At 39.5% G+C, this 142,093-nt stretch overlaps 3 protein-coding genes and 2 pseudogenes across 3 annotated transcripts; 3 read left to right on the forward strand and 2 right to left on the reverse strand.

Annotated features, from left to right (window-relative positions):
- The window catches only part of LOC142855879 (endogenous retrovirus group K member 10 Gag polyprotein-like), a 4,280-nt pseudogene extending 3,458 nt beyond the window's left edge, over positions 1-822 (forward strand).
- Positions 823-25,476: 24,654 nt separating this feature from the next.
- Positions 25,477-73,238, forward strand: LOC142841930 (sulfotransferase 2A1-like; annotated as a pseudogene).
- A 3,128-nt stretch (positions 73,239-76,366) lies between these two features.
- On the forward strand, positions 76,367-83,733 carry LOC142855934 (binder of sperm protein homolog 2-like). The gene is made up of 5 exons (XM_075982637.1): positions 76,367-76,425; positions 77,572-77,642; positions 80,788-80,820; positions 83,229-83,369; positions 83,582-83,733. The coding sequence occupies exons 1-5, from the start codon at positions 76,367-76,369 to the stop codon at positions 83,731-83,733; spliced, it is 456 nt and encodes a 151-aa protein (XP_075838752.1).
- A 9,168-nt stretch (positions 83,734-92,901) lies between these two features.
- On the reverse strand, positions 92,902-102,485 carry LOC142856006 (binder of sperm protein homolog 2-like). Its single transcript, XM_075982764.1, has 5 exons — positions 102,403-102,485; positions 96,824-96,894; positions 95,277-95,309; positions 93,259-93,399; positions 92,902-93,053 (listed from the first exon to the last, which is right to left on the reverse strand). The coding sequence occupies exons 1-5, from the start codon at positions 102,483-102,485 to the stop codon at positions 92,902-92,904; spliced, it is 480 nt and encodes a 159-aa protein (XP_075838879.1).
- A 16,221-nt stretch (positions 102,486-118,706) lies between these two features.
- LOC142841946 (binder of sperm protein homolog 1-like) lies at positions 118,707-127,740 on the reverse strand. Its single transcript, XM_075958970.1, has 6 exons — positions 127,668-127,740; positions 123,948-123,968; positions 121,585-121,614; positions 119,937-120,068; positions 118,911-119,055; positions 118,707-118,735 (listed from the first exon to the last, which is right to left on the reverse strand). Exons 1-5 carry the CDS (start codon positions 127,738-127,740, stop codon positions 118,913-118,915), a joined length of 399 nt encoding a protein of 132 aa, XP_075815085.1. The 3' UTR covers positions 118,707-118,735; positions 118,911-118,912.
- Positions 127,741-142,093: the final 14,353 nt, after the last annotated feature.

The raw sequence follows: 142,093 nt of genomic DNA on the forward strand, positions 1-142,093 counted from the left end.
TCCGAAAATATGGAGTAACAGCTAATTTCACTCTAGCTCAATTGGATAGGCTGGCTATGACTGCCATGACCCCAGCTGACTGGCAGATGGTTACAAAGGCATCACTTGTCAGCATGGGCCAATATTTGGAATGGAAAGCCCTTTGGCATGAGGCAGCTCAGGAGCAGGCCAGGGCTAATGCTATGGCCTTGACTCCAGAACAGCAACAATGAAAGTTCAATCTCTTGACTGGCCAAGGTCGATTTGCCGCCAATCAAACAGATTATCATTGGGGTGCATATCGGCAAATTGCTGATACAGCCATTAGGGCGTGGAAAGCACTTTCCAGAAAAGGAGAAGTAAATAACCAACTCACTAAGATTATTCAAGGAACCCAGGAGCCTTTTTCAGATTTTGTGGCACGAATGACAGAGGCGGCAGGGCGCATTTTTGGCAACCCTGAAACAGCCGTGCCTCTTATTGAGCAACTTATTTTTGAGCAGGCCACCCAAGAATGTCGCGCGGCTATAGCCCCTAGAAAAAATAAAGGGCTACAAGATTGGCTTAGAGTTTGTAGGGAACTTGGAGGACCTCTTACCAATGCAGGACTGGCCGTTGCTATTTTACAATCTCAGAAGTGCCCCTTTAAGGGGCCTGGTAAAAGAGTCTGTTTTAAATGTGGAAAGCCAGGACACCTAAAAAAGGACTGCAAGTCAACAGAGAGGGCTCCCCCTACTCTTTGTTCCCGTTGTGGCAAAGGCTGAGCTATGTCGCTCGGTGAGAGATATGAAGGGCAGAATCCTCCCCTCACTAGAGACATCTGATAATGAAAATGGAGCCTGATAAGCGATTTCAATGGAAGATTTTGCCCCAGAGTATGGCCAATAGCCCTACTATGTGCCAACTATATGTACAGGAGGCTCTCAAACCAATAAAAGAGCGTTTTCCGCAGATGCTTGTGGTCCATTATATGAAAATTTTACTAAAGCAGCTAATTTGTCTAAAAGCCTTTCACAGTTCATTTTATAGAACTGGACCTTTGAGTTTGAATGGACGCTTCGCGAATTGAGGGCCGTCATCGTCCAGATCAACTCTACCCGTCTTGACCTGTCCTTCACGGAAGGGCTGTCGTCCTGGATTTCCTCTGCTGTTTCTTACTTCAAGGAGTGGGTGGGGGTGGGACTGTTTGGTATGGTCATTTGCTGTGAAATAGTGTTTCTCCTCTGGCTGGTCTGTAGGCTCAGAACCCAAAACTAGAGAGACAAGGTGGTTATCACACAGGCCCTGGTCACCCTAGAACAAGGGGCTTCCACTGATATCTGGCTAACTATGCTCAAGCAATAGGCCGCTGGCTGAATAGCTCTTGCACACCCGGAACTTAGGTTCATTGCACAGGGTAGAGTGTTCGGTTTGGCCCCCAGGAGGGGTGTTGAGCTGAGAGCACCACACAGAGAGCCGTTATGGTACCCTCTCTGAGAGACATGTTGTCCTGCATAAGGGTTTCCTGCCTTACTTTCCCTTTCCCAGAAAAACAGCAGAGGACAGGTCAAAAGCATCCCGGGTTCAGTTGAATCTAGAGATAGTTTTAGTACACGTCTTACATGTTCTGTGCCTGGGAAGTACAACCACTGTCTCTACCCTCATGGATTTGGGGATGCCTAGTCGCTTATAATAATAAAAAGGGGGAGATGATACTCCATTACAGGATGGTGCCTGCATCCGTTAGCGCCAAACCCATAAGTAAGTTAGCGCGCATGTGTGTGGTAAATTTCCATCCCTAGCTCTCTGCCTCTCCCGCGGCGTCATAAGGGCTGACGAGCTGCAGCCAGTCAGGGAATGACACGTCCTAGGCGAGGACCATTAACCTATTTAAGGGCTGGGTTTTCTTCCCCTGGGGTCTCCGCTCTGTAAGCTTATGCTCTCCCTCTCAAGATGCATTAAAGCTTTTCTGCAGAAGGATCCTGAGTGTGCCGCGTCATTCTTGCTGGCAAGACGGTAGCGCGGGACATCTAAAGTATGTTACATTTGTTTGTGCTGCATTTGTTTACTTATGTAAAGTTTTACAGCATTTTTCACCTAGTTTGCCTAAGGCACCTGTTTAGTTTAATAAAAAGCTATGGCCATGCATAGGAAGGAGATAGATAGATGGGACAGGAAGACAGAGAGAATAAATGGAAAAAGTAGGCTTGAACAAAGGAGGAGTGAATGAAGGAGAAAGAGGGAAATACCCTGGGCAGAAACCAGTCAGCCACCAGTCAGACAATAGAATCAGTGAAATAGAAAGAAAGAAAGGAAAGAAGAAATAAAAAAGAGGGAAAGAAAAGTAAATAGACTCAATGCAAAAATGTAGATACAGAGAAGCAGTTTAAAATAAGAACTAAACTAGGGTTGAGAATTCATAAACAGTAACTCTTAGTGTCATGAGTTGAGCACAGGTTGACGATCCAAAAGAAAGTCTGGTACAATCAGACTTCAGTTTGGTTCAGCTCACCAAGGCCAGCAGGAACGGGACTAAAAAAGCATGGGATAAAACGAGACTCTCTGAACATGGCAGACAATGAGGGCTGATGAGAAGCCAAGGACAATGGCACTGGGTTTTGATCCTACTGCATGAACTGGCTTTGTGGGCGCCTAGCCAGTTTGGATGCTCACCTTCCTAGACATGGATGGAGGGGGAGGACCTTGGACTGCCCACAGGGCAGGGAACCCTGACTGCTCTTCGGACTGTGGAGAGGGAGGAGGAAAGGAGTGGGGGGAAGGGGAGAGGAGTGAAAGGAGAAGGACAGGAGTTGGGGGAGGGGGAGGGAAATGGGAGGCAGGGAGGAAAAGGAAATTTTTTTCAATAATAAAAAATATATAATACAACTGAAATGCTAATATGAGTATGCATAAAAATAAATTAGCATACTATTCTATATTTAGGATATTAAGTCTTACCTGTGGTTCAATTAGCTGGATTAGGTGCAATAACCATTTCCTGCCAGTAGGTGTCACATGCCACCTACAAAACTAACCCAGCTGGGCCTAGCGACACACCTGGAGTCAAGTGACTGTTATAAATCTGATTTTAGTGTGAAATGCTGAAAGATACGCTTAAACCAAAAATATAATTATTATTAGAAATCACAAAGTGTGCATACCACAGTGGGCCCTGATTGGTCGGCAGCCATAGGAGAACAGGGATAACAAGATAACAGCAGGTACCCAGGAAAGCCCATATCCCCATTGTCTCAGTGTGTGGGTGCACCCCTCGCGGTCCTGAGTTCCTTGCTCATGCTCCCTCTCCTTCTGCTCCTGATTTGGACCTTGAGATTTCTGTCCGGTGCTCCAACGTGGGTCTCTGTCTTTGTCTCCTTTCATCACCTGATGAAGGTTAATATTCGGAGGATGCCTATGTGTTTGTCTTTGGATTCACCTTCTTATTTAGCTTCTCTAGGAACATGAATTATAAGCTCAATGTCCTTTATTCATGGCTAGAAACCAAATATGAGTGAGTACATCCCATGTTCCTCTTTTTGGGTCTGGCTTACCTCACTCAGGATAGTGTTTTCTATTTCCATCCATTTGTATGCAAAATTCAAGAAGTCCTTGTTTTTTACTGCCACACACTGAGACAATGGGGATGTTCTATCGGGAACTCACCAAGGCCAGATGGCCTGGGTCTGAAAAAGCATGGGATAAATCCGGACTAGCTGAGCATAGCGGAAAATGAGGAATACTGAGAACTCAAGAACAATGGCAGTGGGTTTTTGATCCTACTGCACGTACTGGCTTTGTGGAAGCCTAGGCAGTTTGGATGCTTACCTTACTAGACCTGGATAGAGGTGGGCGGTCCTTGGACTTCCCACAGGTCAGGGAACCCTGATTGCTCTTCGAGCGGATGAGGGACGGGGACTTGTTCGGGGGAGGGGGAGGGAAATGGGAGGCGGTGGCGGGGAGGAGGCAGAAATTCTTAATAAATAAATTTAAAAAAAAAAAGAAAGCCCATATCCCATCTGAATTTCCATTCAGTGTGCATGTGGTTTGACACAGACACTGGAGTTAACATGTGGGGACTGGAAGCTGCTCTGAGGCAAGTAATGAGATGATATAAAGAACCACAGCAGATCTGCAGCAATAAAAGCTGCTGCTTGGTGAGAATTCTATATTCAAATGAACTGATTACTCCATGCATAGGCCGTGGCCAGCTGAGGGAGGGCTCACACCTAGTCAGGCACACTCCAAGATGGTAGTGGGTAGCAGAGCGGGGGGGGGGGGGGGGGGGGGCAGCTCTAAAACCAAATGTTCGGGTGCCAAATGATGGCATAAGTCACAAAACAATCCCACTCCAGTTCAGAATTATGAAGAATAAAAGGGTTATTTATTTACTGGGAAAACCTCAGATCACTGTTTTAGGCAACAGTTCTCTACCCAAACAGGAACAGAGTTTAGCAGCCAGAACTGGGAGCTGGAAGCAAGAGAGCAGGCACATGGTTACTGCTGCTTTTATAGTATAAGAGACCAAGCCCAAATGGGTGGGTATCTTAAAGGCTATTGGCTGAAGGAGCAGAATATGTTCCCACAGTATGGGTACTCTTGTATTTGGTACATAGATATTCAGGATTGAACTTTATCATGATTGATTAGTCCTGTTGTGAGTATAAAGTGTCCTTCTCTGTCACTTTTGAATGATTTTAGTTTGAAGTCTAATTTGTTAGATATTAGGATAGCTACACCTGCTTGTTTTTTAGGTCCTTTTGATCGGAAAATCTTTTCCCAACCCTTTACTCTGAGGTGATATCTGGCTTTGAGGTTGAGGTGTGTTTCTTGTGTACAACAGAAGACTGGATCCTGCTTTCATATTCACTCTCTTAGCCTGTGTCTCTTTTTTTAGGTGAATTGAGTCCACTGATAGTAAGATATATGAATGACCAGTGATTGATAGTTTCTGTTGTTTTTCAGCGGTAGTGTGTGAGTTTCCCTTCTTAGTGCTTTATTGCTGTGAAGTTATCTGTTTCCTTGTTTTTGTGTGTGCAGTGAGCTTCCTTGGGTTGAAGTTTTCCTTCTAGTACTTTCTGTAGATCTGGATTTATGGAAAGGTATTATTTAAATTTAATTTTGTCTTGGAATATCTTGTTTCTTCCTTTGATGGTGATTAAAAGATTAGCTGGGTATAGTAGTCTGTGCATCTGTGACCTCTTAGTATCTGCACCACATCTGCCCAGGCTTTAATGTTTTCCATTGAGAAGACAGATGTAATTCTGATAGGTCTACTTTGATTTACTTGGTGATTTTCCTTGGAAGCTCTTAATATTCATTCTTTATTCTGCATGTACTGCACTTTAATTATTATATGGTGATAAGGCTTTTTTAATCTAGTCTATTTGGTGCTATGTAAGCTTCTTGTACCTTCATAAGGATATCGTTCTTTTATGTTGGGAAAGTTTTATTTTATGATTTTTTGAATATATTTTCTGTGCCTTTGAGCTGTAATTTAGAAAGATAGGGAGTTGTTGCTTTCTAGGAAAAGTACCATGGTGGTTAAACTTTTAGGTTTCAAAAGACCTGTGTGGCATTCAGTTTTCTCTCTCTCTCTCTGCCAGTGGTTATGAACCAAGCTGTGAGCTCTCAGCTCTAATTACTGTATGCCACCAGAGACTCGACGTCTCTGAATATATGGATCATATTAAGTGCTTTCTTTGTAAGCCAGTTTGTACTTGTTCTTTTAGCTCAGAAATAGAAAAGTAACAGAGACAATAACCTATTTATAAAATCAGGTTAAGATACATAACAGACAATTGGTAAAATAACATTTTATATATTCATCTATCTGTCTTTTTGATTATTTACCTATCATCTATATCATCCATCTATCTATCTATCTATCTATCTATCTATCTATCTATCTATCTATCTATCTATCTATCTACCATCTATGTAACCACTATCTCTCTATGTCTCAATTAAAGTTTTATTTCTGTGAAGTGACACCATGACCATAGTAACTCTTAACCACATTTAATTAGGACCAGCTTGCTTTTCAAAGGTTTAGTTCATTATGTTTGTGCTGGGAATCATGGTAGCATGCAAGCAGACATGGTGTTGGCAAGGTAGCTTTATTCTACATCTGGAATGACAGATAGTAGGAAGAGAAATTGTCACAGGGATCTTGGCACTATGCCTCTATGCACAACCCCAGTAAAACAATTCCTCCAAAGAAGCAGCCCCAATAGTGCACTCCTTATGAACCAATGTGTGTTATTTTTATTCCAACCACCACATTACACTCCCTCACTTGCCCCTGTAAGCTTGTAGCCATAAAATAACTCAAAAGTCATTCAGTCCATTTTTTGAAAATTCCCATAATCTGTCAGTCTCAAGACTGTTTAAAAGTCTGAAATCCAAAATCTCTTCTGAGACTCATGGCAATCTTTCTAATCCCCTGTAAAATCAAAACAAAAAAAAAATATACCATATACTTAAAACATATAATAGCACATGAAGTATAATACCCTTCCAAAAGGTAAGAAAGGGAATATAGTAAGAAAATACAGGATTGAAATAAGACTGAAAACAAACTGGGAAAGCTGTAAACACTATATCTCCACTTCTGAGGTGAAAGAGATCTTCAGACGCTCTTTTAATACTGCAACATGTTTTTCTGTCTTTTGGACTGGTTGAGCTTCTGTGCTATCAGCTTTCCTTGGCAGGAATCCCAGGACTCCAGCTTCGCTATCATCTTGGGATGGCCAAGACATTCTAGGATTTTCCTTCATAGCTTCACATATGTCTGCTATGGTTTTCCATTCAGGGTCATCCCTGACACATATCTTGTCTCTGAAACTTATCCCTGGTCTTAGAGGAAGATTTCATAAACCCATTCTGGTATCCTTAACCCTAAAGCCAAAACCTACACGTGGCCAAGCTGACAAGTTCTGCTTCCTATTTCAGCTGAAATATGACACTTTTGTTCAATTACATGTGCATCAGCCTCCTGTTTTCAACTGTTCCTTCACTGCCTAGATTTGATTTTCCCGGAACTTTCTCTGTGAATCAGATTGACCTTGAATTCATAGATCCACCTGTCTCTGCTCCCAGGTCCTGGGATTAATTAAACATTGTACCACCATGCCTGGTCTTTTACTTTTCTTTAATACCTTTTACAAGTTTGAAGCTTGTCTGGATGGGGTGTTTCTCTGAGGTCATGACTCCAATTATTCCAAATAGCATTAGACTTTTTCTCAAGTGGTTTAACATTCTTGGTGCCTGTTTTAATTAACACAATGTACAATTTACATTTTTACTGGCTCATCTCACTCCTTTCCATTCCTATCATCATTTGAATAATACTGGCCACTAATAACCACACAATACAGTCAACACTGTTTTGAAATCTCCTCTGTTAAACTTGTTCATTATCTTCAGTTTAGCCCCTTTAATTCTTCAATTTAGTCTCAGATAAATGTTTGGGCAGAAAACAGCTAAATTCTCTGCCAACATATTACAAGAATGATTTCTAGGCAACATACAAATATAATTCTCTGAAACTTCCTGAGACAGAACCCCACAGTTCATTTTACCCTCAGAAGCACTGTCTTCCCTGTGTCTACTGGTATCTCCCATTAATCCAGACTTAAACTATTCAAGTCTTTTTCTAGTTGAAAGTCCCAATGTCTATATTCCTGCAAATGAAAAGATTGTCAGTTAAATCAGTGCAATAACCCAGTCCCTGGAACAAACTTCTGTATTAGCTAGGGTTTCCATGCTGTGAAGAGATACCATGACAGCTTTTATGAACAGAATAATTTTATGAGTACTGCCTTACAGTTTCAGAGGTTTAGTCTATTATAATCAAGGCATGAAGCATTGTGACATGTAAGCAGACATGGTACTGAAGAAGTAACCAAGAGTTCTACATAAGAATCATCAGGCAGTAGTAAGAGACAGTGCCATAGACATAGCTTAGGCTTTGGAAACGCCAGTCTCATTCTAAGTGACATACTACCTTCTACAAAGCTGAATATAGTCCCACAAGAACACTTCTTGATCTTGGGTTGGATCCACACTTTCCAATTCTGTCATGACCTATGAGCTTATGGGTGCTATTTTCATTCAAACCACCACACTATCTAACTACCCATTTTCTCATACATCCATCAATCTATCTCACACTCAGGAAACTGAAGCAGGAAACACTACCTGTTTCACACTTCCTGTCTAATTAGTTCAACATCAAGGCATACCTGGCCTCACTCAAACATGTATCTAAGAAAGCTGTCATTAACCCAGAGTGGGTCACCACCTAGAATTATTGCTCTTTAAGGAAGTTAGCCTTGAGTAGTGACATGTATCATTTTCCAAATCAAAAGGACTAGTATTCTAACTATAATCAAATTTAAAGCTATAGTTTGACTTATTTAAAATATTTTACAATTTAATATTTCTTACTATTCTAAGACTCTCCTACATAAAATTTGTATTTAGATCATTTTAGCTCTCCCTCATTTCTCACCACTCTTACTACTCCTGTGTCACCCAACTCCTTCCCAAATTCAGGATTCCCTGTTCTTAATTATTGTTACATGCATATGATATAGGTATAAATATTAAATATATGTTATACATATTATATATATACTATATATCAAACATACTGAATCTATTTAAAGTTGCTCACATATGCATAAGTTTAGCAGTGACCACTTGGGATTAAATAACTTAAATGAGTTTTATCCTAATGTGGTACAAATAATAAACCCAGAAACAGATATTAGGGTTTGGGAAAGCAAAGCAGTCAGCCACTGGCTCTTACCTCTACCTCAGACTGAAGTGGTGATCCTGCCTTCAGTTTCTTCTGAATGAGACTGAGTTGATGTTCCTTTCTCATTAGTGTTAAGAAAATCCAAGCTAATAAAGTATTGTTGTAGTAATAGGAAGTGGCGGCGGGGCTGCATCCCCAACACCCCGGCCGCCTGCATGGCTAGCTTTACCCAAAATAATTACACAGACACTGTATTCTTTTAAACACCGCTTGGCTCATTTCTACCCAGCCTCTTCTAGGCTAACTCTCGCACCTGGACTAGCCCATTTCTTATCATCTATATAGCACCGGTCTTACCGGGAAGATTCTAGCCTAAGTCCATCCTGGGTCGGAGCTTCATAGCGTGCGTCTTCCCTGGAGCAGGTAGCATGGCGTCTCTCTCTGAAGCATCTGCTCCCCAGTGGAGAGCTGTCGAGTCTGACCTCACTTCCTCTTCCTCCCGGCATTCTGTTCTGTTTACTCCTCCCACCTCTCTCCTAACCAATGAGAGCCAAGCAGTTTCTTTTAATTTAACCAATGACCTTCCTCCATCATTTCCCCTTTTTCGGTTTAAACAAAAAAAGGCTTTAACTTTAACATAGCAAAATTACATATAACAAAACAGTTATCAAGTAAAAGTTACATCAGAAACATTTATACATATAACAAAATTGACCATAAATCTCTATCAATAAAGCAAAATCTATACTAATGCAAATTATTCATATCTATATCATATCCCCCTTTAAATGTAAAAGAACATTTATAAACCATATTTGGGAACATGGGCGCAGTTTTTTCTCTCCAAACTGCTTCCTGCTGAATGGGGGCGTTGTTAATTAGGTCTTTCATGGTATAACCTGTGTGCCAGGGTCATCTCAGTTGGCAGTTGAGCAAAGCAATTTTCTGAAGATGTTCACAGCAACCCTTCAGGAGGACGTGGTCCATCATACCAAATCGGAATTGAAGAAATCCATAGAGTCTCATCCTCTGTGAAAACAAAAGAAGAATCTCTTTTCCAAAGTATCATATCCTTAGATCCAAAATTTGAAATCATACTCTCATGATATCCGTTCTGGTTCCACTGGGCAGCCCATATAATGAAATGTCTCTCTGTACTTAGCTCCTTCACAGTCAAAAATTTTAAAGAAAACACAATAATACAAAGAATCCAGACTCTCTGTGAATTTTCCATTTTTACGCGGCTTATTTTTATTTATATCTATAACTATCTGTACTCTGTCTCTTTAAAGACTTTTCTTTTACTTTTTTCTTTTTAAACCATTAACTTTATTCTCTATATTCTTTTTCTTCTCTCTCCCAAGCCAACGTACATTCATCCAACAGTGTGACTCATTTAGTGGTCTGAATCTGTCCTATTGTGAATCTGCAATTTTTTACTATCTAGGAGCACTTTTGATTTGCACCTTTAAATCACTAGGCCCTTAAGAATCTAAGCTGTGACATTCCTAGGTTAACTTTTTGCTTTTTGAGCGCATATTTTTGACCTGGAATAACCCTGTAGACCAGGCTGTCTTTGAACTCTCAGAGATCCGCCTGTCTCTGCCTCCCAGGCATTGGGATTAAAGGTGTTTGCTACTACTTGAACTCACAGATATCTGTTTGTCTCTGCCTTTTAGGCACTGGGATTAAAGGCATGTGCTACCACACCTTGAAGTCACAGAGGTTTACTTTAAGAATTTTAACTTTTAGTCTGCATATATTTTTTTTTATTTTTAACACACAGTAAACCATTCAGAAATTTTCTCTGTCTTTGAATCTCTCTTTACTGTATATCTCTCTTTTTCTGACCACAAGAGCCTTTAATGTACCAAGCAATATCAGTAGGACTAAAGCCGTGGCTTTGCCGGCTAGATGTAGCCCATTCCTTAGCTTTCCAGCCTCATGGCTGAGGTACTGGCTGTAGCCATGTTTATAGCCACACCTCTATGGCGTTTCAAGGTCCCTGCCAGCCAGCAAGCTACAACAGACAACACTCAAGTCTTCTCTCGGTAGCCGGCCCTCCTGCCTCAAACAGTCAGAGTTTGCCCTGGCAGGATGGCCCAGAAAGCTGGCATTTTTAAACAGCGCAGCTTTTTTCCTGCTACGGCTGAAAACCGAAAAGCATGTGTTTAGCTTTTCATCAACACCATTTAAGTGTTTCGTGGCAGGACCTCTTAATGAGCTGCAGGCTTTGCAGCTAAAGCTGAGTCAGGAAGCCTCTCTTAGATGAGGCGCTTGCTTGCCTCTGGCAAGCAGAGTAGAACTAAGAAATTGCTGCTACCAAGAAACCAGGCACAATGCTGTCATTTAGTTCTAGAATTACTTCCCAAGCTGTCTCAGGCTTTATGTGGAAGCAGTTGTCCACGTGGGCGCCAAAATGAAGGCGTAAGTCACAAACAATGCCACACCAATTTGGGATTATGATTAATAGGGTGATATTTATTTAAAGGGGAAAAAACTTACAGATCACTCTCCCAGGCAACAGCCCTCTACGCAACGCAACCAGGAGTCTAGTCGCCGGCGGAGCAGGAAGTGAAGAGAGAGAGGAGAGGGAAGTGGCTGCTTTTTTAAAGGGAGAGAGACCATGCACCAATGGGCTGGTATCTCAGCGGCTATTGGCTGGAGGAGTGGGAGGACCTCCTGCAACACATTGTGCAATCTGTTTCTGGGGGGGGGGTATTTTTCCATCTGTTTCTGTTTGGTCAGCATTTTATTTTGTAGTATGATTTGAAATTTTTATAACTGCCTGATCTGTAGAATTATTGAGTGTACCTGTAATGTGTTTTATATAATAATAAGCAAAATTACACTTCATTTTCTTAGATACATATGCCAGACCATTATCTGTCTTTATTTGTGTAGGAATGCTCATGATGGCCATAACTTCCCAATAAATGTGATTACTCAATCAGCCTTTTCTGAGCTCAAGGCAGTTGCCCATTGAAACCCTGAATATGTGTCTATGCTGTGGTACACATTTTAATTTACCAAATTCTGAAAAATGGAACACATCCATCTACAAGATTTCATTACTTACATTTACTCCCTGCAGGCAACAGTGTTTGGTTATAGAAAGAGCAAGTAGGATACCACTTTATAATCTCCTTAGCTTGTTGCCATGTAATAGGAAACTCTTTCTTCAAACTTTTGTTATTGACATGATTTTTTGTGAAATTCAGAGGTCTGCAACACACTTCCAATCAATAATTGATCAATTTCTGCATTACCTTGTGCTAGAGGACCTGGCAAAGTTGTATGAGATCAGATAGGTGTTATGTATATAGGACAAAGCCTATAACTGATTATGTCTTGCACCTGGATAAATACTGAAAATCAATTCCATATCATCTGGTATAAATTCAGTGGTTTCAGTATGCAAGACAACTCTTTCTGCATATTGTGAATGAGTAACTATGTTGAGATATTCTTTAAAATCCTTTAGTAACATGAGAATAGCATATAATTCTGCCTTCTAAACAGAATTATAAGGGCTTTGTTCCACCTTACTTAATTCTTCTAATTTGTAACCTGCCTTCCCTGATTATTTTTATCTGCATAAAATGTATGGTTCCAGTTATTGATACATCATGTACAATTTGGGGAATAATCCACAAAGTTCTCTTTATAAGGTCAAATCTATCATTTTTGGGGATAATTACTATTAATTTCTCCCCAAAATAGCAAAGTCCTTTGCCAGGTTTCATTGTCTTCCCATAACTTTTTTTTTCATCAGTAGAGAAAGGCACTATAATGTCTGCTGGGTCTATACCTGTTAATTGACAAAGTCTCATTTTATCTTTTATAATTAATTCAGAGACTTTCTTCATCTAAGTTTTTATTTTTTTACTTGGTTTATGTGGTAAAGAGATCAATTTTAAGATAGTATCATCCCTTTGCATTAAAATTTCTGCGGGAGAAATTCTGAAAGGCAATATGACTAGAATACAATTAATATTTGGATTCTCCCTATCCACATGTGCCTCCTGTAATTTCTCCCCAACAATTATTAATTCATTTTCTGTTTCAGCTCTTAATTCTCTGGGACTATTTAAGTCATTATCACCATCCAAAATTTTATTAAAACGAACTATTATGTCAGGTGTTATTCCAACCATCGGTCATAGATTGGATACGTTTCCCAACAATCTTTGAAATTCATTAAGAGTCCACAACCGGTCTCTCCTAATTTGTGACTTTTGTGTTGTAATCTTCTGCAAACCTATTCTGTAACCTAGGAAATTAACATATTCTCTTTTTTTTAATCTTTTCAGGAGAAATTTGTAATCCCTCTTTAGGCAAAGCTCTCTTTACTTTTTCAAATATTTTTTCTAAAGTATCTGTATTTGAATCATATAATAAAATGTCATCCATGTAATGGTAGATTTATAGAAATAGGAAATTGCTTATGAATTATTACCAATGGCTGTCTGACAAATTAGTGGCACAGGGTGGGACTATTGAGCATTCCCTGTGGGAGGATAGTCCAATGATATCTCCTAGTAGGCTGAGAATTATTATTAAGTAGGCACTATGAAAGCAAACTTTTCTCTATCCTTTTCTTGTAAATGTATAGTAAAGAAACAATCCTTTAAATCAATAACTATGAGAAGCCATCCCTTTAGTAACAAAGAAGGCAGAGGAATTTCAGATTGTAGAGGGCCCATAGATTGAATAACCTTGTTGATAGCTCTAAGATCTGTTACCATTCTTGATTTTTCAGATTTCTTTTTAACAACAAATGAAGAATTTCAAGGGCTGATAGATTCTTCAATATGTCAAGCATCTACTTGCTCTTATACCAGCTGTTCTAAAGCCTGCAGCTTTCCCTCAGCTACAGGGCACTGTTTAACCCAGCCTGCAGATTTTCCTCAGCTAGAGGGCACTGTTTATCCTTATTGGTGTCTCAATTAACCATTTTAAAGGCAGGGCCATTAGTACCTCTGAGAGTTTATCAATTGTTTGTGTTCTTGTACAGGCTGAATGGCTGGCAACCATCATCTATAATTTCTTCTAATATTTCCCCAGAAACATAAGTTTCTGTGGCTGCTTGAATGTTAATCTGGGTATTCCATTGCTGCAAAAGGTCATGGCCCCAGAAATTTACTGCAATATTAGCTACACCTCTGTCTTCCTTTCTGTCCTTCTGGTTCTAAGCATTCAACCCATCTTGTACTTTGTTTTTCCTGAGATAGGGTTTAATTCCTAGGAGCTGAGCATCTGCCTCTTGAAGAGGAAAATTCAGATGCCATGTTTCTGGAGTAATGATACTTATATCCACACCTGTGTCTAGTAAGCCTTCAATAAAAATGCCATTTATACACACACTTATCTTTGGTCTTTTGTCATTTATAGAAGTCTACCATAATATACATTTCTTATGTCCTGCTGAAGTTTTTTGATTCATTCTCCTCATTTATTCCATCATTCAGATCAGTATTGCTTTTTACAATAGACATTGAATTTTTGATTTTCCTAGTTTGACATGTTCTCCACAGTAACTGGAGATGATTAGACCACGTTTATCATGGGGTTCTGCAAGAGGCTCCTCATGGCATTTCCTGATTGTATCAGCTTGCCTTGTTTATCTTTCATTGACCTTCATTCATTGGTCTAATGTTGGCTTTTGCCACACCTCCTACACATATGTGAAGGTAAATTCCTTGCCATTCCCAGAGGAGATATTATTCCTAGGAATCCCTTGTCTACAATCCATTCTCAAATGACACATTCTACCACAATTAAAACATTTGTTATTTTGATGTCTTCTCTTTTCATTGGAAATTGCTTCTCCTACCCAAGCTTCAGTACCATAGTTAAGTGCCTTGACATTCATTATATGCAAGACCCATTCATCCATAAATGCTGATATGATCTTTAAAGGCCCAAGGATCCTTTTGTATTCTATGTTAGCATTCTCATAAGCCAAAGATTCAATTATTATACATCTTGCTTCTGGGTCAGTTACCCCTATTTGTACAGCCCTAGATAGTTTTCTAAAAGTCACTAAAAGGTTCTCTTACCCTGTTTAACCCTAGGAAATGATTCAAATAGCTTTCCTAATTCCTGGATCCTGTCCCAAGCCTTTAAAATTGCTGTGCTACATAGGGAAAAGGTGTGTTCATTGTAAAGAGTTCAATCCTGAGGATCAGAGTAAAGTGTATTTGCCTAGAATTTGATCTAGACAAATATCAAGTCCTTTTGCTTTTTCTTTTTGCTTTTAATTTTTACTTTCTTTCTTAAAATAGCACCTCCAAAACAACTGTAGTTCATTTTCTGGGACTGTTGAAATTAACTGAGTCCAGTCTTGTGTCATTGCTTTGTCACTGGAAGCCCACATTTTGACCATTTCCCTAACAAAGGATGAATGTAGTCTGTAAACTACAATTGCTTGTTTAATTTTCTTTAGATCAGTCATACTTATGGGTGCCCATGAATATTCCTTGACAAATATAGGATATTTGGAGCTAGATATTTTTTCTGATGTTATCATCAGAAAGGCAGACAGAGCTTTGGGGAAACTATCCCAGAGGTTTTTATGTACTGGTGAGGCTAAATTTTGTCTTTGCATCTTTTTTCCCTTAATATCAAATTCAATAAGATCCTCAATCTTTCCAATCTATTTACCACTGCCTTTTGTAAAATCTGGATGTACTTTCCAGTGTTCTGCTTAAAATTCTCATTGAGGATTTCTAGGTATGGATCTGTCCAGTAGTGATAATGTCTCATGCTTGAACATAATCTTCATAGCATGCATATTCTTTTCCTGGTAAGACATTCTATCAGTCAGTCTGTCATACCTCTTTGACAGAGACCAATTAATACTTTCAACAGTATGAATACTCTCAAATAATGTTTCAGCACCCACTGTCATTGACTGGGTGGGATTATTTAACATTCTCTGTGGGAAAATCTTCTATTGATGTCTTTTAGCAGGCTGAGAATTATTATAAGTAGGTACTATGAAGGCAAATTTTTCTGTATTTTTCCTTTAATGGTATAGTGAGGAAACAATCTTTTAAATCAATAACTATAAAAGACCTTACTTTAGACAACAGAGAAGGCAAAGGAATGGCAGACTTTTGAGATTCCATTGGCTGAATCACCTCATTAACAGCTCTTAAATCTGTTACCATTTTACATTTACTAGATTTATTTTCAACAACAAATACAGGAGAATTCTAGGAGCTGGTTGATTCTTTGATATATTGAATATCTATTTGTCCCTATATTAAGTATTCTAAGTCTTGCAGTTTCTATTTTGTGAAAGACCATTCCTTAACCCATTCAGGTTTTTCTGTTATCCATTTTAAAAATAAAGCTGTTAGTGCCTTTGACATATCAGGAGCTTTTGTGCGATGTTTGTGTACAACCTGAATAGTTGGTGACTGCTCTTTATACAACTTCTAATATTTTTTTCCCAGAAACCTACATTAATCTATGGTTTGTTTCTAAGATTGGAGGGATATTAATCTGAGCTTTTCTTAAACTAAAACAAATCATGCCCCAACAAATTCATTGTTAATTTATCCACATTTAGTTTAAATATTATTCTCTGTCCATCTGGTCCTATAAATTTGACCCATTCCTGTAGAAATAAGAGTGGTGGGGCTGCTTCCCACCACCTGGCTAGCTTTACCCGAAATAATTACATGGAAACTGTGTTCTTTTAAACACTGCCTGGCCCATTAATTCCAGCCTCTTATTGGCTAGCTCTTACATATTGATCTAACCCATTTCTAATAATTTGTGTAGCCCATGAGGTGGCTTACCAGGGAAGATCTTAACCTGCAGCTGTCTGGAGTGGGAGAATCATGGCGACTCCTTGACTCAGCTTCTTTCTCCCAGCATTCTGTTCTGTTTACTCCACCCACCTAAGGGTTGGCCTATCAAATGGGCCTAGGCAGTTTCTTTATTAATTAACCAATGAAAGCAAAGATTAGAAAGAAATCACTCCCACATCACGTTCCATGCTCTGCTTTACCTGAGAGGAAGTTCAAATACCTAAAAATTAAACATTTACATCCCAAAGAGGTCAATTTTGATACCAAATTTCTGATGAAATCATTGTTACATCTGCATGTGTTTCTACCAGACCTTCAATTACAACATTATTTATTCAGATTTTCAATTTTGGTCTTTGTTCATTTATAGAAGTTTGCCCAAATGCTCAATTTATGGCTTTGCCTGAATTTTTTATTCACCCTTCTATAATTGTTCTTTTATCCAGAGCAGTATAGTTTCTTACAATAGGCATTAGGTTCTTTAACTGCTCCTCTATTATTGCAGGAAATGATTTAATTAAATTTGGCATTGGGTCTTGTAAGAGGTTCTCACAGTTTTCCAATGCCAAAAGATTACCATGAATATTCCTCATTGATCTAATTTATTAGTCTCATCCCTGCCTTTCCCACACCTTCTGCATAATCCAGAAGGAAGGAGTATTTTTAATGAATTATTCTTAGAAAAAAATTTCTAGGAATATCATGTCTATAATCCATTTTTATGTGATCTTGTTTGTTACAATTTTAACTTTTGACTTTTGATTTTTCCTCAAACCTCTGGATATCATCTCTTCTATCCATGTATCATCATGCTCATGGGATTTTATATTAATTGTATCTTGAATACATTTTTCCAAAAGTGCTGACCTTGCCTTTAATGGTTTATTTACCATTTTCATAGAGAATTGACATTCTCAAAAACCAGAATACCAATAATTATTTGTCTAGCTTCTGAATTTGTTATCATTTTTTTTACTGTTGAAGTGAATATTTATAAGAAATCCATAATGGCTTCCTTTGGCCCTTGCATAACTTTAGTAAATAACTCAATTTTCTTTTCTAATTCTCCAATATTTTCTAAGCATTAAAAGATGGTGCATGGCATAAATACAGAGTATGGCAATTATATATAGCCTGACTTTCTATAGTAGCACAGTCTCCTTCTCCAAAAGCTTGATCTTGGAAGATTTCCCTACCTCTAGCTTTAGTCAATTGTTCAAGGATCTTAGCCTTTTCTTTGAACAAGGTACTCCTTTGTAATTGTGTATCAGTCTCTAAAACTCCACTAACTGAATCTTTCTAGTCATTAGGGATAATTCTATTACAAATTAACCACGATTTTAACATTTGTTTCACAAAATAAATGCATATTTTCATTGCCATATGAGACTATTTCTTCATTGAATCTCTTTAAATCTAAAAATTGCACAGGATTGCAATTAGCTGTAATAGAACCTTGCCATTTGGCAATTCCTACAAGTTTGCTGGATATATTAAGGTTGGATGTATGAAAACCTTATACTGTTTCCCTCTATTCTTATAATGCAATTCTGAAATTGGTTCTCCATTAAATTCTTCTGTGTGAGTTTGCATCTCTCTGTAATCTGTTTTATTAGATTTTTACAAGGCTTGTATCTTGGCAGTCAGGTTAGTCAACTATTTTAGTGATAAGACAAAAATCATAATGCTGACAATGTTTAAATTGATAGTACATAAATCGCATCCAAATTAGATATTCTCTCATTTAATCATTCCATTTTCATGTTCTACAGCATATAATTATAGAGAGACCCAAAGCCCTCCATTATAATGTTTTTCCCAGTATTTAATGTGGGAAAAACTATTTTTAAACTAATCTTTGTCTTTAAGAATTTCCAATTGTTTTGTCAAATCTACTGACAATGTTAATGAAGATGTGAGGTTGATTGCTGCTGGATGGAATAGTAAAAGCCTGCCTGGATTCAATGGCAGCTACCTAGTTTACTAGCAGTATGAGAAGGCGGTTTAATGAGAACCTGCAACCTACAAGACAAAGAGAAAGAGAAAAGAATAGAAAGCCTATCTGGGTGAGGCTGGAGATCCCCACATGTAGCCCTAGCATGTGTTGGTGACTGAAAAGTCTCAGGAAAACTGCTTTTTCATGAAGTTGTACCCAAAAGATGGCTGTCAAATGTAGCATGAATAATATAAACCCAGAGCAAAAGTTGGGTGGACCTATAAACCAGAAATGTAAGGCAACCATGTTGCTAGAGAAGTTGCCCAAGGATGGGAGACCATACACTAATTAAACTAAACCTCTCCTCCTAGCATTTTACATTTCCTCTAGTGCTGGAATTAAAGGTTGACTCCTTAGTACTTAGATAAAAAAAAAAGTGAGGCACCACCACCTGGAATTGTTTTTGCATTTATCTTTTGTAGCCCATGATGGCCTTGAACTCGTAGAGGTTCATCTCTCTCTGTCTCCCAAATCCTCGGATTAATAGTGTGTTTCACCATTACCTGACCTCTAGTGGCTTCAGCTTTGCCTCTGACCTTCAGGCAGAATTAATTTATTAAAATACAAATAATATACCACTATACCCTTCTTTTTATCCCAACCTTATCCTTGGAGCTGCAATCTTACAGTTTCCTTAGGCCAACAAGATTATTATGCCCTCTCCTGCCTTTTTTTCCCTTTTTCCTATTTGAACTGCCTATAACCCCTCATCTCCTCTTGATATTTGTAGGTTCTGTGGATCTATTCTTCAGTTATTTTCCATAGATGAGACCTCATCTCTGAACTTGTTCTTTTTTTTCCTACAGAATCCTTTTGGGCCACTGCAAAAGTCCTGATACTAGGTGACTAGTCTCCTCATGGGGTTAGTAACCCCAACTTCAGCTGACTTTGTTGATGACCCACTGATAGGTTTTGTCCTCATTCAGTCCTCTCTGAGTCTTAGAGATACCAAGAAATAAAAGCTGCTATGACAGTTTTTTAATTCTTTACCCCTAACCATGTAAAAGTGTGTTCCACACTCTCTCATTCCCCCTTGAGATGCCTTTTAGAAAGCCTCCAGCCTGGAATCTGACCTGAAAGGCCCTAAACTTGTTCAGAGTTGTCATCAAATTTCTTGCAGAGTGGCAGCCAGGAGTTGGATGTTGCTTGGAGGATAGAAAGCAAAGTGCTATGGAACAATGGTCTTGCATTCTGTAAAGTTTTCTCACTTGTACTCATTTACTAAAATTCTGACTGGCCAGTAGCCAGGAAGGAAGTATAGGTGGGGTGATGAGAACAGGAGAATTCTGGGAAGAGGAAAGGCAAATTCTGCAGTCATTACCCAGACTAAGAGGAAGCAAGATGAGAATGCCTCACTAATAAAAGATACCAGGCCATGTGGCTAAGACAGACAATAATAATGGGTTAATAATGATTAGTTAATAAGAAAGCCCAAACTAATAGGTCAACAGTTTATAATTAATGTAGGTCTCTGTGTGTTTCTTTGGGATTGAATGACTGCAGGACTGGGCGAGACAGAAATCTGTCAACAAATGGTACCAATGTGGACAACTACATCCACATAAAACCTGAGAAAGCTTGGGAAGTAATTCTAGACACAAAAGATCATAGTTTAGGACAGCTTCTTGGTAGCAACATTTTCTTGAGTAGGCGAATGTGTCTCATTTAAGAGAGGCTTTCTGACTCATATTTACCTGCAAAAACCTTGCAATCCACTTAAGAAGCCCTGCCACAAAACACTTAAATGGTGTTTATGAATAGCCAACAACATGATTCTTGGTGGTGGTGGCAGCAACCTTGAAACTCCACAGAGTTATGGCAATAAGCATGACTCGCACCATTAAATTTACCATGAAGCTAGACTCTCAGAAAGCTATGGGATGGAGTGCATTCATCCATCAAAGTCATGTCTTTAATCTGAGCCAAATTGCTTAGCAAATTAAAGACTCATCTGGTAAGAAAAAGAGAGATATACAGTAAAGATAGATTTAGAAAAAAATCTAAACAGTTTACAGTGTGTTTTAAAATATATCTAGTCTTGGGAGAGAAAAGAAAAAGAATAAAGTCCTGAAAGAAAAGAAGAAAAAAGAAAGAAACAAAATAATTTTGATGGCACACACCTTCAATCCCAGCACTTGGGAGGCAGGGATTGGTGGATCTCTGTGAGTTACAGGACGCCCAAAGATATACAGAGAAACCTTCTCTCAAAAAACCAAAAATTAAAAGTAAAAATAAAAGAAATAGAGTTTAAAATAAAACCGTGTAAAGATGGAAAATACACAGAGAATTTGGATATTGTAAGTTATATGATCATCTTTGAATTCTTGGACTGCTAAGGAAGGTGCAACAGCTGTCAAAAGACATAATATATAATTATAAATGCTGTTGGATTAATCCAACATATATATTTTGAAAATGCTTTGACTTCAAAATTTAAGTCAAAAGAAATGTTACTTTGGAGAAGAGGTTTTGTTTTTGTTTTCACAGGAAATGAGAGGTTGTGGGTTTATTCAGGGTTAAGAAAAATCAGGTTGATCAAGTAAGACTCCCTGAGAAATATCCAATAGGAGCAGATGGCCCAGATGATCCAGTATTTCAGAGGATCTCTGTTGGAGTTTTCTTTGAATTATACATGCAGAGCATCCTCAAGACTGCTGATTGAGATAATCAGCCCTCACAGAATATTCCAGTCAGGGCTTGACCATAATCCTAAATTTTCTTTAGGTCCACATAAGATTATCAGTGGCTCAAATCAGCAGGAAGTAGCCTAGAATACTATGCCCACATTCCCCCCCCCAAAAAAAATGCATTATGGATGTTTATCTTTAGATGTTTATGTTTAGAATGTTGGCTACAAGTTGTCATGCATAATGGTCAGGTAAAAAAGCTAAACAAAAAAGATTAGATTCAGAGGATTTTTTTGAAAAGAGTAAAAGGGGTGTGCTATGGGACAATGGTCTTGTACTGTATAAGGTTTTCTTACTTGTACTGATTTAATATAATGCTGATTGTCCAGTAACCAGGCAGGAAATATAGGCAGATGAAAAGAACAGGAGAATTCTGGGAAGAGGAAAGGCTCAGTATACAGTCATCACCCAGACCAAGAAGAAGCAAGATGAGAATGCCTCAATGATAAAAGGTACCAATCCACATGGCTAACAGACAAGAATAATGGGTTAGTGTACAATGTAAGACTTAGTTGATAATAAAGCCTGAGCTAATAGGCCAACCAGTTTATAATTAATGTAGGCCTCTGAGTGTTTCTTTTGGACTGAATGGCTGTGGGACCAGGATGAACAAAAACCTATCAATAGCAAAGGAGTAGTAGCCCAGCAGAACGGAATATGTACACACTTACTGTTGTCTATTTGTCATTGAGCTTCATCTTACAGCTTCATCTTTTCATAGTCATTGCTCAGAAATTTCATCTCTCTAAACATTTTTTGCCTTCAGTTTACTAGATTCAGTTTTATAGGGTTTTAATTATAATGGTATATGTAGAGGATTTCAATAAAGTATTCCCGCATGAGCTTCAAATGGAATATAATAAAGAATTCTTTATTTTGGAATAGACTCACAGATCAACAGACCTCTGAATGTGTGGGGAACAGGAACTGAATCCAGCAGCCAAGAAGGAGAAAGACTGTGCATGTTTTTACATATATTTCTATAGTAATAAGGCCATGCCCAAAGCAGTCCAACATCTCAAAAGGAATTGGCTGAAGGAATTCCCACAGTACCTCCCCTTTTTGTCTAAATAAGAGAGTTCCAAACCCAATGTAACACTAAATACAAAAAGAACAGATATCAAGTATACAAATTAGAATTACAACTAGCATAAACAATGTTAAACAAAAAATATATGCTAAATGTTTCAATAATTAATCTATGCTAAAATGTCTAGGTCTTGTATTAGGAGTGGCATAGCTAATTGATGAGAGAAAAGAAACTACAACTATCTAGTCTTCAACCACACAGAAGACCTGAGAAGGGAAATGATATTACTTGATAAACAGGAAGTCCAATCAAGTAATTTCCAATATGTGCAATAGATGACAGATACAACTGGTTACCCAGACAATCACCCATGCATAGTATAAGCAAAAATGTTATAAAATTCTTGGGTGGTGACATTGTCTGCATTATTCAATGTTAAAAATTATTTATTTATTAATCAAATGAACTTACCTCTGTTATAAGAGTTCAGTAAACTGTTCTAGTTGTAATAATCTTTATTGGCCAGCAGTTGTCACGGTTGTGGGTGCACATGGCACAGAGACACGCCGGTCCTGCTCAGTTTTCATGGCAGTGCTCCGTTCCACGTTGTTGGCAGCTTTAAATACTAAATTATGCTTAACAGATTGAAAGTGGTTAATTTGACTCCATACATGGAGAGTGGTTTTGGTGGTCAGACTATCAGGGAACTCAGAGTTCATGACTAGCAAGCACAAAGCACGGGTGGGTGGGCCTCAGCATTTGCTGGAGAGATTACAGCCAGTAGGATGGACACAGCAGGGATTGAGGTGGGGGAAAAGCATGCATAGGCTGGCAGGCAGAAGGAAGTCACCAAGTTGCTATCCAAAATATTTGCACCTACGTGTCAAAGATGTAACTCAGCTGTGGCGATTTTTCAAGTCAGGGGTACCTGCTCGACCCCATGCAGTTGCTGCTCCACCCTGCTCCACAGAACAATAGTCCTAAAACATGAATCAAATCCAGCAGCCAAGAGAAAGAGACTGTTTTTATAGTACCCAAGGCCATGACCAAAGCAGTCCAGCATTTCAAAGGCCATTGGCTAAAGGAGTTCCCACAGCAGGCACTACACGGTTATTTTAAGCTACCACACTTCAATTAAAATATGTCTCTGTAGTTGGGTTATGGATTCCTCTCATCTAGACCCAACTATGCTTTTCTAAATATTTTCTTCAAAAATTCTGTCCCATATATATTTGACTATATGACAGAAAAAGGAGAGCAAAATAACAAAAGAGGGACAGACTATTTCTAAAAGGAACTATTACTAGTCATCTCATAATCTTTTTGTTTTGGTTTAACTAAAACTTTTGCTAAAGTATAAATCTCATCTCAAGATTTTTAAGACTTTCTGCAGTACATCTATCCAGGACCTTCTGGCTTTCATGGTTTCCATAAAGAAGTCAGGTGTAAGTCTGATAGGTTTACCTTTATAAGTAACTTGACCTTTTTCCTTTGCAGTTCTTAATGTTCTTTCTTTATTCTGTATGTTTTGTGTTTTGATTATTATATGGCGAGGAGATGGATTTTTTTTTTGGTCCAGTCTATTTTATGTTCAGTATGCTTCTTTGAACCTTCAAAGGGGGCTAAGGGGAAATGGGGTCAGAAACGTGAGAAGGGGAGGATGGGGAGAGCTTGGGGGAATGGGATGGTTGGGATAACGAAAGGGTAGATACGGGAGCAGAGAAATATATATCCTAATTAAGGGAACCGTCTTAGGGTTGACAAGAGACTTGACTCTAGAGGGACTCGAAGGTGTCTATGGAGATGTCCCCAGCTAGTACCTTGGGCAACTGAGGAGAGGGAACCTGAAATGACCCTATCCTATAGCCGTACTGATGAATATCTTGCATATCACCTTAGAACCTTCATCTGGCGATGGATCGAGATAGAGACAGAGATCCAAATTGGAGCACCAGACTGAGCTCTTAAGATCCAAATGAGGAGTAAAAGGAGGGAGAACATGAGCAAGGAAGTCAGGACCACGAGGGGTGCACCCACCCACTGTGACAGTGGAACTGATCTATTGGGAGCTCACCAAGGCCAGCGGGACTGGGACTGAATAAGCATGGGATGGAACCGGACTTTCTGAACATGGTGGACAATGAAGGCTGCTGAGAAGCCAAGGACAATGGCACTAGGTTTCTATCCTAATACATGAACTGGCTTTGTGGGAGCCTAGCCTGTTTGGATGCTCACCTTCCTGGGCCTGGATAGAAGTGGGAGGACCTTGGACTTCCCGCAGGGCAGGGAATATGGACTGTTCTTCACTCTCGAGAGGGAGGGGGAATGGAGTGGGGGGGAGGGGGAGAGGAGGAGGGGAGTGGGGGAAGGGAGCAATGTGTGGGAGGAGTGGGAGGGAAATGGGAAACGGGGAGGAGTTTTCAACAACTAAAAAAATAAAAATAAAAAAGATTATGATCTAATAAAGGAGTCAACTATCAAAAAAAAGATTTTTAAGACTATTAGGTAAAACTTGTGTACCTCAAGATTTTTAAGCATATTGGATGGGATTAAAAGTCTGTAATGTCTGTAACAAAATGGTTAACTTAAAATGTGGAACACCAAAGTTGGTAGTTAAAACTTTATACATGGGTAATCTCAAAGGAAGCATGTGATGGCTGCTTGCGACCTACTTAGCTGCTGTGTCCCATCAATGGATCCAGCCATGTGTCTGATAGTCATCCTTGCTACAGCAAGAAAGATTTCGTCATATGAATTTACTCCTGTGTGGATTAAAGCGGATTACTTACCATCAGCAAAACAAGGAAAAAGGAAAAAAACACTACTTTTAAAAATGTATTGCATGTATCAACAGGCCGTATGACCTTTATAACTTTTCTGAAAATTTGAAACCATCCCAAAAGCTAAATTGTATTAGAAGATATTTTAAATTATGACACATTTTTATGTCCTAACACTTGTTGTTGAGTTCCTGGTATTGGGTCATGAACTGAGACTCACAAATGATGCAGAATAATCTTTGAATAAATTCACTATTGCTTAACACAACAACCTTTGACTGTTACATCATCTATTTTTCATGTCAGTAGCCATTTGACAATGGATTTTGTTGTTAATTATTTCTTTTTCCTGCATATTAAATATGCCTCCCAAGATTTGCTACAAACTGAACAGGTGGATAAAGCTGGAATTCTAACAGCACCCACAAAGAGTTCTTTGCCATGTCTGACTACCTTTGGTTTGAAGGAATACCTTTTCCTACTTTAGGATATAAAAGAGAAATACTTGAAAATCGTGATAAGTTTGTAATAAGAGATGAAGACACAGTCATACTGATTACCCCAAATCAGGTAAGGACCAACAGTCAGAATGATAGTGAACTGTATGAGACAGTTTAGGACTTTGATCAACATTCATTTGGGTGATGAGTGGATTGCTTTATAATATCTGATATTTAAAATAGTTTGTGAGAATAGAGAGATGTTTGAGAGTGCATTTTCACTCAAAGAAAGACCTCTAAACTTATTTGTATGGATAGAGGATCAGTTAAGCCATGAGGGCCATGTCAGGGAATCCTAAAGCAAATCTGACAGTGTTCTGTCTCTGTGTGGAAAAAAATCATAGAAGAAAGAGAAAGATGAAAGTAAATAAAAGAAATAGTATCAAGAGAAAAAGGCTAGAACTTTGAGGACTGTGAAGCATGATTAATAAAAATCTCAGGGAGAGAAATTAGTGTTCAACCTGAAGACACAGGAAGCAAAACAGTCAACTCTTACCTTGACCCCAGTCCAAAAATGGCAATCCTGCCTCCAGTAATCTCAGAATGAGACTGTGTCTGAGAGCTGTTTCCTCCATCATATATTCCTCTCTAGGGCTGGGATTAAAGGCATGAACTATACAGTTTCTATGTCAAACTATTGTAGCTACTGGGATTAAAGGTGTATGTCACCACTACCTGGTCTGTAAGACTGACCATTATGGATGTTTTACTCTCTGATCTTCAGGCAAGCTTTATAAATAAAATATATGTATTAAAATATAAAATATCGAACAATGACCTCAAAATTGTGACAATATACAAAATTATCTTTTATATTATACAGTCATGTAATTTTTATATATTTAATATACAATTCAGAGTAATTGCTACTTCTCACTGTTTTTTTATTTATCATGACCATTCTGCTTATATTATCTGATAAGACTTTTAAAAACTTGACTCTGAATGATTTATGTCTAATTATAATTTTTTCTTTCTTTTTTTTGGGGGGGGGGGTCGAGACAGGGTTTCTCCATAGCTTTTGGTTCCTGTCCTGGAACTAGCTCTTGTAGACCAGGCTGGCCTCGAACTCACAGAGATCTGCCTGCCTCTGCCTCCCGAGTACTGGGATTAAAGGTGTGTGCCACCACCCCCCAGCGTCTAATTATAATTTAATAGCAGTTTATTACACACCTAATCTAATTTTCCATCCTAAATATAACATCTAAATGAAAATCTAAATAGGCCCTTTATATATTCATTAATACAATATATAATCAAGATGGTGTCTAGAATTCTGTATGCAATGGCTTACTTTGTTGAGGCAGAATTTATCAATTAACATTCAGTTCTCTTAAATTTTTTAAAGTGTCCATATCCATTAGCTGGAATTAAAATGACATATTTATAAGATTAAATAGTTTTGCATAGCATCCCGTAGCATCTATATTTTATCATGCTCCTGTTTGAAAATGCTTTTTTTTTACTTTATTTTTTTTGGTATTTTTTTTATTAAAAATTTCCACCTCCTCCCCTCTCCCCACTTACCTCACCTCCTCCCACTACACCTCCACCTCCCTCTCCAGTCCAAAGAGCAGTCAGGGTTCCATGCCCTTTGGGAAGTCCAAGGTCCCCCCCCCTCCATCCAGGTCTAGGAAGGTGAGCATACAAACAGACTAGGCTCCCACAAAGCCATACATACAGTAGAATCAAAACCCAGTGCCATTGTCCTTGGCTTCTCAGTCAGCCTCCATGGTCAGCCACATTCAGAGAGTCCAGTTTGATCACATGCTCTATCAGTTCCAGTCCAACTGGCCTTGGTGAGCTTCCATTAGATCAATCTTGTTGTCTCAGTGGGTGGGCACATTCCTCGTGGTCCTCATAACATAACAACATACACTGAGAAAATTCAGAGAATCATTAGGTCTTACTACAAAAGCCTATTTGCCACAAAGTTCAAAAATTTAAAAGAAATGGACTTTTTTTAAAGATAAGTAGTATATACCAAAATTAATCAACCAGGTAAACAATTTAAATAGACCTATTAGTCATGAGGAAACGGAAGCTGTCATAAAAAACCTCCCAACCAAAAAAAGCCCAGGACCAGTTGGTTTTAATGTAGAATTTTATCAGAACTTCCAAGAAGAGCTGATACCTATACTCCTTAATATGTTTCACATAATAGAATCAGAAGAGTCATTGTCAAACTCTTTTTATGAAGCTAGAGTCACCTTGATTCCAAAACCACACAAAGACCCAACGAAGAAAGAGAATTACAGACCAATCTTACTTATGAACATTGATGCAAAAATTCTCAATAAAATTCTGGCAAACAGAATCCAAGAACACTTTAAAAAGTTATCCATTACAATTAAGTAGGCTTCATCCCAGAGAGGCAGGGCTGGTTCAATATATGAAAATCTATCAATGTAATCCATCATATAAATAAACTGAAAGAAAAAACCATATGATCATTTCATTAGATGATGAAAAAGCATTTGACAAAATTCAACACCCCTTTATGATAAAGATTTTCGAGAGGTTAGGGAATACAAGGATCATACCTAAATATAATAAGCAACATATAGCAAGCCAACAGTTAATATCAAATTAAATGGAGAGAAACTCAAAGCCATTCCACTAAAATCAGGAACAAGACAAGGCTGTCCACTCTCTCTATATCTCTTCAACATAGTGCTTGAAGTTCTTGCAATAGCAATAAGACAACATTTTCCAATTTTTTAGTAACAAATATAGGACAATTTCAAGGGTTGATTGATGTTGAGCATTAACTGCTGCTGTACCAGCTGTTCTAAGACCTTCAGTTTCTCTGTTGTTAAAGGACATCGCTGAATCCAAGGAGGTTTGTCAGTTAACTGTTATAGAGATATGGTTTTTGGTACCTCTGAGAGATCAACAGATGTTATAACCTGTTTTTGTACAGCCTGACTCATTGGTGATTGTGTTTTCTGTTAATATTTTTGCCAGAAACTTGAGTTGGTTTATAGTCTGTTTCTGAGATTGGAGAAATGTTAATCTGGGTATTCCATTGTTACAACAAATCATGACCCCATATGGCATCCATCTTCCTCTGTGTCCTTCTAGCTGTATATATTTAAGGTTTGTTTTTTTTTTTTGATTTTCAACAGGGTTTCTCTGTAGCTTTTTGGTTCCTGTCCTGGAACTAGCTCTTGTAGACCAGGCTGGCTTCAAACTCACAGGGATCCGCCTGCCTCTGCCTCCTGAGTGCTGGGATTAAAGGCGTGAGCCACCACCACTGCCCAGCTCTACCTGTATATATTTAACCCATCTAAACGCTTTGTTTTATATGAGATAAGGTTTCAATCCTTTAAAACTGAGCATCTACATCCTGAGAAGGCAAATTTGGATGCCATGATTCTGGTGTAATCATTGTCACATTTGCCCCTGTACCCAAAAGACATCATATACAGTTTCCTCATGTCATTTCTTCATATCCTTAACTTTGATATCTGATCATGTATAGAAGTCTGTAGTAATATGGAGCGGCGAGGCTGCGTTCTGGTTCCACTTGGCAACCCATATAATGAAATGTCTCTCTGTACTTAGCTCCTTCACAGTCAAAAATTTTAAAGAAAACACAATGTACATAATCCAGACTCTCTGTGAATTTTCCATTTTTATGTAGCTTATTTTTTTATTTCTTTTAATCTCTTAACTATCTGTACTCTGTCTCTTTAAAGACTTTACCTTTTTTTAACATTAACGTTATTTTCTATATTCTTTTTCTTCTCTCTCCCAAGCCTACGTACATTCATCCAACAGTGTGACTCATTTAGTGGTCTGAATCTGTCCTATTGTGAATCTGCAATTTTTTACTACCCAGGAGCACTTTTGATTTGCACCTTTAAATCACTAGACGCTTAAGAATCTAAGCTGTGACATTCCTAGATTAACTTTTTGCTTTTTGAGCGTATATCTTTGACCTGGAATAACTCTGTAGACCAGGCTGTCTTTGAACTCTCAGAGATCCGTTTGTCTCTGCCTCCCAGGCATTGGGATTAAAGGTGTTTGCTACTACTTGAACTCAAAGAGATCTGTTTGTCTCTGCCTTTTAGGCACTGGGATTAAAGGCATGTGCTACCACACCTTGAAGTCACAGAGGTCTATCTCCCTCTAACTCCCAAGTGTTGGGATTAAAGGTGTGTACTACGACACACAACAACTCTCTTCCTTTTTTTGTTTTTTGCTTTAAGAACTTCAAATTTTAGTCTGCATATATTTTTTAACACACTTTAAACCATTCAGAAATTTTCTCTGTCTTTGAATCTCTCTTTACTGTATATCTCTCTTTTTCTGACCACATGAGTCTTTAATTTACCAAGCAATCTCAGTAGGACTAAAGGCGTGGCTTTGACGGCTGGATCCAGCCCATTCCTTAGCTTTCAGCCTCATGGCTGAGGTACTGGCTGCAGCCACGTTCAGTGCCAAAAGTCTACAGTGTTTCAAGGTCCTTGCCATCAAACAAGCTGCAACAGACAACACTCAAGTCCTCTCTCTGTTGCCGGCCCTCCTGCCTCCAACAGTCAGAGTTTGCCCTGGCAGGATGGCCCAGAAAGCCGGCATTTTAAAACAACACAGGTTTGTTCCTGCTGCTGAGTCGGGAAAATTTCAAAATGGAGGATGTACCATTTTGTGCTAGCTCTGGGGCTGACAGGTAGGAGCAGCACTCAGCACTTTAATTCTGAGACTGAGCGTGCAGCACAGAAATTCTTTTCATCCAAGTTACATCCAAATCTGACACGCAGAGCACTGCGCAGTCTGAAAACACGTCCCTGTATGGCGGCAGGAATCTGCCATGCTCTTCCGCCTGCCTAAGCCTGATTCTGCCTTCTGCCCAGGAGCAGGTGGGGAGCTCTGAGTCATCATCATAGTCTCAGAGCACTCTCCTTCCGATCCCAAGTGGGAACACAAACATAAAGCCAGAGTTTGCACTGGAGGCATAGACCCAGGAAGCCACGCTTTGAAATGACACAGCGTTTTTTCTTCTGCTGTTGCCGAATCAGGAAATCTCTCTACAGCACGCCACCAACAAACAGCAAAAATCTGTGTTAAACTCTCTCTCCCTTATTTTTTAAGCCTTCTCAGGTTTTTTAATTGGGTTTAGTCCATCACGTCGGGTGCCATTTGTAGTAATATGGGCAGTGGGGCTGCGTTCCCAGCACCCCGGCCACCTGCTCGGCTAGCTTATGCCCCGAAATAATTACATGGACACTGTATTCTTTTAATCACTGCTTGGCCCATTAGCTCTAGCCCTTACTTGCTAATTCTTATATCCCGATCAACCCATTTCTAATAAACTGTAGCACCGGTCTTACCGAGAAGATTCTAGCCTAAGTCCATCCTGGGTTGGAGCCTCATGTGTGCTTCTTCCCTGGAGCGGGGAGCATGGCGTCTCTCTAAGGCGTCTGCTCCCGAGAGGAGAGCTGTGGAGTAGCTCACTTCCTCTTCCTCCCAGCGTCCTGTTCTGTTTACTCCTCCCACCTATCTTCTAACCAATGAGGACCAAGCAGTTTCTTTTTATTTAACCAATGACCTTCCTCCATCAGAAGTCTAGAAAATATTGGCTGTTTAGTTTCTCCTAGAATTTTGATTCATCTTCCAAAGCTGTTCTATAATCCAGAGCAGTATTTTTTTTAACAATAAGCACTGGAACCTATAATTTCTCTGTTGAGGAGCTTCTCCCACAGTGACTGGGAATGACTGTACCATATTCAATTGGGACCTGTGAGAGATTCCTGGGGATTTCTTGATGGTAAAAGTTTGCCTTGTTTGTCTCTTGTTGAGCTGCATTCATTGTTCCAGTGTTGGCCTTTGCTACACATTCTGCATACTCCAGAAGCAAGGGCCTTCTTTTTGGATTAGAAGAAACATTCTTTGTAGGAATTTTCTGTCTACAATCACATTTTAAGTATCTCTGTTTGCCATAATTAAAACATTCAACATTTTGATTTCTCTTTAAGCCTTTGGAAATCACCCCTCCTACCCAAACTTCATCAAAGTCAAGAGACTCAATATTGACTTTGTGTTTAATGCATTCCTTCATAAGTGCTGATCTAATCTTTAATACCCTAATTATTTTTTTTTGCATTGCGAATTTTCATTTTCAATAACCAAAGCCTGGTGGTGGTGGCACATTCTTTTAATCTGAGAACTCCGGAGGCAGAGGTCAGTGGAGCTCTGTGAGTTCAAGGCCAGCCTGGACTACAGAGCAATTTCCAGGACAGGCTCCAAATGTACAGAGAAACCCTATCTCAAAATCAAAAAAGTACAAATGTCAAAGATCAAATTATTTCCTGTCTGATTTCTCAATCTGGTATCATTCTGTTTATGGTTTTAGTCAATCTTTGCAAATAATCAATAAAAGGTTCCTTTGAGCTTTGTATAGCTTTAGTATATGACTTAATTCTCTTTTCTAATTCTTGAATCTTGCCCCACGCATTTAAGGCTGCTGTACAGCATGGGAACAAAGTGTGTTCATCGAATGTAACTTGACTATTTATATCAGCATAATGGCCCTTGCAAAGTATTTAATCTTGGGGAATCTCAAAACCTTTAGTGCTTTTTTGCCATTCAAGTCATCTGCCTCAACCAGCTTTTCCATTCTAACTGAGGACCATATTCTAATACTGCTGTGAATTATTAATTCAAGTCACTTGGATTAATTTAGTTCTGAGAGGACTATGTATTCAATATCTGTCTCGCAAACACTGAATGCACGCAGGAAACTATAACTTCCTTAATATTTTTTTAAATCCGTCATATGTATAAGTTTCCATTTACATTCTCCATAATCTTTGGGATAATTGTCATTTGCTGGCCGTTCATAAATGGTAACTGAACAAATCATGTTTGGTGCACAAACAACCTTATGCCGCTCGTCTCTAATTCCATAAGTTAATGGTAAGGCAACTTTTAACCACTCATCTCCAGCTCCATCAGTTGATGCTAACATAGTTCACCTCTTAATTCTTTCATCTGTGTTGGAGCACTCTTAACAGTACTAATAAGTTTTTCTAAGGCTTGGAATTTACTATTAGTTGCCTTAAAGAGGGGTTGAATTTTAAACAGTGAGTTGTTCTAAAGCCTTCATAAGATCAGTCAGTTTCTAATTTTCTCCATTTGTAAATACCTCTAAAGTTTTATCTTATCTGTTGAGTCTGTTTTATTTTCCTCAGTGACTATCTGTGCATATTATCTTCCAAACTCAGTGTCCTTTCTCCCAATTGCTCATAACCTTTCTCCATGGTCTGTATTTTTTCATCCAATTTCTCATTACCATATTGCAAAGTACATATTATTTTAGTCAGTTTCTCATCAAACAATTTTTAATTATAATTTACAGATTAATAACAATTGTAGCTAAAAATATATTCATCCTAGCAAGGTTGTCTATCGCTTCTAGCATCACATCGATAGTACAAATGAACATATTTCTAAAATAAATATAAATATATTCATCCTAGCAAGGTTGTCTATCTCTTCTAGCATCACATCGATAGTACAAATGAACATATTTCTAATATAAATATATTTATCCTAGCAAGGTTGTTTATCTCTTCTAGCATCACATCGATAGTACAAATGAACATATTCCTAATTGCCTCTATCATGACATTTTCAGCTGGTGACAGGGCAAAGTTTTAAAATTTGTAAACCTTTTATTTTTTTATTTTTTAATTTATTTATTATTCTATTGTCTAAATTTGTCAAGTAATTTAAAATTTTGGAGAACTGCCATAGTGTAATAATCTTGATTGACCAGCAGATACTGCTGATGTTCAGATTGATAGTTCCTGTGAAGATTTTAGGATGTATTAATGATATTTAGCCATCAGTTGCTGCAGTTGAGGCACCAGAGTACTTTAGGGGACATCCTATATAGTGCTTTGATTCAGGCTTTAGGACCTGACTGTTCTTTGGATAAAATTTCCACCCAGGCCACCCCCCAACCTGGTACCTGTGATTGCTAGGCAGAATTGCAGGGATCCCAGAAGGAGGATGGAAAAAAAACTACTTACATACATGTCCCACAGCAGATGATTTAAACCAAACAAATTTGGTTAGAGACAGAAGCTTTACACCATAATAGTTGTCCGTTACCATTTGATTGCATTGGATTAGGAGAATTATCAGCACAAAGAAAATATCCTAAGCAACAGGACCCAAATCTATCCAGTGTCTGTATAAGCTGAGCAGTACTGATTTGGGAGGACACTCAATAGCTACAAAGGCCTAGACCACACAAGTACTATGCGGCAATGTGTTCATGATAGCCTAGCACAGGTACTTCAGAATGCAGCATGGAGACTGAGGTGAGGGAGGAGGATTTTGGTGGAGTAAGTGCTGCAGATGTCTCTGGGACCTAGCATGAACAATAATTGGGATTCCATAGCAACCGCTAACAATATTGCCCAACCTGCCAAGTGTGTGAGCCTCTCTGGCTTGGTGGAGGGCAATTTTGAGCGAGTCTGTCCTCCCACTAGCCAAGTAGGGATTTTAAAAAGTGGGTATAGACACAGTTAAAACAAGTACAACCAGCCAGCACCAGTGGGGGGAAGGTAGCATGGAACAGTACCTAAATGGCAGTTCAGTCACAGGCAGGGCTTGCCAAAACTGACGGGCAGTGGTGGAGTTGGGGGGAAAGCTTGTGGGGCAGTGGGACCCTTCAGGGGTGTTTAGGGTACAACCACATGGGAGCCAGGTATAACAGAAACTTTGGGGACAGTTTTACCATTTATTAAATCAAACCCAAGGACTATGATTGCAGGACAAGAGGAGAACTTCAAGTCACATCTCCAACCACTGTGCTATAACTGCCAGGGAACTAACTCGCTACTGCTGCACTGTGACCCCTTTCCAAAGGGCCAAAGGGAACTCCAAACAGTAGCTCTGTTCATTCACTCACCATCCCAAAGAGAGAGAACATGAACCTCACCCTCTGTTATTATCCGGCCACATACCCAGAAAAACTCATGCCCTCAGGGCTTCATGCCCCAGTTTCATTAGCTTATCAGACCAAATTCCCACAACACTGGACAATGTCAAGCAGAAGAATTACCATGAACCTTGGTCCAGATAGTGGAAAGGGTTTCAAAACCCAAGTAATGAAAAAGAGGAATCATGGGTTTTGTGGGAAGGGTGTTTGTTGGGTGGCAGAAGCATGGAACATTGCCTAAGTATTAGGTTGCTGACATCAACAATAACAGTAACATGGAAAAGTCAAGGGCAGTGAAATGCAGGATAAAGAAGAAAACTAGAAAAATATCCATCGACAAATAAGCATTTAAAAATAATACAAGGGTGTGTGGTAAGTAGACACAAGGGGTCTTCTCTGCCTTAAAGAGAAGTAGCATTTATATACACACTGGAGAATGAATGCATCTAAACAGCATTATATTAAATGAAAGGAGCCAGGTTCAAGTACAGATTCCATGACTGCAACCCTGTGAAATATCTGATAGTCAAGTTCATTGCACTAGAATGTAGGATGATGATAGCCTAGTACTGGAGAAAATGTTCAGTAGGCAGGCAGAGTTACTGAGTACTGTCTCAGTTTTTCCAAGTCAAGCATTCGGATTGTGCTGGATGAGTATACTTTGTACTTATGCAATATGGACATTGTGAAAATTTCAGGTCTATGTTCTTTGAAACAGTTGCACTGTACATTGTATGATTGTATATTATACTTGAGGCTTTTTCAAAAGTATTGTTGAAATGAGTGACCATCACTTTTCCTTCTTGTTCAGGAACAAATTGGATGATTGAAATTATCTGCTTGATTCAGACCAAAGGGAATCCCAAATGGATTCAATCTGTTCTCATTTGGGAAGGCTCACCCTGGATAGAAGGTCAATATGGATATGAATTATCAATCAGTAGGGAAGGACCACGCCTCATCAGCTCCCACCTTCCCATCCATCTTTTCCCCAAGTCTTTTTTCAGTTCCAAGGCCAAGATCAGTGTTAAGTGTTTGAGAAAACTTTAATTGAATGCTCATTGAACATATTTTACCAAGACAGGCCCTGGAGCTCTTGCTGAAATGTACTCTGATTATGTAAGTTGGGGGAGGGAAGCTGGAATTCTCATGCACTGAGTGATGTTGATGTCTCCCTTCCTCAGATTACATCAGAGTACCGGGACATCAATTACTGCATAGTGATCCTGTGAAGGTATATGAGAGAAAGTGAAAAATAAGCTAGCACATTCAGAAACTACATATGTAGGTCAAGCAGAGTTCAAACTCTAGTGTACAGTGGATATTACTCTTTTGTTGTCATCACAGTCACTAAGCTAATCCTGATTCTACACATAGCCCATGCTCTTTGGTGAATCGCTCAAAGCAGTCTCACAGGACCAATGGTCTCTTCAAGGAGTTTATTTAACAGTCTATATCTCATCTCATGCCTTGCCATTTTTATTTATTTTATTATATATATATATATATATATATATATATATATATATATTATTGAAAAAATTTCTGTCTCTTCCTCACCTCCCAATTCCCTCACTCTCCCCCCCACTCTTCTCCCTCTCCCCCCACTTATCTCCCCCTCCCTCTCCAGTCCAAAGAGCTGTCAGGGTTCCCTGCCCTGTGGAAAGTCCAAGGTCCTCCCCCCTCCATCCAGGTCTAGGAAGGTGAGCATCCAAACAAGCTAGGCTCCCACAAAGCCAGTACATGCAGTAGGATCAAACCCCAGCAGCCCTCATTGTCTGCCATGTTCAGAGAGTCTGGTTTTATCCCATGCTTTTTCAGTCCTAGTCCAGGTGGCCTTGGTGAGCTCCCCTCTCTCATTGGGTGGGTGCAACAATCGTGGTCCTGACTTCCTTGCTCATGTTCTTCCTTCTGCTCCTCATCTGGACCTTGGGAGCTCAGTCCAGTGCTCCAATGTGGGTCTCTGTCTCTATCTCCATCCATCACCAGATGAAGGTTCTATGGTGATATGCAAGATATTCATCAGTATGGCTATAAGATAGGGCCATTTCAGGTTTCCTCTCCTCAGCTGCCCAAGGAACTAGCTGGGGACATCTCCCTGGACACCTGGGAGCCCCTCTAGAGTCAGGTTTTTGCCAACCCTAAAATGGCTCCCTTAATTAAGCAATATACTTCCCTGCCCCCATATCCACCCTTCCATTATCCCAACCATCCCAAGCTCTCCCCATCCTCCCATTCTCTCTTTTCTCTCCCCATTTCCCCTTACCCCCTCCCACCCCACCCCCAAGTTCCCAATTTTTGCGCCTTGCCATTTTTAGATGCCCATTGAGATCAGTAGACACAGCTATTGACTGTGCAACTGATTGATGATCTCCAGAAGGGATCAGAGATACCTAGGTTCTAACTTATTACAGCTCCTTGTAAGTAAGAAAGGTTTTTAGAAGTTGCTCTATCATTGAACCTTAAAATATTTTATGCTTGAGCTACAAAGACAAACATAGAAAAACAAACTCTCTTGAAAATATCACAATGAATTGGGACCCTTTACCTATGTGCATGTGTCTTATATGAATTTAGCAAACTCCTGGCTGAAGAAATTAAGGCTTATAGAGATGAATTCTAGAACAATGTCACAAAGAGCAATGAGACAATTATATATTTTATCTTATTAAAATTATTTATTTTAATTAATTAATTTTATTTTGAGATTATAATGTAATCACATACATTATTTCCCTTTCCTCTTCCTCCCTCCAACATGACCCATATACCCTTTCTTTCTATCTTTCAAATTTATGGTCTTTTTTTCATTGATTGTTGTTACATTTGTGTAAATATATATATACATATATATATATATATATATATCATCATCATATTACTAAATACTTAATTGCTACCTGCTCATTCTTACCATATTACTAGTATCTTTTCATAGCTGAGAATTTGGATAACTAATTTTTAAGCTTTTATAAATGGAAGTCCATTTCTCCCATTCTCAGCATTTCTTAGTTGACTGTAGGTCTTTGTGCAATAGCACACTGGCTTTTGGCTTTGGATCATGATTACTTTGAAAGTTATATTTTGTAGTTATAGTTGCAGAAACCAAGTAGTTTGTCATTTTGCAGATAAATTTATCACAGTACTCATCAGTCTGTTTGCATAAAATGTTCTAAGTGAATGGATCGATAGTCTTTCATGACATTAACTTATTGATCTTTACAAAAATTGCATCAGTCTTGGTTTGATGTGGTTGTTTTTGTTGGGTTTTTAAGCAATATTAGTGACCTCAGTCATTTAGCTGTTACATTTTTTAAATCGAATAGAATTATAAAAATCATTCACACTATAGATATTTAAAATACTAAAATGTAGACTCATTTTATATTTTGTCTAAATGAAAATAATAAATGTTTTAAAATCCTCATCAATATTTGATTGATATTTCATATGTGTCAGTTAAAAGGTTTGAAATGACTATATTGACCTTCATTTATGTTTTTTTATTTAAGGTGATCTTTGTCATCAGAAATCCTAGAGATGTTCTTGTGTCTGGTTATTTTTTCTTGCATAAAACTAACCTTGCTAAGAATCCAGAGTCATTTTAAACTTATTTTGAATGGTTCCTCAAAGGAAATGGTGAGTGTCATGTTAAATATGGAAGCTGAGGGAGGCTTAGAGATATTTTATAAGACAAGGAAAGATATCGCTTAGTCAGGGCTTCAATTCTTTGCATAGTCAGGGATGATCTTGAAGCTCTGTTCCTCCTGCACCCACCTTGAGTTCTAGGCATACATGCACCTATTAACATGTTCTGTTTATAGGTGCTCAAACCCACAAAACATCTATGTTATATAACTTGGCTACATCCATAGACATTAGTATATTCTATAGTCTTTTCTTGGTCCTATCATATCCCTCTACGTATAACTGATCTGTGGCTCCAAGACTCTTTACCATTTTGAACATAATTGTCTTTCTGCTATCACATGCCAATGCAAAGATGGCACAACAATAGTTTTCCCCATGTCACACCATCCTGGAAACATTTGGTGTGTATAGTTTTTCTAGGAGTTATCTAGATATGATCATTTGTGGTAGTTTGAATGAGAAATGTCCCACACAGATAACAGCATTTGAGCACTTGTTTCCCAGTTGATGGCATTGTTTCAAAAGATTTATAAGGCACATAGTTGCTAGCAGAAGTATAACATTGAGTGTGGACTTTGGAAGATTAAATTCTTTTTCCAGTTAAATTTATTCATTTATTTTACTCTTAACTGCAGTTCCTCTTCCTCATCTTCCCCCACTCTTTCCCCAACATCTCTGTCCATGTGATCCCCTAATCTACTACTCCTCTTTTTCTGCTGAGAAAGGGTAAGGCCTCATCATGTATGTCAACAAAGCATGGCATGTTAAGTTGAGATAAGTCTAAGCTATTCACCTTGTATTAAGGCTGAGCAAGTTAAAACAGTATTAGGAATAAAGAACTGAAAGATACCCAAAGCATTAGGGACAGGTTCTGTTATTGCCAGTTGGAGTCCCACAAGTACATCAAGATATACAACTGTCACACATATGTAGAGGGCATAGGTTAGACCCCTGCAGGCTTCCTAGATGTTATTTCATGTCAGTTCACAGCCTTTGAGCTCCTATTAGCCCAGGATAGTTTTTTCTTTAGGTTTTCTTATCAAGACCTTGAGCCCCTGACTTTTACTATTCTTCCTCCCTCTCTTCAAGAAGATTCCCTAAACTCTTCCCAGGGCATTCCTGTGAATCTCAGTGTCTGTCTCCATCAGTCACTGGAGAAAGGCTCCCTGTTGACAATTGGAACAGAAACCAATCTGATTACAGGATACGACCAGCCCAGGCTACTTATCTATTATTGCTGAGTCTTACCTTGGCTCACCCTTGTAGATTCATGGGATTTTCCCTTGCGCCAGGTATCTACCTGATCCAAAACATGCTCCCCGTTAACACCTCTGTTTCATTACTCTCCCCTCCATCCATGCACCCAACATAATTCCTCATGTTCTCATTCCCCAATGTTCCTCAATCTACCTAGGAGATCTTCTATGTCCCCATGCCAGGGCCATCCATACATTCCAGTAGTCCCTTTTTGGGTTCTCCCTGTGATATAACCTTTCTTGGACTGTGGATTGCAGCTTGATTACTCTTTATTTTGCAGCTAATATACTCATAGGAGTGAGTACATACAATGTTTTTTTTTTCCTGTGTCTGGGTTACCTCACTCAGCATCATATTTTTTCTAGTTCTGGCCCTTCAAATTTTTTGATGTCATTTTTTCCACAGCTGAATAATACTCCATTCTTTAAATGTACATTTTCTTTATTCATTATTTGATTGAGGGGTCTCTAGGTTGTTTCCATGCTCTGATTATTGTGAAAAGCACTGTAATGATCATAACTGGGGAAGTGTCTTTGTGGAATGTTTGAGCTTCCTTAGGGTATATACCCAAGAGAGGTACAGATCCAGATCTTGAAGTAAATTCAATACCAATTTTCTGAGAAACTTCCATATTGATTTTCAAAGTGGCTATACAACTTGTACTACTACCAGTAGTGGAGGAGTATTTTTCTTCACATAAAATGTTTAAATTCTTAAGTCACTTATATTTTCTTTCTATGTTTCCTGTTTGTAGTTGAGGAGATAACCTTGCCGGTCATATGTTGCCATTGCTTCCTTTCCACCATCACTTACTCTTATCCATCTAGAATCATAAGCCAAAACTAAGTTTTTTTTGTCTTATATAAGTTGTTTTTGTTCACGATGTTTTATCACAGCAACAAAACGTAACAAGTGTGCTTGTCTTCCTACCATGATTCTGATTTGTGGATTTTCTTAGTCTTTTTCTCAGTGGCTTCCCAAACAATAACCTGACTTTCACCATTTTTTTAAAAGCCATCTTTCCAAATATTGTAAATCCTATTTTTTATTTGTCTCAAAATATTATCATAGGCAGAAATTCTTTATACTTTGCATTACTTTTATTGATATGTAATAATTAGATATAATAGATGGATTCATTATGACATTTCAATAGATGTACACAGGTATTTCAGTCACATTAATAGCCCACTAAACTGTTCTGTCCTTTTCCATCTCTTGCTGCTCCTTATTCTCTTCCCAACTAGCTCTGCTTTCTACTTCAATGTCCCCTATTTTCATATGTAAGTTTATGACCCTAGGGATTCTATTGGGTTTTCTCACTGAAGAACAGGGAAGAAGTACCTTACCAGTAACTAGTTTACTAAAATGTATCTCTGTTTTAACCAACAATAAATAGTTGCCTATAGTTCCTGTAAAAAGTGGTATCATACTCTATGCCCCCTAACTACTCTTAACTGTTTATAAAGCTTCAGGTAAGGGTTGGTGTCTTATAGCATTTACTCTCTCCTTGCTATAACATTGAAAGGCTCAGTTTTGTGTAGTCCTTGTGTAGTAATCACAGAAATTATAAATTAAAGAATATTGTAAACATATCATGTCTAGGAAAAATATTCCACATCATTTGCCCCATCTTTGGCTTTTGCATCATTTCCATATTCTTCCTTCATGTTTCTTAAGCCTGTATGGGGGTTTATATATCTCATTTAGGGTGATCATTGGAAAGGCACATGTTCTCATCATTGTGACCACTTTAGACACTCCAAAACACTGCTCATTACCAGAAGAATCCTTTTGACAAAACTGACAAAAGTGATTTGTAAGTACAAGTGTAGCTATTTAGAAGACAGTTTTTTTTAATTGAAAAAAAAATTTCCGCCTCCTCCCAGTCTCTCATTTCCCACCCCTCCTCCCACTCCTCTCCCTCTCCCCCCCACTTCTTTCCCCCTCCCCCCACTTCTTTCCTCCTCCCTCTCCAGTCTAAAGAGCAGTCAGGGTTCCCTGCCCGGTGGAAAGTCCAAAGTCCTCCCCCCTCCATCCTGGTCTAGGAAGGTGAACATCCAAACTGGCTAGGCTCCCACAAAGCCAGAACATGAAGTAGGATCAAAACCCAGTGCCATTGTCCTTGGCTTCTCAGCAGCCCTCATTGTCCGCCATATTCAGAGAGTCCGGTTTTATCCCATGCTTTTTCAGTCAAAGTCCAGCTGGCCTTGGTGAGCTCCCAATAGATCAGCTCCACTGTCTTCGTGGGTGGGTGCACATCTTGTGGTTCTGACTTCTTTGCACATGTTCTCCCTCCTTCTGCTCCTCATTGGGACCTTGGGAGCTCAGTCCAGTGCTCCAGTGTGGGTCTCTGTCTCTATCTCCATCCATCACCAGATGAAGGTTCTATGGTGATATGCAAGATATTCATCAGTATGGCTATAGGATCAGGTCATTTCAGGTTCCCTATCCTCAGCTGCCCCAGGAACTAACTGGGGATATCGCCCTGGGCACCTGGGAGCCCTTCTAGGTCCATGTCTCTTCCCAGGCCTAAGATTGCTCCCTTAATTAAGATATGTGCTTCCCTGCTCCCCTATCCAACCTTCCTTTATCCCAATCCTCCTTTTTCCCCAAGTTCCCCCCTCCTCCCCTTCTCACTTTTCTCTTCCCATCTCCCCTTACCCCCCCTCCCACTCCACCCCCAAGATCCCAATTTTTTGCCCGGCAATCTTGTCTACTTCCCATAACCAGGAGGATAGCTATATGTTTTTCTTTGGGTTCACCTTCTTATTTAGCTTCCTTAAGATATCAAATTATAGACTCACTGACCTTTTTTATGGCTAGAAACCAATTCTGAGTGAGTACATCCCATGTTCATCTTTTTGGGTCTGGGTTACCTCACTCAGGATAGTGTTTTCTATTTTCATCCATTTGCATGCAAAATTCGAGAAGTCATTGTTTTTTACCGCTGAGTATTACTCTAATGTGTATATATTCCACACTTTCTTCATCCATTCTTCCATTGAAGGACATATAGATTGTTTCCAGGTTCTGGCTATTACAAACAATGCTGCTATGAACATAGTTGAACAAATGCCCTTGTCATATGATAGGGCATCTCTTGGGTATATCCCCAAGAGTGGCATTGCTGGGCCCAGGGGTAGGTTGATCCCAAATTTCCTGAGAAACCGAAACACTGCTTTCCAAAGTGGTTGCACAAGTTTGCATTCCCACCAGCAATGGATGAGGGTACCCCTTCCTCCATAACCTCTCCAGCAAAGGCTATCGTTGGTGTTTTTGATTTTAGCCATTCTGACAGGTGTAAGATGATATCTCAAAGTTGTTTTGATTTGCATTTCCCTGATTGCTAAGGAGGTAGAGCATGACCTTAAGTGTCTTTTGGCCATTTGAACTTCTTCGGTTGAGAATTCTCTGTTCAGATCAGTGCCCCATTTTTTAATTGGGTTAATTAGCATTTTAAAGTCTAGTTTCTTGAGTTCTTTATATATTTTGGAGATCAGACCTTTGTCTATTGCGGGGTTGATGAAGATCTCCCAGTCAGTGGGTTTCCTTTTTGTCTTAGTGACAGTGTCCTTTGCTTTACAGAAGCTTCTCAGTTTCAGTAGGTCCCATTTATTCAATGTTGCCCTTAATGTCTGTGCTGCTGGGGTTATACCCAGGAAGCAATCGCCTGTGCCCATATGTTGTAGGGTACTTCCCACTTTCTCTTCTATCAGGTTCAGTGTGTTCAGATCGATATTGAGGTCTTTGATCCATTTGGACTTGAGTTTTGTGCATGGTAATAGATATGGGTCTATTTTCATTCTTCTACAGGTTGACATCCTACTGTGCCAGCACCATTTGTTGAAGATGCTTTCTTTCTTCCATTGTATACTTTTAGCTCCTTTATCGAAAATGAGGTGTTCATAGGTTTGTGGGTTAAATTCTGGGTCTTCTATACGATTCCATTGGTCGACATCTCTGTTTTTATGCCAGTACCACACTGTTTTCATTACTGTAGTTCTGTAATAGAGTTTGAAGTCAGGGATGGTAATGCCTCCAGAAGTTCCTTTATTTGAAAAGATTGTTTTGGCTATCCTGGGTTTTTTGTTTTTCCATATAAAGTTGATTATTGTCCTCTCAAGATCTGTGAAGAATTTTGATGGGACCTTGATGGGGATTGCATTGAATCTATAAATTGCCTTGGGTAGAATTGCCATTTTTACTATGTTGATCCTCCCAATCCAAGAGCAAGGGAGATCCTTCCATTTTCTGGTATCCTATTCAATTTCTTTTTCAATGCCTTAAAGTTCTTGTCAAATAGATCTTTCACTTCTTTGGTTAGAGTTACCCCAAGATATTTTATGCTGTTTGTGGCTATCGTGAAAGGTGAAGCTTCTCTGATTTCCCTCTCTGCTTCCATATCCTTTGTGTATAGGAAGGCGACTGATTTTTTGGAGTTGATCTTGTATCCTGCCACTTTACTAAAGGTGTTTATCAGCTGTAGGAGTTCTTTGGTGGAGTTTTGGGTCTCTTATGTACACTATCATATCATCTGCAAATAATAAAAGTTTAACCTCTTCCTTTCCAATTCAAATCCCCTTGATTCCCTTATATTGTCTTATTTTTATTGCTAAAACTTCAAGCACTATATTGAAGAGGTATGGAGAGAGTGGACAGCCTTGTCAAGTTCCTGATTTTAGTGGGATGGTTTTGAGTTTCTCTCCATTCAGTTTGATGTTAGCTGTCGGTTTGTTGTAAATAGCTTTTATTATATTTAGGTATGACCTTTCTATCCCTAATCTCTCCAAGACTTTTATCATAAAGATCTCTTTTTTTATTATTTCCCTTTTAATTGTCTAACTTTCAGCCTCCTTTCCTTTCTGTGCAGTTCAAGTTAAGCACACTAACAATTTGTCTATAATCCCAATATGAGAGAGGATGTGAAGTGGTTTTCTATCTGTGCCTGAGTTACTACATTAAGTACATTTTCCAGTACCTTCTATTTTACTGAGAGTTTAGTAATTTCATCTTTATACCTGAATGAAATTTAACTTTGTACACTTATCACAATATTATTGTCTATTTATCAGTTGATGATCATCTAATCTGAACCTATTTCCTGAATATTGTGAATAGAGCTTCAGCAAGCACAGACGTTTGCATATTTTTATAGTCACATATACCTAATATTTGGTAGCTTATATCTAACTATTTTGAGTATTTGCCTAAGATTTGATATCTTGGTCATGTGGAAGTTCTATTTTCAGTTTTACACTCTGCAGTGACTGCAATTATGGTTGTGTCATTTCCACTCCCCCCACTGTGTCTTTCTGCACATTTTCTACTTAGTATTTAAAAAAACTAAACTTTATGAAGAAACTTGGAAATAAATCAAAACAATGTCCACTGAAATTAAGACTCAGAGTCTACATAAGTTTATATACAATTTATATACAGTTAGAATTTATATTTAAAAGGGTAGCTGTGAAGCTTCACATTAAATGATCCACTTTTAATATTGCTTATATTTCACTCAGTTATACACCACAAAACCAAAAAACTTAATGACAAATTTTAACTATATAAACAGTAGCCCTATAGTCTCTTTCAATTTTTTAATGATTAGCTGCACGTATACCATCCCTTTTTGTTTGGATTTACTTCCATTTGATCTGTACTTCAAACACTTGTCATTTGATTTCTTTCTTTCATTCCTTGTTTTCTTTTTTGGTTTTTAGAGACAAAAGCTGTGTAACAGTTCTTGAATAATTTCTTTTCTTGGCAATGGTCATTTTGATAGGGAACAGATGAAATATCTTTGTAGATTTATTTGTATTTCCCTAATGGCTAATGGATTGAATTCTATTAAAATGCACAGGAGACATTTTATTTTTATTAAAACTGTTGGATTTCACAGTGCAAGTTTTGCTCCATCTTTGTTTTAGTTTTCCTTAATGTTGAGGTGTTGCTTGCTTGTTTGTTTTTCTTCAGAGATCATAGATACACATTGCCCAGGAGCATTTAGCTTGCAAAGATTTTCTTCCATTTTGTAGGCTGATTCTCCACATGATTAATGATTTCCTTTGGTAATTAGAATCTGTTTGACTTCATGGTGTCCCACTTGTTGATTATTTGGCTTATTTTCTGAGTAAAATGAGTACTATTTAGAAAGTTTTTAGCTGTGATTCCACCTCAAAATGGAATTCCTACTTTTTCCTCTAACACTTTCAGAGTAATGGTTCTTATGTTGTAGTTCTTGATCCACTTGGGATTGCTGTGAGTGTGTGTGTGTGTGTGTGTGTGTGTGTGTGTGTGTGTATTATGAGGGATTTAGACATAATTTAATTGTTTACAGGTAGTAATCCAGTTTTCAAATTGCTATTTTCTGAAGATTTTGTCTTTCTTCCAATGTATATTTCTTGCAGTTTATCAAAAAACAGGTGTCTGCAGTTGTATGAATTCATGTCTTGGTTTTCTATTCCATTAATCTACATATCTGCTTTTATCAGTGCAGTACTGTTTTATTACTAGATGTCTGTAGTATTACTTGAAATAAATAAAGTACTGTATTTTTCCAAGATTGGTTTGATTATCTAGAGGGGGTAGTATTTCCATATGAATTTATTATTAAATTTATTCTTTGGAAATTTCAAAAGCCTGATTGGATCAACTTTAAGAATAAATGTAGAGTTTTGTATTACCAATGGAAATATAGTTGGCACATCAGTGGGACAAAGATGAAGACAATTGCTTCTTATCATCCACAATTCTTCAGTATTTCACTTACGCAGGGAAAAATAGTGGTGAAACATGTGTCTTCCCCAACCAGTGATGCACCATTGATAGGCCACTATTGTGCAGGTTCATGGCAAAAAGCTTCAGTTTCTGTGAGATTGTGACTATACTTCCTCTGTTATGAACACAATTCAGCTTTTTCCAGTACTTCTCTTTATCTTTTTGAGCTCCTATGTTCTTTCTTAGAGGTAGTTGCATAATGTTACATTTAGGACTGCAGTCCAAACATTCTATATGTATTTTAAGATTTTCTTTTCTTTTTTTAAATTTTTTATTGAAAAAAATTTCCGCCTCCTCCCCATCTCCCATTTCCCTCCCCCTACCCCCCCCTCCTCTCTCCTCCCCCCCCTCCCCACTCTCTTCTCCCCCTCCCTCTCTAGTCCAAAGAGCAGTCAGGGTTCCCTGCCCTGTGGGAAGTCTAAGGTCCTCCCCCCTCCATCCAGGTCTAGGAAGGTGAGCATCCAAACAAGCTAGACTCCCACACAACCAGTACATGCAGTAGGATCAAAACCCAGTGCCATTGTCCTTGGCTTCTCAGCAGCCCTCATTGTCTGCCATGTTCAGAGAGTCCGGTTTTATCCCATGCTTTTTCAGTCCCAGTCCAGCTGGCCTTGGTGAGCTCCCAATAGATCAGCCCCTCTTTCTCAGTGGGTGGGTGCACCCCTCGTGGTCCCGACTTCTTTGCACATGTTCTCCCTCCTTCTGCTCCTCATTGGGACATTGGGAGCTCAGTCCGGTGCTCCAGTGTGGGTCTCTGTCTCTATCTCCATCCATCGCCAGATAAAGTTTCTATGGTACTATAGCAAGTATGGCTATAGGATAGGGTCATTTCAGGTTCCCTCTCCTCAATTGCCCAAGGTACTAGCTGGGGACATCTCCCTGGACACCTGGGAGCCCCTCTAGAGTCAAGTCTCTTGCCAACCCTAAGATGTCTCCCTTAATTAGAATATATACTTCCCTGCTCCCATATCCACCCTTCCTTTATCCCAACCATCCCATTCCCCCACGCTCTCTCCATCCTCCCCTTCTCACTTTTCTCTCCCCATTTCCCCTTATCCCTATCCCACCCCACCCCCAAGTTCCCAATTTTTGCCCGGCAATCTTGTCTACTTCCAATATCCAGGAGGATAACTAGATGTTTTTCTTTGGGTTTATCTTCTTATTTAGCTTCTGTAGGATCACAAATTATAGGCTCAATGTCTTTCATTTATGGCTAGAAACAAATTATGAGTGAGTACATCCCATGTTCATCATTTTTGTGGACAATGACACTAAAATCATGATTGGGATTGTGTTGAATCCCAATCCCAAGTGCATTGCTATTGGTAGGATGGTCATTTTCATATAGTAATTCTTCTAGTCTCTGACTATGGGGACATTTTCCATCTCCTAATATCTGTATCAGTTTCTGTCTTTCATGTGCTGAGGTTTTCATTAAAGAGGGCCTCAAATCCTTGGTGTATTCATTACTTTTCTATTGCTGTGATAAAACAATAATAGCAAGGAAACTAATAAAAAATATGGTTTTGTTTGAGACTTATGGCTCTAGAGAGATGATAATTGTGATCATCACTATCACAGGAAGCATGGCACCAGGGAAGCACGGATGGTAGGGTGGAAGCAACTGGGTGCTAACACCTCTATCCACAACTAGGAAGCAAGATGACCCCAATATAATCTCTAAGCTAAAAATGTTCATGGCTATATGAGTTTTTCTAGACATTCAGAGAACTTGAAAAAACTTGTTGAACTGTTCCATAAAAGAAGAAAAAGAAGGCACACCATCAAAGTACTTTTATGAAGTCCCATCTTGATATAAAAATGAGATAAATATTCAACAAAATAAAAAGTACAGACAATGATCCCTGGTTATCATAGATGTAATACTTCTCAAAAAGAACTCATTCTCACAAGTTCTATGCAAACAGATACTCTGCTTTCATTTTCCAGGCACCCAGACCTGTATAATCACATAGAAATGATATTAATTCAAGACTGTTTGGTTTACTAGCTCAGGTTTTTTGTTAACTAACTCTTACATCTTAAATTAAACCATTTCTGTTATTTTATATTTTATCTCGAGGCTTTTGGGTTGTTACCTACTGCTTTTTGGGCAGCTACATGCCATCTTCCTTCTCCAGAATCTACATGGCATATTCTTGACTCTACCTCCTGGTTCCCTGTATTCAGTTTAGTTTTCCCAACTTTGAATATTTCAGACTGACCTAGGACAACACAGCTTATTTATTATCCAGTGGTAATAAAACATATTCATAGCGTATAGAATGGAATCTCACATCATCTTTCCTCTTCTCTTAACTTGTACATGTATATGCTAACACAATATATATGTATATAATATATATATACACACATGTAAATGCATATGCACATTCACACACACATAGACACACTTATATGAAAACAATGATTCACCATGATCAAGTTGACTTTCTTTAAGAAAGATAGTGCAGGACTATTCAATATACAAATATCAATAATTATAAATTAAATAGCATAGATGGACCCCTACAGAGTTCAGTTCAGGTGCTAAAGCCAGAGAAGGAAATATTGCTAGGGGATCTGAGGGAAAAATTAAATAACTCATATGATTATTCTTCAGAATGTCTCTTTTAATGTTGTCCCTTCCTTGTCCTCAATTCTAAAACTTCTGTCCTGTCTTTAATTTTGTAGCTCTAATTCTCTAGCTTAATTCTAATTCCAATCCCAATTTTCTGATACCTTCCTCCTCTTCCTCTTCCTCCTCCTTTTCCTCCTCTCCTCTTCCTCGTCCTCCTCCTCTTTCTCCTCCTCCTCCTCTCTTTCCTTCTCCTCCTACTCTTATTATTATTATTATTTCTTTTTCTTCCTCTTCTTTATTTTCTTATTTCTGCTAATTCCTGGGATGCTACTTCTCCAACTACTGCTCTGTATTCTGTTCCTGCTTCTCTTTGTTATTACTCAGATATAAAGATCCACAAAACCTAGCAGGCATACAGAGTGATCAGGTAACATATGTAAACAGACAAGGGACATTTATAGCCTTTGGTTTATTAGCATTTTTGTCAAATATGAACAAATCCTAAGGGCCTTTTAGATGTGAAGTCAAATCTTTGCTCTAGTTTATACAAAGAGAAGACCAAAATCTCTAAACTGTCAGGTCAGAGGAACAAGTGAAGGTTTGTCTTCCTCCACACTGTGGTTACATGGATGACTATTTTTTCCTGAGAGTAAGACACAGGTAGTAAATCTCCTGAACTAAAATCATGAGTAAACTGAGGTGAATGTGAAGTGAGGAGTTAGGAATCTTTTAATGCAAGATTAGTTTTAGCTCATCACTTTTCTTATCTATGTGACATAAAACCAAAACATAATTATTTTTTTCTATGTATGTTAGCAGCTATGAATCAACATCTTTGGGCATGTAGTTGTTATTCTTAAAAATATCCCCGGGCGGGCTGGTGGAGCCCACCATGAGAAAAGCGGCTACAGCTTCCCACCAGCCGGAGGGCACACGCCACGCGGGCGGTGGCAGCGAGTAACAGACATATAAACACAGAAAATAGCCATAAGTATTTATTAAAAAGGAGAAAAAGAGAGAAAGGGAGAGGGAGAGAGAAGAGGAGAGAGGCAAAGCCCTGTGTGTACACCGGGAGAGAAAGCAGGAAGAGAGAGCGATGGTGGGCGAGGTCAGAAGTTAAAAGGAGTGGGCGTGGCTAGGGCGGGGACCAAAAGAATAACAGTAGTAATTCTATGTCATTGAATATATGAGAAGGTCTTAAATGGAAAATTTTTACTTGGACCCTAAACACTGACCAAATGCCTACAAATAAAGATAATTGCAGGAAGATATTTCTCAATGTTTACATAGGAGAAAGGAGCAAAAACCTGGCAGTGGGAAACAGGCTTCTTGACCGTATGAGTGTCCTCACAGGTAGTTCGAATAGTGCTGAACCATGGGAGGTAAATCCCAAATTTGTAACAGATAGGAGTAAGCTACATTGATAAATTTACACAAAAAAAACAGCTATTTTATTCACAAGGCAATAATTACAATACTTCCTGCATGATGGCTTAATCTTCCACCAGATCCCTTACTCCTGATGGGTTGACCTCATGAAAACATGATGAGTAATTACTATATCATGGTGTGGCTTGTAGAAAGATTGTTTTTAAGTACTTTTGAAATATCATTGCCTGGTATAGAACTGAGTATTTTTTGTAATATTATTTTTATTTATTCTTTTAGAATTTCCTATCATGCACCCCAGTTCCACTCATATTCTAGTCCTTCCATATTTGCCTTCAACCATTGCAACATCCACAAAAAAATTAAAGAATGAAAATGAAATTTTTTTGAGACAGGAATTTTTTGTGAAGCATTGGAGCTGTCCTGGCACTCACTCTATAGACCAGTGTGGCCTCAAATTCACAGAAATCTGACTGACTCTCCTGAGTGCTGGGTAAAGGCATGTGCCACCACTACCCAGATTAAAAATAGTTTTTAAAGAAATAGATGTTGAGTATTTTTCTTTACTAAATAAGATATCAGAAGATGAAAAAATCTCATGGATTTGTAGAACTAACGTAGAAAAAAATAATCATCTTACCAAAGCAATCTACAGATTAAATTTAGTTTCCATAAAAATTCAACACAATTCTTTATTTACATAACTTGAAAGAACAATACTCAACTTCATATGGACAAACAAAAAATCCAGGATAGCTTAAAATCGTCCTATAAAAAATAATGTCTGAAAGAACAACCATCCCTAATTTCAAGCACTACTCCAAAGCTAAAGTAATAAAAATGCCATGGTATTGGTATTAACACAGACAGGCAGATAAATGAATTTAAATTGAAGACCAAGACATAAATCCACACACTTACAGATGCTTGATTTTCAAAAAGAAAACAAAATTATATAATAGAAAAAAGACAGCATCTGCAACAAACTTTGCTTGCAAACATCATATGTTCTCACTCATAAGAGGATATTAGCTATAAAATAAAAGATAACTTTGTTATAATCCACAAACACAGAGGGACTATGTAACATGGAAGTTTCAATGCACTATCTTTTGCCAAACAGTTTTACTTAAAATAGTCATTGAACTGAGCTGTTGGTCTGACTCAAAATCTCTTGCTTATACTATACTGTCAATGATTGGAAACTTATCCAGACTCCTCTCAGATATCCTACCTACTATTGCTCAGAGTCATGGAGATTCTGACTCTACAGTTTCACAGGATTGGAACTTTCACCAGTTACAGCAGTTCATAGATGAGACAGGTAATGGGGTTGGCCAACTCAATACTCTAGATGGCCTCAGTCATAGCTGAGTTGTTTAGCCCTGGTCATTTTTGTGCCTTTACCTGATGTCAGAGGCGCTGCTAAGGGGCAGGGCCAGCCCTGATAATTTTTAAAGATTTTTTTGTTTTATGTGTTTTGCTTACATATATGTGTATTTGTTGAATAAGTATATGGTGCCCTCAGAGGCTAGAAAAAGGCATTGTGAGTTGCCATATGGACCCTAGAAATTGAATCCTGTTCCTTTCAAAGAATTGTGAATTCTTTTAATTGCTAAAACTTCTCCTGTCTTTACCTGTTTACTTTTCTCAAATGTCATTTTAATTTAATTTTGGTAGTCTTTGTTAATACAGGAATTCATTCCTGTTTTAGTTTCTCTACTATAGGTTAGTGTTTTTTTTTAAAGATTTATTTACTAATTATGTATACAGCATTCTAAATGCATGTGTCCCTACAGGCCAGAAGAGGGTACCAGATATTATTACAGATGGTTGTGACCACCATGTGGTTGCTGGGAACTGAACTCAGAACCTCTGGAAGAACAGTCAGTGCTCTTAAACTCTGAGCCATCTCTCCATCCCCTAGTTGAGTTTTTTTTAATGTAAACTGTAACATTTTTCTGAATTTCACTGGTGTTTGTCATTTTGTTTCTATTTTCATGTCTTACTGTATTAGCTTTGGTATTCATTCTTCATTTTGGTTAGTATATCTAAAGTTTTGTCAATATTGTTAACATTTTGAAGGAAGCAACTCTGTTTCATTGAATCTATGCTTTTTTTTATGTCATTGTTGATGTGGCTATTTCACTAATTTCATGGATGGACATCTTTTTTTGCCAGCTATTGATTTTGGTGATTGATTTGTTCTTTTTCTCGAGCCCTAAAGTGAATCATTAATAAAAATCATTAGATATCTCTTTGATTTCTTAATGTAGGTACATTGACCTTTAAATATCTCTCTTAGATATTTACATTGCATCTCACAGATTAAAGGATTTGAGATTTTTATTTTATTGTAGGAGTCTTTCTACTCTTGTTTCTTCAAGGACTCATTCATAAATATGTTGTGAGTTATTTAATCTCCATGAGTTTGTTTGCATTCTAGAGTTTCTCTTGTTTATTTGTCGTTATTTAATTGCTGTCAGATAGAGGATAAGAAATTATTTCAATTTCCCCATATTTACTAAGACTTTCCTGGTATTCTAATACTTGATCTATTGTTTAAAAAATTCCATACAATGCTGAGAACGATATATATTCATTCTTAAGAGTTTGCATAAAATATTTTTACTTGTACTTTATGTCCATTTTACCCATGAAGTCATTTAATTCTGCTTATTTTCTACTGGGATACAGGTTAGTTGATGATAATGAAATTAATGGCATCTGGTGATAGCCTGTTTCTTTACATCTAGTAGTATTTTCTGCACAGAACTGGGTGAACCTGTGTTTGGAATTGTACAGTTATTTCCATGAATTGTTGCCTTAATCAGAAGGAAGTTATATAATTTCTCACTAGATTTGGTTTCAAGTCATTTTTGTCAGATTAGACAGGCAATGCTTGCTTGTTTTGTAGCTCCATTAGCTCTGAACACATTTTTTCATCATTTCATTGTAACATTCCATCTGTCTTTTATGATGAAGTACAACAAAAATATACTCCTGCTTTTTTCTCCTTTATTTCTTGTTTACTTGTTGTTCTGGTTTATTTTATGTAGTCTGTAACAGAACATACTTGCCAGAAACAATGTAGAGGAAGAAAGTGTTTATCTGGCTTTCACACTCAGGTCACAATCTATCTTTGGGAGAAGTCAGAGTCATATCTCCAGAAGGAACTGAAGTAGAAACCATTTTACAAATCCTCTTGTTAACTTCTACAGTATCTCATGCTCAGTTACTATTCTCATAAAACCCAGATCAATCTACCTGTGATTTGGGTCCTAACACACCATTCATCAACCAAGACAACTACTCAAACACTTGGTCAAAGACCAATCTGAAGGGGACAATACTTTAACGGAGACTTTCTCAAATAATTTTAGATTGTGTCAAGTGGACTAGTAGAGCCAAATTATGCTTGTTGCAGTCTTATGAAAAGATCTACTTTTCTTTTCAGTTTAAAAGACTCCTACAAATGTATTTTGTAGAGCTACCTTGGTGGTCATAAATTCATTTTGCAAATGTTAGCATACAAAATTGTATTGTTCCTTCAGATATGACAAGTAGCTTTGATGGATACAGAAGCTATTTGTCATACCTGAAGGAGCAATACAATTTTAAGCAGAAAAGAAAAGTAGATCTTGACTGTTTATAAGAACTTGAAATACAACTTTCCAGTCCCTCCCTCCTGATTTATAAAACCTCAGTTGAAAAATCTGTTATTATGACAGCGTTCAGAACTTACTTTACATTTTATTTGTTGTTGCTATCTTGCCAATTTCAACATACTTTTTTGTTTAATTATAGTATTATGAGGCAGGGGAGCTTCCCATCTAGTCTTGTCTATGTAGTACCCTAAATTCTGTCTGTATATGAATTAGCATCTGTTTTTACACAAAGGAACTTAGAGGGAAAAGGGGGTTTTTTCTTTTTCTTTTTTTTTCAAATCCAGGTGAAAGTTTATTATACATGAGAAGTTTTGGTATGAAGTTAAAACAATATGTTTCAGTCAAGAGCAGAGAGAAAATAACTATGTTATCTGTTGGTTTTTGGCCCAAAGCTTACTTTTCTTTCCTTATGCCTTTTTGGACTCCTATGAGTAGGGAATGAAACTGTTCACAATGTACTCCATCCTTCTATATCATCAATGACATATTAACAAAACTTTTCCAAGACATGCCCACATACCAATGTAATATAGACAATTCCTCATTAAAATTCTCTTCCTAGGTGGTTATAGGTTGTGCTAATGCTTAAAGTTATTGAACACAGCACTCTTTTCCTAACTTCTAGAAATGATTTCAAAAATTTTTCTTTTTTTTATTTTTTTTATTGAAGAAAAAAATTTCCGCCTCCTCCCAGCCTCCCATTTCCCTCCCCCTCCTCCCACTCCTCTCCCCTTCCCTCCGCTCCTCTCCCCCTCCTTCTCTAGTCTGAAGAGCAGTCAGGGTTCCCTGCCCTGTGGAAAGTCCAAAGTCCTCCCACCTCCATCCAGGTCTAGGAAGGTGAGCATCCAAACAGGCTAGGCTCCCACAAAGCCAGAACATGAAGTAAGATCAAAACCCAGTGCCATTGTCCTTGGCTTCTCAGCAGCCCTCATTGTCCGCCATATTCAGAGAGTCCGGTTTTATCCCATGCTTTTTCAGTCACAGTCCAGCTGGCCTTGGTGAGCTCCCAATAGATCAGCCCCACTGTCTCCGTGGGTGGGTGCACCCCTTGTGGTCTCGAATTTTGCATGCAAATGGATGGAAATAGAAAACACTATCCTGAGTGAGGTAACCCAGACCCAAAAAGATGAACATGGGATGTACTCACTCAGAATTGGGTTCTAGCCACAAATAAAGGTCAGTGAGTCTATAATATGATATCCTAAAGAAGCTAAATAAGAAGGTGAACCCAAAGAAAAACATATAGCTATCCTCCTGGTTATGGGAAGTAGACAAGATTGCCGGGCAAAAAATTGGGATCTTAGGGGTGGAATGGGAGGGGGATAAGGGAAGATGGGGAGAGAAAGTGAGAAGGGGAGGATGGGGGGAACTTGGGGAAACGGGATGATTGGGATAAAGGAAGGGTGGATAGGGGAGCAGGGAAGCACATATCTTAATTAAGGGAGTCATCTTAGGGTTGGGAAGAGACATGGAACTAGAGGGGCTCCCAGGTGCCCAGGGCGATATCCCCAGTTATTTCCTTGGGCAGCTGAGGATAGGGAACCTGAAATGACCTGATCCTATAGCCATACCGATGAATATCTTGCATATCACCGTAGAACCTTCATCTGGCGATGGATGGAGATAAAGACAGAGACCCACACTGGAGCACTGGACTGAGCTCCCAAGGTCCCAATGAGGAGCAGAAGGAGGGAGAACATGAGCAAAGAAGTCAAAAATGTTTTCTATGCATGTGAACATAGATTTCATCTTTTCATAGGGTGACAGATATCACTTCTATCTTCTTATTTTGTTATTTTGTTCTTATAGAACTGTACCATATCCTCCACCTTGAATTAACACTGTATTTTTCCCTTTAAAACTTTCTTATTTATTATGGGCTGGTATTTATGTGTGTATGAGTGTCTGTGTAGATACACACATCTCACAAAACTTTTGTGAGACTCTGAGAACAAGTTTGTGGAGTCAATTGTCTATTTCTAATTTCTGTGGGTTACAGAAACTGTTTGATTATCAGGTTTATATGATAAGTACTTTTTTAACCAATTGCTATCTCATAATGCCACCATTCCATTTTCTATCTTTAATACTTCATTTACAATGTATTTGTTGTGCAGATCATTTGTGCTAATTTCTACTTTTTCTTGTGTGATACAATTGTTTTATAGCTTTCTCTTAAAAACTATGTCATTAGGGACTGGAGAGATGCTTCAGTGATCAAAACATCACGTGATTCTTTTTAGAGGAGCAGAGTTTGTTTCCCGGTGAACACATAAAGTGGCTCACAACTTTTCATTACCTCAGCTTTAGAGGAACTGACACTTCTAATCTCTGCAGGCATTCAAAAAGACTCATACTCATATGAAAACACATAAACATATACAAAAGTATAACAAATATTTCCAAAAATGTTTCATTAACTGCAAGTTTCTAGGGCCTTGCATATTCTCTGAATGTTCATGTATAACAACATTCTCTTTCTCTCCCTCCTCTCTTTCTCGCTCTCTGTTTCCATTTCACACTCCCTCTCCTTTTCCTATACAACATCCCTCTCTGTTGTTGACTTATTTTTTTTGCTCTGTTCATTGATTCACACCTTCATTTTATTTCACCTAACATATTGTTGTATTGATAGGTATCATTCTTTTTACACAATCATAGAAGATACCATTCTTCTTATCTCTATCATTGAATTTTTTTGTTCTCATAGCACACTTCACCAGATGGAATGTACTTACTTATCTGTTTATTGAGCATTGTGCCCCACTAATACTCAGATCTTGTGGTCAAGATCTTTATTATTTGATAGAGCCACTATGTCTCATAACTTGATAAATATCAATTAAATGATAACAAAATAATAAAATCCAGGATAAGTAGGATTGTATAAGCCTGCTATCACGGGATTGATTCAAGTGTATCAAAGCTAATATTGTCTATATACCAAGACTGAAGCAGCCTTAAAGACACACCATTTGAAATCCTTGCCTCCAAACAAACACATATCTTTTAAAATAATTTCCAAGCAGAACCACTATTAATTATAAGCAGCATATATGTCATTGGTTTATTTTTGGTGCTCTCACTAACATAGTTTTTGCTTTTTGCTTGTTTTCAGAGAGGATCTGTTGTGTTCCAGGTTGTCCCCAAATTAACTATGTACTTGAAAATGATATTGAACCTCTGGCCCTCTCCTCTCTTTACCTCCTGAGTTTTGGATTATTACAGACAAGTTCTCCCATATTTGGGTTGGTTTTAACTTTTCTTTTAATGTATGTATGTTGTAATTAGGAGTGGCGGGGCTGCGTCCCCGGCACCCCCGCTGCCTGCACGGCTAGCTTTAGCTTAATGCCCCGAAATAATTACACGGAAACTGTATTCTTTTAAACACTGCCTGACCCATTAGTTTCAGTTTCTTACTGGCTAGCTTTTACATACTGATCTAACCCATTTCTATTAATCTGTGTAGCCCACAAGCTGGCTTACCAGGAATGATCTTAACCTGCGTCTGTCTGGAGTGGGAGAACCATGGCGACTCACTGACTCAGCTTCTTTCTCCCAGCCTTCTGTTCTGTTTACTCCTCCCACCTATGTTTTAACCTATGAGGACCAAGCAGTTTCTTTATTGCTTAACCAATGAAAGCAATTAGATTAACAGATTGATATATGACACTCCCACATCATATGTAGGCATGTGTGATTATTATGGTGTGGATACAAATATGTGAATGTGCCTGTTCTTGTGCCAGTGCTTGAGTGTGGAAGACAAAAAAATATCAGGTGTTGAGCCTTAATTTCTACATTGTTTGAAAAAAAATCCCTTTCTTCTTGTTCATCACTGTGTGTACCAGATTAACTGGTCTAAAGCTTCTGTGCATTCTCCTGTCTCCACCTTCCTTGTCCTAGTAGGAGTACTAGGGTCACACGCAAAAAAAAAAAAAATCAATGTTTGAATGGTTTCTGCGGATACAAACTTAGGTCTTCATAAATACAAGATAAATGCTTTCTGATGAACCCAGCTTTTAGTTATTTTAAGTGACTTAATTCTGCCATGTAATGTTCAACTCACTTTATGTCTACAACTTCTCTGTTTTTTACCACCCCAACTTCCAATAAATATTAGATTCCTTGAATTCGTGTACCCTATTTCTCTGACCTGGACTAATGTTTTACCTTCTCTTCTGACCTGATTCAGTTATTTCTTCAGATAATGGTGAACCAATACACAATGCAAGTGTTCAATGGATGCTGAGATGGGGAGAGAGCACACTAGACCAGGAATTGTTGAGAACTCATCAAAGTAGCCCTAGGAATATAAATGAAACTTTGGTGTGAAAGCATAAGGTGATGCCTGGAAGGTCTCTACTTGTCTTATATTTAAAGTTTGGGTGTTGAGGGTCTTTCTTGAGAAGTGGTGGACCCTTAAATTTGGAAGCCAATGGGAGGTGATTCCCTCAGAAAGGATTAAGAGCATTCATGACATGATGGTAATAAAAGGTTCAAGCCTGGTCATGCCAAGACCCCTCTGGATTACTGTATTGGTATAATTGTTTTTCCCAAACACATGCCTCTGTCATTTCATCCCACCAGGATGATGTCTCCACATGGCATCAGAGGTAAAGCTGTAAGATTACTAGTTACTAGATTACTAATTATTAGATTACTAATAAACTTAGTTCTGTGTGTGTGTGTGTATGTGTGTGCGTGTGTGCGCGCATGTGTGGTGTGCGTGTGTATGTGTGTGAAATGTCATATTGAATACTGAAATAACGGCTTGAGTGCTTTTAATAAAGCTGTCTTCCCTTTTTAGAAAAATGAAGAATTTCAGGAACCTGTCACTTTTAATTATTTGTAATTAACAGTTTTCACCTCCCTTTACACAGTGATATATGGATCATGGTTTGAACATACCCGTGACTGGTTGTCAATGAGAGAAAGAAAGAATTTCCTGTTAGTGAGCTATGAAGAAATGAAAAAGGTAACCATCATTCTTACAGCAACCACAAAGTCTCTCTAAAACTCACCCCATGGAGCACCTCACATTCTTCAGTATCTCCAAGTCAGTGTTAGTTTCATAAAGAGTCACTAAAATTAAGATTATGCCCTATCTCTTTTATTTATCTGAATCTGGTATTTTCTCTCCATCCTACTTGTCCATCATCCACATCTTCTTTACCCTACTTCACCTAGAGGTAGGGTGGGGTATCTCACATTTGCCCTTTAAGTTTTTAATTCTGTCTATGCAACATATTTGATGTACCTGAAAGCCCAGTGGTATGCTGTTTGTGGCTATCGTGAAAGGTGAAGCTTCTCTGATTTCCCTCTCTGCTTCCATATCCTTTGTGTATAAGAGGGCGACTGATTTTTTGGAGTTGATCTTGTATCCTGCCACATTACTAAAGCTGTTTATCAGCTGTAAAAGTTCTTTGGTGGAGTTTTTGGGGTCGCTTATGTACACTATCATATCATCTGCAAATAACGAAAGTTTAACTTCTTCCTTTCCAATTCGAATCCCCTTGATCCCCTTATGTTGTCTTATTGCTATTGCTAAAACTTCAAGCACTATATTGAAGAGGTATGGAGAGAGTGGACAGCCTTGCCGTGTTCCTGAATTTAATGGGATGGCTTTGAGTTTCTCTCCATTTAATTTGATGTTAGCTGTCGGCTTGCTGTATATAGCTTTTATTATATTTAGGTATGACCCTTGTATCCCTAATCTCTCCAATACTTTTATCATAAAGGGATGTTGAATTTTGTCAAATGCTTTTTCAGCGTCTAATGAGATGATCATATGGTTTTTTGCTTTCAGTTTATGTATATGATGGATTACATTGATAGATTTTCGTATGTTGAACCAGCCCTGCATCCCTGGGATGAAGCCTACTTGATCATAATGGATAATTTTTCTAATGTGTTCTTGGATTTGGTTTGCCAGTATTTTGTTGAGGATTTTTGCATCGATGTTCATGAGTGAGATTGGTCTATAATTCTCTTTCTTGGTTGAGTCTTTGTGCGGTTTTGGTATCAGAGTAACTGTAGCTTCATAAAAGGAATTTGGCAGTGCCTCTTCTGTTTCTATATTGTGAAATACATTAAGGAGTATAGGTATTAGGTCTTCTTGGAAGGTCTGGTAGAATTCCACATTGAAACCATCTGGTCCTGGGCTTTTTTTGGTAGGGAGGTTTTTGATAACCTCTTCTAACTCTTCGGGACTAACAGGTCTATTTAGATTGTTCACCTGGTCCTGATTTAACTTTGGTAAATGATATTTATCTAAAAAAGTATCCATTTCCTTTACATTTTCCAGTTTTGTGGCATATAGACTTTTGTAGTAAGATCTAATGATCCTCTGAATTTCCTCTGTGTCTGTGGTTATGTCCCCCTTTTCATTTCTGATCTTGTTAATTTGCAGGATCATGCTCTGCCGTTTGATTAGTTTGGATAGGGGTTTGTCAATCCTGTTGATTTTCTCCAGGAACCAGCTTTTTGTTTCATTGATTCTTTGGATTGTTCTCTGTGTTTCTATTTTGTTGATTTCAGCCCTCAGTTTGATTATTTCGTCTCCTACTCCTCCTAGGTGAGTCTGCTTCTTTTTTTCTAGAGCTTTCAGGTGGGCTGTTAAGTCTCCAATGTGAGCTTTCTCTGTTTTCTTTAAGTGGGCACTTAGTGCTATGAACTTTCCTCTTAGGACTGATTTCATAGTGTCCCATAAGTTTGAGTATGTTGTTTCTTTATTTTCATTGAATTCCAGGAAGACTTTAATTTCTTACTTTATTTCTTCCTTAATCCAGGTATGGTTCAGTAGTTGGCTGTTCAGTTTCCATGACTTTGTAGGCTTTTGGGGGGCAGCATTTTTGTTGAATTCTAACTTTAATCCATGGTGATCTGATAAGACACAGGTGGTTACTAATATTTTTTTGTAACTGTGGATGTTTGCTTTGTTACCGACTATGTGGTCGATTTTCGAGAAGGTTCCATGAGCTGCAGAGAAGAAGGTATATTCTTTCCTATTTGGGTGGAATGTTCTATAGATGTCTGTTAAGTCCATTTGATTCATTACCTCCATTAATTCTCTTATTTCTCTGTTAGGTTTCTGTCTGATTGACCTGTCCATTGGTGAGAGAGGTGTGTTGAAGTCTCCTACTATTAGTGTGTGCGATTTGATGGCTGCCTTGAATTTTAGCAATGTTTCTTTTATGTACATGGGTGCTTTTATATTAGGGGCATAGATGTTCAGGATTGAGACTTCATCCTGATGAACTGTTCCTGTTATAAATATAAAATGCCCCCCTCCATCTCTTCTGATTGATTTAAGTTTGAAGTCAACTTTGTTAGAGATTAGTATGGCCACGCCTGCTTGTTTCTTAGGTCCATTTGCTTGATAGGCCTTTTCCCAACCCTTTACTCTGAGTAGGTGCCTGTCTTTGTGGTTGAGGTGTGTTTCTTGTAAACAGCAGAATGTTGGATCCTGTTTTCGTATCCAATCTCTTAGCCTGTGCCTTTTTATAGGTGAGTTGAGTCCATTGACATTAAGTGATATTAATGACCAGTGGTTGTTAACTCCGGTCATTTTTTTTTAGCAGTAGAGTTTGTGTGTTTCCCTTCTTTGATTTGTGTTGGTGAAGGGTCTCTAGATGTCTGAGTTATTGTGGTCATTGTTGGACTCCTTGGTTAGTGATTTTCCTTCAATTACTTTCTGTAAGGCTGGATTTGCGGCTACGTATTGTTTAAATTTGTTTTTATCCTGGAAAATTTTATTTTCTCCATTTATAGTGAACGAAAGCTTGGCTGGGTATAGTAATCTGGGCTTGCATCCATGGTCTCTCAGTTTCTGCAGTACATCTATCCAGGACCTTCTGGCTTTCATGGTTTCCATGGAGAAGTCAGGTGTAAGTCTGATAGGTTTACCTTTGTAAGTAATTTGGCCTTTTTCCTTTGCCGCTCTTAATATTTTTTCCTTATTCTGTATGCTTTGTGTTTTGATAATTATATGGCGATGGGATGTTTTTTTTTTTTTGATCCAGCCTATTCGGTGTTCTGTATGCTTCTTGCACCTTCATAGGTATATCTTTCTTTAGGTTGGGAAAGTTTTCTTCTATAATTTTATTAAATATATTTTCTGGACCATTGAGCTGCACTTCTTCTCCTTCTTCTACTCCTATTATTCTTAGGTTTGGTCTTTTTATTGTGTCCCATATTTCCTGAATGTTTTGTGATGAGAGTTTGTTGGACTTGCTGTTTTCTTCGATCAGTGTGTTTATTTTCTCTATGGTATCTTCAGAATCTGAGTCTTTCTTCTATCTCTTGTATTCTGCTGGTTATGCTTGTTTCTGTAGTCTCTATTCGTTTACCTAGATTTTCCATGTCCAGCCGGCCCTCTGTTTGTGTTTTCTTCTTTGCCTCCATTTCAGTTTTCAAGTCTTGAACTGTTTCCATTATCTGTTTGATTGTTTTTCCTTGGTTTTCTAGGGTATCATTCACTGATTTATTCAATTCTTCAAACTCTCTGTTATATTTCTCATCCATTTCTATAAGGGCATTTTTTACATGCTGTTTAAGGGAGTCAATCACTTTCATGAAGTCAATCTTTTCTCCTTCTTGATTAAGGTGTTCATGTCCTTCCGTTGTGAGGTTGCTGGTTTCTGGTGGCTTCATGTTTCTTTTCAGCTTGTTGGGCGAATTCTTGCCTTGGCATCTGCCCATCTCTTCTTCCAAATGCTCCCTTATGGATCTTCTTTTGCCGGATCAGGTCTCCTTGCCTACCCAACGCGGCCTCCCCAATGTTGGCTCTCCTGTCGCCGAGAGATCAGGCCTCCATGCTGGTTGGGCAGCTCGCAAACAAAGCGCCTACCCCGCTTGGTGCAGGCAGGCCACAGAAACAAAGGAACTGCAGCCCGCCGGGGCACCCCGAGGACTCAGCAAGAAAATGTCTTTAGCTGAATATTATGGAGATAGGGAGTCTTTACATAGCCTTGGCTATCCTGGAACTAGTTCTTTAGACCAGGTTGACCTCAAACTCAGAGATCTTTTTGCCTATGTCTTATGAGTGCTGGGATTAAAGGTGTGCATCACTTTCACCCAACTTTGAGGCGTTTTCTTTTTTTTTCTTTTAATTAATTCATTTTTATTGAAAATTTCCACCTCCTCCCATTTCCCTCCTCTACCCCCTCCCCTCCCTCTCCAGTCCAAGGAGCAGTCAGGGTTCCCTACCCTATGGGAAGTCCAAGGTCCTCCCTGTTCCCCCCCAAGTCCAGGAAGGTGAGCATCCAAACAGATTATGTTCCCACAAAGCTCGTCCATGCAGTAGAATCAAAACCCAGCGCCATTGTCCTTGGCTTCTCCATCAGCCTTCACCATCAGCCACATTCAGAGAGCCCGGTTTGATCACATGCTCCATCAGTTCTAGTCCAGCTGGCCTTGGTGAGCTCCCATTAGATCAGTCCTGCCGTCTCAGAAGGTGGACCCACCCCTTGAAGTCCTGACTTCCTTGCTCATGTTCTCCTTCCTTCTGCTCTTCATATGGACCTTGGGAGCTCATTCCAGTGCTCCAATGTGGGTCTCTGTGTCTATCTCCATCCATCGCCAGATGAAGGTTCTGAACTGGCCTTATTTTATAGCCACACTGATGAATATCTTGCGTATCGCCAGAGGTGTTTTCTTAATTGAGGCCCCATCCTCTCAGATGACTTTAGCTTATCTCAATTTGACACAAAACTATGTAGTGCAGGATACTAGAGCCAAAAAAGAGAAGTGGACACTTGCCACATTCCATAACCCAATAGAAATTTCCAATTGATTACCAGCTGTTAATAAAAATTTAGCTTCCTTCAAGGGAGTCTCATTGGAAATACCAAGTACTTTTAAAAGTAGGCTGCAAGTCCAATAGTAGATGGCCAATGGAAAATGAGCTCAATGGCATCACTGGATTTTCTTATCTCAAAATATCATGTCAGAGTGTTTTCCATCTTTCATTGTTTCTTTGTTGTTTTGTCCTATTTTGTTTTGTCTTATTATTTTATTTTATTGTTTTGTTGTCTTCTCTTACTTTATCTTGTGGGTTCTTTGAGTATATATTATGGCTTCCATTTTAGTGTTTTGATGGAATTCCAGAGCATGATCCATCTGCCTTCTCTTGGGCTCTTTTCTTTCTGTTTATTTTGCTCAATTATTTTTTTTTGTTTTAACCAAGTATATTTTTGTTTAATTGTTTCCTAGAAACATGTTTGTTTTCTAATGAGAGACAAAGTGGGTCTGGATTCAGATGGGAAGGAAGGTGGGAAGGAACTTGGAGGATTGGGGGGTGAGAAACCAAAATCACGGCATATTGTGCAAGGGGAAAAATTCTAGTTCAATAAAAAAGAAAAATAAAGGGGAAGATGGGGGAACTTTGGGGAATGGGATGGTTGGTATAAAGAAAGGGTGGATATGGGAGCAGGGAAGTATATATCTTAATTAAGGGAGCCATCTTAGGGTTGGCAAGAGGCTTGACCCTAGAGGGGCTCCCAGGTGTCCAGGGAGATGCCCCCAGTTAGTTCCTTGGGCAGCTGAGAAGAGGGAACCTGAAATGGCCCTATCCTATAGCCATACTGATGAATATCTTGCATATCATCATAGAACCTTCATCTGGCGATGGACGGAGATAGAGACAGAGACCCACATTAGAGCACTGGACTGAGCTCCCAAGGTCCCAATGAGGAGCAGAAGGAGGGAGAACATGAGCAAGGAAGTCAGGACCGCGAGGGGTGCACCCACCCACTGAGACAGTGGGGCTGATCTATTGGGAGCTCACCAAGGCCACCTGGATTGGGACTGAAAAAGCATGGGATAAAACCGGACTCTCTGAACATGGCAGACAATGAGGGCTGATGAGAAGCCAAGGACAATCTCACTCGGTTTTGATCCTACTGCATGTACTGGCTTTGTGGGAGCCTAACCAGTCTGGATGCTCACCTTCCTAGACCTGGATGGAGGGGGGAGGACCTTGGACTTCCCACAGGGCAGGGAACCCTGACAGCTCTTTGGGCTGGAGAGGAAGGGGGAAAGGAGTGGGGGAGGGGGAGGGAAATAGGAGTCTGGGAGGAGGCAGAATTTTTTTTCAATAAAAAAATAAATAAATAAAATAGTGTCTAATTGCAGTCTTTGTAAAAATCTTTCATTAAAGAAATTTTATTTAATTTCATCTGTGTGTTTGTGTTTTGATTGTATCATTATGTGCATGTGTTTATATGTTTCTTGAGCGTGAAAAGAACATTGATTTCTTGGAGCTACTGTTACAGGTGGGTATAAATTATATTTAATGAGGGCTGTGTATTCTGCAAAGGCACTTTGCAAGAGCAGTGTGTGGTTTTTGTCTGCTGAGACATCTCTCCACTTTCTAAACCCAAAGTAAGCTATCAGGGTAAATGCTAAAAGATCAGAGAAGTAAAGTACCCAGCCACTAGAGAGACTTTTTTAGCTCTACCAAAAACCTCAGGCAGAATGGAGTATCCTGTCTATACCAGTCCTCAGACCATGAACTCCTGCCTTCTCCTTTTTAATATTCCCCTCTCTGCTCAGTTTTATCATTTCCTGTTTCCACTTCCCTAGTGCTGTTATTAAAGGCATATGAATCCGAAGAACTGGGATTAAAAGTATGTGCCACCATGTGGCTCTGTTATTCTTTGAAACTGGATAAATCTAACGTAGTCTCTGTCTGTCTCTGCCTCCCAAGTGCTAAGATTTAAGGTGTGTGCCACCACTCCCTGGCATTTATATCTAACTGATGGCTTGCTTCACAATCTGATCCTCAGGCAAGTTTTATTTGTTATAGTAGAAACAAATGTTACCACAGTTATCAAACAAGAATTGCATTTACAATGTTGAGACTATTTGTATTTAGCAAGTTCAAAGAAAATACTTTACTAACTTATCTTGGTGATTCCAATAATATCGAATTTATTTTTCTATCATAACTAAGGACAACTAACTATTACTATTTTATCTTCATATCCACCTATAACCCCAGAAGGATGTAATATTACCTAATAGCAGACACATCTGGCTCCCTCGACAGTCACCCAAAGTACCTTTACAGGGTTGGGGCATCTATCTTTGGTTCACAGGCTTAGAATATCTGGCATACTTTTCAGTTAAACAGAAAATTTGAAGGACTGTTGCACCTTGTATTGGCAAAGGTCATCAGTCGCTTCCCTCTGTGTCCTGCAGAATATCTAGCAGACCCTTCTCTGAATCCAGAATCTCAAAGGACTATCCTACCTTGTCTTGACAATGTTCAACAATATTTTTCCTGTGTCCTGATAGCCCAGTTTGTACAACATACAGTCAGCAGTCAAAGCAAGAGCAGTCTCTTGCCCAAAAGGCTGGCCTTGACAAATTGAAAGCATACTCTACGTGGAGTTTCTTCAATGCCAGCTTTTCTAACTTAAATTGTCCTATTTCTCTCTAACTGTATTTTGTCTCTAGACTCTTTACCTTTCTTTATTCTAAATATCTTTTTATCCTTCTTACTCCGGGACTAACTGTGAGGCTAGGTGACTGGTCCTTTAGTGTCCTCCTCTCCTTCTTTTCTTGCTCCTTGCTCTTCCCTCTGCTTTTGAGCCCGATTTCTCTTCCTATTTGTTCTTTTCTGGATTCCAGCCTCCTGCCCAGTCATTGACCATTCAGTTCTTTATCAGACCAAACAAGTGTTTTGGCAAGCAAAGTAACAGTTTTACAAGATTAAAAGAATGCAACACATCTTTGCATCATTAAACATATTTCACAGCATAACTGAGTGTAGCACATCCTAAACAAATATTCCACAGTATATATCTGAGATGACAATGAAAAAAATGACTTCCATTAAGTTCTGAAAAAGATGGTGAAAAAGTGAAGATGGCAGCTCCATTATAGGCCAAGTATAGACCCCATGAGGACTAAGCAAATTATTCCCCAGTGTTAAAATCTGATGTTATTTTCTAACCTTTATTTGGATTGTTACAGGTTCATGGTCACTCTCTTTATTCTGAATTTTCTCTCCTGGGAATTTCTATCCTATCTGTGTCTGTGCCACCTCCTTTCTGGGAGCAGATTGTAGGTGTGGTTTTATAGCTGTGAAGTTGAGGAGTTACTTTTCCAGAATGAATCATACCTTGAATCTCACCAAAATCTATTTAGGCAATAATGGTTGAGATGGGTCTAAGCTCAAGAAGGATTGGACCAGTTGTCAAGTATATGAGGACCAGTGAAAACATGGACATAGATGAAAGAAGTATAGAGTTATGAGTTTGATTTTATTTGACCATACTTCAAATGATAACAATAGGGCAAACCTCTGAACTGTAAACTATCCCCAATTTAATGCTTTCCTTTGTAAGAGTTGCCATAATCATAATGTCTCTTCACAATTCCTACATCACATCAGTACCCTTTTTAATCTAGAGGATATGAGCAGACCAAAGATTAATTCTAAAATTAATTCCATTACTTATCATTAGATATTTAATTCCATAAATCAAAAGGTACTGAAAAGCTGTGTGAAGAGTTAGACAGGCCTTAGCCTGGAGGAATTTGCTAGGCCTATTTTCCCTAATATTTAATTGTTTTTCTTCTCATAAGACAAAGTAACTTCTTTTGCCTCTGGAGAGCTAATTTTCAGTTTAACCTAGAAGACCCAATCACACATCTTGGTGAAAAGGATCTGGTTTTAATCTCCAAGCAGTAACTTTTTATATATAATTGTAGTCATTATGATTCCATATTTAGACAGTGAAAGAAATGGAGACTAGAATGTTCATCATAATTCAGCCACAGCTAAGGTAACAAGACTTTTGTAAAGACAGTGTCACAATCAAAACGCGTGGGAGGAAATGAATTATGACAAAGTTCAGAAGTCCTAGGCCTAATTGCTTCACAGTGGATGTTTTCTTGACAGTTGTTAGGCTGTTTATCATTAATGTCCTCAGTAGACACTAATCAGAGAAAGTGACCTTAGAACAGAGGAAGAAGCCTGCCATCTGTAAAGAATTGTGTTAGGATTTTTGTGGGAATTGCACTGAACCTGTATATTGTGTTTGTAGGATTATCATTTTTATTATGTTGATCCTACCTATCCAAGAGCAAGGGAAATTTTTCCATTTTCTGGTATCTTCCTCAATTTCTTTCTTCAAAGACTTAAAGTTCTTGTCAAACAGGTCTTTCATTTCTTTGGTTAGTGATATCCCAAGATATTTTGTTATTTGTGGCTATTGTGAAGGGTGATGTGTCTCTGATTTCTTTCTCAGCTTCTTTATTATTTGTGTATAGAAGGGATATCAACTTTTTTGCATTGATCATGTATCCTGCCACATCACTGAAGGTATTTATCAGCTGTAGGAGTTCTTTGATAGAGTTTTGGGGTCACTGAAGTACACTATCATATCATCTGCAAATAACAAAAGTTTGACTTCTTCCTTTCCAATTTGAATCCCCTTGATCTCCTTATGTTGTCTTATTGCTCTAGCCAGAACTTCAAGAACTATGTTGAATAGATATGGAGAGGGTGGACAGCTTTGTCTTTTCTGATTTTAGTGGAATTTCTTTGAGTTTCTCCCCATTTAATTTGATGTTAGCTGTTGGCTTGCTGTATATTGCTTTTATTATGTTTAGATACATTCCTTGTATACCTGATATCTTCAAGAACTTTATCATAAAAGGGCATTAAAATTTGTTGAATGCTTTTCAGCATCTAATGAAATGTTCATATGATATTTTTCTTTCAGTTTGTTTATATGGTGGGTTATCTTGATAGATTTTCATATGTTGACCCATTCCTGCATCTCAAGGATGAAGCCTACTTGGTCATAGTTGATTATTTTTTGATGTGTTCTTGGATTTGGTTTGTCAGTGTTTTATTGAGTATTTCTGCATGAATGCTCATGAGTGAGATTGATAGGTAATTCTCTTTCTTGGTTGGTGTCAAGACTTTGTGGGATTTTGGTATCAGGGTGACTGTGGCCTCATAAAAATAGTTTGGAAATGTTACTTCTGTTTTTATTATGTGTTATAAATGGAGGGGCATAGGTATTAGCTCTTCCTTGAAGTTCTGATAGAATTCTGCACTGAAACCATCTGGCCATTAGGCTTTTTTGGTTGGGAAGCTTTTGATTACTGCTTCTATTTCCTTGTAAAACATATGTCTATTTAAATTGTTCGTCTGTTCTTGATTTAATTTTGGTATGTGGTACCTATCCAGAAAATAATCCATTTATTTTACGTTTTCAAATTTTCTGGAGTACAGGTTTTTGTAGTATGACAATGATTCTGTGGATTTTCTGTCATTATGTCCCCCTTTCCATTTCTGATTTTGTTAAATTGGATGTTCTCTCTCTACCTTTTGATTATTTGGGATAAAGATCTGTCTATCTTACTGATTTTCTCAAAAAAAAACAGCCCTTTGTTTTGTTGGTTCTTTGTATAGTTTTCTGTGTTTCTATTTTATTGTTTTCAGTCCTCAATTTGATGATTTCCTGTCATTTGTTTCTCCTGGGTGAGTCTCATTCTATTTTGTTCTAGAGCTTTCAGGGGTACTGTTAAGTCACTAATGTGAGTTTTCTTCACTTTCTTTATGTAAGTACTTAGTGCTATGAACTTTTCTCTTAGTACTACTTTCATAGTGTCCCATAGGTTTGGGTACATTGTGCCTTCATTTTCATTGAATTATAGGAAGTCTTTACTTTCTCTCTTTATTTTGTCCTTGACCCGGGGGTGGTTCATTGAGTACTGTTCAATCTCCATGAGTTTGTAGGCTTTCTGTAATTAGTGTTGTTGAATTCTAACTTTAAGTCATGATGAACCAATAAGATACAAGGGGTTATTTCAAATTTTTGTGTCTGTTAAAGTTTGTCTTGTTACAGAGCATGTGGTCAATTTTAGAAAGGGTTCCAGGAGATGCTGAAAAGAAGGTATATTCTTTGTATTTGAGTAGAATATTCTGTATATGTCTGTTAAGTCCATTTGAGTCACGGAATTTTTAGTTCTCTCTGTTGAAATTATTTCTGGTTGTCCAGTCCATTGAGGAGAGTGTGGTGTTGAAGTCTCCCACAATTAGTGTATAGGGTTTGATGTACAATTTAAGCTTTAGTAATGTTTCTTTTACATATATGGATGGTCTTGTATTTGGGGCATAGATGTTCGGGATGGAGATTTCATCCTGGTGGATTGTTTCTGTGATGAGTATAAAGTGTCATTTTCCATCTCTTTTGATAGATTTTAGTTTAAAGTCATTTTATTAGCTATTAGGATAGCTACATTCACTTGTTTCTTAGGTCCATTTGATTAAAACATCTTTTCCCAATCCTGTACTCTGAGGTAATATCTGTTTTTGAGGTATGTTTCTTGTATGCAGCAGAAAGATGAATCCTGCTTTCATATCCATTTTCTTAGTCTGTGTCTTTTTCTAGGTGAATTGAGTCCATTGATATGAAGAGATATCAATGACCAGTATTTGTTAATTCTTGCTATTTTTGGTGCTAGTATTTGTGTGTTTCCCTTCTTTGGGGTTTGCTAGTGTGAGGTTATCTGTTGTCTGTGTTTTTGTGGGTGCATTAGCTTCCTTGGGTTGGAGTTTTCCTTCTAGTACTTTCAATAGGACTGGATTTGTAGATAGGTATTGTTTAATCTTGTTTTGTCACAGAATATCTTGTTTTCTCCATTGATGATGAAAGAAAACTTTGCTGGGTATAGTAGTCTGGCTTGCAATATATTTTCTGTGCCTTTGAATTGGAGATCTTCTTCTTCTAAACCTATTATTCTTAGGTTTGGTCTTTTCATGGTGTCCAGATTTCCTGGATGTTTTGTGTTAAGAATTTGTTGGGTTTAATGTGTTCTTTGACTGTTGATTCTATTTTCTCTACAGTATCTTTGGCACCTGAGGTTCTCTCTTCCATCTCTTGTATTCTGTTGGTTATTCTTGCCTCTGTAGTTTCTGCTCATTTTCTCAGAATTTTATTTCCAGAATTCCCTATGTTCACGTTTTCTTTATTGACCCTATTTTAGTCTTCAAGTCTTGAACTGTTTGAACTATTTGCTTTACCTGTTTGATTGTCTTTTCTTGGGTTTCTTAGGTTTCTTTAAGAGGTTTATTGATTTCTTCCAATCTTTTGTTTGTCTTTTCTTTCATTTCTTTAAGGGAATTTGTTTCCTCTTTAAATGTCTCCATCAACTTTATAAAGTTAAATTTAAAATCATTTTTTTCTGCTTCTTCTGGGTCAGGACGATCAAGTCTTCCTGTTGTATGACCACTGGTTCTGGTCATGCATGTTGCTTTTTAGGATGTTGAATGAATTCTTGCATTGGTTGCCTACCCATCTCTTCCTCCAATTGGTGCCAGCAACATTTTTACCTCTTGGTCCAATCCTTGCTATCTGTGTCTTTGGGAACTGTTCTTGGTCTGCTCTATACTGTCACTGTTTGTGTCTCAGAGAGCCACTGAGAGCTCCCTTGGTCCACTGTCTTGGTCTACTCACTTCATTTGCTCTCGTGATCCATTCTGTGCACTGACAGACTGTGCTTGAGTTCCTTTCTTGGTCCTCTCTGTGTAGTTGCAGCCTCTGTTTCAGAGGTCCTCTGAGTTCCCAGGGGATAGGAGGATGTGAGGGCTGAGTGTAACTTACAATTTGCACTGTTCAATAGATGGGGTGGAGGTGTTGGAGCAGCCTACCTGCAAGAAGCTTCTCTGCTGGCTGGCTAGAGAAGCTGAGGCAGGTGGGGAAAAGGCCCATTATTTTGTCCTGGTATGTAGGGCCAAGAGAGTAGGGTTCCCCACTGGTTGGGTGGTTACTCACCTCTTGGTCCTGTCTGTATAGTTGCAGCTTGTGTTTCAGAGTTCCTCTGAGGTCACAGGGTGATAGAAGGGTTTCCCCCTGGAGAATTTAAATTAACTAATGTGATATATAAAGACTGCAGTGATAAGGGAAAATATGACATTAATTGTAAATCATTTTGACCACAAATACACATTTATCACTGTCATGCTGCCTCAAGGATTAATTTTTTCTCATTAGAAAAGTGGAAACACCAACAGGACCTTCCTCACTCATTTGTGAGTGCATTCAAATCTCATACTCAGTATGATATATATGTCTGACATGCTTTGAGTTTCAGCAAGTTAAGAAACATTTAAAGCTGGGTGGTGGTGATGTACGCCTTTAAACCCAGCACTCAGGAGGCAGAAGTAGTCAGATTTCTGTGAGTTCAAGGCCAGCCTGGTCTACAAGAACTAGTTACAGGACAGCTAGGACTGATACACAGAAAAATTCTATATCAAAAAAAAATAAAAAGAAACATTTTACCTTTCAAATATATTATATATATATTTCATGCATATCTACAAAAAGGAAATTCATGGAGCATATCAAAGTGCCAGAGCTATGAAGTAAAACACAGAAAATGGTAGGGTCTCCAGCATTCTAAGTGGAGGGAAAATAAGAAGAGGTAGTACAGTGGCATAAATAAGGACGCAAAAAGACAAGATGTAATTTTATGGAAGACGTCAGTATTCCACATTGAAGGAGTACACAATTCAGTGGGAAATTTTGAACAACCTTGTGTTTCTAATTCCAAAACTAAACAACTACTGGAACTGATTAATATGAACCAGTGTATGGATAAAATGGGAAATGCTACAAAGCACAGGGAATGAAATAATGAAGATCATCAATCAACAAACACCATGGCTGAATAGAAAGAAAAGTTCTGGGATGTTCTCACCAACAAGTAGCTGGGTCTCCTGTAACTGGTGGAAGTATCAATATGGCTGTCATGCAGCTCACAACCGTGTGTATTTTCTCCTCCAGGGAATCTGATGCCTCCAACCTCTGCATCTACGTACATTCATGTGTAATTACACACACATAAGTAAAATTTTTAAATGCTTTTAAAGGTGTTTGCATATTATGAAAAACTTCTATAACTGAACACTGAAAAGGAGAAAGAACAATTAAAGTGTGTCTTGATCACTGAGCTGAAAAACAGAGTTCAGTTGAATAGTTCAATGAAAACAGGTGTGGTGGGAGGCAGGAATAATCTGGACATATGAAAATGTAGAGCCTGTGTTGCTGCTACTAGATTGTATAGCTGATAGTTTGGGGACTAGAAGGTAGGACGTGATTTCCAGAGAAGTAGATTACATGATTTCAAGTCATATGAATGGTTCACTAGGGGTTCACCAGTAGTTCCACTTTATTAAATTTATGTTCTTCATCAAACAGATGGTACGAGCTTGTGAAGGAAGAAGTGAGTGGTGTAAAGATCATTATTAACCCATCTATGTGTCTGCTTCACATTTTACAGGCACAACTGAGGACTGGAAGAATCACATTACAGTAGCACAAGCTGAGGCCTTTGATAAAGCATCCCAGGAAAACATGGCTGGATTTCCTCCAGAGCTGTTCCCATGGAAATAAACTAAACACTAGAATCTTATATACTGAATCTTATATGGAGATGTTTATTTTTCTGTCATTATACATGTGAATGACTGGGTGTGGTTATAGAATAAGTACCTGTTATGTAATTGTGGATAATTATTTTAAAATACAATAGTAGTAATAGTGGTGGTGATGGTGGTGGTGATGGCAAAAGTGGTTGTATTGATATTGGTGGTGTGTGCACATTTTTGTGTATAGTCCCTTCGAAGGCCAAAAAAAGTGAATCTATTCCCTGCAGTGAGCTACAGTTACTGTAATATGCTTGGTTTGGGTCCTAGGAAGTGAATTCAACTCATCTACATTTGGAGTACAGTGTTCTTAACCTCTAGCTCCAAATCTTAGAATCTTGAGTCATCAAATATATGCTTTTTTAGTTACCTGTTTGTTAATACATTGTCATGAAACTCCAGTGCCCTTCATGGAACTCAGATTGAAAGCAATCTTTGTTAAATATTAAAAATAAATAACAGTATAGGAAAATGTATTTTTTTTTACTCTGTGACATTTGGGCAAAAATGGCCACACTAGCTGGTCAGAAGCAAGCCTCCTATAGGAAGGCTGATCCTCCACCCATGATCAGATCCTTTAATCTACAAGTCCCATTCTGCCTCCAAACCCACTTATTCCCAAGACCTCAGCTGCTCCCTGAGACACAGACAGTGACTGCACAGACTGGACCAAAGGGTGAGTGACCAGCACCCCAGCATAGCCCAGAAAGCCTGCATTTTAAAACTGCACGACTTTTTTCCTTTTGCTATGACTGAGTCAGGAATACCTCTCTTAAAGGAGCTGTGGCACACCACCAGCAAACAGCAAGAAGCTGTGTTAAACTCTGTATTTGTGTGTCTACAATTAAGCTCTCTCAGGTTTTTTTAATTTTATTAAAATTTTCCAGTTTGATCACATGCTCTATCAGTCCCAGTCTAGCTGGTCTTGGTGAGTTCCCATTAGATCAACTCCACCATCACATTGGGTGGGCACACCCCTCGTGGTCCTGACTTCCTTGCTCATGTTCTCCCTCCTTCTGTTCCTCATTTGGACCTTGGGAGCTCAGTCCAATGCTCCATTGTGGGTCTCTGTCTCTATCTCCATCCATCGCCAGATGAAGATTCTATGGTGATATGCAAGATATTCATCAGAGTGGCTACAGGATAGGGCCATTTCATGCTCCCTCTCCTCAGCTGTCCAAGGAACTAGCTGGGGACATGTTCTTGGACACCTGGGAACCCCTCTAGAGTCAAGTCTCTTGCCAATCGTAAAATGGCTCCCTTAATTAAGATATATACTTCCCTGCTCCCATATCCATCCTTCCATTATCCCAACCATCCCATTTCCCCAAGCTCTCCCCATCCCCCCTTCTCACTTTTCTCTCCCCATCTCCTCTTACCCCCACCCCACCCCCACCCCCGAGCTCCCTGGCAATCTTGTCTACTTTAGACCATCACGTTGTCACCGATTTGTAGTAAGGAGTTCACTTGTTTGTCCCAGCCACCCAGAACTAAAATAACCACACAGAAACTATATTCATTAAAACACTGCTAGAACCATTAGCTCTAGCTTCTTATTGGCTAACTCTTATATTAATTTAACCCATTTCTAGTAATCTGAATATTTCCATGTGGCAGTGGCTTACTGGCAAAGCACATCTACCTCTGGTGGTGGATTCATGGCGTGTCTCTGACTCCGCCCTTCTTTCTCCCAGCATTCAGTCCAGTCCTCCCCACCTACCTAAGTTCTGCCCTATCAACAGAGCAAGGCAGTTTAATGTGAATCACAACACAAAGAGTAGACTCCAACATCACAGTGTTATCTTTCCTTTTTATGGTTGAGGGTGGGGTTTTTATTGTAGATATGAGGGAGAATACAGCCAGGGACATCTGGAATAATTCAGAGAAGCTTCATATGCAAAAACAAAAAAACCAGAACAGCCAAATAATCCTATATAATAAAAGAACTTCTGGGGGGGACCACCATCCCTGACATCAAGCTCTACTATAGAGCTACAGTAATGAAAACATCTTGGTATTGGCAAAAAAAAAAAAAAGATGGGTGAATCAATGGAACCAAATCAAAGACTCTGCTATTAATCCACACACCTACGAACACCTGAATTTTGATAAAGAAACTAAAATTATACAATGGAAAGAAGAAAACAAATTCAACAAATGCTGCTGGCATAACTGAATGTTGACATGTAGAAGAATGTAAATAGATTCATATCTATCTCCAAACACAAAACTCAAGTCCAAATGTATCAAAGAACTCAAAATAAATCCAACCACATTGAACCTCATAAAAGAGAAAATGGGAAGAATCCTTCAACTCATGGGCACAAGAGACCGCTTCTTAACTATAACTCCAGTAATACAGACACTGAGCAACAATTAAAAAATGGGACCTCCAGAAACTGAGAAGCTTCTGTAAAGCAAAGGAAACAGCCAATAAGACAAAAAAAGTAGCCTATGAAAGGCCTTACCAACCTCACATCACACAGAGGTCTGTCTCCAAATTTTTATATTTTTTTCTTTTGTTTTTGAGAATACAATATAATTGTATCATTTCTCCCTTCGCTTTTTTCCTTCTAGAACCTTCCATATACCAATACTTGCCCTTTTTCAGATTCATTACCCATTTTATTAATTGCTATTATATATATGTATACATATATATTCCTATATATGACCTGCTCAGCCTGTATAATGTTGCTTGTATGTATGTCTTCAGGGACCCTTCCACTATTGGCGGACCTCTTTCTCAGCCAGTCTTCATCTGTCATTTATGTCTTTTTTGAGTGTGAGTAACAAATACTCAAGGTGGGTGGGAACATGATTCTCTCCTTATGATGTGTGGTTATGAAACACAGATATTTAGCATCTTCTGCCACAAAGAGAGTTTTTAGATATAATCTCCACTAATGGGTGATAATTCCACAATTTGGACATTTATCTGTGTGAAAGCCATGTGAGTATATTTTTAACAAGTTATGGACTCATGTTTTAAATAAAGGGTAAAGTACAAATGCATTACAGTATCTCTCTGTTTTTGTGTTCCACACAAAACTCAAGCCTTATACAATCTGTGTGTATCAGACACTGCTGGTTTTCATGGATCTGAAAGTGGAGTATATAGAAGCTTTGGAATGTAAGCTCAGCTTTGCCATTTTGTAGGTTTATGTTTAGGTCAAGTAAAATTTTTCTTTGAAGCTTGCTCCAGTCTACCTAATACTGTTGGTAAAGTACCAACCTCGGTTCTGAGGAAATGAGAAAACATTACCTTTAGTGCTAGTGACAAGAGCCTCAGGAAATAATAACTGTTCAGTTGAGCAAGAAAGGAATAATGGGTTCTTTCTGATACTTGTCAGTCTTTCCAGAGGCTAAGATGTTCTGGTCTCTGATCAAAATGTTCTTCAGCATGTAGCACAAGATAAATCTTTAGACCATCCCTTGCTCACTATGTACAATTTTTATCATAATTTCCATAACTTCATGAATAATCAGGAACATATTTGCCATGTCACTGGGAAAAGTTATGATAATTATAAAGAGTATTAGAAAAATACTTTTTAACAAAGAAGGAAAGATATAAATAATTCAAATATCACTCTATAAATAAGAGGTATGGGAAAGAACCTCTCATTCTCAGAAAAGTATATATATATATACATATATATATATGGGTTGTGATAGTTCTAGTTCAAAACTGTGTTATGATAGAAAATAAGTAACTTCAAACAGTACCAATTTCTCTCCTAAATTAGGCTCCAAATGCAAAAGTAACACTTCAGAGTCACTAGGATGGCAAAGATTGAAAAGAGAAAATAAATTTTGTCTTCTGGTTTGCTATCTCCTGGTTTTCTATTCATATACAATGAGTTGTTCTGTAATTGGGCAAAGTCAATAATTTCAAATGAATATATGGGTATTACTTTACTCTCCATGTCTCAAAGAGAAAAGGATAGAGATTAAAGATAACAAAGTAAAAATTTTTCAGATTGGCTGTCTTTTTTGCAAAGCCAAATTCCCCCAAAAGGCAACACTTTTAGAATGACACCATGTTAAGATAAACATTGAGTCACTACATTTAGGACAAAAAGATTTCACTGAGTCTGAGAGTTTGTTCATTCTTGAATTATTTATATCTTTCCTTCTTTGTTAAAAAGTATTCTTCTAATCCTCTTTATAATGATAACTTTTCCCAGTGACACGGCAAATATGTGGAGGAAGTATGTGTAAGCAGACAGAGTAGGAGGAGCAGAAAGGGAGAGTATAAAGTCAGAGGCAAGGTTTGTTCCTGTGTGTGCCATCTACAGGCAACTGGAAGTAATGAGACATCTTGTGGGCTGGCTGTTGTTAGCTGTCTGCATGTATGGACTGGATGCAGGTGAGGTGGAAAAGGCAGGGTGAGAGTTGAAGGGGAAGAGTCCAGAGCTAGTAAGGACTGAGAAATGCTGACCACCCAAGGTCCAGTTGAAAGGCAGAAGGAAGGAGAAGACGAGCAAAGAAGTCAGGACCGCGAGGGGTTGGTCCACCAACTGAGGCAGTGTGCCTATTCTAATGGGAGCTCACCAAATCCAGCTGGACTGGGTCTGAATGAGCATGTAATCAAACCGGACTCTCTGATTGTGGCTGACAATGGGGGCTGACTAATAAGCCATTGATAAAGGCACTGGGAATTGTTTTTACTGCATGTTCTGGCTTTGGGGGACCCTAGTCTATATGGATGCACAGCTCCCTAGGCCTGGATGTGGGGGGGAGGGCCTTGGACTTCCCACAGGGCAGGGTTCCCTGCCCTCTTTAATGCAGGGTGGGAGAGGGAGGAGGGGATGTGGGGGAGCTGGAGGGGATTGGGAGGAAGAAGGAAGGAAGGAAGTGTAAATAATTGAATGGAAAAATAAATAAAAAAAATAAAATTAAAATGAATAAAATAAAAATTAAAAGAAAGAAATGCTGACGATCAACTGTTCATAATAGTTTTTCAGTCTAGCAAATCAAGAGCAGAGAGTCATGGATTCTACTTGTGTTCTTCCCCTCCTTGGTTGAGTGAGCACAGAACAGATTTTACCTGTGAAAGGGCCTCAGTATCAGTAGTTACACAGCAATAAAAAATTTCCATCAAAGAGGAATGCTATGATGGATTGATTTAGAAATTTCTGCAAAGTCTGTTGTTAAAGAAGCAAGGTTTAAAATAAATTGATATGGCCCCAGATATTCTTTGCATCACAGTAATTTATTAATGCATTCTTAGCTGGCTATTCACACAAAGTATCTGTTTCAAGTGTTGAAAGTATAAGTTTCAAATACACATGACACGGGTTGCCAGTGGGGCAGATGTTAGGGTGAGTGGAATCAGATTCAGATTTGTGGGGAGATATTTCATCTTGATTCCTTATATAAGTCACTTGAAATTTGAACTACATGAATGGCATCCTCAGGAAACAAGGAAATGGAATGTAGAGCAAGGGGTCTCATCTTACAGTGTAGTTGTGAGGGTCAATCAGGAACGGTAGAGGACTTCCTTAGAGTGGTCAGCATCCTGCAGCTATGTTCACAGGAATAGAGTGCTACAGAAAGTTGGGCTTTTCATGCATTGCAGCTTGAAAAAATGCGGAGCATTAGATGGGGTACCCTGCATCTAATGAAGAGAGAGAATGTTTAGTTGTTGTACTAGTATGTTTTAAAGAAGTCTCACGTAGCCCAAGTAGATCTCATGTTCACTAGGTAAACAAAGATAGCCTTGAACTCCTGATCTTTCAGCTTCTACCTCCTGAGTGCTGAGGTTACAGACAAATGTCATCATCCCTACTCAATTTATATGTTGTTGAGATCAAGCCAAGACTTTTGTGTGTGCTATTCAAGCACTCAACCAACTAAGACATATTCTCAGCTCTTAAATAAGATTAAATTTTTGTTGGTACCAAAGGTTTAAAGGAAATAAGAATAATCCAAGCTAGAACGCAATCAGTAAAGAGGCCAATTATATGATTGTAAATCTCAACAAATTTTGTGTAGGAGAAAGAAAAGCAATGCAAGATAAAATATACTCAGTTGAGAAGTGACATTCACTCATTTTGGTTAAGATGGTCACATGGCTTAATATTGTATCTTTCTTTTATTCCCCAACATTCTCAAGTGCTCTTTGCAGTGTCTTGCTATATAGGACTGAGTAAGTTCTCTAAGGTTATTATTTACATTCGTACTGTTCACATCCAGTGTGGAAATAGCCTGGCTACAAGGATTCTTTTGATTAGTTTTATAATTAGTATGCAAAATAATGGTTTTAATTAACTATAGAGTTTCTCTCATATGGATTTGTATGAGATATAAATTATAAGGCATCTAAGCATAAAGTATGGTTTTAATGTATAAGTACTGTAAGGTATAAAGTTAGCTATATGGCAAATGTACACACTCTCTATAAAGCATCATTTTCCCTGTAGTCTCTCTTGCATTCTTTGCTTTTACTGATCTTTTTCCATCTCTAGCTTCCTGTGTCCCTCTGCCCTCTTCTGTAGCTCTCCTTCCTCCCTTCAGTAGACTTCTTTCTGGTTTCAGGTCACAGATAATCTGGGTGATGATTAATTATGCCAACCAACTTGATAGGATCTACAACCATATAAGAGACAAGATTATGGACATATCTGTGAGAAATCATCTAGATTATGCTAGCCTAGGCACGCTTGTAAGAAATTATCTTGGTTAGATTATTTTAAGTAGGATATACCTTTAAAGTAGATGGCACTGACTTATTGGTTTGAGTTATAGACTTTATAAAATGAGAATGGTAACTAAGCACAAAAATCCAGCTCCCTCTGTTCCACAATTGTGGATCCAATGTGACCAATATAATTTATAGACGTAGAAATATGTCGCTACATATATATGAGAGAAAAAATAGTATTTGTTTTTGTAGAAGGAATTGCTTAATCCATTTTCCTTCAAGTGAAATAATTTCAGCCCCAGATCTGTACCCAAAAGAAATACTCATAAATTTATGTACTCATAAAGAAATGCTGTGTCAATCACATTTTCCCACAAGTGTCTATCGAATTTTGAGGTAGAACCAACCTGAACATGAGTGCTTAAAAACAAACCCAATCCAAATTTACCTGAAAACCCTCCTTACTTTTGCCTTCACTTTTTCCCCTTGCCCTAGGTCCCTTACATATGATTAACATTTACTATGACACCAGGAATCTCCCTACAATGTTCTGGTAATTCCCAGTAAATGCCATTGCCCTTCAGAGATATTTTTCTGAGTTGAAATCTGTTGAACAACAATAAGTAGGAGGAATTTGAATTGTACTTAATATTGTGAATGACTCTAACCTACACCAGGGAAGATATCTGGAAGAGTAAGAGCTCAGTCTGAAGTGTGGTTTTTCATAGTTTGACATGACATTTCCTGCGTAGATATGCAGTCCCAACTTGATGTGGCATTGAAGAATGTTGCTGTGCATTTCATAGTTATTCTGAGTATGTATTTTTAGGAGGTGACTTACATTTTGTCCATTATTTCTGTCTTTCAGAATTGATCTCTCCTTTACATCCCCCCAAACAAGGTAAGACAGCCAACTCTATTGGACAGACTCTCAAATGTCAGCCTCCAACCCTCCTCCAACCCTTAAAAGCCATTATTTTTTAAGTTCTTGCACTTTTCTTTCATGTAGCTTTTCCTTGTATTATTATTCTGATATGAGGGCCTCCCCAGGTCACAGCAGACAAATATCAAAAGCACAATTCAGTAACCAATTCCTAGTCACTTAAAAAAAATGCTTTCTTCTCCATTGGGACTAATATAAGAGAATGTAAATTTCTTTACTTTGTTTTTTCCTTTTTCATTAACAAATAATAATTATCATGTAGGCAGTTAAACAATGTTTGGATGTATATTCACACCAAGAGTGGTTAAATCAAAGTAATTAATATAAACCATTACAACATGAATTTTTAATTGTCAGAGCATAAGCCACCTGAAGCTACTTCTTATTCTAAGAACTAGAGAATGTAAGTAGTTAGTAAGTGGAGTTGGGTTAGTGATTAAAAGTGTGCCATTCAGCATGGAGCAATACATTGAAAAAAAGTCACGGTTTTACTATTGCTGCAAACAGGACAAAGAAAATGCTGAGGATGAGGAAGAAAAATAGGAGAGGATGAAGAGGGAAAAGAAGGAGAAAGAGGAAGAAAAGGGGAAGAAGCAGAAGAGGAAGGAGGAGGAGAAAAGGGAGGAAGAAGGGGGAAAGAAAGAGAGAGAGAGAGAGAGAGGGAGAGAGGGAGAGAGAGAGGGAGGGAGGGAGGAAGGAAGGAAGGAAGGAAGAAAGGAAGGAAGGAAGGAAGAGGGAAGGAAGAGGGAGGGAAGGAGGGAGGGAGGGAGGAAAAAAGGAAGGAAGGAAAAGAGAGAGACATGGTTGACAATGAGATATTGGAGAGATGTTTTAGAGATTACTTTGGCAAAACAGGAAATTTATTTTTTCAGAATAGAGGGAAACAGATATGTCCTGGTGTCTGTCTGTTGCTGTGATAAAACACTGACCTAAACCAATTTGGAAAAGAAAAGACTTTTTTGGCTTACACCTACCAACCACAATTCATCATTGAAGGAAGTCAGGGGAGGGAAGTCAAGCAGGAACAGAGGCAGTAAAGATGAAAGAATGCTGCTTCCAGTCCAAAACTCCACAGATCCTTCACAGTCTTCCCAAAGAACAACACAGTCGTGGAGGTGAAACTGCAGTAAGAATGTAATGTATGAGAGAAGAATAAATTTAGAAAATCATGAGGCATCCCCACACCCGTGTGGAAGTTCATCTCTCTGTGGAAAGTTCACCTTGTGTTGATTCCTACAAATGGAACTAGAAAGGTCATTGGCTGTTTTTACACTCGTTTCTAATACAGATTTCTAAATTGCCTCCCAGGACTATTTACTCTGTATCTTTCTTGAAGAGGTGACCTGAGGTTTAACTTTCTGTTATGTTTCATCCTAAGTATTTGTGTCATTGAATTCATGCTTTTGATGTGATAATTACACGTAATGTATATTAAAAGGTGTGACTGAACAGGAAGAAAAGAACAAGACTGTCAAGTCCATTTTAAGGAATACCAATATCAATTTCTATTCTAATTACATTTGGTTGCCATGATAAAATACAAAAATCAGCTTGAAAAAGAAGGGATTATTGGTTAACATTTAACAATCCCAAACCACCACTGAGGGAAACAGCAAGAACTCAAACAGGGGCAGACGATGGTAACATGGAGGAATTCTGCCAATCTGCTTGCTCTTTGTTCCTTGTTCATACTGCTTTCTTGTAGAAAACAGGACAGCCTTCCAAGAACATCTTCCACTGTGGAATAGACTCTCCTACATCAATCGTTAGTCAAGAAAAAGCCCTACAGAGATATGTACACAGGCCAATCTGACAGAGAAAATTCCTTGATTGAGATTCATTCTTCCCAGGTGACTTTAGTTTGTGTCAAACTGATAAAAAAAAAATTAGTCAACACAGATGGTGAGAAGAACTCTTACCAGAGAAGAACTCTGACAAATGAGATCCCTCACTGCTAAAGGACTTTCATTGAGGAAACCAGCATCTCCAACCTGAACCCATCTCTGAGACATAATGAAGCTTCCTTGGACGTTTTTGCAGATATTTTGTGTCACAAGCATGAAAGGCAGCAAAAGATACCGGCTTTAGATGTATGTGGGGGTAGTGAGAGAGCGATCAGTATCCTGTCTCCAAAATAGGCTTTCAAAGTTAAGTCTGAGTCATGCACAATAGCTCAGGCTTGCAATCACAACACTCAGAAAGCTGACACAGAGGGACTGTCATGAGCTACAAGTAAGTCTTGCTTATAGACTGAGTTTAAAGTGTATCTGGGTTACACAGCGAGACCAACCTCAAGAAGCAAACAATTTCAAAGTTAGTTTCCAATATGAACTAATTTTATATTCTAAAATCATTCTCTTTTCCAGAAATTTCCATTGCTAACTGTGTCTTTCCATTCATCTATGGTGATGAAGTCCACTACAATTGTATCTCCACCCACAGTGACTTTGACTGGTGTTCTCTTGACTTTTACTTCCAAGGAAGGTGGAGATACTGCACAGCACTGGGTGAGAGTCCCATAAGAGTATATATAGGATGGCAGGACCCCAGAGGAAAAAGATTTTGGATTTTGGGGAAAAAATAAACTCAGATACTGTCTTCTCTGCATAATTTGCAGAACTTGAAAACAATCTGATAGAAAAAAAATAATTGTTTTCTCCACAGGTATTAATTTGAGGACAGTGTTCTTAATGTATCCTTTACCCATTTTGCTCTGCAGATCCTCCAATATGTATCTTCCCTTTCCAATTTAGAAAAAAGTTTATTAACGAATGTACCAAGGAAGGCTACATTTTGAATCGGAGTTGGTGTTCATTGACTGACAACTACAACAGAGATAGGAAATGGAAGCAATGTTCTCCTTACAAGTAAGATGATGGGAGAAGGTGGAACAATGTCCTATGAGCTGCAAAAGGAGCAAGACATTAGGTTGATAAATGAGGAGCCTGAGATCTCGGTCTGTTAGCTATGACTTAGTCAGGGGCCAACAGACACTTCCTGTGAAGTATCTCCTGTTGAGTACAGCAGACTGTGTAGTGTTGGTCACAAATATTCAGCTCGGCTTTGTAGCACAAACACAGTCACAAATAGAACAAGTACACTGGATCATCGGCAAATCTGACAGGCTGGTGTTCTTTTACATGCTGTTTAATAATTATAGTTGTGTGTTCATTTTGTCATTGCTGTGACAAAACACCCAAGGAAAGCAACTCAACCAAGGAGGGAAGGGTTTACTTGGGTTCTCATTTTGCTATGGGGATACAATCCATCATTGTTTGAACAGTGGCTTAGGACAGCTGATTACATTGTGTCTGCATTTAGACGACAGCAAAAGGATGTGCTGATACTCACTCAACTGGCCTCCTTTTTCCTTGCTATACTGTCTGAGGCCTCACCTGAGCTGTTGTTGCCTATATTCGGGTGAGTTTTTACTCCTCAGTTAAACCTTTTCTGACATGTATCCATTTGTGTCTCCAAAGTGATTCCAATTTCAGTCACATTAGCAATGATTACTAATTAGCCTCCTCATTATGAATGCATTGTTTTACAGTTTCAAAACTTGTTTTGAGTCAGGAAATAAGTATGAGATAGAAACTCAGTGAAACACGGAAGCAGCACATGACAAGAGAAACATCAGTGTTTTTTCTGTTCTCCCCTAGAGCTCCCTCCCACACAAGATGTGTGCTTGTGCTGCCCCACACACCTACACAGATACAAAATTTTAAGGTCTTTTAAACATAATTGAATCTGGTCTCCCATTTGTCATCATGGCTTGGTCATTACCTAAAACATATTGTGGGAGCTTTTTCTGTGAATGCATCAATCTCCACCACTTCCTTGTGTGCATGCATATCAAATTTTAGATGGTTGGAGATTCTCCATCATCTACATAGGAGATTTCTGATTTAAACAAATTTCCTGACCATTGACAGTGATCAATGAATTAAGTGTCTTTCAAACAGCAGGCTGTACATGTTATGTTATTTTTTTAAGTATATTCAGTTTTTATAATCAGGAATGCATGCACTCTTCTTAGGTCACATCTCCTGCCCCGTGGACCCATACTATTCTGATCTCTTCTCAGAGAGAGAAAAAAACTATTTGTTAGAGAAGAAGACACATGTAATATTGATCTTTGGGCAGGAGGGGAGACTGAGACATTCCTTCTAATGTGTTCTTTCCATCTCAGTTTTTAGGTAAACATGGGTGTTTTTGAAGAGACAGAAGTTACAAATCCATCAGATGTCTCTCCAAATATAATTCTTTTATCATTACGGAACATTCTGATAATAAATGCTTGTTCTCTTGTCTACACTGGTGTTTTGCTTTCCTAGGATGGGTGGAAAGAACAAATCACATTGATAATCAATTAATTCTCACATGGTGGTGTTGTAACCCAGGGGAAGGTCTTGAGGTGGCTGGTTACAATGTGTCTGCAGTCAGGACACAAAGGGGTGGATTCTGGTGCTCAGTAGACCTACACCTGTTTCACCGAGAGACATGCAATCATGCTACCCACACTTCAGTGTGGATTTTCCATCCTCAAAGTCTTCTGAATATGCTCAAATCAAAAGTACCTCTAGTTTGAAGCAAGTTAACCAAACTCTCATGGTACCTAAAGCTTCTCATAAGTTTTAATTTTTGATGGAAATAAAATATGCAGCTTAAAACTTTGGAGCTGAAACTCATATGAAGTACTGTGAAACACTTGATTTTAACAAGTTAAACATCTGAATTTAACAAGTCAGTGGCATTTAATACAATCAGAATGTTGAACAACGACCTCCACCAAGTTGCAAACATTTTTATCAGCATGGAAGGAAGTTCTGTCCCCACTAAGCAGTAATCACCCACCTTCTTTCCCCCCCAGACCCTGACAGCCACAAACCTTTCTTTTACTATAAAGTTAACAATTGTGGATGTTCCCCATCACCAGAATCATACAGCATGTGACAATTTGTGCCTGGCTTATTTTCATCAAACTAATGCTTTGGAGAGTGACCCACATTTTTCCATCTCACTACTTTGTTTCTTCCTATGACCAAATAATACTCCACTGTGTGGGTGAACTACCTGTTTTTTATCTATTAATATGTATGTCTTGAAAGTACATGTCTGTTGTGTGGAAATTGACTAATTTTCTTTTTTTAATCACATGCATTTTATTTACTTTTTAAATTTCATTTTACCTTCCCACCACAGTTCTCCCACCCCCACCACTCTCCCACCTCCCTCGCCTCCCCCCACCCACTTCTCCCAAGGGTAAAGGCTCCCATGAGGAGTCAACAAAGTATGTCACATTAACTTGGGACAGGACTAAGCCCCTCCCCGCTGCATTAAGGTTGAGCATGAAATCCCTTCATAGGGAATGGATTCCAACAAGCTAGCTCATGCACCAAGAATAGATCTTCGACTTATTGCCAGGGGCTTGTCAGATAGTCCAAGCATCATCACTGTCTCCCACATATGAAGGCTCTAGTTTGGTCCCATGGAGGCTCCACAGTTATCAGTTCCCATGAGATCCCATAAGGTTGGTTCAGTTGTCTCTGTAGATTTCTCCATCATTATCTTGACCTCCCTTGCTAATATATTCCCTCCTTCCTCTCTTCAACTGGATTCAAAACCTGTTACAAGTGTCTCTCATATTTGGATTTATAAATTTATATCTTTCACTGGGTTAAGAAAACTACAGTCTCACTGATTATATCGTCTATCTTGTTAGACTTTCTGTACTTATCTTTCTACACCATGGATTCTTGGGGGTTTGTCTCCTGAACATATTTAAGTTCTTGAATTTGGGCCATGCTTATCTCATCATTTTCTCCCTACCCTTTTCTATATATGTGTGTGTATGTATGTGTGCATACATGTCTGTGTTTATATGCATGTGTGTTCATGGGGGTGCAGTTGGCTGTGCCTACGTGCTTGAATGCCAGATATCAACTTTGAAAGTTTTAAGCTCTAGCTCACCACTTTATTTGGGGTGATAAAAGCAAGGTTTCTCACTGATTGTAAAGCTCATCATTATAGCTAGGCTGGATGGCCAGCAAGCCACCAGGATCTGTAGCTTCTACCACCACCCCCAACCAGTGCAGAGGCTATAGATACAGAAATAGGTTAGTATAGATATAGTAGGTTGCATGAATTTAATATTGTCTCAACTTGTTCTATCTTTTATCCCCTAAGTTCATTCCTTTGATTGGCCTTATCTAATGCTGACACTTGTCATGGTGCTTTTTATTTAATTGATTGATTCTTTTATTCCAGTATTTATATTTGGTTCTATTCTAGGCTCAAGTACTTTGTTTAGCCTCAACTTCATGCTATTGGATGTTTCCTCTAAAGGTTTGGTCATCTCAACCATATTGTTAACTTTCTTCTTTAGACAAGTAATTGGGCTTCTTGCTTCATCTATCCACTTGAGTCTTCTATATTATTGCTAATCTTTTCATTTTTTATTTTGATCTTTTTTCTTTTTATTATCATTATTATTATTATTACAAATTTTCACCTCCTCCCATTTCCCTCCCCCTCCCACAATCATCATCTCCCTCCCTCTCCAGTCCAAAGAGCAGTCAGGGTTCCCTGCCCTGTGGGAAGTCCAAGGTCCTCCCCCCTCCATCCAGGTCTAGGAAGGTGAACATCCAGACTAGGTTCCCACATGGAGTAGAATCAAAACCCAGTGCCTTTGTCCTTGGCTTCTCAGTCAGCCCTCCATGTCAGCCACGTTCAGAGAGTACAGTTTGATCACATGCTCCACCAGTCCCAGTCCAGCTGGCCTTGGTGAGTTCCCATTAGATCGGCCCCACCATCACAGTGGATGGGCGCACCCCTCGCTGCCCTGACTTCCTTTCTCATGTTCTCTCTCCTTCTGCTCCTCATCTGGACCTTGGGAGCTCAGTCCAGTGCTCCATTGTGGGTCTCTGTGTCTATCTCCATCCATCGCCAGATGAAGGTTCTATGGTGATATGCAAGATTTTCATCAGAGTGGCTATAGTATAGGGCCATTTCAGGCACTCTCTCCTCGGCTGCTCAAGGAACAAGCTGCGGACATCTCCTTGGACACCTGGGAACCCCTATAGACTCAAGTCTCTTGCCAACCTTCAAATGGCTCCCTTAATTAAGATATATACTTCCCTGCTCCCATATCCACTCCTTCTCCATCCCAACTGTCCTATTCCCCCAAACTCTCCCCATCGTCCCCTTCTCACTTCTTTCTCTTCATCTCCCCTTACCCCCGTCCGACCCCCAACCCTAAGCTCTCAATTTTTGCCTGTAAATCTTGTATACTTCCAATATCCAGGAGGATAACTATGTGTTTTTTGGGGGTAGGGAGGGGGTACACCTTCCTATTTAGCTTCTCTAGGAACATGAATTATAGGCTCAATGTCCTTTATTTGTGGCTAGAATCCAGTAATGAGTGAGTGCATACCATATTCATCTTTTTGGGTCTAGGTTACCTCACTCAGGAGAGTGTTCTCTATTTCCATCCATTTGCATACAAAATTCAAGATGTCATTGTTTTTTTACTGCTGAGTATACTCTAATGCATATATATCCCACACTTTCTTTTATCCATTCTTCCATTGAGGGGCATCTAGGTTGTTTCCAGGTTCTGGCTATTACAAATAATGCTGCTATTAACATAGTTGAACAAATTCTTTTGTAGTATGATAGGGCATCTCTTGGGTATATTCCCAAGAGTGGTATTGCTAGATCCTGGGGTAGGTTGATCTTGAATTTCCTGAGAAACCACCACACTGATTTCCAAAGTGGTTGCACAAGTTTGCATTCCCACCAGCAATGGATTAGTGTTCCCCTTACTCCACATCCTCTCCAGCAAAGGCTATCATTGGTGTTTTTGATTTTAGCCATTCTGACAGGTGTAAGATGGTATCTCAAAGTTGTTTTGATTTGCATTTCCCTGATCACTAAGGAGGTTGAGCATGACCTTAAGTGTCTTTTGGCCATTTGAACTTCTTCAGTTGAGAATTCTCTGTTCAGATCAGTACCCCATTTTTAATTGGGTTAATTAGCATTTTAAAGTTTAGTTTCTTGAGTTCTTTATATATTTTGGAGATCAGACCTTTGTTTGTTGTGGGGTTGGTGAAGATCTTCTCCCAATCAGTAGGTTGCCTTTTTGTCTTAATGGCAGTGTCCTTTGCTTTACAGAAGCTTCTCAGTTTTAGGAGGTCCCATTTATTCAATGTTGCCCTTATTGTCTGTGCTACAGGGGTTATATGAAGGAAGTGGTCTCCTGTGCCCATATGTTGTAGACTATTTCCCACTTTCTCTTCTGTCAGGTTCAGTGTGTTCAGATTGATATTGGGATCTTTAATCCATTTTTAAATGACACATAAGCATGATGATTCAACATATGTATGGTGTACCATCTGATGTGTTCATGCATACATACATCTTGTACTGTTTAAAGCAATTCAAACATATCCATCTTTTCAAATATTTAGCATTTCTTTATGATGAACAGTTAAACAACTTTTATTGTTGTTTTTTGGATACATAGTATACCTCTACCCCTCTTTGTAGTTTACCAGAGTGTTTTCCTCTCAATAAATTGTTAAGATCAACTTTCCCCATCCTCACTTCTTTCTAGTCTCACTTCCACTTTTTTTACCAACTGAGTTTCTGTGCTTTAAATTTTCTCCCATAACTTAAACATATTATAATTTATTTTTAAACTTTATTTCTATGTTTTATTTAAATATTTTTTAATTTAAATATATTTTGATTATTTTTCCCTGCCCTGAAGTCCTTCCATACCCTCTCCCCATCCACTCAACTTTAAGTTCTTTCTCAAAATAAAACATAAAAACCCAATATAATGATTAAAGCCCCTAAAACCAAGAAAACAAAATAAAATAATATCCAAAAATGAAAAGGAAAAGCAAACAATAAACTTTAACCAAATAAAAGCATGCACGCGCGCGCACACACACGCGCACACACACACACACACACAGCTGTGGATCCTATTATATGTTGGTCAACTACTCTGGAACATGAGGCCCTGGAGTAGTTAATAGCTTTATCTTGTATTTTAGCCTTTTTATTACCTTTGATTTCCAGAATTGAATGAGGAACTGTGAACTCCTGGAAATGTTATAATGATTCATTGCCTCTTATCTCTTTTGTTTTATGCATGTATTGGGATAGCTGTGTCTCAATCTCTCCTACCTTTGTGTTTGTGTGTGTTAGATACACATGTGTTCACAGGGATCAGATGCACTTGAGTTTGTATACATGTGTGAATGCCAGAGGTTGATTTTGAATATTTCTCACTGTTTCTCTCCACTTTGTTTTTGAGGCAGCATCTGTTGCTGAACTTGAAACTCACCATTAGAGGTAGGCTGGCTGGCCAGCAAGCCACTAGGATCTGTTGCTTCCATTCCCACTCCCAAGCAGTGCTGAGATTACAGGAATGTTTCTCATGCCTGCTCTTATGCAGGTTCTGGGATCTAAACTTAGGTTCTCATGCCTGTCCAGCATACACTTTACCCACTGAGTTGGCTGCTACACAACCTGTTCTTGCTGGTTCTATTTTCCATCTCTCCCTATCTTTTGGTCTGTTTGTTTCATTTTACACTACTCTTCTTGAAGACTTGTGTGTGTCCCACTGCTACTGGGGGATGGTATTGACTGTGTAACAATGTGAATCACCTATTTTGTTGTATAGTGTTTTCCTCAAACTCTCCTTCCAGGAAGAAGGGGAGGCTCAGAAGACCCTGGAGGTAAACAAAATGTCACACGTCTCAAAAGGTGGAAATTTGTAAGGTTTGTTAAAGTCCTTTTACAGCTTTATCAAGGATTTAAAAACTGCTAGAGACAATAATATGTCCAGCAAAACTACTGAGAGGACATTCTTGAACCCACTAGAGTTACAAGTTGGGCAGGAAGATTCAAGGTGCAGGTTCCATGAGTTGTCATCACTGTTAAGGTGTGCTTTTCTGTGATACAGCTGATTTGGGGGCAGGGGTGAATCCTTGCTCTTGTAAGTAACCCCTTACCCATACTCATCTTAGTAGTCACAATAAAAATTAATAAGTTCACCAGGTTGGACTTTGGTGTTATCATTACTTTAATTTTTTGTGAGTTCTGAATCTGGAGTAAGTAGGTGTGTGTGTGTGTGTGTGTGTGTGTGTGTGTGTGTGTGTGTGTGTGTCTGTGTGTCTGTGTGTCTGTGTGTCTGTGTGTCTGTGTGTGTCTGTATGTATTGTCTCCTCAGGAAAACTCTCTCACACAACAAATGTATGCTTTGACATTTTTTCCAGAAGCAGGATATCCAGATAGACAAGAGCATAGACATTTATTATCATAATACTCCTTAATGACAGAGAATTGTAGCTAGAGAAGCAACCAATGAATCTGTAACTTCTGTCTCTTCAAAAGCACACAGCTTACCTAAAAACTGAAGAGAAGGAAACATGTTAGAATGAATATCTTGGTTCTCCACCCTCCCAATGTCAATGTCTCATTTGTATCCCCTGCTATTAAACAGTCTTGTCTCCTCTTTGATAGGAGATTAGAATAGCATGAGTCCATTTGGCATAATACCAATGGCTTCAGAAGGCTACACATAATCTTCATTGTAATGGCTTTTGAGGGATGGAGATGTGTACATACACATGTGTGCATGTGTATATATATATATGTGTGTGTGTGTGTGTGTGTGTGTGTGTGTGTGTGTGTGTGTGTGTGTGTTTGAGAAATGGAGAGAGAGAATATAAGGTAAAGAAGTAGCCGAATATTGATAAGGAGGTTCTGGAAAAAGAGGGGGCAATACAATCAAAACCTATTGCATAAAATATTTAAATAAAAATTTTAAATACCAGCTGAATAAAAACTGAATATACATCTTGTTTTTTATAATGACATAAAGTTATGCTGTCCACTGTTTGAAAAATCCATCCATCACTGTCAATGTTCACAAGCTTTGTTTTAATCAGAAGCTTCATATATGGGTGATGGATAATCTCTAACCACTTAAAATTTGACAAGCATGCACACAAGAAAGTGAGGGAGATTGATGTATTCATAGGGGAAAACCCCTCAGTGTGTTTTAAGTGATGATCAAGCCATGGTGACAAAGAGGAAAGCAGATTCAGTTATATCTTAAAGATATATGTATCGGTGGAGATGTATGGGGTGGCACAAGCACCTGTGGAAGAAGGGAGTTCCTGGGAGGAGAACAGAAAGAACGCTGATGTTTCTTTTGCCGTGTGCTGCTTCAGAGTTTCAGTGAGTATCTATGTCATATTGACTTTGTGACTCAAAACAAGTTTTAAAACTGGAAAACAATGCACGTGTAACAACATGACTAATTAGTAGTCATTGCTAATGTGACTGGATTTGGAATCACCTAGGAAACACACATGCAGGCATGTCAGAAAAGGGTTAACTGAGAAGTAAAAACTCACCTAAATGTGGGCAACAACAGCTCTTGGACTGAAGCCTCAGTCACTAGAAAAAGAAAAAAAAGGAGTGATCTAACTGAGTACAAGCCTCTGTCTGTCTGTCTGTCTGTCTGTCTATCATCTGTCTCTGCTGAATGCAGATACAATGCGATCAGCTGACTCGAGTTCTACCCCACCACCCCTTCTTTCCATACCACCTCTGGCTGTGTTCCCTCAAACCAGGAACCCAAGAAAACCCGTCCCTCCTTTGTTGAGTTGTTTTCATCATGTGTTTTGTCACAGCAATGACAAAGGTAAGCAATGCACGTGCCATTATAATCATGAAACAGCATTAGACACCAGAACATTAGCTTTGCCCATGGTCCAGTACACTTGTTCTGTTTGTGGCCACGTTTGTGCTGCAAAGCTGAGCTGAATATTGGTGACCAGTACCACACGCTCTGATAAACCTGCTGTACTCAACAGGAGATACTTCACAGGAAAAGTCTACTGCCCCCTGACTAAGTCATAGCAGGAGGAGACGGAGATCTAAGACTCCCCGTCTATCATCCTAATGTCTTGCTCCTTTCGCAGCTCATAGGACATCATTCTACCTTCTCCCGTCATCTTACTTGTAAGGAGAGCATTGCTTCCATTTCTTATCTCTGTTGTAGTTGTCAGTCAATGAACACCAACTCCGATTCAAAATGTAGCCTTGCTTGGTGCATTCGTTAATGGACTTTTTTCCAAGTTGGAAAGGGAAGATACATATTGGAGGATCTGCATAGAAAGATGGGTAAGGGGTAAACTATGAATACTGTCCTCAAATTAAGCCCTGCTGAAAAAAACATTGAGCTTTTTTTCTATGATTTTTTTTTTTTATGTAGGAAAGACCATTTTCTGAAATCTAAAACATTTTCTCCAGATTCTACACACTGTCTCTCGGGTCCTGAATAACTAATATATACCTTTATAGGACTCTCACCAAATGCTTTGCAGTATCTCCACCTTCCTTGGAAATAATAATCAAGGGAGCACCAATCAAAGTCACTGTGAACAGAGATGCAGCTGTGGTAGACTACCTCATTATAGATGAACGGAAAAGTACAGTTTTGCACAGGAAATTCTGGAGAAGAGAACAATTTCAAAATGTAAAAGATGCTCAAGATGGGAAATGGGTTTATTGTATTATCTTTTGTTTCTTTGATTCCAGGTTCTCATTAGGCCTACCTTGGCTGGCCTACAACTTGCTATCTAGACCAGGCTGGCCCTTAACTCAGAGATCCACCTGCCTCTGCCTCCTGAGTGTTAGCATAAAAAGCATTCACTAAGATGCTTAGCAGGAATTGACTTTTTAATTTTTGTATTTCATTTAAATTTTAAGCAAAATTTCACTCCTGTAACCTAGTCTGTCTTAGAATCTGGAGCCAAGACTGGCCTCTAACTCATGTCAGTCCCCCTGCCTCACCGTTCCCAGCTGGAACTTGATTTTAAAATGTTCATTTCAGTGAGGCACGGTCCTGCTCTCCCAGAATGCCTGCAAACAGCTGCAGCTGGTGTCACTTGCTACCTTTCCTGTTTGTGACAGAAAATACCAGCAAATCTCCAACAGTGTCAGAGATTTCCTCAGTGGGAGGTCCGTTAGCAGTGAGAGATTTCATTTCCAGAGCTCATAGTCTGGAACCTTTCCTATCATCTGTTCCTCTGATTTACTAATGCGATCCCCAAACATCTCTCCAGTCCCCCACTGCCATCTACAAGCATTAGCATCACTTATAATTTTATCTGCCCTGTCTGCAACAATGGCATCTTCGCCTTCTCCATATGCACTGCTCCACTCTGAAGGACCTGAGCTCACTCATATCATAAACTGAGCCATACAGACGACCCACTGACATTCTCTTGTTCTTAAGAGAAGAAAAGGTTTTGGCATTGCTTATCTTTTCTTATAAAAAATCTGAATCTTTTCAGCATAATTCGTAACTCATTCTAAATATTTATCCACATACCCACAGATAAGTGCAGTTCTTCCCTTCATCAAAGACACTTCTTTTGGCAACAGAGACCATTACAGAAAACCATAACTGGTCAAAAAACAAAGAACAACTGATCATGAGGTTCCCATTCCCAGTGGATACATCTGTAACACAGCTTCATCACGGAGACCCAGGGAAAATTGGGGAAGAAGAACAGAAAAATTGTAAGAGTCAGAGGACCAGAAAATCTACTGTGAGATTGTGTCTCCTAGAAATGAAAGGAAAGCTTCGCCCACGATAGCTCAACAATATAGTTGCCTAAACAAGACCTGAGCAAGGACAACAATAATGGACATGCTAACACAGAAGGGGAAAATATCACTGAACCTCACCCCTAGTCAAAAAACTGTAGGAAACTAAAGGATGTTGAGAGTGGGAGAAATAGTTTTTTTTTCTCATAGAGGAGTCTCCTACTTGATTATCCAATACCAAGTGGTCAGCCCTAAAATCATGTACATGCATGCATCCCTGTACAGATGCCGCAAGCTATGACTATATATGTAAGAATATATAAGTATATATTACAGAAGAGGAGGCCAGGAATTTGAGAGTAATATAGAGGGAACATTGGAGAAGTTAGAGAATGGAAAGGAAATAAAGGGAAGTAATGCAATATTTTTAAAAGATAAAAATTTTAGATAATATTTGTAAAAAGATGGTTTTATTAATCACCTTAATGACCTTGATTTAATGACTCATATGAACCAATATAAAAACATCAAAGTTGACCCCATACATGCATAATAACTATTTGCCAAAGAAAAGAGAATAAACTATCAAGTACAGAAATGCACATAGTGCCTTTCTTGAGTGACAAGTCAGTTCTTTAATATTGTTTAGCTGATGTGACCCAGGGAATCCTCTTAAGTCAGAAAAAGTTTCCATGGCAGGAAAGTGTGCACCTCTTACTCTTTGAGGGGTGGAAGCTTACATTTAAGATGCTGCCAGATAGAGGTTGCTTTCTTACCTTCCTCTGGGGGGCGTAAATAGGGAATCAAGTCTAAAAGACAAAAAAAATAATTGGTAAAATGCAAGCCACCTTCTAAAGCACTGCATATTCAGAATGACTATCATCTTATCAAGCTGGGGTTGTATATCTGCCCAGGAAATGTCACTGAAAGCTTTGGAAAGCCAGGAAGCTCCATCCACTCAGATGTGAGTCCTCACTCCTTTGATGTCTTCCCTGGAGTAGGCCAAAATCATTCCATGGAACACAGGAGGGAAATAAAGCCCTGACAGCAAGTGATGTGACTCCCTTGGTCAAAGAGAGTAAATATCACATCATGACTCAGTATGCTTTCATTTTGACCTCTAGCCTTTCTCAGTCCTTACTTGCTCTGAATTCTCCCTCTCCAGCCTTCAACCCCTCTCTTCTACCTGTCTGCTTTCAGTCCTTTCTTAAATACAGCTACTCTGCCTTGTCATAGACAAGAGTTACTTAGATACTATGTCAAAGCATTCCACGTTGCGTGATTCTTCCTCTTTAGATCTCTGGTAACGAGAATCTAAATCCTTTCTAAGAGATGAGGATATGGTTCAGTTGGTTGAGTGCTTGCATAGCATTCACAAAGAAGCCCTGAGTTTGGTCCCAATAACAAATAAACTGACTAGGGATAGTGGCGCTCATCTGTAATCTTGGCACTCAGAAGATAGAAACTGGGAAACCAGGAATTTAAGGTTATCTTCATCTACATGGTGAGCATGAAATCTATTTGGACTCCATGAGACTCCTTCAAAACAAACTACTACTACAACAAAATGTTCTGCCTCTCTCTTCATTAGACACAGTACCCCACACTCTGTGCTCTTCAAGCTACCATGCACAGCAAGTCCAAATTTCTCTAGGACTCTGCATTCCTGTGGACACGGCTGCAAGATGCTGGCCACTCTATGGGAACTCCTCTGCCCTTCCTTATTAACCCTCACAACTACACCATAAGATGAGACCCCTTGTTCTGCATTGAGGTTACTCGTCTTCTAAGGATGTCATTCATATAGTTCAAATTACAAATGACTTATAAAAGGAATCAATATGAAAATTCTCCCACCAAACCTGAGCCCAGTCTCTCTGAAATCTGCCCCACAGGCAGCCCATGTAGTGTGTGTTTGAAACTTACAGACACTGTCAGTCAACAGCCAGCTAGGAAGGCATTAATAGACCATCCTAATGCAAAGAATCTCTAAGTCCATACACTATTTATTTTAGAACTTGTTTCCTTAAAAACAGACTTTGCAAAAATTTTTAAAACAACCTGTAATAGTATCCCTGTTTCATGAAGGCATTTTTATCACTCTACAGATGTTGAAACTAGGGCTTCCTTACTTGTAAAGTCGCCTATTCTGTGCTCACTCAACCAAGGAGGGAAAGAACGAACAATAGTTCAATCCACAGCTCTCCACCCTCTGCTTCCTGTACTGAAAAGATGTCATGGACTGTTGATTTCCAGCCTTTCTCAATCCTTACTTGCTCTGGGTTCTCCTACTTCAATTCTTACCCCTTCTTTTCCACCTCACCTGCATTCAGTCCATACATGTAGACAGCTAACAACAGCCAGCCCACAAGATGTCTCATCACCTCTAGTTGTCTGCAGAAGGCACACACAGGAACAAACCTTGCCTCTGACTTTATACTCTCCCTTTCTGCTCCTCCTACTCTGTCTTCTCACACAAACTTCCTCCACAGTGAATTCCCTTTGTCCTAAATGGCATAAAATGATTCAACATCTATCTTAGAATGTTCCTTGCTGTCTTTCTGAAAGTGTTGTTTGCCCTGTAGGGGAGCTTTGGCTTTTCCAACATGAAAGCCAATCTTTGAAAATCTTACAACTTTAAAAGATGTAGTCTGTGTGTTCTTCTGGGTTCTTTAGAAATTAAACATGGAGATATAATAGTATTTATTCTACATAGCACCACGCGGGTGCATTTGAGATTGCATCCAACTCTTGTCTGATTTCTTTTTTAAAAAAATAATTTACTTTTATTTTATCTACATTGGTGTTTTGCCTGCATGTATGTCTGTATGAGAGCGTTGGATCCCCTGAAGCAGGAGATACAGACAGTTGTGAGCTGCCATGTGGGTGCTGGGAATTGAACCCGGGTCCTCTGAAAGAGCAGCAATGCTCTTAACCACCGAGCCATCTCTCCAGCCCCACTCTTGTCTGATTTCAAGAGCAATAATTAAACAATAATTTGTCCTTGGGGATCAGGAAAGAAGAAAGAAGAGGAGAGAGAAAGAGAGGGAGGATGGGAAAAGATGGGAATGGAGAGAGGAAGGTTAACAGTGAGGGAGATGTTTAGAAAATTGAACACCAAAACTGAAGTAGATGTCTCCATTGCAACTGACTTGGTGTACTTCAAGACAATCCAAAACAAACAACAAATGGTCTTAAAGCCCAATCATAGTAAAAAGTGGGATTAACAGTCATTAGCCACCAAGTGTCTATAAAGAAATCAGGGATTCTTTTTTCAAACATTTTTTCTGTTGTAACCATATGTAAACATGAGGGGAAATGCTGATAAAGGCACAGAATCTGAAGATGAGTTTCAAAAACATAGGCTTTTTATACTTTGACTAAACTAATGTAATGGCCGTAAAGCCCCTCCAATGTTGCCATGGATAACAAATATCCTTATCAGATACAATTAAGAAACACACAGGCTAGCAGTGTTTCTTGAATACACCCTTAGAAGTCTCATCACATGTGGGATCCTGTACTTGATTCCACTAGGGCCAAAGACTTAGAAACTGGGGACCAAAAAGTCAAATCATCCATTAAAACTAAGTGTCTCATGAATAAGTGAAAAGTCATGGGTTCCTTTCAAGCATCCTGAGCAGAACTATCTAGCTCATCTCCACCCCAGAGTCCCCGAGATCTTACAGGTTAAAGATCTTTAGAGTGCACCCATTCACTGAGACAGTGGGGCTGATCTAATGGGAGCTCACTAAAGACAGCTGGACTAGGACTGATAAAGCTTGTGATCAAACCAGACTCTCTGAACATGTTGGACAAGGAGGGCTGACTGAGAAGCCAAGGACAATGAAGGCTTATGAGAAGCCAAGGACAATGGCACTGGGTTTTGATCCTACTGTGTGTACTGGCTTTGTGGGAGCATAGTTTGTTTGGATGCTCACCTTCCTAGACCTGGATGGAGCGGGGAGGACCTTGGACTTCCCACAGGGCAGGGAACCCTGACTGCTCTTTGGACTGGAGGGGGAGGGGGAGGGGGGAGGGAAATGGGAGGAAGGGAGGAGGTGGAAAATTTTAATTAAAAATAAATAAAGAAAAAAAAGAACACCTGATCTTCTCACAGTCATTGGAAATGCCATTTCTCCTTCGGAAATAATTGACTTAATGCCAGTTACAACTTAGCTCACATGTGTGAAAAAAGCAAAGAATCCCAGTCCAAGAGACAAAAGTTATTTTTGGAGCCTAACTTGGGAGGAAAATTGTTGCTATTTTAGTTAATTCTTGCTCACTATTTTCCATCATAACACAATCTCCAATCAGAGCTATCACAGTCCATCTCCAGTATTACACACATCTCCAGTAATGAAAGGTTCCGGTTCATATCCCTTATCAATAGAGTGTGGCAAGTGGTTGGGAGTTAGCTGCTTTTTACCTTCTTTGTTGAAGAACATTCTTCTAATCCTCCTTACTGTGTCATAACTTTTCCAAAAGAAAATAGACATATATGCCCCTGAATACTCATGCAGTTATGCAAATTCTGACAAATGTGTGCATAGTGAATGAAGAGTGGTCAAAAGTGCCTTGTTATGCATGCTGAAGGACATTGTGATCAAAGGACAGAGCACCTCACCCTCTGGAAAGACTGTGATGGACATCAGAAAGAACCCATTATTCCTTTATGTCTCAACTGAATAGTTACTATGTCCTAAGGCTATTGTCACTTGTGCTAAAGAGAAACCTTTCCAATTTTCTCAGAACCAAGGCTGCTATCCAGCCTACAGCATTTGGTGGATTGAAGCAAGTTTGAAAGAAAAGTTTTATCCAAGGTCAAAAACCTACAAAAAGGCAGAGATAGACTTGGATCTTAGAACTACTATGTATATACCCCAATTTCAGGCCAGTAAAAATTACCAATGATTCTGATACACAGGGAATCAATAGAGACTCCATTTTTGTGTGTAACATAAAAACAAAGAGATACAGTAATGAGTTTGCACTGCTTAATAGAATGTTCTGTTTGAGAAAGAATGGGCAGGAGTAGGAGGGAGAACTGTGTTTGGAATGAAAGAAGAAGAAAAAGAAGGAGGAGGAGGAGAAGAAGAAGAGGAAGAGGAAGAGGAAGAGGAAGAAGAAGAAGAAAAAGAAAAAAAAGAAAAGGAAGGAAGGAAGGAAGGAAGGAAGGAAGGAAGGAAGGAAGGAAGGAAGGAAGGAAGGAAAAGAATTTCCTAAATTTACAACAGTCATGCTAGAACCACTGAGAGATACTGGAGAAAAGAAGGAACAAAACACTGAAGAGAAATAAGTCAAAGGACTAGGAGAGGACTCCCTGACTAAACTTGCTATGGAAAGATGATGGCCAGAGTTCAGATCTTCAATGCCTACATAGTAAAAATGCCTGGCAGAAACAGTGGATCACTTGCACTTCCAGTGCTGAATTGCTGAGCTCTGAGTCATGTGAGAGACTCTGCTTGTGGGAGCCTAGCCAGTTTGGTTGTTCACCTTCCTGGACATGGACGGAGGGGGGCGGACCTTGGACTTTCTACAGGACAGGGAACCCTGACTGCTCTATGGACTGGAGAGGGAGGGGGAAGGAGTTTGGGGGAGGGGGAGAAGGGTGGGAGGAGGGAGAGGGAAATGGGAGACTGGGAGGAGGCGGATACTTTTTTTCCTTTTCTCAAAAAAAAAGAAAAATAAATAAAAAATATACATTTTAACTAAAATAGAATTACGTTGTAAGGGTCAAAGAAGTCTATATTTACAGGAAATGGAGACCATCACAGAATACAGAAACCCACAAGTAGACACAATGCAAACATCAGGAATCCTGGGGATCCCAGCCTCAATGAATACATCTACATCACATTCCTTCATCTATAGAACAGGGAACATTGTGGTAGAGGGATGGGAAGATTAGAAAAACCAAAGGACCAGGATATCTACTGTGAGACTATCTCCTAGTAATGGCAGTGGAACAAGAGCAATGTCAATAGACATGCTAATGCAGAAGAGGAAGTTTTCACAGGTCCCCCAACGGTAGGCAACTGGGGACTGCTGAGAACAGGAACACTAACCTCTCCCTGAGGCCTTGTTTTAAAGTAAAAGGTTGAGAGTGACCAAAGTGGACACCTGCTGTTGTCCTCTGTCCTCTCCACACACATGCACACAGACATGCACTCCATACAGATATACATAGACAAAAATTAAACCCAGCAGAACACAATTCAAGCTTCACAGTTCTTTGGTATCAAAAGGAAGCTGAAGCCCCATCCAAAATTATGTCAAGCATCCAAGGTAAAACCAAAATGGCAGTCTCCACTCCAGACAAACCTCGAGCTCTTTTGGGCCTTGCAACAAGGTGCATATTTTTAATGAGATGGTAATCCCTGTGGTGAATGAGTCGGCAGTGGGCAGAAATCTTACTTTGTTGTTCTATACAATTCAAGGAGCATCTAGTGACATCTTCAGAGTGAATCTGCTGTTTAAAACTGAACTTCTCCAGGAATCTGAGACAGAGAACTACAAATATAGGAGCCTGGACTCAGCCTGATACAGCCATAGGAGGAGACAGAAACCTAGGACACAGTTATAGAGAGCAGGAGGGCTGGATGCTGTCAAGTCAATAAATAAACAGCAGGTAGTAGGAGCTCAGTTTAAGGACTGAAGTATATAAGGAAAGGTGTCCAATATACAGTATATAAGAAAGGGTATATAATACCAAAGATAAGGTATATAGGTATATTAGATATGAGATAAGGCATATAAGAAAAGCCTTTCTCCTCATGGCCAGACAATCTCCTCAAATGAGAATAACTATTTTTCTAGGTCTGTGCCTGAGGTCAGTGGGTGGAACAACCTCTGGAGACACTTGTCTGCCATACATGCCTGCAGAGTAGAAAACCCTGAAGGTCTAGCTGTAATATCTGCTGCTGCATCCCTCCGGCGGGTATATCCACATCTGCAGGAATTTGGGGAATTATGATGACAGGGCTTCCAACCATGTGGGTGTCAGTGCCATTGCTTCTCACATTCCCAACACGCCCAGAAGAAATGTCCCCTTATTCAAACGTCAACCCAACCCAGGAGGTACAGTCAGAGTCTCTCTTGTGAGAAAATCTGCCCAAGTCCAGAGACAACACAAGCTCATTTTGGCCAGTAGAGGGCACTGTGGCACAAAGAAGTGGCAATATTAGAGCCAAGTCATGTCTCTAACAAAGTCTAATGCAGGCTCAGCAACAAGTGTAAACTACCCAACACACAAAAGCCGAAAAGTTCAACTGTCCTTCCTCCTGCCCAATTAACTGTCAGTCTCCAGTCTTCGAAGACTCAAAAAAAAAAAAAAACTGAGCTAACAGTTCTTTACTTTTTTGATTCTTTTTAAATTTTTCTTTCTTTCTTTCTAAATTTCTCTGGTGTTTTCCTTATCCATCTCTTTACTACATTTTTCGAAGTATATTCACTTAACTGCATTTTAAAGGTTTGTAATTTTTATTCTACTTCAATCTTTTTAGAATTTTTATTTATGTGTATGTGTGTTTTGTCTGCATGTAGTCTCTGCACCATGGGCCTGCAGTGCCCACAGAGACCAGATGAGGGCATCAGATCCCAAAGACTGGAATATCAGATGGTTGTGAACCACTACGTGCCTGAAAACTGAACGTAGGTCCTTTGTAAGACAAGAGCTCTTCACCATTGAATCATCTCTCCAGTCCCCTACCTCTTTTCTCTGTTTCACTTGAAAACGTAAGCCCAGTCACCACTGCCCAGGTTTCTCAGCATTCACAGCTTTCAAACCCTGCCAAAAAGGTCCAGTAAGCTCTGCTTACAGAATTATCAGGATGTGCCGGGTCACAGCCACACATGAGTAAAGTTTCCCACGTAACGTTTCTCCCGCATAACGTTTCCCACAATCTATAGTCCAGGTGAACAGCATAATGGCAGCAACGACCCCGCTCCTGGGGACCAATCTCTGAAAGTAGCTGCTTTTTCATTGCTGCAACAAAATATTTAACAGAATAAATTTAGAGATAAAGGGATTTATTTTGACTCATAGTTTTGGGGTGTGTGTGTGTGTGTGTGTGTGTGTGTGTGTGTGTGTGTGTGTGTGTGTGTGTTACGGTAGTTTAAATGATGTGTATCCCCTATTCTCTGACATTTGAATATATTGTCAACAGTTTGTGGCACTGTTTGGGGAGGTTTGGGAGATGTGATCTTGCTTGGAGGAAGTATGTCATTGGGGACAGGCTTTGAGGTTTCAAAAGATTTGGTCTATTCCCAAGTTTGTTCTCTCTGCTTCCTGTTTGTGACTTGAGATGTGAGCTCTCAGCTTCTGCTCTTGCTGCCAATCCTTCATTCAGCCATCATGGACTCTAAACCTCTGGCATATTGTAATAGGCTCAATTAAACTCTGTATTTTATAAGTTGTCTTCATTGTGTTGTCTTCTCTCAGTAATAGAAAACCAGCGGATATAAGTGTTTTTCCCACATGTACCTTAGCGCACCATGTGTGGGACACTTTTGGAAGCCAGAAAAAAGTAAAGAGTCCCCTGACACTGGAAGATACAAATGACTGTGAGCTGCCATGTGGGTGCTTGGAACTGAACATGGGTCTTCTGAGAGAGCAGTAAATGCTCTCAACTCGTGAGCCTTTTCTCCTGCCTATTTACTCACAGCATTCAGTCCACTGCGATAAGGTAGAACACTGAGATCAGCTGTAGCTATGGAAAAGGGAGCATAAAACAGCTAGTAGCATTGTGTTCACCATCAGTAAACAAAAAAGTGAGTTCTAGTGTGCCATTCACTCCTTTTTTTGTCGTCAGTCTATCACCCCAACCCACGGAGCAGTGCTACTCTCATTCAAGGTAAGTCTTCTTCTCTCAGCAGAGTTGTCCTACAGAAATGGTGAGGCAAAGTAGTATAGGTTGACATCAGCCAGTCCAACAAATATGAAAAATTACAACCAACTTCTCTTCACAGGTCAATTAATAAGGACTCACTAGGCAATTACAAATCTCTTGCCTGCCTCAGAAACAGGTACTCTTTCCATTCGATTTGCAGTTCCTGGAGGGGTGATAATAATATTTATACAGAATTGTTATATGAATATCAATAGATCGTGAATGGTGTGGGAAGTTCTTCTGTATATGTGTTGCTTTTATTGGTTAATAAAGAAGCTACTTTTGGCCAATGGCTTAACAGAACATAGCCGGGCTGGAAGAAGATATAGATATAGATATAGATATAGATATAGATATAGATATAGATATAGATATAGATAGCAAGAGAGAGAGTATGCAGACTCAAAGAGACACCATGGAGCCACCAGAAGAGAATGACATGTGCTGTCAGCCTTGCTGGTAGTCCACGAGCCTTGTGGTAAAATATAAAACTATTGAAATGGGTTAATTCTAGATGTAAGAGCTAGATAGCAATACGCTTAAGTAATTGGCCATGCAGTGATTTAAATAATACAGTTTCTGTGTGATTTTTTTCAGGAGTCTGGGCATCTGGGAAACAAACAAGCAGCCTCCTACTACAAGTGAATACAAGGCACAAAGCACTCTGTCTTAGGTGTTGAATAGAATCTACTTGAGGAAATGTGAAACTTACTCTTACTTGGTATTTCCAAGAAATAATCCAACCACACAGTACATGGTCTTTCACTATCCAGGAGCTTGTGACCAAAAAGCTAGTCCCCTAATGGGGGAAACAGAAAGAATAAAATGGGGCTTAATCACAGAAAAGCTAAGCAAGGGTAGCATATATCAACAAACATCCTATCAGCTCAGTTATCCCATGCAAGAATTGTGGCCACAACTCCACTGACTTCAGATCCTCCATCAGAGCTTGGTGGTGTGGTTGATGTTGGCTAGATCCTTGGACTTTGTCTCAGGGAAAAACTTGTGCCTTCCCTCCTGCTCCCCAGAAAAAAGAGGCTCTACCAACATTGTCAACAGATGCAAGAGACACTATCAAAAATCATGGTGATTTCAGACTCAAGGAGTCAGGCCAGTGCTTGAGAAGGCACATGATGAAAAATTGAGCACACTCTTTGATGGCTTAGGACTCCTGATTCTTGGAACAAAATGTTACCCAGTGATCATATGCAACTTCCTTAGACAGTAACCATCATGAGCCCTGGTACATGCCTCCCAGGAAAAGCTGGCATGCACCACACCATCTCATGTTTCCCATGCAATAGCAGGTAGTTATGAAGTGGAAAGTCTCTCCTGACATGGACCCTGATATTTCTTCATTATCTATCTGTACATCTCTCCATGATACTAAAGTTTGGTGAACCGTGTACATTATTCATATGTAGCTCCTCCACGTGTTTGGATCTTGATCCAGATAGCACAGCTATGTTGGCCTTCAACACTCCCCAGTAATCATTTCCTTCATTATTTCATGAATGCACACTACTTTAAACAAAATTGTAAGACAAAGGTGAGAGAGGGGGTGGGGGGAATTTGGAAGACTCTAAGGAGACGTTTCTTTCATAGTAGGAGGCTCCAGTCCAATTCATGGTTGGTTGTCTCTGTTGTCTTAGCTCATATGGGATCAGAATACCATTGCAAGTAACACATGGTGAAGAACTACTCACTTCATGAGGCATCAACAGAGAGAGGAAGGATGGCCGGGTGGTGGTGGCATGTGGTTTTAAGCCCAGCACTCAAGAGGCAGAGGCAGGCTGATCTTTATGAGTTTGAGGCCAGCCTAGTCTGCAAGAACTTGTTCCCTACAGTGGTCTGGGCCCTTCTATGTCAACCATTAATCAAGAAAATGACCTGTATTTTTGCCAACAGGCCAGTCTGAAACTCATTATCTCCACTGAGGTTTCTTTTCACAGATAAGTCTTGCTATTGTTAAACTGACCAAAAATTAATCAGGACACCCTGTTCTCTCTATGTGTCTCTCTGTTTCTCTCTGTCTCTCTCTCTCTGTCTCTGTCTCTCTCTCTCTCTCTCTCTGTGTGTCTCTCATCTCTCTATTTCTATCTCTGTCTGCTGTCTCTGCTCACTCTTTCTGTATGCTCGACATTACTAGATTTTACTTTTTTTGTATTAGTTTCTCATTCAGATGATCTTGGATCCCTACTCTATTATTTCCTACCTTAAAGAAATGGCATATAGTAGATTCGGTGAGATGACTTTGTGGGTAAAGACACCTGTAGTCAAGTCTAATGACTTGGGTTCCATCCCGATGATCCACAGGGTGGAAGGAGAGAACTGATTCCTGCAATTTGACACACACACACAGACACACAGACACACACACACACACACAGAGATAGCGAGCATGAATTGGACAACTTCTGTATATAGATTAATTCTCCTCTTACATCTAACATCACATCTGTAGCTGAGTAGATGGGGGTGGTATTACAGTTTTAAAAATTTAGTGAAAGTTTTATTCTGGTGGAGGCTGATTAATAAATATGTCTATTGGTAGCTGCTAGAGATAAGTAATTTCCCAATTGGTACATTTTCTTCATTCCAGCTGATATCAATCTTCATATCTTTTATGGCCTTTTAAAATATTCAAAAATTATACATAAACATACGTAAGATGTGTAGTCTGCCATTTTAAAAATTTCATACATATGTCAGTGTGATAGTTTGAATAAAAATGACCCCCATTATCCCTAGTGAGTGGTACTATTAGAAGGTGTGGCCTGCTTAAAGTGACAAGGGAGGTGTGTTACTAGGGGGCGGGCTTTGGGCTCTGCTGTCTCAAATGCTTAAGCCAGTCTCTTCCTGTTTCCTTCAGATCCAGATAGAGAATTCTCAGCTCCTTCCCCAGCACCATGTCTGCCTGCTTAACAACTACCATGCTTCCTGCCATGGCAATAATAGACTAAATCTCTGAAACTGTAAGCCAGTTCCAACTAAATGTTCTCTTTTGTAAGAGTTGCTATAGTTGAACCTGACAGCGGTGGTGCACATCTTCAATCCCAGCACTTGGGAGGCAGAGGCAGGCAGATCTCTGTGAGTTTGAGGCCAGCCTAGTCTACAAGAGCTAGTTCCAGCACAGGCACCAAAGCTACAGAGAAACCTTGTCTCAAAAAAAAAGTTAAATAAATAAACAAATAAATAAGAATTGCTGTGATCATGGTGTCTCTGCACAGCAATAGAAACTCAAACTAAGATAGTGTTATTATTTCATATTTTACTGACAATAACTAGTATTTCAATTCTTTTACAAATCACCCCAAACAGTTTTTTTAATTAATTTATTTATTTAAGGATTTCTGCCTCCTCCCTGCCACCGCCTCCCATTTCCCTCCCCCTCCCCCGATCAAGTTATTTTATACTTACCAACCAATAACACCTTATCCTCTCTTTCTTTTAGCTATGGGAAACTCCTGATTCCCATGAATCTCTGTAATCATAGAGTAGCTACTTGTGGCTTCTTGCCTAAGAAAATAGACTCTCCCAATGTTATAAAAGACACAAGATATACTACCAAAATTATTTTAGTAGCAACCTTGGGAAAGAAGGCCTGCATTTAAGGAGGCAAGTGAGTAGAGAGAGAAAGCAGACATACTATTAGATGCCTCGGGGACTCCTTCTCCTTGGCACAAAACCTTACTGGGGACCTCCCATGCTTACTAATAACTGCTTGGTCAGTGTCCATCACAAGCCCTACTAGGAGAAACTGGCATCAATCTCCCCATGACATACTTACAAAGAACTTCATCAACCACACTCCCTGTGCATAGGTGAATCGTTAAAAAGTAGAAAGTCTTTCTTGGCATGAATTCTAATAGTTATCCATTATCCATTTGTTCATCTCTCTAGGGTAATGAAGTTTGGTGAACACTGTATATCCAACCCATCTATGTGTGTGCAGCTCCTCCACATGTTTTGACTCTGATCCAGATGGCACATGGCACAGTTGTGCTGGGCTTCATAGCTCCCCAGAAGTTATTGCCATCATTCTTACATGAATGTACACCACTCAAAAATTAAATTAATAGGCAACAATACTGTTGAAATGTTAGGATGAGGGCAGCCATTGCCTCTCCCAGGTTTTTTTTTTTTTTTGCCTTTGGACATCTGTAAAAATCTGTAACTCTGATGCCCAGGACATTCAGTTGCTGTTTCTATATATCTATCATATGGTCTTTAGCCAACAGCTCACATTTTTTTATGCAGTAAATCTTTACCTTAAAGCCTACATATTTCATTATGTAGTATGTGAATCTTTAGCCAACAACTTACACATTTCTTCTCCTGGCTATCTCTCTCTACTTTCCTTATGACTCAATACCCTCATGACCAGCCTCTATGAAAGGCTTAATTCCTTGTTTGTTTAGGTTATCTATCTATCTACTTATCTCTAACATCTATTATATCTGTCTATCATATCTATTATATATCTTTCTGTCTCTCTGTCTCTGTGTGCATCTCTCTCTCTTTCTCTCTCTCTGAACTTTCTCAAAAACAAGGGAAAAATACAAAGTATTAAAATGATATTCTATGCCGGGCGATGGTGGTGCACGTCTTTAATTCCAGCACTCGGGAGGCAGAGGCAGGCGGATCTCTGTGAGTTTGAGACCAGCCTGGTCTACAGAGCTAGTGCCAGAACAGGCTCCAAAGCCACAGAGAAACCCTGTCTCGATAAAACCAAAAAAAAATTAAAAATAAAATGATATTCTAATCTTTGTCTTGGAGTCAAGAAAAGGATGACAAAATAATTCGTATAAAAGGTTCAGGCAGCCCTCTCACTTGGTAGGCACGCCCTGAAATTTGTACCATCTGTACAAATCTGAGGTTCAGATTTTGAGTACATCAGAGGTATGTTGTGTGCCAGGGTCAGGAACGGGCTGCATGTGTCTGGACCGCACATTCATGACTTCACAAACACAAAGGACAATATTCCAAGTGAGTGTAGCTTAGTCCACTGTGTCACCTGTTCTGATAGGAATGTTAAATAAGAGAACTGGCCCTCTTTGGAAACTTCCAATCTCCCTTTTTGAAGATTACCACCTGTGCAGGAGATGACATGGCACCTGAGACTCACTGGAGATGGCAGGGCTAGGCCTGATCACATGCCGAGAGACTTTAGGAGGCAATAGGAGACAGGAATTTTCTTTGTCTTTGATGTGAGATGCCATCCCTTAGTTTCTACCACTGAATGAGAGTGGGCAAGGCCTGGCTTCCACATGAAACAATTGTTCCCTTTCTTTTCTGATTTAATTATTTATTTTATAGCTCAACTGCAGTTTCCCTTCCCTCAACCTCCCTCTGCTACCCCTCCCAGTCCAGTCTGTCTTAGTTTCTGTTCAGAAAGGAGCAGGCCTCCCGTGGGTTTCTACAGAGCAAGGTATATCAAGTTGCAATAACACTAAACACCTCTCCTTGTACTAAGGCTGGCCAAGGCAACCCAGTATGAGAACTAGGATCTCAAGAGCCACCAAAGTGTTAGGGTCAGCCCGGCTCCCATTGTTAGGAGTTCCACAAGTTGACCAAGCTTCACAACCGTCACATGTGTGCAGAGAACCTAGGTAGGTCCCAGGCAGGCTCCCTGGTTGTTGGTTCAGACTCTGTGAGTTCCTATGAGACAGGTTAGTTGTTTCTGTGGGTTTTCTTGTCATGTCCTTGTTGATCCCTCTGACCCCTACAAGGCAGAGAAAGGATCATTCCCTTTCTAAAAGACTGGACTGCAGCACTGAGAAGACAACCCAGTGGTAGAGCTTTGATTTAGCTTCCGAGAGGCCCCATATTCAATGCCAGTATCACAGACTCACACATGAAGAAGGCTGGAATGGAATATGAACACTGACTAGGACTGAAAGTGCTGAATTGAGTCAGAAGCATGTAAGTAAACCTTCTAAAAAGCAGACCCTTCCCAGAGGAGGGCGCATATCAGGTTTCTCTCTGGAGAACCTTCAGCAGCCAAAGTGTCCAGTCCGTTCCTACCTGCCTCGCTTCTCTCGGCTCACATTTCTCTGGGGAACAAGGAAGTTCTCGTAAAGATATTTTGAACTGCCACACTGAAAAAAGTCTGAGATTACCTGGTCTGATGACCTTGTCCACAATGGCCTCTGAATCTACATATGTGTGTCAGATCCCTTCACTGGGGTTCCCACCGACAGCTTTTTGTCTCTTCTACTAACTAGGAATGAGGCTTTTGTTAGATTCTTGTGTGATTCATAATTAAATAAGAATTGGAGTGTAAAATTGCCTTTCTCGTTTATTATCCTCTTAGCCTTATGCATCACAACAACTGGCTACCTTATCTCCCTGGAGTGTGTTTCCTGTGTCTTAAGGTAGCATATCTTTCCTAGTGACCATCTGTTCTGTACCAAATTCACTCTTTCACTTCTTTTAAATTTCTCATGAATGGCATGTTTTAAATTTTCTTTCATTTCTCCTTCCTTTTGTTTGTTCTTTCCATGAGCAATTTGAGTATTACTGACAATTGGTTTTGGGAGGGTTGAGGGGTTCTTGTTTGTGTGATTGTTTGTTTGAGACAGGGACTCATGTAGCCCACGCTGGCCTCAAACCCACAAGAATTACCTTAAACTTCTGATCATCTTGACTCCACCTCCTAAATTCTGGGCTTACAGGATTGTGACACCATGCTTGGTTTATGAGGTACCGGGGATGGAGCACAGGGCTTGTGCATGCTAGGCAAGTACTTCATCAAATGAGCTCCCTGCACAAACCTAATAGCGCTGCTACATCAGTTCCACTCTTCAGCAAGTTCTGCATCTCCACTTTACCAAGCCTTTATAAAATCAAAGTTTTCTTCCACGGTGAATGACTAGCATAGTATTGACCTTTAAAAAGTCAGATTTTTCTGGGGTCTTTCATTATGGATTTACATTTGTACATAATCAATTACAATTACATAAAGTCACGATGAATTGAAGATCTGGTTCTTATTTGGTCATGCCATGCCAAGAGAAAATAATCATCACTATTGGAAAGCATGATCCCCTTTACAGTGTGATCTTTATTTTTTAATTACATTTATCTTAAATTGTGAGGAAGAAGGCAGGGTTCAAGGTGACTGTTTGCTTCTTCCATCATGTGGATTCTAGGGATCAAACGGGTCATCAGACTAGGCTTGGTGGTAAGTGAATTTACCCATACAACCATCTCATCAGCCCCTAGAATGTGATCTTCAAATGCTCTACTATTGCAACAGACACGGAGGTAAGGGCCTGTAATCACAGAACTCGGGAGGCTATGGTAAGAAACTCAACATTTTAATGCGAGCCTTGCTTATATACCATGACATCATCTTTTTTTTTTTTGAAAAGCTATGAGTATCGCAAAAGGCAGACATTGAGTGGGGTGGCTCTATGTGAACCTATTTAAGGCATAAAAAGCTGGGTAATGGAGACCCAGGCTTCCATTTTGTACTGTGTTCTCACATTAACTCTTATGTCCAGCTCTAGACCAGACACCTTCCCAGTGCCCAAGAGCCGCTGGCTTTGCTGCCTGGGTAAGAAAGGACACAGAGCAGTCCTCGGGGCGCCCGGGCGGGCTGCACTTCCTTTGTTTCTGTGGCCTGCCTGCACCAAGGAGGGTAGGAGCTTTGTTTGCGAGCTGCCCAACCAGCACGGAGGCCTGATCTCTCGGCCCCAGGAGAACCAGCGTTGGGGTGAGTTTCTGGCCCGCGGCGCCAGCCAGGGACAGGGATCTCGGGGGTCCCTTGGCCTCCTGTCTTTCTTGGGCTCTCTGCAGGACCTCTATTCCCTGGGTACTGCCTCTTTCTTCCTGGCCCACCCAACTTCCGTCCAGAGCCCTCCCCACTTGGACCCCCCTGCCCTCTTTTGGCGTGTGGCAGTGGGAGTTGGGTCCCAGTCCTCGGGGCGCCCGGGCGGGCTGCACTTCCTTTGTTTCTGTGGCCTGCCTGCACCAAGGAGGGTAGGCGCTTTGTTTGCGAGCTGCCCAACCAGCACGGAGGCCTGATCTCTCGGCCCCAGGAGAACCAGCGTTGGGGGTAGGCGCTTTGTTTGCGAGCTGCCCAACCAGCATGGAGGCCTGATCTCTCGGCCCCAGGAGAACCAGCATTGGGGAGAATCAGCATTGGGACGAGCCAGGGTTGGGCATGGAGACCTGATCCCTTGGTGCCAGGAGAGCCAACATTGGGGAGGCCGCGTTGGGTAGGCAAGGAGACCTGATCTGGTAAAAGAAGATCCATAAGGGAGTATTTGGAAGAAGAGATGGGCAGACGCCAAGGCAAGAATTCGCCCAACAAACTGAAAAGCAACATGAAGCCACCAGAAACCAGCAACCTCACAACGGAAGGACATGAACACCTTAATCAAGAAGGAGAAAAGATCGACTTCATGAAAGTTATTGACGCTCTTAAACAGCATGTAAAAAACGCCCTTATAGAAATGGATGAGAAATATAACAGAAAGTTTGAAGAATTGAATAAATCAGTGAATGATACCCTAGAAAACCAAGGAAAAACAATCAAACAGATAATGGAAACAGTTCAAGACTTGAAAACTGAAATGGAGGCAAAGAAGAAAACACAAACAGAGGGCCGGCTGGACATGGAAAATCTAGGTAAACGAATAGAGACTACAGAAACAAGCATAACCAGCAGAATACAAGAGATAGAAGAAAGACTCTCAGATTCTGAAGATACCATAGAGAAAATAAACACACTGATCAAAGAAAACAGCAAGTCCAACAAACTCTCATCACAAAACATTCAGGAAATATGGGACACAATAAAAAGACCAAACCTAAGAATAATAGGAGTAGAAGAAGGAGAAGAAGTGCAGCTCAATGGTCCAGAAAATATATTTAATAAAATTATAGAAGAAAACTTTCCCAACCTAAAGAAAGATATACCTATGAAGGTGCAAGAAGCATACAGAACACCAAATAGGCTGGATCAAAAAAAAACATCCCCTCGCCATATAATTATCAAAACACAAAGCATTCAGAATAAGGAAAAAATATTAAGAGCGGCAAAGGAAAAAGGCCAAATTACTTACAAAGGTAAACCTATCAGACTTACACCTGACTTTTCCATGGAAACCATGAAAGCCAGAAGGTCCTGGATAGATGTACTGCAGAAACTGAGAGACCATGGATGCAAGCCCAGATTACTATACCCAGCCAAGCTTTCGTTCACTATAAATGGAGAAAATAAAATTTTCCAGGATAAAAACAAATTCAAACAATATGCAGCCACAAATCCAGCCTTACAGAAAGTAATAGAAGGAAAATCACTAACCAAGGAGTCCAATAATGACCACAATAACTCAGGCATCTAGAGACCCTTCATCAACACAAACCAAAGAAGGGATACACACAAACTCTACGACTAAAAAAAATGACCGGAGTTAACAACCACTGGTCATTAATATCACTTAATTTCAATGGTCTCAACTCACCTATAAAAAGGCACAGGCTAAGAGATTGGATAAGAAAACAGGATCCAACATTCTGCTGTTTACAAGAAACACACCTCAACCACAAAGACAGGCACCTACTCAGAGTAAAGGGTTGGGAAAAGGCCTATCAAGCAAATGGACCTAAGAAACAAGCAGGTGTGGCCATACTAATCTCTAACAAAGTTGACTTCAAACTTAAATCAATCAGAAGAGATGGAGAGGGGCATTTTATATTCATAACAGGAACAGTTCATCAGGATGAAGTCTCAATCCTGAATATCTACGCCCCCAATATAAAAGCACCTACTTATGTAAAAGAAATATTACTAAAACTCAAAGCAGACATCAAACCACACACACTAGTAGTAGGAGACTTCAACACACCTCTCTCTCCAAGGGACAGGTCAATCAGACAGAAACCTAATAGAGAACTAAGAGAATTATTGGAGGTAATGAAGCAAATGGACTTAACAGACATCTATAGAACATTCCACCCAAATAGGAAAGAATACATCTTCTTCTCTGCAGCTCATGGAACCTTCTCGAAAATCGACCACATAGTCGGTAACAAAGCAAACATCCACAGTTACAGAAAAGTATTACTAACCACCTGTGTCTTATCAGATCACCATGGATTAAAGTTAGAATTCAACAACAAGGCTACCCCCGGAAAGCCCACAAAGTCATGGAAACTGAACAGCCAACTACTGAACCATACCTGGATTAAGGAAGAAATAAAGAAAGAAATTAAAGTCTTCCTGGAATTCAATGAAAATAAAGAAACAACATACTCAAATTTATGGGACACTATGAAATCAGTCCTAAGAGGAAAGTTCATAGCACTTAGTGCCCACTTAAAGAAAACAGAGAAAGCTCACATTGGAGACTTAACAGCCCACCTGAAAGCTCTAGAAAAAAAAGAAGCAGACTCACCTAGGAGGAGTAGGAGACTGGAAATAATCAAACTGAGGGCTGAAATCAATAAAATAGAAACACAGAGAACAATCCAAAGAATCAATGAAACAAAAAGCTGGTTCCTGGAGAAAATCAATAAGATTGACAAACCCCTATCCAAACTAATCAAACGGCAGAGAGAGAATTTGCAAATTAATAAGATCAGAAATGAAAAGGGGGACATAACCACAGACACAGAGGAAATTCAGAGAATCATTAGATCTTACTACAAAAGCCTATATGCCACAAAACTGGAAAATGTAAAGGAAATGGATACTTTCTTAGATAAATATCATTTACCAAAGTTAAATCAGGACCAGGTGAACAATCTAAATAGACCTGTTAGTCGCGAAGAATTAGAAGAGGTTATCAAAAACCTCCCTACCAAAAAAAGCCCAGGACCAGATGGTTTCAACGCGGAATTCTACCAGAACTTCCAAGAAGACCTAATACCTATACTCCTTAATGTATTTCACAATATAGAAACAGAAGGGTCATTACCAAATTCCTTTTATGAAGCTACAGTTACTCTGATACCAAAACCACACAAAGACTCAACCAGGAAAGAGAATTACAGGCCGATCTCACTCATGAATATCGATGCAAAAATCCTCAACAAAATACTGGCAAACCGAATCCAAGAACACATCCGAAAAATTATCCACTATGATCAAGTAGGCTTCATTCCTGAGATGCAGGGCTGGTTCAACATACGAAAATCTATCAATGTAATCCAGCATATAAATAAACTGAAAGAAAAAAACCATATGATCATTTCATTAGATGCTGAAAAATCATTCGACAAAATTCAACATCCATTTATGTTAAAAGTCTTGGAGAGATTAGGGATACAAGGGTCATACCTAAATATAATAAAAGCTATATACAGCAAGCCGACAGCTAACATCAAATTAAACGGAGAGAAACTCAAAGCCATCCCGCTTAACTCAGGAACACGACAAGGCTGTCCACTTTCACCATACCTCTTCAATATAGTGCTGGAAGTTCTAGCAATAGCAATAAGACAACATAATGGGATCAAGGGGATTCGAATTGGAAAGGAAGAAGTTAAACTTTCGTTATTCGCAGATGATATGATAGTGTACATAAGCGACCCCCAAAACTCCACCAAAGAACTTTTACAGCTGATAAACAGCTTTAGTAATGTGGCAGGATACAAGATCAACTCCAAAAAATCAGTCGCCCTCTTATACAGAAAGGATATGGAAGCAGAGAGGGAAATCAGAGAAGCTTCTCCATTCACGATAGCCACAAACAGCATAAAATATCTTGGGGTAAACCTAACCAAGGAAGTGAAAGATCTATTTGACAAGAACTTTAAGGCATTGAAGAAAGAAATTGATGAGGATACCAAAAAATGGATGGACATCCCTTGCTCTTGGATTGGGAGGATCAACATAGTAAAAATGGCAATTCTACCTAAGGCAATTTATAGATTCAATGCAATCCCCATCAAGATCCCATCAAAATTCTTTACAGATCTGGAGAGGACAATAATCAACTTTATATGGAAAAACAAAAAACCCAGGATAGCCAAAACAATCCTATACAATAAAGGATCTTCTGGAGGCATTACCATCCCTGACTTCAAACTCTATTACAGAGCTACAGTAATGAAAACAGGGTGGTACTGGCATAAAAACAGAGAAGTCGACCAATGGAATCGTATAGAAGACCCGGATTTTACCCCACAAACCTATGAACACCTCATTTTCGATAAAGGAGCTAAAAGTATACAATGGAAGAAAGAAAGCATCTTCAACAAATGGTGCTGGCACAACTGGATGTCAACCTGTAGAAGAATGAAAATAGACCCATATCTATCACCATGCACAAAACTCAAGTCCAAATGGATTAAAGACCTCAATATCAGCCCGAAAACACTGAACCTGATAGAAGAGAAAGTGGGAAATACCCTACAACAGATGGGCACAGGTGATCGCTTCTTAGGTATAACCCCAGAAGCACAGGCATTAAGGGCAACATTGAATAAATGGGACCTACTAAAACTGAGAAGCTTCTGTAAAGCAAAGGACACTGTCACTAAGACACAAAGGGAACCTACTGACTGGGAGAAGATCTTCACCAACCCCGCAACAGACAAAGGTCTGATCTCCAAAATATATAGAGAACTCAAGAAACTAGACTTTAAAATGCTAATTAACCCAATTAAAAAATGGGGCACTGAACTGAACAGAGAATTCTCAACAGAAGAACTTCAAATGGCCAAAAGATACTTAACGTCGTGCTCAATTTCCTTAGCAATCAGGGAAATGCAAATCAAAACAACTTTGAGATACCATCTTACACCTGTCAGAATGGCTAAAGTCAACAACAACAAGGATAGCCTTTGCTGGAGAGGCTGTGGAGGAAGGGGTACCCTCATCCATTGCTGGTGGGAATGCAATCTTGTGCAACCACTGTGGAAGTCAGTGTTTCGGTTTCTCAGGAAATTCGGGATCAACCTACCCCTGGACCCAGCAATACCACTCTTGGGAATTTACCCAAGAGATGCTCTATCACATGTCAAAAGCATTTGTTCAACTATGTTCATAGCAGTATTATTTGTAATAGCCAGAACCTGGAAACAACCTAGATGCCCTTCAATGGAAGAATGGATGAAGAAAGTATGGACTATATACACACTAGAGTACTATGCTGCGGTAAAAAACAATGACTTCTCGAATTTTGCATGCAAATGGATGGAAATAGAAAACACTATCCTGAGTGAGGTATCCCAGACCCAAAAAGAAGAATATGGGATGTACTCACTCATAATTGGTTTCTAGCCATAAATAGGGGTCACAGAATCTACAATTGGAGAACCTAAAGAAGCTAAGTAAGAAGGTGAACACAAGGAAAAACATATCGTTATCCTCTTGGATAAGGGAAGTAGACAAAATTGCCGGGGAGAAAAGTGGGATCTTGGGGGTGGGGTGGGAAGGGGGTAAGGGGAGATGGGAAGAGAAAAGGTAGAAGGGAAGGAGGGGGGACTTGGGGAAATAGGAGGATCGGGATAAAGGAAGGTTGGATAGGGGAGCACGGAACCACAATCCTTAGTTAAGGGACCCACTTTAGGGTGGGCAGGAGAATTGACCCTAGAGGGGCTCCCAGGTGCCCAAGCTGAGGTCCCCAGTTAGTTCCTTGGGCAGCTGAGGATAGGGAACCTGAAATGACCCCATCCTAGCGCAATACTGACGAATATCTTGCATATCATCTTAGAACTTTCATCTGGCGAGGGATGGAGATAGAGACAGAGACCCACACTGGAGCACTGGACTGAGCTCCCAAGGTCCCAATGAGGAGCAGAAGGAGGGAGAACATGAGCAAAGAAGTCGGGACCACGAGGGGTGCACCCACCCACTGAGACAGTGGAGCTGATCTACTGGGAGCTCACCAAGGCCAGCTGGACTATTACCAAAAAAAGCATGGGATAAAACTGAACTCTCTGATCATGACGAACAATGAGGGCTGATGAGACGCCAAGGACAATGGCACGCAGTTTTGATCCTATGCAATCTGCTGGCTTGGTGGGAGCCTAGCCAGTTTGGATGTTCACCTTCCTAGATATGGACGGAGGGGGGAGGACCTAGGACTTACCACAGGGCAGGGAACCCTGACTGCTCTTTGGACTGGAGAGAGAGGGGGAGAGGAGTGGGGGGAAGGGGAGAGGGGTGGGAGGAGGGGGAGAAGAGTGGGAGGAGAGGGAGAAGAGTGGGAGGAGGGGGAGGGAAAGGGGAGGCTGGGAGGAGGTGGAAATTTGTTTTTTTTTCTTTATTCTTCTTTTATCAATAAAAAAATGTTAAAAAAAAAAAAAGAAAGGACACAGACACCGACCTCTAAGACTCAGATCTTTAGCTTTCTTCTTTCAGGAAGTAAATGGGTACTGATGTCTGTTGAGATCACCTGGTAGCCAAAAAGACTCAAAGGCCCAGAAAGGCATAAAGGTTGCTGCCTGGTTTCTAAGATGGGGGCCATTGAATAGGGGGCCCTGCATCCTGTCAACCCTCCATCTAACCAGGTTTCATGTAACCCTGCTAACAAGCTCACTGCTGCTATTCCCATCATCTTCGTACCTATAGAACCAAGTTCATGGAAGTTAAGGTTTACACAGGCTTTCATGTTCTGGATGAAGAAGGAGGTAAGTGCAATCCCCACCCATCCACATGGTACCAGATACAGCCCCTATTGTCTAGTGTTGATAATTCCTCAGTATCTTCTATTTAAAATCCACTAAATTATGTTCAGCTATCTTCCAATTTAGGAAGACAATTTAGGAAGCTTTTGTTTCTCAGCAGAGTATTCCAAAGCTGCTTTGTCAATGTTGCTGTGGTGTTTCCACAGCAAAATTCTTCTCATCTGTTAGGGTAGGTTTGGCGGTTTTCTGTCCCTCTTATGAGTGAAAAAAAAATAAGGCATTTGCGGAGGAATTCTTCTCTGTCAGTTACAAATGGTGGGAGTGGAAAGGATGGAGCATGAGATAAGTTGGTTCAGATATAAAACAAAGTGGGCATGAAGCAGCGCATGAACTGTGTTCTCACATTTGGCCTTTCTTTCTTCAGCAATGAATGTTTACTTGACTTAATTGGAACATTTTCATCATCAAAGCAAAATCAAGCAGAAGTTATGTAGATTTCTCATGTTCTCTTTGTTCTACACATGCATCACCCCCCCCCCCCATTAACAACAGCCCCATCTGAGCAGTGTGACTGCGACAATAAAGAAACGACACTGGTAGGTTGCTTCTACCTGACATGGTATTTTTTTTAAGAGCTTCATTTTATATACATAGCAAATAAAATGTGGAAGCTAAACAATAACTCTCCATAAAATACCATAATCCATCATTTAAACCTGAAGTCATCTACAGTCAGAGCATCATCATCTCACATCCTAGAAAAAGAAAATTTAAATTTGAACAAAAGCTTGAAATCAAGATTCCACCTCTTCCTCTCCTGACCAAAAGAAAGAGGGATACTCTCCAAGGAAACTCAGTATTTCCCCCCAGTTCTCCTCTTCCTCTTCTTCCTCCTCCTCCTCCTCCTCATCTTCATCTGGTCAATCTCACCATTATATACAATATTTCCAAATGTGGTCTTTGTTGAAATTTGGAGTGAGTGAACACCACTTTTTTCCAAACACTTCCCCATCCTCTGTGCAATCCCAGTAGATCATGCGTCTGAACCAGAAGGGAAAGGCACATTGAGCATAGTCTATAAAAGAAAGAGTCATTGGGAAGAGAAACACTTTCTTCTTTGCAGCAAATACATACAGACAGACAGACACACACACACACATGCACGCACACACACACACAAACATATACAGACATACACACATAATGACATATACCATACATATATAGACATACATATATATACACACACATATACAGACATTCATATATACATACATACATACACAAACACACAATTCTACACAAGCTGCTCTTCCTTAGTACACCAATAACTTAAGAAAATTAGATTGGTAGTACCCTGCAGTCCTCTTCTCCTTTTATGTTCTACTGGTAGTTTTCTTAAAAGATGATGGAGTCAAAACATTTCTAATACATCTTTGATTATATGTGATTTTGATGCTATCAGAAATTATGTATCTCAGGGACTGGTAAGATATCTCAGTAAATAAAGTCTTCACTGTGCAAGCATGAGGACCCAAGTTCAGATCCCCAGGACTCAAATCAAAAACCAAGCATAGTATTACATGCCTCTAATCTCAACAGTGTGAAGTTAGAGACAGGTGGACTCCCTGGACTTCCTTACCAGGTAGTTTTAACAAATTAGTGAGCTCCAGATTTAACGAGAGACCCTGTCTCAAAAAACATTAATAATAATAAAGTAGAAAGTAATAGAAGGAGACAGATGACATTGGTCTCCACACACTCACAATTACACAGCCACACATACTAACACATATAGCATATGCATTCACACATGACACCACCAAAGAAGTTGTGTATCTCTTATTTTCACTTCAGAATTTGCTCTGGATTCTGAGTTCTTGCCTATCACATGAAATCATTCCCAATACAAGGGATGACACTCTCACCTGTGGAGTTTAGAGTCAAGACTCTCACCTGAGAGAGAACAGTACTTCCAGTAACCTTGAAAAGTCTTGTTCAAAGAACACCACTTGTGTTTTGCATTGAAAGTGACGCAGTCATAGAATATTTCATTTCTATACCAGAATGGAAAGACACATTCACCATCTAAAAGAAAACAAAAATCCTTTATCCATCGTTTCTGAGTGTGTTGGTAGTATTTTTTTTAATTAACTAAATGAGACATCTGTATCAACCTACCACACACATACACACACAAGAATCAGAGAACATCTCAGAAAAGGAATGGGAAGAATGTAAGGGCAGGATGATAGGAAGGGGATTGGAGACATAGTATCTTCTAGACATAGCATGACCATCACTCTCATGATCTCACTACAGCTGTGGGGATCTGCCTAAGATCAAACCAACAAGATTAGTCAACATTCCAACCTGCATCACTAATTGTACTCAGAGAGTTACCAAAACAGGAAAAAACGAAGAGGACATGAAAGGAGGAAGGGGTGTTAGGGACATTAGGGGATTGGAACAGGGTCTTAGAGATGGACATGGTCAAAATGCATTGTTTACATATGTGAAATTGCTGAAGAATAAGTATAAACTATTCTATATAATAGAAACTATTCTATATAATATATTTTTATATTTTTTAAAACTACTCTATTTTAAAACTATTAAGTGAGTCCTTCCAGGACTGAAGAGATGGCTCAGTGGTTAAGAGCACATACACAAGAAGATCCGTGTTCAATCCCCAGCACCCCAGTGAGGCAACTCACACAATTCCTGTAACTCAAGCTCCAGGGGAATACCTATACCTCTGGCCTGCACAGGTGCCTGTACTCCCATGAACACACCAAAATAGAGACACAGGCACATACATAACCATAAATTGAAAGTAACGCTTTAAAAAGATGAGCTTTTCCTCCAAATCCCTGACCTCTGAGATCAAAGCCACAATCAGAACTATGAATGCCATTGTGGAAAAAAATGAGAAATTCCTGGATTCCACATGTTTAAAAACACATTCCTTATTTGACTCTGCCTAGGTTGATGCTGTGTTTTTATATTGAAACATCTATACTACGGTTAGACAATTGATTATAAAATAAAGTGTTTTTCTATCTCATCACTGTTTTGTTCACAATATCCCAAATTATTATTGGTTGGTTTTTATATAAATTTTAAAATCCAGGATTCTCTATGAAAATGGTAGAAGTTTAAAAGTATGCATTTTTAGTGTTGGTAAGACGTCACGGTGGCATAGTTTGTGTTTTATCTGTTTACAAGGGTCATACATGATGTTTTATGAAAAAAAGGGGGGGAAAGAAATATTTACTAGAAGAATCATCAATGTTCCCATTTTATGGGATCAGAAGAGTACACAAAGGCACTGGATTGTGGTTTAGTGGTTAAGAGCACTGGCTGCTCTTCCAGAGGACCTGGGTCCAGTTACCAGCACCCACATGGATGCTTACAATCATTTGTAACTTCAATTCCAGGGGATTTGATGCCCTCTTCTGGCCTGTCCATGCACTAGGCATGCATATAGTGAACAGATGGACATACAGACAGGTAAAACACCCATGCACATAAAATAAAAATAAAGATAAAAATTCTAAGAGAAAGAACATATATTAATAACAAAAATTTCTGATCAACTTACCTTCTATCTCTGGCTTACTAATGACAGAATCTGAGAGACAAAAATTTAAGTAAAGTTCATTTCAATATTAGGCTTTAAAATAGACTCTTGTAGCAAATGGCATTAATAGCTATGTTAGGCTAAGGAATAGCAACATTGGCATGAGGGTATGTTGGGGATAACACACATGTACTGTTTTTCAGACTCAGTTCTATTCACCTAAATGGTTTACTTTATTGAAATCCTACATATTTTTCATTCCTAGGAACTGAACCCAGGCCTTGTGCACACTGGGAAAGCAATAAACCATGCTCCCAGTCCCTCACTGAGAGACTCTAGGCAGGTGATCTACCAACTGAGCCACACCCGCAACCCCTCACTGAGGGATTCTAGGCAGAGTCTCTCCTAATCCCATACATCTCTTAATGACTTAAATTCAAAGTACATTTCATCATCAGTGTAAAAGAGAGTACCTTCTCTCTTATCAGTGTCTGTCTGGCTATTAACATTAATTATCCAGAAAATGTGTTTACAATATATTTATTTTATATCAGTCACAAAGACAGATTCTAATAATTTTTTATCAACTTTTCAAGTAGCCTATTATTTTATATAGGCTTATAGGTTATTTCTCTTTTATAATATCAAATAAATTAGAAGTTCCCTCTCCAGTCAAGTTAACTAGTATTGTTGGCAATAGATAATCCCATATTCCTAAGGTTTAGTTGGAATATTACTCCAATTAAGAATGCTATTCACAGGGCCTGGAGAGATGGATCAGTGGTTAAGAGCACTGACTGCTCTTCCAGAGGACCCGGGTTCAATTCCCAGCACCCACATGGCAGCTCACAACTGTCTGAAGATCTAGTTGCAGGGGATTTGACACCTTCACACCAATGCACATAAAATAAAGTTAAATAAACCCTAAAAAATATTTTTTTAAAAAAAAGAATGCCATTCACAGCAGTTAACTCGGAAAAACACAATGGGTCAAAGTGAAGAGATTAGGTACTTATGGAGTGTTCAGTCAGAATAGAACATCCATATCATACACACTACCCCTGGGGCTCAGGAAATATCATGGAAGAGGGGTAGATGGGTTGTAACAGTCAAAGAGCATGTAGGACCAAATCAAGGCTTCTGTGGGTACCAGCAGACACACACACATACAATTAAAAGTAAAATAGTTCTTCCTAGAAATAGTAAATTAAAGTGAGTAAGGGAATTTTAAAGAAAAGCATGCTTTATAGTACATTCAGCTGTTATCAAAAATGACCATATGAAGAGACACAAGAAAGTTCTGCTTCAATATTTTCTTTCTCTCTTTTTTTTTATTGAGAAAAGGAAAAAAACAAGTTGTCGCCTCCTCCCAGCCTCCCATTTTCCTCCCCCTCCTCCCATCCTTCTCCCCCTCCCCCTACTCCTCTCCCCCTCCCTCTCCAGTCCAAAGAGCAGTCAGGGTTCCCTGCCCTGTGGAAAGTCCAAGGTCCTTCCCCCTCCATCCATATCTAGGAAGGTGAACATCCAAACTGGCTAGGCTCCCAGTATTTTCAAGTAGTCAGTCTTTGAGAAAAGAAAATAACAGTTTGACGTGTTCATAATGACATATTTAATTATTTAAAAATCGTGAAAAAAATCATTGTTCTTTCTATTTTTTATTTTTAATATTTTTATTAATCTCATACATTATATTTTAATCTACTCACTCCATATAGAAGCTCCTTCTGGATCCACACCCATTCCATACCTACCCAAATTTTTCCCTATATGCTATTGGGTGTGTGGACATCCATTGGAGTGTGGGCAACTTACTTGAGTCAACCTCCTTGAAGAGAAATAACTCTTTTTCTCCAGAAGCTATCAAGTAGCAATAGCTCATCAGTGAAGGGTGGGACTTCCTGCCCACTACTCCTGATAACTTATCACTACACTCATAGATTTCAGTCTTCCTCAGAGAAGCTTTTTTTTGTTATTACTGGCATTTAGCAGACACCCACAACTTGTGAACATGCAGAGAACAAGACACTGTGGGATTTTCAACCTTAAATGGGACATCTACACCACACTTCTTCCTCCCCAGGCTCAGGGATCATCATTAATGAGGGAGTAGAAATATTGTCAGAGAAAGTTCAGTGGATGAATTTAGGGAAACACTGTTTACCAGACACAGCAGGATGGTGGCACATTTGAATTTACAGCAACTTTGACAGCATACACAGGACCCACGCAAACTCAAGCCATACAAATTCCTCAACTATTTTTAAAGGAACTTACTTTGCCTTGTATATACACATAAAGTAGTATTTCATCTTTTAAAAATATGGACTATCCACTTGTCACATATTTTTCACAACTTCTAATAAAAGGTTTTGAAGCAAACTTACCCATAGTTGGTGCATAATAATCTGAAAGACACAATTGGGAACAAATATTTATTTCAATAAATTTAACACTTCAAATGAAAAAAAAATCTTACCAAATTCAGTTGTGAAAAATCAAATATAAGCAATAAAAGGAGTAAGACAAGAAAATATAGGATACTAAGTGCTCAGCCCTGAATGGGACATTCATATCAAGTCCCTCTCCCTGGGGCTTAGGGAATGGTGCAGAAGAGGGAGCAGGAAAAAAAAAAACACGTAAGAGCCAAAGTGTGGGAAGAGGTGTTGTGAAATTCTGCCCTTTAGACATGGCGTGACTGGCACACTCACAAACTCATGACAGCTGTTATCTTGCACAAGATCAATAGAGCCAAAGTTCCAGCATAAATGAGGGAGATGATCTCTCCAGGCCCATGCCTTACTGGAAAGCTGTTGGCATTCACAAGCTTTTGGGGGTGTGGTTACTGACAGGATTGTCAAGCCTCAGTGGATAGGCACACCCGTGCATTCTTGAGTGCCATTAACTAGACTTACAGGGTTATATTTTTTTTAAAAGGTTGAGGATGGGACATGTTGGAGGAAATTGCTGGTGGGAACGCAAACTTGTGCAACCACTCTGGAAAGCAGTGTTTCAGTTTCTCAGGAAATTCGGAATCAACCTACCCCTGGATCCAGCAATACCACTCTTGGGAATATACCCAAGAGAGGCCCTATCATACAACAAAAGTATATGCTCAACTATGTTCATGGCAGCATTGTTTGTAATAGCCAGAACCTGGAAACAACCTAGATGCCCTTCAATGGAAGAATGGATGAAGAAAGTATGGAATATATACATATTAGAGTATTACTCAGCAGTAAAAAACAAGGACTTCTTGAATTTTGCATATAAATGAATGGAAATAGAAAACACTATCCTGAGTGAGGTAAGCCAGACCCAAAAAGAGGAACATGGGATGTACTCACTCATATTTGGTTTCTAGCCATAAATAAAGGACATTGAGCTTATAATGCATGTTCCTAGAGAAGCTAAATAAGAAGGTGAACCCAAAGACAAACACATAGTCATCCTCATGAATATTAACCTTCATCAGGTGATGAAAGGAGACAGAGACAGAGGAGCACGGGACAGAAATCTCAAGGTCCAAATCAGGAGCAGAAGGAGACAGAGCACGAGCAAGGAACTCAGAACCGCGAGGGGTGCACCCACACACTGAGACAATGGGATGTTCTATCGGGAACTCACCAAGGCCAGCTGGCCTGGGTCTGAAAAAGCATGGGATAAATCCGGACTAGCTGAACATAGAGGACAATGAGGAATACTGAGAACTCAAGAACAATCGCAATGGGTTTTTGATCCTACTGCACGTACTGGCTTTGGGGGAGCCTAGGCAGTTTGGATGCTCACCTTAGGAGACCTGGATAGAGGTGGGCGGTCCTTGGGCTTCCCACAGGTCAGGGAACCCTGATTGCTCTTTGAGCAGATGAGGGAGGGTGATTTGATCGGGGGAGGGGGAGGAAAATGGGAGGCGGTTGCGGGGAGGAGGCAGAAATCCTTAATAAATAAATAAATTAAAAAAAAGTTTGAGGATGGGACATGTTGGAGGAAATTGAAGGGGGAAATAAGGGTATATTATATAAAATCATATTTTATTATGTGTGTATATGTATAAAATTTTTAAAACAATAAAAAATTAATAAAAATAAATAGAAAGCAAATGAGGTTAACATTTCCTAGCTTCTGATTCTATATTTTGTTCCCAAAATAATAATAATTTCAACTCTGGAATAAGATCACTCAAACCAGCCATCTGTGAAGTGTTTCCAACTCAGTCACTTTTCCTTCTCCAGGCCATGATCATAAATAGTTTCAGCACGCACTGCTCAAGGCCTGTGTCTTCTGCCTTCCCACGTGCCTGTTCAATCATTGACTGAAGATATCTGTGACATTTATTTTTTCACCCCAAAGCCTACCAACCTATCACTGCCACAATGCTAAAACTTAATCGTTTGCATTGTCTGATTTCTCTAAAAGCAGAACGCCTCTAACTTCTGATGACATTCTATCATCTTCAGACTGACTGTGGTGGAAACATGATCATTACAGCCCACACTGACTACCATGAGCAACATCACAAGCTTTCAGTATGCACTTCAGGGGCTCAAACAGAAGCCTTATAGGCACTTAGCAGGTAAAGGTGCTTACCACCAAGACAAGTCTAAGGATCTGAGTTAGATCCCTAGAACCCACATAGTGAAAGGGGAGACTCTGCTCTCACAAGCTGCCCTCTGACCACCAACCACATAGGCACTGTGATAAGCTACACACACACACACACACACACACACACACACACACACAGTGTAAAACAAAACTGAGGTGACAACTGGAGAGATATGTCAGTGGTGAAGCATACTTGCTGCTCTTACAGAGGGAAAACTTGGGTCCATTTCCCAGGAGCCACATGTCAACTCATAACCACCTGTAACTCCAATTCCAGGGCATCTCTTCAACCCTCCATGGTCACCAAGAATGCACATGGTGCATGTATATTCACAGAGGTAAAAACAGTCATTTTTGGACAAAAAGGCATTGATGGGGCCCCTTGTAATTCTAGGAAGCAAATGTTGATGAACTGTCTAAAAGAGGAACATGAATAAGCAATAGATGGATGACCAAAAGTAAAGCAGTCTTACGTCATTCTACGTAGAGGCTAACATGCCCAGGATGCATAGGATCTCCATCTAAATAGCAGTGATATAATAATAATGCATGTAGTGATAAGATGTTAGCCCCTTCAGAGGCCAGACAGTGAGTGTGGAGAGGTCTTAGGAACATCTTATCAGTTTTCTAGACATGTACTGTGTATAGTGTACATGGTAAAAGAGAGACCTGGGCTGGCAAGGTATCTCAGAGGAAAAGGGTACTTGCTGCCAAAGCCTGGTGGCCTGCGTTTGATCCCTGGAATCCATATGGTGGAGGGAGGAAACAGACTCCTACAATTTGTCCTTTGACTTCCACATGCATAGTGTGCATGCACATACACAAATAAACATTTCATTTTTAAAATAAAGACACACAGCTAAGGCAAAAGGTGTTATCTTCCAATGATCATAAAATAGGAATTCCAGCTAATGGAAAAGTGGTCGCACAATAAGAATCTCTTCTTCCTCTTTTATCTCTCATTTTTAAACACTTATCCATTCTGGCTTTTAGCTATTTTAAACCATGCCGAGGAGTACTTAAATGAGCATGTGCTCTCAGCCACTCCATAAAAATCAGAACGCACAGTTCTTCACAATCCTCACAATACTAAGACATGAAGCAGAATAAAGTCCCTCTGTAAATAGCTATTTCAGAGCCACTCAAGACAACGCAACTTGGATAATGAAATAAAACAGGTTTTACATAACTAAGTCTCATTTTTCTCCTTCTGTAGGCATTTAAAACATATAGAAAAAAAAACTTGCTCTGTAACATGACATCTGGCTTTCCCCTTGTTAGTTTAGTCTTGCTAGTTTTGAGCCTTTTTGGCAGATCATGTTTTCTACACTTTTAAAAAAAAACTGGGCAATAAAGAACTTGCCCTTTTATTTATCAAGACACACAAAATCAGGGTGGCCTCCCTCATACAGGACATCTCAGAATTTGTTACACATGGTATTGAAGTATGCAGCTACTTCATCAAAAACTCGCCCCCAGCCACACTCACTCCCATGCCTCACCTTCCTCTTGAAGACTGAACAGACTGTGAAGCAGGCAGATGGAAACCAATAGGATACCCACGGGCTGGACCATGTTTCTCCTGTCAGAAATGGTTAATAAACCTGGCTTACTCTAAAGATCTTGCAGACCTGGGATCCAGTCACAGCCTCTGCCTCTTCCTGGTCCCGTCATCTCTCCCCTCCTCCCTCTTCTTCCCACTCTTATGTCTCTGAACAGCTAGACTCGGTCTGCTAATTTTTCATATCCTTTTCTACTCCATTTGGCTTCCTATCTCCCCCATCTCCTCATCTCTCTCTTCCTCCTCCATCTCTTATTTCTTTCCATGTTTTCATCTATTCCCATCTCTTTTTCTCATCATCTGCCCAGTTAATTCCATCTCTAACTCCAGACGGCTAGTCTTCTACCACCTTCTCCCCCTAATCTCTTGACCTTCTACACCTAATCCCTTGGCTGCCTCTACTCTACTTCCCCTCCTCCCGAGCCCCTCCCCCCTCTTCACTCTCATCCTTAGCCTCCCTCTGCTGCTCACTGTATTCTCCATCTTCCTCTCTACTTTTCTTCCTTCATCTTCCCTCCCTCTCTCTACACTACAAAATTAAGCCTCTAGCTTTGCAATGAATTAATACATAAAAAGAAAGACTTCACCTTAGCAGCACTAGGCACAAAGAAAAATAATGTTGAGTAAATTCAAGATGTTTCCATGAAAACAATCACCCAGGTCACATGAAGAGTCATGTGTCTACGGATACCTTAATTCAGCCTCATAAGCCAGAGTTGAAGAATACATTATAGAGACCCAGGGATGTTTCTTATATCATAGGACTCTTTAGAGAATGAATAGATTGGTAGATGAAGGGCTGGCTAGCTCCCTAAATAGCAATTGTTTTCATATTACACAAAGTATTGACTAAAATTTACCTTCAAAGGAAACAGAAACATTTTTCAGCAAGGCTACCTTACTTCTTCCTTTGGGAAACTTTACAGATCCTCTGTCTTGTGCCATCTGACAGTCACTGGTTGGGGCACTAGGAACATCATGACCCAGGCAGTACCGTCACCTGCCAATACAGGGGAAATTTGTAGACAGAACCTAACTCTGGAAGCAGCAATGGGTAGAGTCTGGGTTGGCTTGTAGAGAACTTTGTTGCCTTTCTACCCAGGAGGGTGGCAGTTCCATGTGCCTATGAGATCATGTTGCAGTGAAGAGGTTCAGGGGACTCAGTTCTGAATTCCTAGCTTCTATGAGTTCACTTATACTTCTAATGGAAGATGAAAAAGATAAACAACTCTGCCAAAACATAAGTGCCAGAAAGTCAAGGCTAGAGCCTGAGAGCTAATCCTTTTACACTTTTCTTGGGGGAAAACAAAAAACTTTGATTGCTTGGTTGCTTGATTGGTTAGGTTTTTGAGACAGGGTCTCACACAACCCAGGTTGACCTCAAACTCTCAGTGTAGCTGAAATAGATCTTTAACTCCTGATCTTCCTGCTCCAGAGTGCTGGAATTATAGGCATGTTCCACCAAGCCCAGCTTCAGCAATCATTTTTATTAAGAAATAATTAGTGCATCCATTGATATGATACAGTTTGAAGTTATTGCATATTTTTAAAGTGTGGATGGTGACATCAAGTTAACCAAAAAAATCTATCACCTCCAAAATGTACCTTTTTGTGAGCAAAGTACTGAAAGTTTTTTAATGTAATGATTTTATGTTTGAAAGTATCAAGGAACATCTTTCTTTTTTTTTTACCTTTGAAAGTGATCTCAGGGGCTGGAGAGATGGCTCATCTGTTAAGAGCCCTGGCTTCTCTTCCAGAGGACCTGGGTTCAATTCCCAGCACCCACATTGCAGCTCACACCTGTCTGTAACTCCAGTTCCAGGGTATCTGACAACTTTACACACGCATACATGCAGGCAAAACACCAATTCATATAAGATTTTTAAATTATATTTAAAATTTTAAAAAGAAGAAAGTGATCTCGGAAGGCTTCTATTTTAGGATTTTTTTTTCTTTTTCCCCCTTTTATTAAAAAGACTATTTTCTTATACAATATATCCTGATTACAGTTTCCCCTCCTTGCATGTCTCCTAGTTCCTCCCCACTTCCAGATCTACTCCCTTTCTGTATCTCATTAGAGAAGAATAGGTTTTTAAGAGATAATAAAATTTAACAAAATGAAGTATAATAAGATAAAAACATAAATCATTACATCAAAACTTGACAATGCAAAACAACAGAAGGAAAAGGACCCTAGGAGAAAGCTCTAGAATCAGAGACACATTTGTTCATACACTCAGGAGTGCCATACAAAACTAAAAGCCATAATATATACACAGAGAACCTGGGTAGACCCATGTCTGACTTGTGCTTGCTGCTTCAGTATCTCTGAGTTCATATGAGCTTTGTTCATGTTGATTTAGAGGGTCTTTTTCTCATGGTGTGCTCCATCATCTCTGTCCACCTCCTTTTCCATGAGGATTCCTGTGCTCTGAGGGAGGAGATTTAATGGAGATTCTGTGTGTGTGTGTGTGTGTGTGTGTGTGTGTGTGTGTGTGTCTGTCTCTGTGTGTCTCTGTGTGTCTCTCTCTGTCTCTGTCTCTCTCTCTCTTATGTGATGTCTAGCTTTGTGTCTCTGTATTTATTCTCATCTGCTACAGAGGATGCTTCTCTGATGATGTCTGAATAAGGCACTGATCTATGAGTATTTTATAGTATTTGGTTTTATCATAGGTTTCTTGGCTATCTGGTCTCTGGTTCTTGGTAACCCAAGCAGTTTTGGTTATGGGTTCAATCTCGTGGAGTAGATCTTAAGTCAAAGCAGACATTGGTTGGTTGCTCCCACACATTTTGTGCCACCAATACCCTAGAATATTTGAAAGGTGAGAAAGATTGTAGATCGAAGGATTTGTGACTGGTTTTTACTTATATTTCTCTTTTGGTAGCCTGCAGAGTACCTTCCCGTGCCAAAGATACTTGAAGATGGGGGTGAAGGTTCTATGTAGGCACCAATTCAGCTCTCCATGCTCAACGATTTGTGTGGGTGTTGTCCTCAGCAACGGAGCAATACATCTTGCCAAAAAAAAAGGTGAAAACACATTTCCAGGTGAAAATACATTCACTATGACCAGGGTTGTGGCTTTTCTGTAAATGATGGTGTACGATTCTACCAGTGGTGTAGAAAGACTGATAGAAATGTGTTAGTCTTCTCATATTCACCTGTCCTGTTCATAATAGAGGGTGTCCCTGGGTTTCTCTCAGTAGAGTCTGTAAGGCACCTTGCAGGATCTCAGAGAGTTGGCGGGGAGGGGGGGGTGCTGCAGGGAAGGCTGCCAAACAAGTTATTCTGTGATTTCTCATGGGGTGAGCCAGGGGTGTTCTGTGTATGAGATGTTGCCTGCAGTAGTTCAGAATCCAGCCAGGAGGGTCTCTCATGTTTCAAATAATTCTGTGGAGGAGGTGAATTCTAGGCAGGGCCATAAAAGTCTCAATGCAACTTTCAGTTGGACCCTGGTCTTGCGGAAGCATCTGCTGAGGTTGGTTTAATGTAGGCACTGGCAGGCCAGAGTTCTGGCCGAGAGGGCCCCAGGTGGTGCTGAGAGCACAGGGGATGCAGATGCTGATGGGGGCATACAAGGGGCATATGAAAGGGGAATTTTTTCCAGTCCCTCAGAACAAAATGGGCTTTTCAGGTTCTGATCTATTCTAAAAAAAAAAATCTAAATTATCATCATAGTCTTCTAGTTTTACTTAAGACAAGTCTCTCACCATTCTGTGCAAGTGGCAACCACAACTTGCCAGCAATCAATGAAGGGAAACTGATCCAGTGCCCTGAGTCCCCCATGACATAACTACTCCCTTATCCAGCAATCCCTCAGCAGGCCATCCTAAATGAAGGCCACTCATTTCTCAGAACATTATGGGTTCCCAGGAGACAGATTAACATGATAGTCTTCCTATTCCTTTTTTAAATTATTTACATTTATAACCTTACAATTACTGTGGCGTCCTCCCATTTCATCCCACTAGATGGCATTCACACACAGGAGGAAGACAGAAGAGACAAGTACTTCTGGATTGGTTTTCACTCTTCATCCATCTCTCCAAAGCACATTCTTAGAAATCCCATGCCAGCCCGATACACAGACGTTAAGTGCTGTGTTCTGTTTCTTTACCAGAGTATTCAAACAGCCCTAGAACGTCAGAAGTTGATCAGATCACCTTTCCATTTAGTCAAGTGGGCTAATAAGAACCAAAACCACATAAACCTAATTTTTACCAGTCTTTGATATAATCCCTGAACCTAGGTTCTGTTGACTTTCAGGGTCTTTGAAATGGTACTCCAGAGATAGAGAGAGATATTAATGGTAAACATATATATATAGAGAGAGGGGGGGTTGAAGAAAATATAAAGAGAAGGAGAAAAAGAAACAGGGATGGGGAAGGGAGAAAAGAGTCAGTGAATGAGAAGAGGGATATGTCTGAGACACAGCAATAGAATCACTAAGACATATAGAAAGACATGAAGGCAAAGCTAGAAAAAGATAATATAGGTAGGCAAGAGAATGACCAAGGTCTCTTATTCTGGAATAATAAATTAACTGAGAACAAGGCATAGGGCTTACCTGTGGTCCCATTTCCCAGCAGTTTACTGTGGGTCTTCCATAAGTCCTTGGCACTTCCTCACCTCAACTTCCTCATCAAAGAAATCCTGCTTGAGACCAAGAATAACATGTAGTCAATTCTACTAGGCCAAAGAAGGAATTACAGCCATCTTAAAAGAAATTCTAAGACCTTAGAATTACATTTAAAAGTTAGAATGAAGCTAGTAAGGTAGGTCAAAGGGTAAAAGTGTTTGCTGCAAGCCTCATGACCTTAGTTCCATCTCCAGGTGCCACATTGAGAAAAGAGAGAGCTGACTCCTGGAAATTGTCCTCTGACCGACACATAGACAAATGCACCATGACAGGAGCACGCACAATCAAAATACGTAAATAATCTCTAAAAGTTAAGTAAAATGTTTAAAAATTAATACATAGCAGGGTATAATGACATACATCTTTACTCCCAGCCCTGGAGAGGCTGAGGCAGGAGGTTAACTGTGAGTTCAAGACCAATCGGGACTACACAGTGAGTAAAGAACTAGCCTGGGTAACAAAGTGAGATACCTGTTTCAAGGGGAAAAAAATCAGACCAGCAATCCTCAGGATCACACCTAGCGCTGCAAAGAAACACCAGATGCAGCCTCCCTTGCCCCCATCCACACCTTCTGTGAATCCCATATGCCATCCTTCCCTGGCCTCCCCCAACATCACTGTATCCCATCCATTAACTCGGGCAGACAACCGCTGCTCAACCAAAAGCCTCGCCTGCCAGATGACCAGGTAGGCTGCCTGTAGACCTTCTCCACTCTCTTTGTTCCTCCAGACCTAATCTTCAGGGTGGCTATCTCACCTGGCCTCCCCTTCCCTTAGCCTTCAACACCAGCAATGAGCCAAACAGGCCAATACAATGGGCAACATACAGATACCACATTCTCTGAAAATTCAGATAGGAAACAGAAACCAAGGAGCAAAACACACACCCAACAAAGATAAACCCAGAAATCAGTATCGAGACCTAGAATCACCCCAAATCCAGATGCCTAGATGCCAGATTAAGACAGGGAACCCTGACTGCTCTTTGGACTGGAGAGGGAGGGGGAGAGGAATGGGGGGAGGGGGAGAAGGGTGAGAGGGGGGGAATGGGAGGAGGGGGAAACTTTTTTTTCCTTTTCTCAATAAAAAAAAAAACAAGCCTAAGCTATTGACCAAGCTTTCATAACAAAAAAAAAAAAAAAAAAGACCACAAGCAATAACAGCCAGGGCAATAAGATCCCACCAAAGTCAAGCTATGTTCCGCAGCAGTCCCTGAATATTCCAACTTAGCTGAAGTACAAGAAAAAGACCTTAAAACCAACTAGATGAATATGACAGCAGTCTTTAAAGAGGAAATTAACAAACCCCTAAAAGAAATCTAGGAAAACACAAATAACTGAAGGAAATTAGTAAATCCCTCAAAAAAACAAGGAAAACAGAAACAAACCATTGGAAGAAATGAGTGAATCCCTTTTAAAAAGCCAAGGAAAAAACAGTTGAAGGAAATAAGTAAAACTGTTCAAGACCTGAAAATAGAAAGAGAATAAAGAAAACATGGACAGAGGGATACAGGGAATGAAAAATTGTTGTGTCTGTGTGTTCCCCATGCCCATTATTTCCTTGAATCGCCACCCTCTGCCCCCCCCCCCCCCCCCCGCTCCTGAAGCTTGTATAATCCCTCTTCCTTTCTTCAGCAGGACTCCTGGAGCTTGGCCCAGTGCTTGGCTGTGGATCTCTGCATCTGCTTTCATCACTTAGCTGGCTTTTGGGAACTTGTTCTCCATGCTGGATTACCTCACCCAGCCTTGATGCATGGGAAGGTGCTTGGTCCTGCCTCAACTTGATGTGCCCTGCTTTGTTCAAGTCTGTGGGAGGCCTTCCCCTTTCTGAATGGAGATAGAGGACTAGTGGATGGGAAGGAGGTGCATGGAAAGTGTGGGGAGGGAATAGGAAGAGAGAAAAGAAGCGGTGGTTGGTATGTAAAATAGATTTTAAAATGCTAATTAAATTGAAATTTTAAAGCATTTTAAAACGAATAAAGAAAGAATTATGGACATCAAAAAAAAAAAGAAAGAAAAATTTAGGAATGCAAACAGGAACTACAGAGGCAAGTTTCACCAACAGAATACAAGCAACGGAAGAAAGACTCTCAAGCATTGAAGATATGATAGAAGAAAGGGATATATCAGTCAAATAAAATGTTAAATCTAAAAAATTCCTGACATTAAATCCAGGAAATGTGGGACACTATAAAAAAAAAAACCCTAAGAATAATAGGAATAAAAAAAGGAGAAGAATCTCAGCTCAAATGGTCAGAAAATATTTTCAACAAAATTAGAGAAGAAAGTTTTTTCTAACCTAAAGGAGATGCCTATAGAGATATAAAAAGAATACAGAACACCAAATAGATTGACCAGAAAAGAAAGTCCTCTAGCCACATAATAACCAAAACACTAAACATGCAGAGAAAAATATTAATAGCTGCAAGGGAAAAGACCAAGTAACATAGAGAGACAAACTTATTAGAAGTACCCATAACTTCTCAATGGTAACTCTAAAGGCCAGAAGGGCCTGGACAGACATGCTACAGACTCTAAGTAACCACAGATGACAACCAAGACTACTATATCCAGCAAATCTTTCAATTACCATAGGAGAAGATAAGATAATACATAATAAAGTCAAATTTAAAGAGTCCCTATCTAAAAGTTCAACCCTACAGAAGGTGCTAGAAGGAAAACTCCAAACCCAGAAGGTTAACTATACCCATGAAAACATGAGGAATAATTAATATTACACCAGTAAAACCAAAAGAAGAGAAACATACACAACAACAGCAAAGCAACAGGAATTAACAGTCATTGGTCATTGATATCTCTAAATATCAATGGTCTCAGTTATGTAATAAAAGACAGACTAACAGAATGGATACAAAAACAAGATCATCTTTCTGCTGTATCCAAGAAACATACTTCAACATCATGAACAATATTACCTCCCGGTAAAGGAAAAAGACATTCCAAGTAAGTGGACCTAAGAAACAAAGTGGTGTAGCCATTTTAATATCTAACAAAATAGACTTCAAACTAAAACTAAAATTCCCCAAAAGAGATGGGGAAAGACATTACATACTCATCAAAGGAAAAATCAACCAAGATGAGATTTCAATTCTTAATATCTATGCCCAAAACACAAGGGCACCCACCTTTATAAAAGAAGCATTACTATAGCTTAAATAACATGTTGATCCTACTCACCAATGGAAACTTCAATACCCTACCATCACCAATGGACAGGTCATCCAGACAAAAATTGAACAGAGAAATGCTGGAGATAACTGATGGTATAAACCAAATGACCCTGACAGATATTTGTAGAACAATTCACACAAACACAAAAGAATATACCTTCTTCTCAGAACCTAACAGAAATTTCTCTAAAACTGATCACATACTCAGACACCCAAGACTCAATAGATACAAGGATACTTTCTCAACTATTTTCATAGCAGCATTATTTGTAATAACCAGAACCTGGAAACAACCGAAGAATGAATAAGGAAGTGGTACATTTACACAATGCAATACTACACAACTGTAAAAAACAATGACCTCATGAAACTTGCAGGCAAATAGATGGAACTAGAAAAAAAGTCATCCTGAGTGAGGTAACCCAGACTCAGAAAGACAAACATTGTATGTACTCACTCAGAGGTGGTTATTAGCAAGAAAGGATAGATAATCAACCTACAATCCACAGCCCCAGAGAAACTAGATAACAAGGAGGGCCCAAAGAGGGAAGCATGGGCTTCCCTGAAAAGAGAAAATAGAAAAGATCTGGGTAAATGAGAGGTGGGGAGGGAAGGATTGAGGGATGGAGGGGTGGAGGGATGGAGGGATGGGAACTAGAGGGAGCAGGTTGGGCAGGTTGGGTGCAGGAGGTGGGTGGAGGCAGGATGGAGGGAGGTATCTTGTTGGGGGAGCCATTTTGGGGTTAGGGAAAAACCAGGTACCCTGGAAACCCCCAGGAACATACAAGGATGACCCCAACTAAGACTCTTAGCAATGGTGGCCAGGGTTTCTGAACTGGCCATCTACTGAAAGTAGATTGGTGACATCCCTAATTGCCATCATAGAACCTACATCCAGTTACTGAAGGAAGCAAAGACAGAGACCCACAGTCAATCACTGAGCTGAGCTCTGGAGTCTTGCTGAAAAAAAAGAAAATATATTCAACAAAATTATGGAAGAAAACTTTCTCAACTTAAAGAAAGATATTCATTTAAATATTCAAGAAGCATACAGAACACCAAACAGACTGGATCAAAGAAAAACATCTCCTCGCCATATAATAATCAAAACACAAAATATACAGGTTAAAGAAAGAATATTAAGAGCTGCAAAGGAAAAAGGGCAAGTAACTTATAAAGGTAAACCGATCAGACTTACACCTGACTTCTCTATGGAAACTATGAAAGCCAGAAGGTCCTGGATAGATGTACTGCAGAAGCTAAGAGACCATGGATGCAAACCCAAACTACTATACCCAGCCAAGCTATCGTTCATTATCAATGGAGAAAACAAGACATTGCAGGATAAGAATAAATTTAAACAATACGTAGCCACAAATCCAGCCCTACAGAAAGTAATAGAAGGAAAATCACAACCCAAGGAATCCAACACTGCCAACACTGCCAACACTGCCTACAATAACCCAGGCATCTAGTGACCCTTCACCAGCACATCTCAAAGAAGGGAGACACACAAACTCTACTACCAAAAGCAATAAGAATAACCGGAGTAAACAACCACTGGTCATTAATATCACTTAATATTAATGGGCTCAATTCACCTATAAAAAGGCACAGGCTAAAAGATTGGATACGCAAACAGGATCCAACATTCTGCTGTTTGCAAGAAACACATCTCAACCACAAAGACAGGCACCTACTCAGAGTAAAGGGTTGGGAAAAGGTGTTTCAAGCAAATGGTCCTAAGAAAAAAGCAGGTGTGGCCATATTAATTTCTAACAAAACTGACTTCAAACTAAAATCAATCAGAAGAGACCGAGATGGTCACTTTATACTCATAACAGGAACAATTCATCAGGATGACGTCTCAATTCTGAATATCTACGCCCCCAATATAAAAGCACCCACTTATGTAAAAGAAATATTACTAAAACTCAAGGCAGACATCAAACCACACACACTAATAGTAGGAGACTTCAACACACCTCTCTCACCAAGGGACAGGTCAATCAGACAGAAACCTAATAGAGAATTAAGAGAATTAATGGAGGTAATGAAGCAAATGGACTTAACAGACATCTATAGAACACTCCACCCAAATAGGAAAGAATATACCTTCTTCTCTGCAGCTCATGGAACCTTCTCGAAAATTGACCACATACTTGGAAAAAAAGGAAACCTCCACAGATATAAAAAAAATATCAGTGTCCACCTGTGTCTTATCAGATCACCACGGAAGGCAACAAGAATGCTACCCCCAGGAAGCAGACAAACTCATGGAAACTGAACAGTCAACTACTGAACCACCACTGGGTCGAGGAAGAAATTAAGAAGGAAATTAAAGTCTTCCTTGAATTTAATGAAAATAAAGAGACAATATACTCAAACCCATGGGACACGATGAAAGCAGTGCTAAGAGGAAAGTTCATAGCACTAAGTGGCCAGTTAAGAAAACGGAGAAAGCATACATTGGGGACTTAACAGCACACCTGAAAGCTCTAGAAAAAAAAGAAGCAAACATGCCCAGGAGGTGTAGAAGACTGCAAATAACCAAACTGAGGGCGGAAATCAACAAAATAGAAACACGGAAAACAATCCAAAGAATCAATGAAACAAAAAGTTCGTTCTTGGAGAAAATCAACAAGATCGACAAACCCCTATCCAATCTAATTAGATGGCAGAGAGAGAACACGCAAATAAATAAGATCAGAAATGAAAAGGGGGACATAACCACAGACACAGAGGAAATTTAGAAAATCGTTAGATCTTGCTACAAAAGTCTGTATGCCACAAAACTGGAAAATGCAAAAGAAATGGACATTTTTTTAGATAAGTACCATATACAAAAGCTAAACCAAGACCAGGTGAACAATCTAAATAGATCTGTTAGTCGCAAAGAATTAGAAACCGTTAGCAAAAATCTCCCTTACACAAAAAGCCCAGAACCAGATGGTTTCAATGCAGAATTCTACCAGAACTTCCTAGAAGAGCTAATATTTCTTAATGTACTTCACAATATAGAAACAGAAGAGTCATTGCCAAATTCCTTTTATGAAGCTACAGTTACCCTGATAGCAAAACCACACAAAGACCCAACCAAGAAAGACAATTACAGGCCTATCTCACTCATGAATATCGACGCAAAAATTCTCAATAAAATACTGGCAAACCGAATCCAAGAACACATTAGAAAAATTATCCATTATGATCAAATAGTCTTCATCCCAGAGATGCAAAGCTGGTTCAACATACACAAATCTATCAATGTAATCCACCATATAAATAAACTGAAAGAAAAAACCATATGATCATTTCATTAGATGCTGAAAAAGCATTCGACAAATTTAACACCCCTTTATGATAAAGGTCTCGGAGAGATTAGGGATACAAGGGTCATACCTAAATATAATAAAAGCTGTATACAGCAAGCTGACAGCTGACATTAAATTAAACAGAGAAAAACTCAAAGCCATCCCACTAAAATCAGGAACACGACAAGGATGTCCACTCTCTCCATACCTCTTCAATATAGTACTTGAAGTTCTAGCAATAGCAATAAGACCACATAAGGGGATCAAGGGGATTCAAATTGGAAAGTAAGAAGTTAAGCTTTCATTATCTGCAGATGATATGATAGTATACATAAGCGACCCCAAAAACTCTACCAAAGAACTCCTACAGCTGATAAACTCCTTTAGTAATGTGGCAGGATACAAGATCAACTCCAAAAAAATCAGTTGCCTTCCTATACACTAAGGATAAGGAAACAGAGAGGGAAATCAGAGAAGCATCACCTTTCACAATAGCCACAAATAGCACAAAATATCTTGGGGTAACTCTAACCAAGGAAGTGAAAGATCTATTTGACAAGAACTTTAAGTCTTTGAAGAAAGAAATTGAAGAGGATACCAGAAAATGGAAGGATCTCCCTTGCTCTTGGATTGGGAGGATCAATATAGTAAAAATGGCAATTCTACCAAAAGCAATCTATAGATTCAATGCAATCCCCATCAAGGTCCTATCAAAATTCTTCACAGATCTTGAGAGGACAATAATCAACTTTATATGGAAAAACAAAAAACCCAGGATAGCCAAAACAATCTTATACAATAAAGGATTGTCTGGAGGCATTACCATCCCTGACTTCAAACTCTATTACAGAGCTACAATATTGAAAACAGCTTGGTACTGGCATAAAAACAGAGAAGTCAACCAATGGAATCGAATAGAAGACCCTGACTTTAACCCACAAACCTATGAACACCTGATTTTCAATAAAGGAGTTGAAAGTAAACAATGGAAAAAGAGAGCATCTTCAACAAATTGTGCTGGCAAAACTGGATGTCAATCTGTAGAAGAATGAAAATAGATCCATATCTATCACCATGCACAAAACTCAAGTCCAAATGGATTAAAGACCTCAATATCAGTCCGAACACACTGAACCGGATAGAAGAGGAAGTGGGAAGTACTCTACAACACATGGGCACAGGAGACCACTTCCTACGTATAACCCCAGCAGCACAGACATTAAGGGCCTCATTGAATAAATGGGACCTACTGAGACTGAGAAGCTTCTGTAAAGCAAAGGACACTGTTACTAAGACACAAAGCCAACCCACTTACTGGGAGAAGATTTTCACCAACCCTGCAACTGACAAAGGTCTGATCTCCAAAATATATAAAGAAATCAAGAAACTAGACCGTAAACGGCTAATCAACCCAATTATATAATGGGGCACTGTGCTGAACAGAGAACTCTCAACAGAAGAAGTTCAAATGTCCAAAAGACACTTAAGGTCATGCTCAACTTCCTTAGCAATCAGGGAAATGCAAATCAAGACAACTTTAAGATACCATCTTACACCTGTCAGAATGGCTAAAATAAAAAACACCAATAATAGCCTTTGCTGGAGAGGTTGTGGAGAAAGGGGTACACTCATCCATTGCTGGTGGGAATGCAAACTTGTGCAACCACTTTGGAAATCAGTGTTTTGGTTTCTCAGGAAATTCGTGATCAACCTACCCCTGGACCCAGCAATACCACCCTTGGGAATATACCCAAGAGAGGCCTTATCATACAACAAAAGTATATGCTCTACTATGTTCATAGCAGCATTGTTTGTAATAGCCAGAACCTGGATACAACCTAGACGCCTTTCAGTGGAAGAATGGATGAAGAAAGTATGGAATATATACATATTAGGGTACTACTCAGCAGTAAAAAACAAGGACTTCTTGAATTTTGCATGCAAATGATGGAAATAGAAAACACTATCCTGAGTGAGGTAAACCAGACCCAAAAAGAGGAACATGGGATGTACTCACTCATATTTGGTTTCTAGCCATAAATAAAGGACATTGAGCCTATAATTAGTGATCCTAGAGAAGCTAAATAAGAAGGAGAACCCAAAGAAAAACATATAGGCATCCTCCTGAATATTAAGGCGATGAAAGGAGACAGAGACAGAGACATTGGAGCACAGGACAGAAATCTCAAGCTCCAAATCAGGAGCAGAAGGAGAGAGAGCACGAGCAAGGAACTCAGGACCGCGAGGGGTGCACCCACACACTGAGACAATGGGGATGTTCTATCGGGAACTCACCAAGGCCAGCTGGCCTGGGTCTAAAAAAGCCTGGGATAAAACCGGACTCACTGAACATAGCGGACAATGAGGACTATTGAGAGAGAACTCAAGAACAATCGCAATGGGTTTTTGATCCTACTGCACGTACTGGCTTTGTGGGAGCCTAAGCAGTTTGGATGCTCACCTTACTAGACCTGGATGGAGGTGGGTGGTCCTTGGACTTCCCACAGGGCAGGAAACCCTGATCACTCTTTGGGCTGATGAGGGAGGGGGACTTGGTTGGAGGAGGGGGAGGGAAATGGGAGGCGGGGGTCGGGAAAGAGACAGGAATCTCTTTAAAATAAATTAAAAAAAAAAGAAAGTGTGTGTGTGTGTGTGTACACATTTGGCAAAAAATAATGAAAAAAACATGAATTTGAAGGAGAGCAAGGAAGGATATATGGGATTGGGGAAATAAAAGGGAAATGGGAAATTATGTAACTTTTTATAACCTAAAAAGATAAAAGAAGTAACATGAAAAACAAGTTCCCAAAAGCCAGCTAAGCGCCAGGGACAGGTCCTGATCTCACTACTAGGAGCCTTACAAAGAGACCAAGCTACACAACTGCCACACACAGGCAGAGGGCCTAGATCGGTACTGTGCAGGCTCCCTAACTGTTGATCCAGAATCCATGAGCTCCCATGAGCTCAGGTACACTCTCTCTGTGGGTTCCCGTCATGGCCCCCTGGCTAGTACCATCCTTCCTTCCTATCTTCAGCAAGTCTCCCAGAGCTCAGCCCAGTGCTTGGCTATGGATCTATGCATCCGCTTCCATCAGTTACTGGATAGAGTATCTCTGATGACAATTAGGGCAGTCATCAGTCTGATTACAGTAGAGGGGTGGAGCTCAGTCCTTCCTCAACTAAATGTGTCATGCTTTGCTCAAGCCCATGGGAGGCCTGTGCCTTTCTG

This window comes from Microtus pennsylvanicus, chromosome 1 (assembly GCF_037038515.1).
Source record: "Microtus pennsylvanicus isolate mMicPen1 chromosome 1, mMicPen1.hap1, whole genome shotgun sequence".
Taxonomy (NCBI): domain Eukaryota; kingdom Metazoa; phylum Chordata; class Mammalia; order Rodentia; family Cricetidae; genus Microtus; species Microtus pennsylvanicus.

Bases quoted from the DNA above. Each gene is read 5' to 3' on its own strand.
- LOC142855934 (XM_075982637.1), top strand. From the start codon at position 76,367: ATGGATCTGAAAGTGGAGTATATAGAAGCTTTGGAATGTAAGCTCAGC. The intron at 77,643-80,787 runs GTGAGGTGGAAA...TCTGTCTTTCAG, and splicing joins CATGTATGGACTGGATGCAG to AATTGATCTCTCCTTTACAT. The intron at 83,370-83,581 runs GTGAGAGTCCCA...TTTGCTCTGCAG, and splicing joins GAGATACTGCACAGCACTGG to ATCCTCCAATATGTATCTTC.
- LOC142856006 (XM_075982764.1), bottom strand. From the start codon at position 102,485: ATGAAAAAGCAGCTACTTTCAGAGATTGGTCCCCAGGAGCGGGGTCGT. The intron at 96,895-102,402 runs GTGGGAAACGTT...TGCCTTCTGCAG, and splicing joins GTTCACCTGGACTATAGATT to ACAACTAGAGGTGATGAGAC. The intron at 93,400-95,276 runs GTAAGAAAGCAA...TCTCTTCTCCAG, and splicing joins TTTACGCCCCCCAGAGGAAG to AATTTCCTGTGCAAAACTGT.
- LOC142841946 (XM_075958970.1), bottom strand. From the start codon at position 127,740: ATGGTCCAGCCCGTGGGTATCCTATTGGTTTCCATCTGCCTGCTTCAC. The intron at 123,969-127,667 runs GTGAGGCATGGG...TGTGTCTTTCAG, and splicing joins GTTCAGTCTTCAAGAGGAAG to ATTATTATGCACCAACTATG. The intron at 119,056-119,936 runs GTGAGAGTCTTG...TTTCTTTTATAG, and splicing joins GAAGTACTGTTCTCTCTCAG to ACTATGCTCAATGTGCCTTT.